The sequence below is a fragment of the Lynx rufus genome, unplaced genomic scaffold, assembly GCF_022079265.1.
Source record: "Lynx rufus isolate CCGP_SWC_20201006 ecotype Redwood Valley unplaced genomic scaffold, mLynRuf1.p SCAF_55, whole genome shotgun sequence".
Classification (NCBI taxonomy): Eukaryota; Metazoa; Chordata; class Mammalia; order Carnivora; family Felidae; genus Lynx; species Lynx rufus.
This window is the reverse complement of record NW_025814873.1, coordinates 336,259-450,438: the sequence shown is the minus strand read 5'-3', so window position 1 is coordinate 450,438 and position 114,180 is coordinate 336,259. Positions and strand designations below refer to the sequence as shown.

Sequence of the window (114,180 nt, the reverse complement as noted above, 5' to 3'; positions counted from 1 at the left end):
ACAAGGAAAGTGCAGGCCCGGTGAGCACACCCAGCTGAGGACGAAAGGGCAGTGAGTGAGCGATGGCCTCTGAAGCCACACCCCGTCACAGCAGTAATCCCACAACCCACCATTTCCTCTCGAAGCTGTGAATGTTTCTGGGAGTATCTCCAATTATTCACGAGGATCCGTCTGTGGTCCTTGTTGGGGAAGGTCTTCAAAAAGACGTGACTGCCAGTCGACCTGTGAGCTGGCCCCACACACCTGGAAGCTCCTCACCCTCTTCCCTCCTTGGATATGGACTCCGCTCACCTTTCCTGCCCACGGAGCCTTGAGATGGTGACGTGGGACCGAAAACGTGTGTACAGCATGCGTGAGTGAACCGCTGAGGCTTCCACAGAAACTTCTGGAGGGTGGGTGCAGGGATCTGTTTCATCCTCCCACCCGAGACAGGCCTCCTACAGAAGTTCTTTGGCTTGTTACACCTGGAGCGGCCGGCCTCTTTCTTGGTTTCTCTCTGCCCCCGTATGGGGACCAGTTACACATTTCTCCCGGAAACTCCCAAGAGGGTTGCAAACCAACACCTGCCACGTGTGGCAGGCACTCATTCTAGAACAGCCTGGCTCTGGTTTTCCCCCAGGCGACGATGGCGGGGGCTTTCCTGTGTCCCTCGTGTGTCAGCCGGTGCCACAGCACCACTGAGTGGTCCCCAACACCTCTTCTGAAAAACTTACACTCCATTTGTTAACATCACGAGACCGGTTTCATTTCCAAGGGCGATTATGAAATCTGTGCTAGCTTAACTCAAAGTTTTTCACAACCATGTTAGGAACAAAAAGGGCCAAAAAACAGCAAATTCACCACCATCAGATTAATGTACTGTTTCATCACAACACTGCTTAAGATTTTACTAAAAACGGTACTTGCCCAGACACCAGTGAGAGCAGTCTTTCTGAAAGCTTAGAATTATTACCACATGGTTTTAATAATGATTTCATTAAGTAGCTTAAAAAACAATGCAAAATCACCTTAAGACACACGATAATGCATTCATTGAGGCCAGGGCCACCTTCTATAAACAAATGAGGAAATAGTCAAAGACGACCTAAAACCCCAGAAAACAAGAACCACAGTCTGCAAAATTAGGACAGAAACACTTTTAATTTCCATCTGGATATTTACAACAACATACAGGACAGTACGGTAAGGTTTTATAGAAAACAGATTGCCACTGTGAATATGCTATCTGTATTCTAATTTCTTTTGAGGACAAAGATGCCTTTTATAAACGCCATTGGCTTTTATAATAGAATGTATTTTTCTGTGTTTTATCTAGATTGTCACATCAGTGTTACACACTCTATGTAACAACCTTTAAAATTTTTAAATCTAAATCTAGATTCCAATATTCCTGACCTGTCTCTTATTAACACATGAAAGAAATAAACTTTTTTTAAACACAAGTTCCCAATCAGAGTTTTCATAGGAAAAAAAAAAAACAAAAAAACCTCATGCCTACTTAGTATCTCTGTATATTCTCAAAAAAGCAAGTTTCAGGAAAATAAAAAATAATTTACAAAAGGCACTGAATTTAGCAAAAATTGGTAGAGCTTTGCATTTTGGATAACACTGGACATGCTCACAGAGCACCAGCAGCGTGTGAGCAGTCACGTACACCCGAGAAAGGTCGGCCCTCAACGTGGGGCCGTGGGTTGGGTGTCAGTCATGGCAGTGGTTCTAAGGTGGCCCCCACGCTCCAGGCAGACCCCCCAAGAGGTCACGGCCAAGGGGAAGCTGAAATAAATGCACTACAGTAACTGACCAGGACTCAGAGATAAACCTCTAGTTTCTGTACTAAAACACAACACTTTTACACAGGAAATTGGAAGGAAATGAATTCGAAAATATGCAATACATTTGAAAACCAGAGAACAACTTAAAGATCATTTTATTGGTATCACTCTGGCAACTAAACAAAGTAACTGCAACTGCAGGTTTCTTAGGTCTGCTGCTGGCCTGTCCAGTGCTACGGACGGTTCCCAGGACTCCTACAGACTAGAGGATTTATTCCCAGAGAAAACCTAGTTCAATGTTTGTAATGACCCAAATTAGAAACATTGCTGCAAGTCTAAGACCTATTTAAGGTTCGTTTACTGCCGGACAGCCACCTTTATCAACTGGCCTAATCCACTGGGATCCACTGGCAAAACAAAGATTTTTCTATCATGAACTAGAAAGTCCAAGACTCCTTCCCAGAAAAGGAAGACGACACAAAATTCATCTAAGAACGGAACTGAAGAGAATGAAGCTATTCGAGGGGCGCCACCGCCGATCTGGCCGCCCCAACTCTGGCACCCACAACCTGCCGTCCGCCTGGGACGGTGAGCTTGAGTCTGCGTCGGTACAAGTGACAATTCTCAGAAAATCTGTATCCGAGTTTGCTTTCATCAAGTTCTCCCAAAACACCAGAGAACGAAATTTTATACAAAAAAAATGTGCATTTTCTAAAATTCTTTTAACTCTCAAAATGAGAATAAATTGATCAGAATATATTCTTTTTGGTAGAATTTTAGCAATAAACACGTTACCCTTCCTTCTTTACAAACACAGAATAAAAGACGCCCAGCAGCTGGCACCAGCCCTACAAGGCCGTGAGCTGGGCCAGGCGCGCCATCCTGCGGAGGCGGCCCCCGCCTGCGGGGCTATAGCGCCCAGGGCTGCCCAGGCCTGGGGAGTGGGGTGTGGGGCCGGGCTTCCCGGGGCTTCTCCCTGGGCTGCAGCTGTGGGGGCCACCAAGATCCGGCTGCCGACACTCCAGCCTCCCTTTCAGCGCGGGGCTCGGCCAACTGAGGAAACCAAGAAAGGTCTGTCAGCATGGATGGTGACGTGGGCCCCGCGCCCCAGCCCTGCGAGGCCTGTGGATTCACAGCACACAAGCTCTTCCACACGAGTCCCATGTGGCCCTGAACAAGACCCCCGGCTGCTTCCATCCTCTGCCCCAACCTTGTTGGCAGCACCCGGTCCCCTTTCTCCCTAACTGCAGACCCCTTGTCTGTGCAGGCAGCCACATGTCAGCGTGGCCGACCCATCTGCCAGTGTCCCAGATAAGCCACTGCGTGCACACACCGACTCAGAACCAGACCGTTCTGGAAGGCGGCCACCAACAGCCCCCATATAAGAGACCGGTGACCCTGCAGGCCCACTGACCTCTGTCTGTCTGAGGGGGAGAAGCATAGGACGGCGCTCTTCCACCTGTGGACAGCCGGGTACCGCTGCGGGTCCACATCCGTACCCTCCAGAGCGGCCAACACGTCCCGATCCAGTTTGGACGGCTCCTCTCTGCCAGGCAGAAAAAAAGGAAAGAAAAAACAAAAATACCCATAGTTAGAAACACAGACTTCCAACACCATGATGTTCTGAACTCGAGGGCTGGGCACAGGAACAGAGCAGCAGGACGGAAGCACGGGCAGCTGGTCCGTTGCTGCCACTGCAGGGCTTGGCTGTCAGAGCTGCGGTGAGGGCTGTGGAGGACAAAAGCCACAGTGGCAGAGAGGACACACCATCCCACTGAAAATGCAATTCTGAGCATTGCCACCTCCGAAGGTCACCAACCAGAAGGCTGAGACTCCCCGGGATGTTCTTCCTAAAACGCACCGAGCTCTCAGTGCAGCTTCCCCAGAAGTACAGCAAGACGGGAGGCTGAGCTGGAAAGCAAAACGCGTCTCCCGCCAACTTGGAGGGTCACAAAAAGCACCAAGAGCTACAAACTCATCAAAGACATAGGAGCCAGGAGTGCATGTCCAACCAGGTTGCGGGCAGAAAAAAGCTTCAGGAGAATTAGGATGGCGCCACGTGCTCCCACATCCACCCCACAGCCTCCCACGTCCACCCCCACCCCCACCCCCACGACCTCCCACGTGCTCCCACGTCCACCCCTACCCCCACGTGCTCCCACGTCCACCCCCGCAGCCTCCCACATGTTCCCACGTCTACCCCTCATGGCCTCCCACCACGTTCCCACGTCCACCCCATGGTCTCCCACGTCCACCCCCACCCCCATGACCTCCCACGTGCTCCCATGTCCACCCCCACAGCCTCCCACGTGCTCCCACGTCTACCCTCACGGCCTCCCACCACGTTCCCACGTCCACCCCATGGTCTCCCACGTCCACCCCCACCCCCATGACCTCCCACGTGCTCCCACGTCCGCCCCCCAGCTTCCCACGGCCTCCCACCATGTTCCCACATCCACCCCCACCCCCATGACCTCCCACATGCTCCCACGTCCACCCCTGCAGCTTCCCACGTGCTCCCACGTCTACCGTCACGGCCTCCCACCACGTTCCCACATCCACCCCACAGCCTCCCACGTCCACCCCCACGGCCTCCCGCCACGTTCCCATGTCTACTCCCACAGCCTCCCATGTCCACCCCCACACCCATGACTTGCCACATGCTCCCAGGTCCACCCCTACCCCCATGTGCTCCCATGTCCACCCCCGCAGCCTCCCACATGCTCCCACGTCTACCCTCACCACCTCCCGCCATGTTCCCACATCCACCCCCACCCCCATGATCTCCCATGTGCTCCCACGTCTACCCCCATGGCCTCCTGCCATGTTCCGTTCCCATGTCTACTCCCACAGCCTCCCACACGCACACAACCCACTCATACCCAAAAAGGAAGAGCCTCTGGATGGGTTCCTTCCTAGCTGGGACCCCTGAGGGCTCTGGGGATGGGGAACTGTAGCTCTGCTGTGCCTCGTGCCCAGGAGCGTCAAGACCCAGGCGTATCTTAGCAATTCTGGCTGACATTTCATTTTCTGTCCTCATTTGCTCATTTGTAAGAGCATCAGCAGCAGACGGCTCTAACAAGTCCCTCTCCACCGCATCCGTTCTTGATGTCGGGCTCCGTCTGTCTGCAGTTTTCATATTTTTATTTGGGGTCTTAGAAAAGTTACTTCCTAGATCTTGCAAATTTAGTTTATCAAACTCAACAGTCAGGCCCGGTACCGGTGAGAGAAGGGCTTCCTCCCCACGCGGGGCTTCTGGCCGCCTCCTCCCCAGAGTCTGGCCTCCGCTTAGGGGGCTACAAAATCCATTCTTGCTTCTGTGGGCACTGGTCAGGGTGGAGGCTTCTATGAGTTCGGTCTCCTGCTCCAAGGGAAGGATGTCACACTCCAAGTCCCCAAAAGTGCCAAGTGTGGGCCGGGTGTTGTTCCGAGCTGTGTTCTGCCGATTTTTAATCTCCTCCAAGCTCAATTCGTCATCTTCGTCCAGAAAAGCCCTCACGGAGATGGAATTGCTGCACTTCCGACGGCCTGCAAGGGAGAGGAGCAGTTGTGCAGAGGCGCGGGCGACGCAGTCTGCGACACGTCAGGCAGCACGGCTGCAAATCCCCGGGACCAGCCACAGACCAGCCTCTTGCCGAGGCCGCCTCCTCAGCCCCTGACAGAGGTGAGCTCCCTGGGAAAAGCCAAACAGAAAGCACAGCCTCCAGGCCCAGCACCCTGCCCTCAAAAGCAGGAAAAGGAGAAGGAAGTCAAGGGCAGGCACATGCGGTCATGACGGTGGCTGGCACCTCCCATGACTCGCCAGGACATAAGGGGCAGGCGGAGCAGCAGGCATCTGCTCGTTCACGTGGACATGCTTCCTGGTCCGCGGCCACTGGACAGGGTCCGCGTCCTGAGAACCTACATGTGCCTGCGCGTCCTTACCAGAGACAGAGGCGTCCTGATGGCTGGCTTCGTTTTCTCCCGACTCTTGGGCATCGTTGCGCACTTCCTGGGGAGCGAGATATTCTTCTAGTTTTTGCAGACCCTCCTGGGAAGACAAGTCAACAAAGCAGCCCAGAAAGTCCCAGTACTCGACCCAGGGATACCCCAGCTCATGAGCCAGCTCCCTGCAGGAAGAGATACCATCCATCAGTTAGAAAACCAGTCGGAAAAAACGCTCACAGAACCAACTATACAGAAAAGAGCCACTTTGTGCTAAAGTGCCCAAGTAATGCCTGTACTTCTGGTTATGATTTTTACTTTATCCTAAATTTGGGGCTAAGATAGCAGTTTTTATTTTCTAAAGCAGGCCAGGACTGAGAGCGGTTTCACTCATGAACTGTTACACTGAATGTATTAAAGTCACGGCAAGGAGGCCTTGACCACCCCACTCGCACCACAAACGACTCTGGTTTTGGCTGAGCACATAAATAAACGTTTGGAAGTTCTTTTGAGGTTCAAGTTGTCAACCTGAAACTAGGCACGTTATATATGTGTGTGTACATACACACACAGACACACATATACATACATATACATAGGGAGGCGGGGGGGGCACATATTTTGAGAAAAGGCTCTGAAACAACTCAGTGTAGCCTTATTTGATGACGCTGTATTCAGCATCTTGATGGTGGGAAAAATGCTTTTCTGGGACTTTTTACTAGTAGTTTCAAGCCACACCTTCTTCTTGTGTTTTATTTCCTCCTTTACTGCCAAGAGGGCACCCTCTGTATGACATGTCACACAAAACACCGTGAACCCAGGCACGCTACCCATCAATCTTGCCGGGAGAGTGGCCGCCACGGCGGGATCACACCTCAGTAAAGAGGCTTTATGTCCCCCCAGTGAACGCTTCCCAGGAATGACATTTTGAAGGCTGTTAACTGGTTTCAACACAGACACACGCAGCGGATGAAAGGACACTGCTACTCAGCTCCGTGTCGCTTCATACTGCGCTGGCAAGTACCTTCCCACTCTCTCTACGCCTCTTTCTGGATCCGTCTTCCTGACACTGTGAAAGAAGCCCGCTTTCTCTCGAGGTGGGGTCTTCCAGAGCCTGCGGAAGTCTTCTGCCTGAGGAGAAACCGGATGGCGTGGTGCTCACCCAAGTCACAGGTGAACGAACAGAACCAGCGAGCACCTCCCAGCGCCCCTCCTCCCTCCCCCTCTGGTCTGGCAGCCTGACGGCCTCAGGGCGGCGCTCACACAGAGGCAAGGCTCCGAGGGGGCGTGGTCCTGCTCCCTTCCAGGGGCCCAGGCTGGGCTGGGAGGGTCGGAGCTTCCCGCGGGGACCCCGAGGCCAACACTGGAGAGCTGCCACCCTCAAGCCACTTTCCCATCACATAAGAGTAAATGCATGTTTATGTTTTCAGGTCACTCTTAACTAGAGTCTTCTTTTACACAAATGAATCTAATCTTAACTAATAACACCTGTTTTTGGAGACACTTCTGTAACCGCACATAACTATTTAAAATTATTATTATTTTTGGAGCGCCTGGGTGGCTCTCAGTTAAGCATCCAACTCTTGGTTTTGGCTCAGCTCATGATCTCATGGCTCCTGGGTTTGAGCCCCATGTCGGGCTCTGCACTGACAGTGTGGAGCCTGCTTGGGATTGTCTCTCCCTCTCTCTCTATTCCTCCCCTGCTCACGTGCACTTTCTCCCTCAAAAGAAATAGACTTTAAAAAATAAATGAAATGATTTATCTTTACATTTCGTTAAGATGGTAGGTCTCATGTCAAGCGATTTTTGTTTTTTTTTCAGATTTGATTTTTAAGTAGGGGCATGTGGGTGGTTCAGTCTGTTAACCCGACTTCAGCTCGGGTCACAATCTCGCATTTCATGGGTTCAAGCCCTGCACTGAGCTTTGTGCTGACAGCTTAGAGTCTGGAGCCTGCTTCGGATTCTGTGTCTCCCTCTCTCTCAAAAATAAACATTAAAAAAAAAAAAAGATTTTATTTTTAAGTAATCTCCACACTCAACGTTGCCAATGTTGGGCTTGAACTCATAACCCTGAGATCAAGAGTCTCACGCTCCACCCATCAAGCCAGCCAGGTGCCCCTTTATTAAAAAAAAAAAAAAAAAAAAAAAAAAAAAAAATTAAGTTTATTTATTTATTTTGAGAGAGAACAAGCAAGGGAGGAACAGAGAGAGAGGAAGAGAGACAGAATCCCAAGCAGGCTCTGCACTGTCGGCAAGGAGCCCAATGTGGGGCTTGAATTCACAACCCTGAGATCAAGACCTAAGCTGAGATCAAGAAGAGGTGGACGTTTAACCGACCAAGCCAGCCAAGCACCCCTTTAAAATTATTTTTAACGAGAGGAAAATGACACACAGTGTATGATATACCTCCGCCCAGAAGGTGAACTGCACAGTTTGCAAATGCAAGTTTCCTAGTGACAATACAAATCCAGGAATATGGGAATAGACAGCCAGGCTAGACCAGCATGTACTGTGAGAAGGGCCACTGACACGGACCGGAGCACCAGGTGATGACAGCATGGAGGGTCAGCCCAAGTAAACTTCGCTTCTCTCACGTATGGGCTCACCACCGCATCCGCTCTGGCTAGCGAGTGAGGAACAGGGTTAAGACACGTTCTGGTTTCTCCAGCAGATGTTCTCAAGCCTTGTCACCAACTGACTACGATTCCATAAGTCTTGGTCTCAACACCAAACACAAAGCAAGAGCTGGAACACCCGGCACTTCCAGTGGGGATGGCCAGGAGCTGGTTCCAGAAGCTTCCACAGCAGCTCACCTTGGATGGGCTGAGGGGCCCTGCAAAGGCTCGCAGGGTCAGAACAGGGTCTCTGGGGCCGCCTCCACCATGGCTGACGTGAGAGGTCTCGGTCATCTGGTCTGAAGACCACAACTCCCCGATCACCGGAGACGACGTGTCCTCAGCTCTCAGGAGTGGCACGTAGTAGTGGCCTGGGAGGAGGAGACACCGGCTAAAGGCATCTGCTTGGGCAGGTCCTCACCTCAATGCCGTGTCAGGCAGTCTGAGAAACACCAGGGTTTTGCAAGCTGTTCAGTGATAAAAAGGCTGCAAAAGCTCTAAAAGGTGCAAAAGCTCTGGAGCCAAAAGACCTGGGGAAGCGGCCAGTTTTTGCCAGACTCACTCAGCCACACATTGTTCCTCTGCCAGGAAAATAAGGGGAAGGAAGGAAGGGCAGCAGCAGACTTCCTCACCCCCAGGTACTAAAAGGACTGGGCCTGTGTGAACAACATTAGCATAATGGGAGTCTGAGAACTGTTAAAAAGAGAAAGTTCGATTTTAACTCTCTTTTTTAATACATTTTTTTTAAGTTTGTTTATTTTTGAGAGAGAAACATGCAAGTGGGGGAGGGGCAGAGAGAGAGAGAAAACACAGAATCCGAAGCAGGCTCCAGGCTCTGAGCTGTCAGCACAGAGTCCCATGCGGGGCTCGAACCCACGAACCACAAGATCATGACCTGAGCTGAAGCTGAACACTCAACTGACTAGCCACCCAGGCGCCCCTACGATACAATCTTCTATCATCGAACACACAACTCCGAACAGACCCGGCATCATGCGACACTCTCGTGAAATGCGGAAAGAACGATGGTGGACTGTGATGATGTCACCTGGGACGGTGTAGCAGGAAGGGGCCCAGACGCCACGTACAGAAGGATAGCTGTGGCTGTGGTGTGCCAATAAAGCTTTATCTGCAAAGGAGGTGGCAGGCCAGGCAGGCATCTGCTGACCTTTGCTTTAAACGGATCTAACAGAAACTAAGAGAGAAGGAAAGACGGGAAATGGGGCCACCAGACTTCCAGCTGAAAACTAAAGGAAAGGCACCTGTGCCTCCACCTTCAGAACACACTGGAAACAGCCCAGAGGAAGCCACCGGCAACAACCCCTTTCTGAAACCGGCCATCTTCACGCTTCTAAAGCTCTTCACCATCAAAGGCAGGCCCAGAAGGCGGGGAAGAGCCCCCACAGCCCTGATCGGGAAGGGCTGCCCCCATGGCTCACGCAAATTCAAGCATCAGCCTAGAACGCCGAGGGCTGGGCCAGGGCGGGAGCGGGGCTGCCTCTGGGAGCCAGGTGAGGACAGTCCTAGCTGTAGCTACAGGAGCGGCAGGGCCGGGTGCAGCAGGCGGCACAGGAAAGGGCTGATGGGGAGCCACTGACACCCCAGACCCAAGTGCTCCAGGAGGGGCCCCTCCCACTCTCTGCTCTGCCAACTTGCAGGCCGTGCCCAGGTAGCAGGGACCAGAGAGGGTCCTGCTGCACGAGACACGGGCAGGGATGACGGGGTGAAGCCACGAGCAATAGTCAAAGGACAGACAACCCGCGTCTCTCGGAAAAGCTCAGGCTTCAAAGGAGGGATGACAGGACAACAAGATGGCATTGAGCTGGGGGTTCAGGAAGCAGAAGACGACCCTCAGGCTGTCACCCTGAGAGAGGATCCACTCCCCACGACGCCAGGCCAGGGTCCCCCTTACCCTTTAAGTACTCTCTGATCCGCTCCTTCAGCTCCACAGACTTATTTTTGCTTCTTTCACAAATGACCTATTTTAAAAAGACACAGTATGTGAACACTTTAAATCTTAATTTGTCACATTTTATCATTAAAATAATTTTATAAAAGCAAGTTTTAAGGTTAACAAAAAAAGGATAGTGTCCTAATGGTAAATATTTCATCAAACTCACAACCAAAAAACCCATGTTGAACAGTACAATTTTCTCCCAAAACGTTCTATAAAAGCTAAAGGGATCAGGACAAGAAAAACAAACCCTGGGAGTGAACGGATTTTCTTTCTTCGTGTTACCCTACACTTTCTAGTTTTCCTCAAGGAAAGGCATGTTCAGTTAGGCAAACACAGGCAGAGACACTTGTAATTTTTAGTTCTATGAGCTCCAATGCCTGGGGGCCTGTTTGTTGCTCTTGTTTAGATGGGTTAAAACAGTTCCTATTTAACGAGAATACGGTGTTTTATTCTTGCTATTCTAGGAATCAACTTTCTTCCTTAAGGAATTGCAGGATGTTCCAAGAACATTCTTACTAGAAATAATAAAAAACCACAATAACCTTAAAATAAGGAAGGAACTACAAAATTAACATCTCCTGCCAGCCTGTGAAAAAAACAAACTAAACTCTACTCTGTAAGTAGTGCAACTATTTTTTAAAATGTGTAACTGATTGTGAGGAAAGGCAAATGCCTTTTTTTTTTTTTTTTTTTTTTTTACTGTTTATTTTTTATTCTTGAGACAGAGCATGAACAGGGGAGGGGCAGAGAGAGAGGGAGACACAGAATCCAAAGCAGGCTCTAGGCTCCGAGCTGTCAGCACAGAGCCCGACGCGGGACTCGAACCCATGAACTGTGAGATCATGACCTGAGCCGAGGTCGGATGCTCAACCAACTGAGCCACCCAGGCGCCCCGAAAAGCAAATGCTTTAAAGAATACCAGTTACTGGGGCGCCTGAGTGGCTCAGTCCATGAAGTGTCCAACTTCGGGTCAGGTCACGATCTCACGGTTCGTGGGTTCAAGTCCCGTGTTGGGCTCTGTGCTGACAGCTCAGAGCCTGGAGCCTGCTTGATATTCTGTGTCTCCCTCTCTCTCTGCCCCTCCCACACTCATGTTCTGCCTCTGTCTCTCTCAAAAATAAACAAGCATCAAGAAATTTTTTTTTAATTTAAAAAGAATAGCAGTTACCAAAGACCATCTTATATTGAATAAATATACATACCTATGCACACAAACAGTTGAGTCATACATGTGAAAAATAATAGTAATTTTCTGAGTTATAGAATGAAAAATTTTCTGTTACATGTATTCTAGTTTCTATAGAAAATGGGCACTATCTTCGTAACCACAGCAACTACACAGGTGGCATTTGCTACCAGATGAAGATCCTTACAGATTCCATCTCAAGGGCTGGCTGACCCAGGTCAGCTTGCCAACAGCTCCGATGCACAGTACAAATCACGCTTCTTTCAGTTTCCGTCAGGTCCACCTCCCTCCCCACCTCACTTCTGCCCTCTCTAAGGCACATTTTGCTCAACGGCCAATATCAATCCTAACAAGGCTTGTATAGGTCAGGTGAGAATATCTGGGAGGGGCTTAGGACGGCGGCTGGTACATCATGAGCTAAACACGTCAGCTTTCAGTACCATCATCCTCATCACTGCCATCACCAACCTCACCACCATCATCACTGTCATCACCATTACCAGCACCACTAGCACCATCCTCCCCGGCCTTATCATCATCACCGCCACCATCACCACCATCATCATCATCACTGTCATCCTCATCTCCATTATCACCATCACCACCAGCACCAACATCACCATCATCCCCACCATCACCACCATTTCCCTCGTTATCACCACCTCTCCTCTGTCATCCTCACCACCTTCTCATTACCATCAGCAACATCATCATCACCCAAACGACCAACACCATCACCTCCTCTGTTCTCCAGTTCCCTGGTCAACTGAGGTACGCACAGAGGAAACTTGATGAAAGCCAGGAGCTATGCCTGTTACTCAGTAATCATGGTTCTAAGATGTGCCTGTGACGCAAACATGTTCAGTTACTGTGACTTCACAGTGACTCTAACTTTGTGTATTTTCATATCTAGTACTATATAGTAACAGCAATTTAGTAGATACTTACAGACGCATCTGGATGGTTCAGTTGGTTAAGTGTCCAACTCTTGGTTTCGGCTCAGATCATGATCTCACGGTTTGTGAGATGGAACCCCACATCGGGCTCTGGGCAGACAGTGAGGAACCTGCTTGGGATTCCCTCACTCTCTGACCCTCCCCCACTCATGTGCATGTGCACACACATGCAGATGCTCTCTCAAAAACGTAAATAAATAAACTTAAAACCAAAAATAAATACTTACATCTTCAGGAGTTTTATCATATTTATTCCTTGGGTTTTTTACAATCAAAGGGTGTGAAGAAAGCACATTGACCACGTCTGCATTCCCAAACTTACAAGCAAAATGCAATGGTGTGTCATAGCCCTGTGAGAGGTGCAGAGGAAGAATATTTATTTATGTTTGTCTCATAAAGTTGCTTTAAGATAAAAATAGGTATTTAGCAGAACAAAAAACGCTCAAAAACAAAAGACCATAGAAAGGCATTGTTTTTATAACTGAGAAATAATTGGCGTGTTAGCACTTACCCTCACTTGAAGCCAGAGCTTGAGGCTAGCCCAGCACCCCACTTAACAGGTGCCCAGGCCCAGACGGAGCTGACAAGTGAGCTGGGGCATAACTACCGCTCAGTAAACTGCATCTTTAACAATTCAGGGCCCAGTACAAAGTCCTATGATCAATGCTCAAAAGGTGAGGTACACAGATGGATGCAATACCCAGAATAAAACAAAGTCTGTGAACCTGGTCTGCCCTCAACCCTCTCTCGCGGCCAACACCACAGTAAATGAGACTCTCTGCTCCTGACCTCAGGACGCTTCCCAACGCTCCCCGGATACTTTCCACTGAGGCCTACAGATCAGCGGGCCTTCGACTAACAGCGTCCCTGAGCCCAAGAGCTGTGGAGCCCGCCTCAACCGGGCACCCTCACTTGCAACGGCCACAGGCTCAAATGCAGCACATCCGAAACAGAACCCACTCCCATCGACCAGGGCCAGGAACTCAATGCCACGGTCCACCTGTGACTACCAAGGATGGCATGTCCCAGCTCGCAAGTCCCCCACGTGCCGGCCTCCCCTTAGCCTCTTGCACGGGCTTCCGAGACTCCTCGTGGGCCTTGCCACTTGCACTCACACTCACACCGCCACCTTGTGCATCCCCCAGAGGTGATCCAAGTGATCCCGTGGGAACAAATATCCTCCAGGAAGCACCCACTCCCTGTTCCACACCCTCCAGGACCACCTCACCATCCCACACGACTGCCCACACGAACCCGGAGAGGTCTGGGTGTCTGCCCGTAGCAGTGCTGACCGCACCCTGCCCGCTCGTCCAGGTTGGCAAGCTGCCTCAGCCAAGGGCAGCCACCCTGCTCTATGCGTGTCTGAGGCCACGATGACACAGAAAGAACGAGCAGACTCGTGTTCCAGTATAGCTTCATTTATCAAAACAGGCTGGCCTTTCCTAGATCTGCTCTAGTGCATTCTCTGCATTAGCACTTTCTCAATTCATGCTGTCCTGGGGACACTCCTGCTCTGGGCCCGAGATCCATTCATAGCCTGACCTCCTGTGCCAGGCCTGCAGAGGCGGGGGGACACCGATCGCGGCACAGCAGGGGTGAGTGTTTCCACTCAGCACCTAACAGCCCACGTCCTTCTGGCCACCCCTCTCCCTGGCACCACAGAACATCCGTCTCTAACCTGTTCCGAGCTCTGCAAATGTGACTCCTGCCTCTGCCCGCATTCCTGCCAGGAACCGCTTCTCCTGCCCAGACAGCAGGCTCTGGGTGTTTCTCACCGACACTGGGCTCTGCCAAGCCAGGTACTTGTGTCTAATACTTTGATTCCTACTCTTAGTGAGTTCTGCTCAAAGATAGCCTATCACATCTAATTTCAAGAATTTATTAACGTTCCTTGTGGATGTACATATGCATATTTTCTGTAAATACTGTATTTTCTGTAGGACACACGCTTCTCTGTTTTACCTTTCAAGTCACACTTCCTGATTGTAATAACCAAGTCAGGAATCCTTCCTTATTGAGTCTAAAGCACAGAACTCTGTGCTCCTTCTGTCTTCTTTTACAATTAGTAATGCTTCCATATGTATAATCATCGCTTTCTCCCATACCTCCTTCTAGAATTGTGCCAGATTGGCCAAATGTGTCTTCACTCCCTTTTCTCTCTTGTTAATTTAAAGGTTACCCTTGCTCTGCGACCGTGGAGTTTGATGTGTCCCATTCAGTATGTGTCATGAAACAGTGAGTCATGACACCTTCAGCACGCTTCTGTCATTCCCTCTCCTTCCAACCACAACTTTCCCAACTCCCGGGCTTGCTCAGGGCTCACAAGTCTTGGCTCTAAGCTATCACTGGGTTCTGCCTTACAAAACTATGTAAAATTCTTCTGTTTTAACAATTCTTACATAAGCCTTATGCACCATTAAAAACCAAACCTTTGAGATTTTTACCTCCACAGGAAAGATTCCTCATATTAAGTGGGGGAAAAAAAAAAAACCACACAGAACCCTCGAATAAAAGGCACCACAACCTCTTACTTTCTTTTCTCTCTAGGTTTTGGCGTTGGCTCAGCCTCTCATCAAAGCCCAGCTCAGGTCTCCCCGGACAAAGGCCAGGAGGGACGTGTTCCTGCAGCAATTCTGGCCACAGGTGAGACCCACGTACACCCCGCCTGGGACGGCAGATCTCCTATGTGTGAACAGATCCCGTCCCCACCCCTAATTTGAAGGCAGCTGAGCATGATGAACGCGCGTCTCCTGTCCCACCCTCCACGTGCATGGCGATGTGGGGAAATGCACACGGGGACACCAAGCTTGCTGCCAGGCTGACATGACCTCTCCTAGGAGCACTCACCACTTTGTCAGGCGTGTTTAGGTACAGGTCGACGATGTAATAGATGCGCTGCTGCAGCATGTTCTGGTCATCATCCGGGTACATGAGTCGCATAAACTCGGGGTTTTCCAGAGTCTCTAGGGTCAGCTGGCAGATAGAAGCCTGATTCTCTTTGGCAGCAACATGCATAACATTGTACCGACATCCTTCCTGAAAGAAGACTGTAGATGTGAGCTTCATTTCTGCCAAGCACAGTCTTCCGAGGCTAACGGTGCCAGAAGCAGGCTTACCTGCACAATGGTGGGATTGTCCCCCGAACCAATCAGATACCGGGGGTTACTCCAGGTGAGATCAGAAAAGGTGTCGTCTTCTCCCTTCTCCACAGCCTTTCGAAGTTTGGCAGTGAGATCTTGAGTACGGGGGGTTTTGTAACTGTTGGCTCGCTCTTTGTTTACAGTTTCAGACTCAGGTGGGTACAAACCATCTGTCATCAAGAGAAAGGATTTAAGAATGTTTAACTTCACCAACATTTTCTCATCACCCACTGTGTGCTACGCTGAGGCCGCAGAAATCGCCCCCACACAAGCTCATCACCACCTAGTTGGGAGTGCGCTAGCCAACAGCGGGGCACAAATGTGCCACCACAGCAGGAGTCCAAGTGCAAAAGGGCCTGAGTGGCCTGCAGCTAGAAAAGGCTGCGAGGAGGGTGAGGGCACACCACCGCACGCACACAGGAACCTCCACGTGCATGGAGCACGCCCACGAAGGCACAGTGAGCCAAGACTATTTGTCATTTTAATTACAACACCCGAGAATGTCTGAAAACAATCTGAGTATTTTCACCGACTGCAAAGAGGGAAACCTCTAAGTATTAGAAATCACTGTGGCTTCGTCTACGAAGCACCTGTGTGAGCAGAAGAAGGAAGCAGAGGAAAACAGGCTGGCGGAGCTTTCGACTGAAGGCTGTATGTCCATAAGGAGAGGGTGCCTTCCCCAGGAGCCCCAGCCAGCCTAGGAAGCAGGACAGCTGCGGGCTCCAGGAGGGGGCAAGGCGGAGCGTGGGCCACGGTCAGAGGCTGCTGGGGTTCTGCACAAGGCCTACCGAAAAGGCCTCTCACGAGACCCCTGTTCAGAGCTGGAGCAGGTGTGGTGGGATTCCGGGCTACAGGGCTCCCCCCGCAGGCCAGCTCCGTCTGCAGGACTATGTGTGCCAAAGCAGGCACCACCGTCCTAGAAGTAGGTGTGGCTGCAGGCGGGAAGGAGACAGGTCTCAGCATCTAAAAAAGCCCCAGGATCCCATGGCAGCAGGCAGAGAGGGAGACAGAGGCAGCAGAAGGGAAGGGCCAACAGTGGCCTTGTCAGGTTCAGGGCCCACTCAGTGCCCCCGCTGCCTCTACCCTCAGGGTCCCTAGTCCTTCCCAGACCAGGCGACCGACCCACTCTCCTTCGGCGACTCCGTGGCCTAGGCCTCAGCTCTCTACTTCCTGGCAAACTGGACTTCTCTCAAAGGAGGAGAAAACCAGTCACAACACATCAGGAAAGAGGGCCCAGAAACCACCAGGTGTAACCCTGACAGCAGTACCAGAAGCGGACTGCTATATAACTCACCTTTCAGCCCACCACCGCTCATGAGTGGTGCTGTTTTCACAGGAGAAAGTGCTGAAGAGGCTTTGCTGGGAGAAGGGAAATAATCACAAAGTCCTCTAGCAAATTTCTCAGCATCTTCTCTACTTGAAAAAGCTTTAAATCGAGATCCTTTGATCATTCTGACAGCTTGCAGTGCTTCCTTTTTATCTTCATAAACATGAATCCTTTCTGTGTAGGAAAAGTAACAGGAAAATCACAGAGAAGTAACTGGCTCACACCCGAAGGCCCCGAGTTTCATAATAACCATTACCAGCTGTCTGATTTCTTTCACATTAGTATTTCAGATTTGTTTCTTAAAGGTTTTATTTTTAAGTAATCTCTACACCGAATGTGGGGCCTGAACTCACGACCCCAAGATCAAGAGTCGCACGCTCCTCCAACTGAGCCAGCCAGGTGCCCCAGTATTTCAGGTTTTTAATCTTAAAGCCATTTTTAAAAAATGTTGACTTCTTTTTGAGAGACACAGAGACGCATACATGCACAGCTGAGGGGCAGAGAGAGAGACAGAGGATCTGAAGGGGGCCCCTGTGCTGACAGCTGTCAGCACAGAGCCCGATGTGGGGCTTGAGCTCACAAACCATGAAATCATGACCTGAGCCAAGTCATTCTTGAGAAAAAGGGCCTTAGCTAGTCAAAACAACACAGTTAATAAGACTGATCATATGCATGGACGTGAATGTAAATAATGTGTATGCTATACACATGTGTAACTTTACTGTATCTAAGGATACGATTTCATACTGAAAAATAAAACTCCTGGATTAATGTTATAAATAAAAATAACAAAAAAAGCAAGTTAAAAATTATGACTATTGCAAGAGAATTTTAAACATAATTTTGGGTGGGGAATGCCTTTCTAAGTGTACCAAGAAACCCAGAATACATAAAGGAAAAGTTCCTATTACATAAGAATATTAAAGTTCTGTAGGTGAACTATCACAATCAAGCTTGCTTGAAACTCTCAAAAATACATAAAATACAAATGGGAAGAAAAAAAAATTTTTTAATGGGGAGAAAAAAATTTTAACCAATATAAGAGAAGAATCGTAATGTCTATTGCCCAGTAAAAACGGTCAGTAGATATGACCAACAGATTCATACAATTAATAATAAATTAAAACCATATAAAAAGTAACTGACCTACAAGACGAGGTTTCCCTTATTCAAAACATAAAAAGGAAAGTTCAATAACCTGGAGTTTGGCTGACAGAACGGAAACAAGACTTCCCTTTTTACAGATATAAAAACCTTGCGTTCAATACTGTAGACAGACTGGGAAAGTTACTCTCGCAAACACAGTGAGTACTAACAGCTTCTGGAGGGCAGTGGCTTTCAAAGGAAAATGCACACCTTTTGGGGTGTCTGGGTGGCTCAGTTAGTTGGTCGAGCATCCGACTCTTGACTCTGGCTCAGGTCATGATCTCATGGTTCCTAGGTGGCTGAGTCAGTCAAGCGTCTGACTTTGGCTCAGGTCATGAACTCAAGGTTCGTGAGTTGGCCCACAGTGGCCTGTCGGCCGTCAGCAGAGCCCACTTCAGATCCTCTGTCCCCCGCCTCTCTCTGCCCCTCCCCTGCTCGCGCGTACTCTCTCAAAATAAACATTCAGTTCTACTCATGGTACATAATGTGTCTAATCTCCTATTTTGGGGTGCCACCCCAAATGATATCACAATAGTGATAGTCTGGATTTCTGACATTCTAATCAATATCAGGCTTTCATTAATTCTTTCCAATGCTACCTACTCTAGTCTTGTTTAAAATTGCAATTCTTGGGCGCCTGGGTGGCTCAGTCGGTTCAGTGTCCGACTTCGGCTCAGGTCATGATCTCGCGGTCCGTGAGTTCGAGCCCCGTGTCAGGCTCTGTGCTGACAGCTCAGAGCCTGGAGCCTGTTTCAGATTCTGTGTCTCCCTCTCTCTCTGACCCTCCCCTGTTCATGCTCTGTCTCTGTCAAAAATAAATAAACGTTAAAAAAAAAAAATTAAAAAAAATAAAATAAAATTGCAATTCTTTGATGTTGAAAATTACTTATAGCTGCATTAGCCATTTACATTAACATAAAAGGGGTTCAGCTTATATTGAATAAAAAAAAAAGGAGGAAGAAGATTAATCAAGAAATGGTAGCCAGCCAAAAACTACTTGCAAGTGAAGCATGTCTCACAGAATCCAATTTTCTTTATAAAAATTCACATGTAGATTTACAAATAATTCAGCAGAATTCTATATAAAAATGCTGACGAGGGGCGCCTGGGTGGCGCAGTCGGTTAAGCGTCCGACTTCAGCCAGGTCACGATCTCGCGGTCCGTGAGTTCGAGCCCCGCGTCAGGCTCTGGGCTGATGGCTCAGAGCCTGGAGCCTGCTTCCGATTCTGTGTCTCCCTCTCTCTCTGCCCCTCCCCCATTCATGCTGTGTCTCTCTCTGTCCCCAAAATAAATAAACATTAAAAAAAAAAAAAAAAATTAAAAAAAAAAAATGCTGACGATGGTTCATTTGGGGCAATGCAATTATGGGGCCTAATTCTTCTCTGTAGTTTGTGATTTTCAAAATCACCTTCCCCTGCTGTCCATCCACCCCATGTGAGAAACACCAGGTGCCTGTCACATTACCGTTTCTTGCAGGGATGTCCTCGTACGCCGAGCATACCCCATAGTACAGAGGCGGCCCTGCAGAGGCCATCACCATGGCTTTGTGACCGTTGACCCCAGTGGCAGCACCGAAGGACAGAGAGCAGGTCTTAGACATCACGACATCTTCCTCTGGAGGATTCAGGCCCACGCTGTAACCAAAATCTCTGTCCTCAGACAAGCCAACCTGCTCAGGTTGGCTCCCTACAGCCGACTTCCAATTTCTCTGTGCGTCCTGGCTTATGGTTGTGGCTCCTGACATGTCGTGGCCAGGAGGCTGTGAAGGCAGTGTTCTTCCATGCTCCAGTAGAGCCTGAGCCAATTTTTTCTCAAAAATGAACCTTGTGGTTGATGTAATGGGTCCACATTTCAATCCAGCTTTCACAATTTCTTCTCTAAGGTCATCTGGATTCAGGAGTTTCAAACGAGCCAAGATAGCATCCATTGTCATCTCACCTAGGCCAAGACAAGAATTAATCTGATGGTGAGAAGTACATTGTTTTCTTACGAGCAACAAAACAAAAAACACAAGTGGCAAAAATGCTGGCTTCAGTTTCATTTCAAGCCAGTGTTTGTCCATATTTTTGGTAGTCTATGAGCCTCCTATGAGAGCTTTCTGAAACTGTTTCCCAATCGATCATAATCTAACCAAATTTAGATAAGCAATTTCTGGTTTATTTGGATAAGAATCTTAGAACCTGATACTATAACGTGACACAATCACACTAACTTTCTAAGTAGGTACTCACACTGGGGGAACAGGCACATCATTTGGTGCTACTTAGAGTGTAATCTAGAACAAACCCAAGGAGGGCATGTGAACAATATCCGTCAAAAATACAACTCTAGGGGCGCCTGGGTGGCGCAGTCGGTTAAGCGTCCGACTTCAGCCAGGTCACGATCTCGCGGTCCGTGAGTTCGAGCCCTGCGTCAGGCTCTGGGCTGATGGCTCGGAGCCTGGAGCCTGTTTCCGATTCTGTGTCTCCCTCTCTCTCTGCCCCTCCCCCGTTCATGCTCTGTCTCTCTCTGTCCCAAAAATAAATAAAAAAAGTTGGGAAAAAAAAAATACAACTCTAGAGATGCATCCTATAGATACACGTGCACTTCATTCCATAAGTAAAGGAAATTATACAAAGATTTAACCAGAGGAGCCTCAGAGATGGCTCTGGCAGTCACTTTGCTAATATTAAGTAGTTAATGTTTGAGGTTTGGGGGGGGGCTTTCCATGTGCCTGGCTCCGGTGTAAGCGCACTACACAAAGTATTTAACCAGCATGATTTCTCTGTGTGGCAGGTCTCACCACTGTTCACCCCACTTTACAGATGAAGAACCTGGATCACAGAGACACTCAGTCACTTGTTCGAGTGACACAGCCACTCAGCAAGTGCATGTGAATTGGAGCAGGAGCTCTAATCCACACCTTCAGAGAAAGAGCAGGTCGCAGGTTTAAGTGTGGTCAGCAAGAATCGGGGAGAAGGAAGAAATATTGGGGTACAGACTAGCGTTGTAATGGGGCTGGAAACAAGCACTTAGGTGAGAAAAACTGGAGGTGTGAAGGACGGATGGATCAGAGGCCATGAGGAGGGGTGTGTGGGCCTGCAGGCAGCCTAGGATGACACTCAGATTTCTGGTCCAGGTGCCTATGAGTGACCTGACCCAAGGCAGAGAATACTAGAACTAGAAGAGGTGGAGACTTACGCACTGAGCATCAAAAACATCTTAATGCCTACCGATCAGGTGTTTCGATTTAGAAGAAGTTCAGAGTGGGAAAAATTGGTTGTGGGAGTCACAAGCACATACATGCTGGCTCTAATGCCAATAATAAACCAGGAATAACAAGGAACAAACACAAAGACAGTGAGCCTAAAGTGGAACCTGACAGTAAAAAGAGAGAAACCCCTAGAGGAGATGAAGAGAAATGCACACACTGATACAAAATGAAACCAAGGAGTAGAGGGTTTTAGGAGGTGTTTACAAATGAAGTGATGGGACACCCAGGATTGACTTGAAAACACTTTAGCAGGGGGACCCGTGGGGGGGCACAGTCGGCTAAGCATCCAATCTTGACCTTGGCTCAGGTCATGATCTCACAGTTTGTAAGTTCAGGCCCTGCATCAAGCTCTGATGGTGTGGAGCCTGCTTGGGATTCTGTCTCACCCTCTCTCTGCCCCTTCCCTGCTTGTGCACCTGCTCTCTCTCTCTCTCTCAGAATAAATCAATAAAAAATACATAAAAATTAAAAAATAAATTATTCTAGCAGGAGAGCAAAGGAGGGAGGCAGTGAGAGATAGAAAAAGATTCACAAAATATTAATACCCATTGTAGCTGGATGATAGCTATAAGCAAAGAGTTCTTATATTACCCCATCTTTTCTGTGAATTTCTTTTTTAAAAAACTTTTAATGCCAGGGCACCTGGGTGGCTCAGCTGGTTGAGCATCTGACTTCAGCTCAGGTCATGACCTCACAACTCGTGGGTTCAAGCCCTGTGTCGGGCTCTGTGCTGACAGCTTGGAGCATGCTTTGGATGCTCTCTCTCTCAAAAAAAAAAAACATTAAATTGTTTTGTTTTGTTTTTTTTAACTTTTAATACCATCTCTCCCCACCCAACTCCAAGATTTCAAAACTGGCTATTACTTATTGGCAAAGGGGATACTGGCCTTTTAAACAATGAGTGTACCGCACAGACCCCAAATCTGCCACAGAACTTCAAGGGGAGGGCCTACTGACCACTCCACCTAGGGGGGGTACCCAGGTGATTCCCTACAAACCTCGATATAAGAGCAACAGAGGTGGCTCAGTGATGGGAAACTGATGTGAACGTCACAAAGTAGGTCAAAGTCACATGCAAGGGGTTGGGATAACTGGGGCAGACGCTCCAAATAAACAGAGAGGCCACACCCATTCCTAGAAAAGTCCAGTCTTCATGCCATTCCTGTGTCTTTGCTCTAAAGCCACCCTTCTGATCTGGGCTAATTTGTCCTTGCAACCAAGCAAGCCCTAAACAGAACAATTCCATCACATCACGGCACTAACTGTGTGACCTTGGACAAGTTATGTAAACTCTAAGCCTCAGTTTCCTCATCTATAAAATGGATATAATGACAGTTCTACCCCTCAGGCTACAGTAAGAGTGAGGTAAAAAATACATGTAAAGTCCGTGCTGCTAGGTTTGACACTGACAAATTATTCACAACTATCAGTTTTAGTTATTAGGTTACACAGGCTTATTATTTTGTAGCACATGTAATATGTTAGAAAGTCAATCTGAATAAAAACCACTGCTTTAATACACTGTTTAATACACACTGTAATACAGTATACGAATACCTGCTCACCTGTACCAAATAAAGAATAAAGCAGAAACTCCCAGTAGGAGTGGAGTATGGAAACTGGACAGGAAGAATGGACAGAGGGCCAGCACAGGGGAGAAAAACATCTCTGAACATCGCTCTTATGTTCTGACTTTTGGAAACATGTTTTTGGGGGGTGCCTGGGGAGGCTCAGTAGGTTGAGTGTACGACTTGGGCTCAGGTCATGATCTCACAGTTCATGAGTTTGAGCCCCGTGTCGGGCTCTGTGCTGATGCTCAGAGCCTGGAGCCTGCTTTGGATTCTGTGTCTCCCTCTGTCTCTGCCCCTCCCCTGCTTGTGCTCTCTCTCTGTCTTTCAAAAATGAATAAATGTTAAAAAAAAAAAAAAAGAAAAAGAATAAAAGAAACACATTTGTGAGTCACATACTAAAAAATAAGTAAATAAACAAAAAGATGGAGAAAGACCTTCCAAGTGGACAACAGAAGCACAAGGAGTGGTGGTGAACGAACCCAGTGACTGTACATTCTACAGGTCCACGATCCTGAAGCTACTTTACACCAGCCTGAGGGGTCGGCAAGCACCTGGATACACCATGGCTAAGGAGAGTCCAGTTCCTCACTGACAGAAGGGAGTTACAAGCAAGGAGGCTAGAAATGGGGTCAGCAAACATCCATAAAGGGCCACAGACTAAGGGTGAGACTTGTGAGCGAGAAGGTCTCTCGAACACTCAAGAACAGCTACAGATCCAGCAAGACTGAAAAAGCAGGTGGGGGCTGGATTTGGCTGGCAAGATGCGGTTTGCCGACCCTCGACCCTCGGGCTGGAATCCAAAGTATCGGCCAAACCCTGACTGACAGACAAAGATGACGGTACAGGAAACCCAGTCAGGTCTGCGAGCTGAATGAACACTCCCAGGCTGTCCTACTCCTAGTGATTATGTAAGCTACTAACATCAGGGAATCTAAACGAATGGCATAGATTTAACTTTTTATTTTGAAAAAAACTATAAACACAAACAATAGTATGGGAAGTTCCTGGGGACCCATCGCTGGTGACAGTGCCGCACCCAAATCAGGGAAGTGACACCGGCTAAGCCTCACCAGCGTCGGCACGACTCTGCTCTTCTTTGTACGTGCTTCCACCACCACCCATCACGTGGATAAAGTCATGATCACAGAACTGCCCCCCTCCCCACCTCCTCCACTGTCCCCAGACCCTGGCAACCACTAATTTGTTCTCTTCCACCGTAATCTTTCAAGAACATTCTGATAAATGGAATCACACCCTCTAAACCTCCTTGGCTTTTTTCAATTAGCACGATACTCCTGAGACACACCACCACCTCCTTCCTTCTCACTGCTGAGCAGCATTCCGTGGTGTGAACATGCCAGTCTTATTACCCTTTTGTCCCTCGAGAAACATTTGGCCTTTTTCCAGGTCTTGGAAACTACAAGTAGTTATAAGCATTCACATACGGGTTTTTGTGTAAAAATGTTTTCATGTCTCTAGGATAAATGCCCAAAAATACAGCGCACAGTTACGTTTTTGAGAAACTGCCAAATTGATTTCAGAGTGGCTGCCCCTGTAACATTTCCACCAGCAGTAAATGAGAGACCCAGTTTCTCAGCATTTCCACCAGCAGCTTGCGGTACTGGCTCCTTTCATTTTAGTCATTTTAACAGGTGCAGTATCTCGTTGGAGGTTTAATCTGTATTTCACCACTGGCTGGCGACGTTGAGCACCTTTTCGCACATACATTTGCTTCATACTAGTTTTGTAATTTTTTATAAGCCTAAAAAATGACTTCAGTGACACCTGGGTGGCTCAGTCGGTTGAGCGTCCAACTGTTGATTTTGGCTCAGGTCATGATCCAACGGGTTGCTGGGATCCAACCCCGTGTCGGGCTCTGCATGGACAGTATGGAGCCTGCTTGGGATTCTCTCTCCCCCTCTCTCTGCCCTTCCCCTGCTCGTGAGAGAATACAAGTACCTCTCTCTCTCAAAAACAAATAAATAATCTTAAAAAAAAAGGGGGGGGGCGCTCCCAACCCTGACCTCGTGGCCCCACACATCATCTAGCTTCAGCACGCAGGCGGTGTGCAGTCTCGGCGTCGTGTGGCTACTTGGCAGAGGGCTGGCGGTGTGACCGGACAAATCAGCGTGCTATTTTCTCAACATACCGGCTAAAACTCTCTCCAGGAGGCGAGGAAAGGGAAGCAACCCAAGGACGGAGGGGAAGCGGACCGGGTGTCAGCAGGCCTACAGTCCCAGCCGGCCCCAGCCTCCCAGCCGCGTGCTCTCAACCACCGGCGGGCCTTCCTGGGGCCTGTGTGCTCAGCTGCAGGGCCAGGACACCAGAAGGAAGCCATCCGTACGGACCCTGACGGTTAGCCCCGAGATCCCGAGACGCGGTCATTAACTTTACTTTCTGCTAATTAAACGCCATCCTCCTATCAGAGTACTTAAGGAACGACCGCTGACTCTCCAAAAAGAAACCCGACTTTCTGGCGAGAGAGTGAACTCAGTATGAAGAAGCAGGGTCCCTAACGCCTGCAGGCGCACACGGTCTGGGAAGCCCACCACTGTGGCACGGCAGAGCGAGGCCGCGAGGGAGAGGACCACAGACCGCAGGGCCTGGAGAAGAACTCGGCCAAACGAAGGAGCCAAGCGGATGAAGACTGCCCGGAGACAGGGGCGCCACTCCCGCGGCTCCCCGCTTCCCTATCGTGTGCGCATGAAGCCTCCGGGACTTACTCCAGGCCTTCGCCCAAAACACCAGACTCGGGCCCGCCAGGGGAGGGGGCAGAGCCCTGCCCCAGGACAGAGTTGAGGCCCTGGGAGGGGTGGGGACCCAGGCTTGGGGAATGAAAAGGACCCGGGCCGGGCGGAGGGAGAGGACCCAGGCCTGGGAGTGGAGGGGACCCAGGCCGGGCGAGGGGAGGGGACACAGGCCACCAAGCTGAGGGGACACAGGCCATCAAGCTGAGGGGACCCAGGCCGGGGGGGGGGGGACCCAGGCCTGAAGAGAGAAGGGGACTCAGGCTGGGCGAGAGGAGGGGACACAGGCCTGAAGAGTGAAAGGGACCCAGGCCGGGCGAGGGGAGGGGACACAGGCCACCAAGCTGAGGGGACCCGGGCCAGGCGAGGGGAGGGGACACAGGCCACCAAGGTGAGGGGACCCGGGCTGGGCAAGGGGAGGGGACTCAGGCCTGAGGAGTAAAGGGGACCCAAGCTGGGCAAGGGGAGGGGACACACGCCACCAAGCTAAGGGGACACAGGGCAGGCGAGGGAACACAGGCCACCAAGCTGAGGGGACCCGGGCCGGGCAAGGGGAGGGGACTCAGGCCTGAGGAGTAAAGGGGACCCAAGCTGGGCAAGGGGAGGGGACACACGCCACCAAGCTAAGGAGACACAGGGCAGGCGAGGGAACACAGGCCACCAAGCTGAGGGGACCCGGGCCGGGCAAGGGGAGGGGACCCAGGCCTGAGGAGTGAAGGGGACCCAAGCCTGGCAAGGGGAGGGGACAAAGGCCACCAAGCTAAGAGGACACAGGGCAGGCGAGGGGCCACCAAGCTGAGGGCACCCAGGCCACCAAGCTGAGGGGACCCAGGCCGGGCGAGGGGAGGGGACACAGACCACCAATCTGAGGGGACCTGGGTCGGGAGAAGAGAGGGGACCCAGGCCTGGGGAATGAAAGGGACCCAGGCCAGGCAAGAGGAGGGGACCCAGGCCAGGGGAGGGGGGGGGGGGACCCAGGCCTGAGGAGAGAAGGGGACTCAGGCTGGGCGAGAGGAGGGGACACAGGCCTGAGGAGTGAAAGGGACCCAGGCCGGGCGAGGGGAGGAGGCCCAGGCCACCAAGCTGAGGGGACACAGGCCGGGCAAGGGGAGGGGACACAGGCCTGAGGAGTGAAAGGGACCCAGGCCGGGCGAGGGGAGGAGGCCCAGGCCACCAAGCTGAGGGGACACAGGCCGGGCAAGGGGAGGGGACACAGGCCTGAGGAGTGAAAGGGACCCAGGCCGGGCGAGGGGAGGAGGCCCAGGCCACCAAGCTGAGGGGACCCAGGCCACCAGGCTGAGGGGACCCGGGCCGGGCGAGGGGAGGAGACCCAGGCCTGAGGAGTGAAAGGGACCCAGGCCGGGCGAGGGGAGGGGACCCAGGCCAGCGAGCGGGGCGCGGGGAGGGGGGAGGGGGGAGGGGGGGTGGCGCTCAGGCCCAGGCCTCACCTGGGTCTAGGGCCGAGTTCGCGGCCGCGCCGGGCGGCGGGGCTGGAGGCCCGCTCCGGCCCAGGCCCTGCGGCCGCTTATCCAGCCGCCGCACCAGCCAGCGCACCGCGATGAGCAGCACGGACGCCCCCAGCAGCTCCCAGACCAGCGCCGCCCACTCGGCCGCCGCCAGCCGCGTCCACAGCATCGCCGCCGCTCGGCCGCCGCCGCCCGGTCGCCGCCGCCGCCGCCGCCGAGGAGGCCGCCCGCCTCAGGACCCCGCGACCCGAGCTGCCCGCGCTACTGCCTGACGGCGCCGCACCCAGGGGTGGTCGGTGCGGAGCCGGGACTGCACGCGGCGGCCGGGGCGCTCGCCCGCCGCGCCCCGTAGCCCGGCAAGGGAGCGAGGCCGCGGCCCCCGCGTGAAATCCCGGCTCCGCACCGACCACCCCTGGGTGCGGCGCCGTCAGGCAGTAGCGTAGGCAGCTCGGGTCGCGAGGTCCTGAGGCGAACGGCGTCCTCGGCGGCGGCGCTCAGCGAAAGGGGGAATCCCGGGCCCGGCTGGGGAGAGGGGAGGGCGGGGGCTCGCGGGACGGGCCGGGGGGGGGGGGCAGGGGGCCGAGGGGGGCCCGGAAGGCGGGCGGAGGTCCGGGGGCGGAGGGGGCGGTGGGATCTGAACGCCGGGGGCCGGGGGCGGCCGGGCGGGTCCTGGAGACCCCGGGGGCGGCCTGAGGTCCTGCGCGCGAGCCAGGGCGGGGGCGAGCCGGGGCCTGGGCGTTGGCCGGCGGTGCCCCCGCGAGCGCGCTAGCTCCGCGCGGCCCCAGTGGGAACGGGGCCGCTCGCGGGATCGGAGCGACCCAGCTTCTCCAGGCCGGAGTCGGCATTTTGTTCTCCCGGACCCGCTTTGAAACGGCATTTGTGACCGCCTGGGCTTTTAGAGAACCACGTTCTCCGCGCCAGACAAAGCAGGCGACCGGGCAGCTGCCGCGTGTGCGCGGGAGAACTGCTTCCTGCCGCCCGTGAAGCTGGCCTTACCTGGCCGGCCGGCGTTGTATTCCCGTGGCCTGAGTGAATCTGTTTCCTCCCGGCCCTAGTCCTGGGGCGCGGAGGGCTTCCCCGAGGAGCAGGTGCCCGCCGCTGTAGTCTAGTCAGGCTCCAGGCTGCGTGCCCCCATTCCTTCCACGTTGGCGCAGAGGGGCTTGGAGCCGAGCAGGGGTGGCTGCGGGGGGAGGGGTTGACTGTAAAGTGGCGGGGGTGGGGGAAGGGCTGTAGGGGCTGATGGAAGCGTTATGCCTGTCAAGCTTGTCAGAACTCTCCGACGTGTACGACGAAACGGGTGACTCTTCTGTAACATTTAGAAGTTTATTTTTTGAGAGGGAGAGTGCACGCAAGCAGGGGAGGGGCAGAGAGACAGCGAGAGAGAATCTCAAGCCGGCTCCGAGCTACCAGCAAAGGCCAACGTGGGGCTCCCGCCGAAATCGAGAGTTGGATGCTTAAGGACTGAACCACCCATTCGCCCTTGTAACTCAGACTTTTTTTTTTTTTTAATGGAAAAACCCTGAAGAAATACAATTGACATCTTTGGTAAAAGCAAATTTAAGTGGATTGGGCACCAAAGAGTCAGTGAATTTGAGGGTGAGTGAACTGCAGATGAAACCACAGTGAGATAGATACTGCTTTACACCCACCAGAACGGTTGATTTTGGTGAGAATGGCATAATTCTGGCATTCTCCTACACTGCTGGCACGAGTAAAATGAGTTAACCACTGGGGAAAACAGGCAGTTTCTCATAAGCAGACAAACTCTGCTCTATGGCCCAGTAGTGCAGCCTTAGGTATGAAGAGGGACGGGCACACAATGTTTGTGGCAGTCCCAAACAGGAAACGCCCAGGTGTCTGGATAAACTCTGGAAGAATGCACAAATTGTGGAACCGTCATTTGAAAGTCCTATGGTGCTGTACCATTCAGCAATAACACGGATGATTCTGAAAACCATGCTAAGCACAAAGACCCCACACAAAAGCGCACACAGTACAATTCCATTTGTAGGGGTCTCAAGAACAAGCAAAGCTTGTGGTCACTCAGGGCAGTGGTTGCCTCTGGGTGGGGTGGTTAACCAGGAAGGGACATGAAAGAACCTTTACTGTGAAGGAAATGTTCCACATCTTGCTTGGGGAGATAATGACAGGTGCACACAGGCGGATGGATGGTTGCCCAAATCTGTCCGTGTTTTAGTGTAAATTTTGCATACGTTTAAAAAGGTAGAGGGCGCTTGGGTGGCTCAGACGGTTGAGCCTCCGACTTCAGCTCAGGTCATGATCTCACAGTTCGTGAGTTCGAGCCCCGTGTCGGGCTCTGTGCTGAAAGCTCAGAGCCTGGAGCCTGCTTCGGATTCTGTGTCTCCCTCTCTGCCCCTCCCATGCTCATGCTCTGTCTCTCAATAATATATAAACATTAAAAAAGTTATGTATATTATATATATTATATACATATATAACATGCACGTTTAAAGCTCACAGTCAAAATGAAGCATCCTGTGAGGTACTTAATAAGCTAGCCTCTATCTCCCACCCTGTGGAGTTCGGGCCCAGACTACGTGCAAAGCCGGCAGACCATTTCCTCCAGCAGTTCCCAGGCCACATGGAGGGCTGAGTGGGTGAGAACCTCCTGGTACTTCCCCAGAGCTGCTGCCCTCCCGCCCCGGTGCTGCGGTTGGTCCACACACATTCAACTCGGGGGAGGTACACTGTCCCCAGGGGATGTCGTCGTGCTGCTCCTGAGCCCTTCGGGAGGGGGGCCGGGATGTGAGAAGGCCTGCCCCACACCAAACAGCAAGAAAAAGGGGAGAGCAACACAGTTTTAGTATCTCCCATTGTTTCTAGGAAAAGGCACTGCTGAAGTATACTTTTTACCAGAATCTGCGATGTCTGTTGTCAACTGAGCACATGCATAAAGGCAAGAGGGATTCCGGTAAATGCTTCTGGTTTCACAAGTTGCTGATTGCTGAGTTCTTTCTCTAGGAAAGGCTTGGAGATTCTTCCAAGAGCTCTTGCATTTGTCCATCAAACTGGACGGTAGCGGCATAAATAATCCTATTTCCCACATAATGTGCATGAGAGATTTCTGAATAATCCGGTGATTCCTGAACACCAGGCTTCCCATCGGCAGGAAGTCCTGGGTCCCACACTCAGCACCCGGCCCTGCTCACCTGCCACCGCTGCCGAGCCAGGCCCCTCCTCGACACTGCTGTACGACCACAGAGGACGCGGCGTGCTTAAAAAGTCAGTCCATCGATGTGTCAGTTCGGTGCCTGCAAATGTTTAGCAACTTTATAGGTAAAAGAAAAAAAGTTCAGGGACACAGAACCAGCCCTTTCCTGATTGCCGTAGAGAAAAAGACATGACATCCTCACTACTTCAGGAAGTTAGGGCCACAGAAGCAGGTGGGCAGGAGGCTTCCCCTAAGCTCTGTGTAGCACACATATTACCTGACTCTTGGTTACGGAAGCTGGTAAAGTGGGGTCTGCGAAATGCGTAACTCCCACAGCAAAACCACATTCTGTGAGCACCAGTTCACTTCCATTCTGTACACTTTCTCCTGCTGGTCAGTAAAGACTTCCGCGTCTGGCTTACTCTCATTGATCACAATTAGACGGCGAACGGAAGAGGGGAGCCTGGAGCCACGACACTGAGATTTAGAGAATTATTTGTGGTCCAGCTGCGGACAGTCATGACAGCAGTGCCCAGTCAGTGCAGGGACAAGCTCGGGGATGTGCCCGCGGCCCCGAGGGCAGCCGCCTCCCTCCCTGTACTCATGAGGCAGCAGGTGCGTGCGGCGTGGGCTGCCGGGGGCAGGGCGCAGGGAGCATGCTGCTCTGGAGTCAGAAGTGGCACCAGTGAGATCTCACACCACGTGAGTCTTTGGCAGGACAGCCAGGACGGCGAGGTGCTCTTCGAAGACGAGTATTTCAACACAGGTTATAAAACACAGGATAAAACTTCCTCCCAAATATGGCTAAATGTGTAGATTAAATAAGGCTCCCAATGAAATGTGAAAATCTTTAACAAAAAATAGTTTATTGCACAAAATTTAAGGAATTCCCCAGCACACTTACATTTATAAAAAATCAACATGCTTTTTAAAGTTACAATTCGTTGTGCACGGTGACACCTTTCCCCTGAACAGCCCCAACCTGAGGACATCCTTTCATGAGGAAATTTTTAACAGAAATGAGTAACTTAAAGCCACCAAGTTTTCTAGATCCTCTAAAACGCTACCCTCCAGGATCCTATTATAACCTGAGACCATCACACAACCAGATTTGCCTGGAACGTGTGTCAGTGAACTTGTTCGAATAAGGCTCAGAATGTCTCACATGTCACAGGGGTCCTTGCGGAAGGCTCCAGGACATGTGTCTTTCAGATACACTGGTCCCTTTCGCTACTAGAAATCTTTACACAGGACACGTCATTTCTATGTGACAAGTTACTCATGGGAGTAGGAACACATGTCATGGCTTCGGCAGCATCTACACCAAAAAAAGTCTGTAAACTGAGAAAGAGTTTAGTGAGAATCTTCTTAGCAGGCCTGTCCCATTACTCGGACCCCAGGCCACAGTAAAAGCCAGTTTCACATCCTGTCAGAACTTTGCTTGTTAGACCTTCCAAAAAGTAGAACAAAAGCATATAAATCCATAAGACCCAATGGCATCCATCCCGTGTTCCACAGAAAGATCAGTGATAACCACGCCGCAGTAACATTTTTTTTGGAACGTAAGAAAAAAATAAATGACACGATGAAGTGTCCAAACCAGTGTCCTCTGCAGTGAGGACATGACATACAGTATTCGTGACCCAGGATGAATAATATCCACAAACGTAATGTAACAGCAAACCTAGGTTTCTAAGCACTCCGGACTGGACTGTAGTCGAGGCCCTCGGAGGCTAAAAACAACAAACCCTCAACAGATCAGGAGCAGGTGGCCTCCAAGTCCCCAGTTTTCTCTCTCAGGTGGCTGGTTAAGGAAGCCTAACAAAAGGCTGGGCTGAAAGGCCCCAGATCCGGGGCTGTGGCCACACGGGAAACAGCACGGCGGGTGGGACAGCCAGGGCGTTCGGGAACCGAAGAGGGTGACAACAAAGGCACAGGGTGACGTCAGGAAACCAGGAGGCGCTGCTGCCATCGCCACAGGAGCACACGTACACACGTACACACACGCAGGCACGAGCACATGCATGCATACACACGCACACACGTATACACACAGGCGCATACTCACACACATAGGCACACTCACACGCACACACACAGGCACATACAGGCATGAGCACAGGCATACACATACACAGGCGCACACTCACGCACAGGCACTCACACACACGCACAAGCACACACACGCAGGCACGAGCACGTGCACACATGCACACACACAGGCAGGCACGCACACACAATGACAGGTAGGCACACGCACATACACAGGAACACACTGGCACATGCGCACACTCGGACACACACACACAGATACACATGCACATACACACATAGGCACGCGCACGTGCACATGTGCATACCCACACAGGTCTACTCACACGTGCACATGCGCACACAGTGGCACACACACACCCCCACATGCACATACACACGTAGGCACAGCCACACACACGTGCAAGTGCAGGCGCACACGCAGGCACACGGCACACAGAGGGTAAGACATGAAGGAAAGGAGGTGAGGAACAGAGACTTGCTCACAACCAGCTGACCCTTTCCTAAGAGAAGACACGCAGTGACTGTCCCCGGGGGGCCGCCGGCATGCAGCAGTGAGGAAGCAGCCACGGCGGGAGGCTGAGTGTCACGTGCTGGTTTTAAAATTAAAACTGAGGATAATACACCCCAAATAAATAAGAATGTAAATTATGATTTTTTTCTTCTCTAATGGTACAAAAACAATTTTGTCAAAAACGGTTTCCAACTTAAGATGAAAAATAGGATATATTTATAATGAAGTCTTCAAGTATTACTTTAAGATTAACCCTGTACAAGTGATATACACGTTTCAGAAGTCCCAAGAGTCGCTAGGGAATTTTTTTAAACACTAAACATCTTTGTGGTTAACGCTACTTTATCGGTGAACCTTCTAACAGCATCTTGTGAGAGAACACAAACAGCTTTCAAATACCAAACTGTTTTCTCAAGAGAGACAAAAGTAGTGAGTCGACACAGGCGGATGTGGCCCCATCAGTAACCCCTCCAAGTTCATCTCCAGACCAGCAGATCCGCACCAGAGGCCTCTCTGCTCTAACTCACAACAGTGAGGGTTAGTTTAGATTTCTCAGCCAAGTAGGGGACAAAGTTACAGACGTCAGGGGTCACGGCCAGTCAGTTTCTGCAGCGCTTCTGTGTTTCAGGTGGAGAAATGTCCACGAGAAACCTCCCACACTCAGGGAGCTCCAAATCCAGCTCCTCCCCTACAGGACAGCTGGGGAGGCCAACCGCCACCGCCTCCCCACGGAGCTGACCTGCCCCTTCTAGAAACCTCAGTGTCTCCAGCGGAGAGGCTGCAGGACCTTCCAAACCTTCTGAAGAGTCCAGCGTGTCCTCTGATGACCACACAGGCTCTGCTGGACATTTTCGCGGAGGCGTGGGGTTGGGGGGGTGGTGGCCTGGGGAAGCCTGGGTTTGGAGCCCTGGCCCCCTCCCCTCCTCTCCTGGAACCTCTCCCCAAGCATCTCACACGTCAGGCCAGCGCATAGTGACTGGGGTCAGCTAAGGTGAGTGAGGTCGTGCCGGGCCAAGGGTTGGATGGCAGGGGGTGTTGTGCACTTACGACAAGGCCCTCAAAAATAAAGTGAAACTAAAATAAAGACCCTTTTCTGTCTAAGAATATTTGGTTTTAGAACAGTAAATAAAATAATGATTTCTTAAAATATAATCTTCTGACTGACATCCCTAAACCCTACGTGTGCATTAATTCCTGACAGCACATTTTCAAAAGGCAATCAACAAAAAGACAATTCAGGTCATTCTTAAATAATACAGACATACTTTTTAAAGATTAGATTGATTTTCAGTATTTATATACACATCCTATGGTGAGATAGCCATTAAAAATAAAATAAAAACCAAAGGTGCAAATAAACTTCCGTTTCTGTAGAGAGGTAAAGCTCTTACTGAATTGGGCAGGAAAGAGAGAAATGGGACCCGGTCACGCAGCACTGCCACTGGGGGCCGCCGGCTGGCGTCTACTCAGACAGCAGCATCTACGGTCACTCGTGAGAGATTCCCTTCGGACACATCCAAAACCTTCTTGCTGAGGTCTAGGTTATGTTGTTAAGATTTGGTCATTTCGTGGGAAAAGCTAGTTGTGATTTGCAAATGACTATTTCTCTAATCCTCAGCTCTCGTTCTGTCCTTTTACTCCTTGTAAAGGCAAATGCAAAATTTAAACCTCATCTCTTAGAAAAACAGAGCAAACAGTCAAATAAATAACCTTGACAAAAGAATATTCCTTTGGGTAGTTACAAGCACTCGGACTGTGGACGCTCGGCAGCCGCCGTTCCCAGCTCCTCTCTGGAGACCTTGCACTGCCCGAGTTGCTCCGTGTCTCCCCGGGGGTTGGCGTGATCTCCCGGGGGAGCTGGGCTGGCAGAGGGGTCCCCCTGAGTCCACGAGGACAGCGACTCGTGCACGGTAACGGTGTGCGCTTCCATCTGGCGCTGAAGGCTGTCCATCTCCTGCCTGGAGAGAGGGGGAGACAGGGGAAGGGAGGCCAGTCAAAGGAGAGCCAGACGAGATGCAGTGACTTTCCCTGGAGACAACCAGCTCTCTCAAACGTGGGTCCTAAGAAGCCTCACCTGGACAGCAGTCCCCTCAGGTACCGCAGCACCTTCAGGGGGCTGACAGAACCTGTCTGTTTGGGACCAGCGACACTGACAGGGCCACAGGATTTATGGGACTCAGCATTTTTCTCTGCACATGCAGAGGAGGCCAACAGGCCGTGCAACTCTGCACACGGGGCCTTCTACTCAGGGAGGTGCATCAGTAGCACTGAGGGCCTGCCACATGGCTTCCACCCATAGGGTCAAAAAAGACATCCCCCGGGGCGCCTGGGTGGCTCAGTCAGTTAAGGGTCTGACTTGGGTTCAGGTCACGATCTCACGGTTCGTGGGTTCGAGCCCCGCGTCAGGCCCTGTGCTGACAGCTCAGAGCCTGGAGTCTGCTTCGGGTTCTGTGTCTCCCCCTTTCTCTGCCCCTTTCCCACTTGCACACTCCCTTCCAAAAATAAACAAACATCAAAAAAAAAAAGGAGTAAACAAAAATTTTTTTTAATTAAAACAAAAGATGTCCCCACATGGCCACAGCCTGCAAACACTGGCCTCGGGCTGGCGGGAGTAGAACATCCAACTGTGGGGTTTCCAAGGGCTCAGGTCCTGGCTCCTCAAGGGCTTCTCAGGGCCACTTAGTTCTAGGCCATCCTCCCCGGATGACAGGGACCGACAGCCCAAGTGACCCCACGTGGCACAGGCCTGCTCAGCCTCTGCTGGGCATGAGGTCCTGCCAACAGAAAAGATTCTTCCAAATTAAACCTGCAGTCTATCTCTCGAGACCGAGTGACACAGAACACAGAACGCAGCTCGTACTTCAGCTGCTGGAGACAGCTGTTGAGGTTCTTGAGGGGCTCCTTGCTCACGGCAGGCGGGGGCCTCAGCAGCTCCTCCAGCAGGGAGGCCGGGACGGGACAGTCGGGGATCTTCACCGGCGTCACGGGGCCCGAAGAGCCGGCCTCGCCTTTCAGTTCCTTTCTCTGTTTTTGAAAGCACACGGTTAGCGGTGTCGCTAAGAGGGGGACCCCACCACACGTTCCTCTCATCAGTGCCCGGGGTCACGACAGGTCATCCCAGAGGAGCCTCCCGGGAAGGCATGGCCCCTGCTTCCCGGGCAGCGTAGCAGGCAGCCACGGGGTTCAATGAACCTTCTGCCTCACACACGCGACTAAGCACGTGCTGGCTCCCCAGGAGGATGAGAACACCCCTCCTCGCGGGGGGCTTTCCATGAAAGACCACGGCTTTGACTCTGCACATCCCTAAGAAATTAAGTCAATTTTCAACTCATACAATTCCCCTAAGACTTCAAACTTTTTCACAGACAGGCAAACAATGGTAAATAAACCTGAGTCTGAGTGATTTCTTTGCCCCTGGACAATATTTACATAGACTGGGCAGAGAAACAAAAGCCAGGCATGTGGAGAATCTGAGCAGGCTTGCGACGGCAGCTTCAGAGTCCCTGAGTCCCCAAGACCATCCTGGCAGCTGCTGTGTCCCAGCTAGCTGGCCTACCAGGCCCGGGGCTCTGGTTAACAACAGCAAATGATGCCCTTGTATGGTTTATAAAGTATATTACAACAAAACGGTACCTGAACTCACGCTCTTGGAAAAGGCACCAAAATAAAAGGGTTTGGCCTATTTCTAAGCACAATACTCCGGCACCATTTATCTTCACACGGTACCTGCTCCTGGTTGATTACATGTAACTTCACGTCTGAGTAACTACGGTGCGCCCGCCACCGCCCAGCAGACCTGCAGTGGGCCCAGCGAACCGAGGGGCGCAGAGCCCGAGTACCGTCTTGGCCGCGCCACGCCGCAGGTCCAGCCTGAGCTGCTGGTTTTGCTGGAGCAGAGTCTTCATGTTGTTCTTCAGCTCTGACACCTTAGCTTGCAGCATAAATTTATCTTTCTGGGTCAGGGACAGATCTTCTCGCACCGCCTCCAACTCAGCTTTGATATTCTAAGGAAAGGGAAGTCGTAGGTTTTTAAAAGCTAAAAAAGCTTAAACACGCTGCTACGATCTTAAGTTTGTACGTCACAATTCTAAGGGACTAGAAACGTAACACTGATTTTTATGTGACGAGGTACGTGGTGTGGCGAGCACGCTTCCTCCTCAGGGTCTAGGTCGAGCAGTGTCCTGTCACATTCACGTTCTCAACGTTTTTATCCAAATTTCAGAGCCTCTGCCGAGGAGCCAGCAACACTCCCGTGCCTGCTATCTACACTGGACCCCGAGTCACCTGTTTAAACTCCGAGGTCAGCTACTAGAATAAGCCTCACCATTACTAAAGAAGAGTATAAATCAGGCCTAATGTTACTCAAGCCCTCCGCTCACAAGCAGGAATCCCGGCAAGAGCTACGTTCCTGATCCTTTGCTGTGTCAAGACTACGCAGATTTCTTTGTGGAGAAGTTTGTCAGAGTGAACGTTTCACATGCTTCGTCTCATTGACTGTGCTTTGCCAGATCCCATTCCGGGAACATGCCACACAGCTCACCCAGGCCGTACGTAGCGCTGGGGTCTGGCCTCCTTGGGCTGTGTGGACTTCTCTCCAAAATAAGTGATGTCTGCAAAACGGCTTGGTGGGAGCGCTGAGTTCGTCAATAACTCGTGCACTTAGCGCGCTGCCTGCCACGGTACCTGGGACTAGTACTATGATCATCAACTGCCTCGTGAAGTGATTGCTGGCTCTGACCTTCTGCCCCGGGACCTTGACACAGCAGATACCTGCAGTAAGTGCTGTATTCCATCCAGTTCCTTTTTACTCTGCTGTTCAGTCAAGTCCAGCTGCTGCTTCAAGGACTGGATTTCTCTTTCTTTCTGATCCACTTCCCATTTGAGATTTTCCATCTAGAGGAGGGAAAAAGTCACATGACCAAGAAAATTTTACAGTGGCTTTCTTGCACTATAAAACCGCTCTAACTACATCTGTGTGTTAATATCATATTTATAAACAACAAATATCCTTTCCAAGCACACAGGGAACCAAGGAATGAGCGTGTGAACCGTCGTCAGCAGAGTCTAGCTTCGTCGGCCCCGCCCCCTGGCTCCATCGGCCCCGCCCCCTGGCTCCATCAGCCCTGCCCCCTGGAGAAGCAAAGCCTCCCGGAAGGTCACCTCTTGGTTTCCCGCAGGCTGTCTGTTCAGCTGCTCGTCCAGCTGCTTCTGCAGGAGCTGGAGCTGGGTCCGGGCCTCCGCCAGCTCCGCCTGGAACAGTCCTATTTCCTGGGAGTGTTTCCCCTCTTGGATCCTGGCAGAAAAAAAAAACAAGGAAGAACGAAATTACAGCATGCTTACTTACCCCGCCACAAAATGTTGTCAGTCGAACGTTTTCCATCATGACAACAGAAACTCGCACGCTGCTCGCCCCACCGGGGGCTGCTCTGGGAGCTCGGCAGCGCTCTGCCCTGACTAATCCTCACAAAGCCCCTGGGGAGGACACTCTGTGCGCCCACGTGACAGATTATGGTGGCAGAAAAGGGCTCGACACGGATCCCCGCGTGTGCCCTTCTGGAGGCTGCATCGGGCCCGGGTGGTGGGACAGCCCTCGGATGTGTGCCCCACACACAGGGAGCGCTCTCTGTCCTCGGTGGAGGACCAGCAGGCACACGGTGGGCACAGCCACGTCAGCACTGACATCTCAAAGTGGCGCTGCAGGCTTCAGACAGGAATCTGGTATGTTCTTCTTAGATGGGCCTCCCGTGCCTGAGACGTGCCGGAACACGGGTGACCTTCACGTGCTGAGCGCACGAATGGGGTGTGTGTGGCGGTGGCCCAGCCCGCTGCCGCGCGGCACTCACTGAAGACCTTCGGCCTCGGCCTGCAGCTTCTGCACCAGGTGCTCCTTGGCCTGAAGCTCCTTCTTCACCTCACTCAGCTCCAAGGTGGCGGCCTTGAAGTGGCGGCGGTTATGTCCTGCCTCCGCCTTGGCTGCAGCAACCTAACAGAACAACACCAGCATTACCAAGGGCAAGAACCACACAGAATGTGGCCATGTGGCATCCGCGAGGACTACCGCCAGCCCCACCCGCTCCCGCTTCTTCCAAAGCTTCTCAAGGTCCCAAAGGACTGAAGCACCACACACGCGCCTGGTGTGCAGCGTGAGGCCGCCAGTTTCTGCCGGGTGACAAACACGTTCCAGGATGTCTTCATCTAAACAGTTTCTGCGGTTTTGTTTTGTTTTAAGTTTATTTATTTATTTTGAGAGAGAGAGTACGAGTGAGGGAGGGGCAGAGGCAGAGAGAGAGAGAGAGAGAGAGAGAGAGAGAGAGAAAGAGAATCCCAAGCAGGCTCCATGCTGTCAGCATGGGACCCAACGTGGGGCTTGAACCCATGAACCGTGAGATCATGACCTGAGCTGAAATCAAGAGTTGGACGCTCAACCGACTGAGCACCCAGGCACCCTTTGATCTAAATGGTTTTGACAGTCCTCTTCAAGCATATCTCCAGATTTCTTGTTAAATTCAGTCATAGTTCATGTTTTCTGGGAGGAATACATTTTTCCACCATACCAAGTAACTGCAGTAGAGCCACTAATTACTACGCATTCATGACACAGTAGCCTTTTCTCGGTAAACAATGAGCCTCCCAAGGTTTCTGAGACCAGCAAATTTTAAGAATGTAAGAAAATCTCCCATTTTCCTTCTAATGACTTAGTTTTCTTGTCTAATTGTACTAGCAGCACTTCATTTTTTAAAAGTTTAATAAAAATACTTACACTATATGACAGTTGAACATACAAAATCTAACTCACATAAATAAGTAAAAAAAAACTCCAGTAGAAAATGTTAACAGTGGCTTATCACTAGGAGCAAATTCAAGATGATCTCTGCTTCAATCTTTAAGACCTATTTTTTTTTTTTAACTTTTTTACTAGCATGTACTGTTCATACAATCAGGACAATTAGACTAAACGCATTTAGAGAAATAATTGACAATCATTCACAGTTAAGCCAATGTCGCATATCCATCACTTTCCCTAGCACTTTTATTCACAAGTTTCTTAGTTTCAACTTCATTAAAAGGAGAATAAAATTAGTAAGTGAGCAAAATATGGAAACTGGGGGCAGGAAAGTAGGCAGGACGGCTGACTCCATTCACCTTCATGCAAGGGACAAAGACCGACTGCAGGGAGGCTAATGGGGTCATGGTAATACAGTCCTAACAGACCTTAAAGCTGTCCTATTTACAAGAATATTTTACTGTCTCACCCGAAAAAATGAAGAACTACTTATTTCTATCTCTATTATATCACCATGGAGAGATTTTTAAAGGACGCGGCAAAACCCAGGTCACATGCACCCAGGTCACACGCACACACACCCATGTGCACACGGCAAACACATTCTGTGCCAGGCACAGGGGCCGTGAAGGTAAATGAGTCACGGCCCTGAAGCCATCAAGCTTACGTTTTTTTTTTTCTTTTTTCAAGAATTTGTAATTTTTTTTGAGAGAGAGAGCGTGTGTGTGCATGTGAGCAAAGGAGGGGCAGAGACAGAGGGAGAGAGAGAACCCCAAGCAGGCTCCGCGCTGACAGTGTAGAGCCCGCCTGCAGCTCAGTCTCGTGAACCGTGAGATCATGACCTGAGCTGAAATCAAGAGTCAGTCGCTTAACCAACCGGGCCCCGCCAGGCATCCCTGACGCTTACGTTCTCATGAGGAATAACAGACCGGCACCTGGTGGGGAGCACGGGGGACTGAGGTTGACTCTAGCTCACAGGGGTGGGAGGGGCAGGCCCTCTGCAGGAAGACTGACCTGACGCACTGGCGGGCACCTCAGCATGGAGACGAGCAGCCAGGAAATGGCAAAGGGTCTACGCAACCACCTTCCTCAATTGCACTCTGAACACTAACGGAGTCATATACTGTTCTGCAGTTTGCTTTTTTTAACTCAACAGTACACGTGGGACATTTTCCCCCAGCAAATACCCTCTGTGGGGCTCTGTGTGCGCATCTCAGGCCCATACGGCTGCCTCTGGGTTAATCCAAGGCTACTCTTCCATGGATGGCCATCAGGGCTCCCCCCGGCCGCTCACTGTCACCAATGCTCTGATGATGCTTTGCTCTCAGAACACATCAAAGACACTTGTAAAAATCAAAGACACTTGTACAAAGACACTTGTAAATTCCTGAAAGGGAACTGAGGTGTCAAGGGTTCACATGCTCAGTTTTTAGACACTGAAAAACCATATTCCAATTGGCTCTGAGGTGACAATTTGGAACCAGTGGGAAGCTTCACACACCTGTTCCTTGAGGCTGTGCACTTTGGCCTTCTCCTGCTCCAGCGCGGCTTCTAAGGCGTGGATGAGCTGCTTCGTCTGGCGGTCCTCCTCCTCCTTCCGCTGCAAGACCGCCTGTACCTACAGCACATTGCCGATGCGGCACGTGAGAAGGGACTCAAACTTCAGAGGCCAGCAGAGCCCCAGGAGGAAGCAGGGCCACTGTGTCAGGGCCACGCGGGGAACCTGGCAGCGTGGTGACACGCAGTGTCACGATGCGCTGCCAGCAAGTGCACAAGGCGGCAGAGTCGGGAGAATTCCGTCTCTGGAGAACGTGAAACCTGAGACCGCAGCAAAACCGTAGAGCCGCACTCAAGCACGCAGCGAGGAACCCAAAGCGTGCCTGTGAGTCAGGGGCTATAAACGCAAATACCGTCACCGTGAGGCAACCGGGTATGGCAGGGGTGGGAACCGGTGCCGAATAAAAGTCGACAAGCTCTCTGATAGCTGGGTACTTTGAGGCGGGAGCTGGACCGGGCTGCTGACGGCCCCGTGAGGATGGCACCGGAGCGCCAGGCCTTCTCGCCAGTCTCAGAGAGGCTGCAGAGCCAGAGGGGCTGAGAACAGAGTCTGGAGAGGGAGCCCCCCCCCCCAGGGTTCAAGTCCCATCTGTGACTCACAGAGGGAAGGACCCCTCATGACCAGCGGGACCCCCTCGAGCAGGGAAGCTAACGGACTGGTCACAGCATTCACACCTCAGTCGGGGGCGGGGGGGGGGTGGCGTCAGGAGCCCCCAGCTCTGCCCCACACCCCAGAGCCGCGAGGCGGGTTTCTGACTCCACCAGACCCCCTCGCCCGTTTCCGCATCTCTGCGGTGGGGCAGCGTTCTGCTTCAGGGGCTGGGACGCATGCGTGAGGCCACGCCGGACACAGAGCTCCCTGCCCTGTGGCAAGGCCCTGCCTCCGACAGAGGAGTCTGAGTACCTGGAGGTTCAGCTGGACCAGGTCGGCCTCCCTCTTGGCTAACGCGGTTTCTAAGATGCTGTTGTGTTCCCGCAGGGCCGCGTTGGACTGCCCCAGGCCCGTAAGCTTCCCTCTTTCGTGCTCCAACTCAAGGGCCAACTTCTTATTCAACTCCTCCAGGCGCTTTATCTTCCTCCTGAAGCCTCTGGACTCTTGCAGCTGAAACAGACGGAAGGCGCTGGGAAGTCACCTAATCACACGTTCTGGCTGATGAGCTAGGTTCCTGTACACCAGAAACCGAGTGCCCGGCGCTAGACAGGCACCCCCGGCCACAAAGAACCGCGGCCAGCCCAGCTTTCTCCTGGGAGCCCGGGACACTGTGGAGAGCCCTTGGTGACATCACCAGCTGCCAAGTGCAGCATCAGCCAAAGCCACGCCGTCTCTGGGCCAGAGAGTCACGGGAAGTTCTTTACGAGAATAGATCTTCTCGTTACCTGCAACCTGAGCATTCGAACTGGGGACATTTTAGCCCTCGTGGTCTGACAATCCCTATGCTGGAGGGGTGCCTGAGAGAATGCTGGGCGACCATGCCCGTGGGGAGTCCAAGCAGTAAGGTGTGTGTGTGGGTAGGTGTGTGTGTGTGTGTGTGTGTGTCCGTCCGGGACCCAGACAAACGGGCCGATGGCACACAGAAGCACGGTGTGGATGTGAGCCGCGGGCCGGCTCCCGCCTCTGTAGGCACCTCTCTGCCTGCAGCAGAGCTGCATGGGGGCAGCAGGGCCTGCCCGGCTGTGTGAGGATGAAACCTGGCCTACCTCATCCTCCAGCTCCAGCACCTTCTCCCGGTACTCCTCCAACTCCTGGCTGGTCAGTGAGATGATCTCCTGGAGCTCCTTCTCCAGCATCGTCTTGCTGTGGCCGACGGCCTGCAGCTCTGCCTCCAGAGCCTGGATTCTCTCCTAACAGCCAGGACAGGAAGGTGGATTTGCTCACGGGTTCCAACGTGGCGTGTGACAGGCGCCCCCCCTTGCTCCCCGCAGGAGAGGGACCTACGACCTGTGGCAGGGAAGCTGCACCAGGCAGAACGGAACTACGACCCGGTGCACTGCACACACTCGCCCTCGTCTCCACACATGATGTGTGTTTCTTAGCCGTTATACTGAAGGACGGTCTACTGTCCATCTCGCTCCGGCCTCACTATACCGATAATCCACGGTGAGTAACCTGCCGAAGGTCCTGTCTGACAAGTATAAACACAGACGCTGTGCGTGGGGGACGGCAGGCTCCATGTGGCACTTTACGGCCTGCCCCCGACACGTGTAAGTCCCAAAATTAAAAATCAGGCAGCAAAAGGTTTTCAACTTAAAGGAAAGTTCCAACTTAATACATTTCCCCCTCCCATTTTAGAAAGTAAACAGGTAAAAGCAGCATGTGATATTCTTGGTTTGGTAAGAAAACAGCGTGCTGTGACACAGTGTCTTCCCGCTCAAATTCTTCCGTGGGGAGGAGACCATAACAAACTTCATTTAAGAAGAAACAACCCCTAAACAGATGTTGGATAGGAACAAACAGAGGCGCGTCAACTAGTCAGGTAAAACTTCACACTGGCCGAAGCTGGCAGGGTGTGCGACACCCAAGACCGCGTCGGACTCACAGACACGGGGGACGCTCGGGGAACTCTGACAGCCTGCATCACAGGAATAAAAATGCCCCCCAAGGGGCGCCTACGTGGCTCAGTCGGTTAGGCGTCCGACTTCAGCTCAGGTCGTGATCTCACACTCTGTGAGTTTGAGCCCCGCGTCGGGCTCTGTGCTGACAGCTCGGAGCCTGGAGCCTGGAGCCTGTTTCGGATTCTGCGTCTCCCTCTCTCTCTGCCCCTCCCCCACTTGTGCTCTGTCTCTCTCTCTTAAAAATAAAATGTAAAAAAAAACCAACAAATTGGGGCCCCTGGGTGGCTCAGTCGGTTGGGCAGCCGACTTCAGCTCAGGTCATGATCTCGCGGTCCATGAGTTCGAGCCCTGCATCGGGCTCTGTGCTGACAGCTCAGAGCCTGGAGCCTGTTTCAGATTCTGTGTCTCCCTCTCTCTGACCCTCCCCCGTTCATGCTCTGTCTCTCTCTGTCCCAAAAATAAATAAACGTTGGAAAAAAAAATTAAAAAAAAAAAAAAAAAAAACACAAACGAGGGGGCGCCTGGGTGGCTCAGTCGGTTGAGCGGCCAACTTCGGCTCAGGTCATGATCTCGCGGTCCGTGAGTTCGAGCCCCGCGTCGGGCTCTGTGCTGACAGCTCAGAGCCTGGAGCCTGTTTCAGATTCTGTGTCTCCCTCTCTCTGACCCTCCCCTGTTCATGCTCTGTCTCTCCCTGTCTCAAAAATAAATACAACGTTAAAAAAAAAAAAAATTAGAAAAAAAATTAGAAAAAAATGCCCCACAAGCCCAGAGCCCCTGCCCTGCTGGCCCCATCGTCTGTCCTCCTCCAGGACAACCTCCATCCATTTACCCTAAAAAACCATCCGGAGCAAAAGGCTTTTGCCTTCCTTCCAGCAGGAAGAGCAGGCAGGTGCCCCTCCCCAGGGTCCCTCTTGTCCTGTCAGCAGAGCCACTCACAGCCGCCCGCAACCCGGACACCGGGGGCCGCCCCCTCGCTAGCCCCTGGCCTGCGCCGTCGACACACGGGCTCTCCCTCCCAAGGGAGCAACGTGCTTCAGTGGCCCCTCCTTCTGGCTGTTCCGTAACCTTCGTCTGGACCTGTCATCTCTCAGCTACTGCAGGACTCCACGCAGCCTCCCTGTTACAGCCTCGCCTGACCCCAGCTGTCCTCGACCACCGCCCGTCAATGCCCACCACAGAAGAGTGAGATCTCACCCTGCCCGAGTCGCCGGTCAGCCCTCCATCCCATGCCAGTCCCAGATCAGAGCCAACGCCTGCCCACCTGCACACACCCACACCCCGGCAGCAGGACCCCTGCCCGACCCACTGCACGCCTTAGATGCACAGCACAGATCTTCCTGCACACCCTGCACAGGAACATTCCCCTGCAGAGATGCACCCCCATCTACTCTAATGCCTCCTGTTTATTCAAGACCAGTTCAAATATTACATCCTTCAAGAAGCTTCTCTGGACTCTCCAAATACTCCCCGACCCCCCTACACTGGCACTCAGGCTGCTCACAGCACTTTACCCGCCCAGGAAATCCCTCCACAGACGCTGAAGGGGTGCGGGAAAGGACAGGGGTGGAGAGACCGAGGGCCCGCACGGAGGGAGCAGGCAACGGCGTGCTCCTCGAAGGTCCGCCGGGGGCTGATCTGTGCAGTCACGCTGCTGGCATGCGACACTTCACAGAAATGCCGCCTACACGCTAGCTCCGCCCCGTCTCTCCAGACTCTTTCTCAAGGTGTTCCAAGCAAACGTTTGTTATGACATCAAGTCCCCAGAACCGAGTGCACGACCGGCTGACCGGCGGGAGCGGACGGGTTACCCACGTGCAGAGTGAGGTCGCTGCCGCCGCCAGCGCCCTGGGCTCTCAGCTGGCTCAGCTCCGCCTCTGCCGACTCCTTGGCCGCGAGGGCCTCCTGCAGGCGGCGGCTCAGGATGCCCACAGCGCTCTCATAAGCCTTGTGCTTGGTCTTCATCTCCTTCTGGGCGCTGCTCAGGTCTGAGCCCAGCCGCTTCATCCTCTGCTTCTGTTCCGTGATGGCCCTAGGGCGTGACGGGCGCACAGAGAAGGCAATCTGAACTCACTTCCCATGAGTCCTCCTCCGAAGGACAGGCTCTCGCATCTACCCCCCCCCCAGCCCCGCCCCAGCCCCACCGCAGCTGGGCGCTGCACCTGCCAGGCCCGATCCTGTAGCGGGGGGCCTGTGTTGGCCGCCCCCACAGAGACCAGCACAGCGCTCACGTCTGCCCTGCTCCCCTCCTGGAGGGGGTGCTCTTGTGAGGGCAGAGAACGCTTCTGTCCTCCCAAACAAACTCTTCTCAAATAGCAGTAAACACCTTAACCTGCTTACAAGCAACCTCCAAGGGACGAAGGCAGAGCAGGGCAGGACACGGGATATGCCGCAGGGTTACAGGCCCCTGAAGGCTACCCGGCATGCGTATACACGGCAAGAGGGATACACGCAAACACTGGCCCTGCCTGGGGACCCGGCAGGGGGAAAGGCGTTGCCACACGCCACTGGCATGTAATAGACACACAAGGGGAGTGCATGCTAACCGCGAAACCATGCAGCCACGGAACTGTGGTGCGATCTGCTCTCCAGCGGTAACTTTGGAGTCTGACTTCCTTGGCTGCCTGTGAGTAGGCCCCAGCAGCGCTCAAAGCCGCTCACGCCCACCCCTCCCGCCCGCACATGCCTCAAAGTCCACTCACTTGGTGGCTTCTTGCTGGAGCTCCTCAATTTGCTTCTTGAGCACCTCGTTGGCCTCCGTGAGAGCTACCATCTGCTCTTTATCAAACTGCAAAGACTTCAGAAGAAGAGAGGAAAAGACGAAGTGAGGAGACCAAACCTTCCCTGGGCGGCCTGACTCCCGGGACCAGCCTCCTTGAGGGCAAATGGTGCCGTTTCAGGGCCACCCTCAAGGACAAGGGCCCTGAAGAGGACCCTGACAGACAGGTTTGCCCTTCGTATAAACGACTGCTTTAGAAAGGTCCAGGGTGCTGAAGGGAGTGCCTGGGAAGGACCGAAGGCTGGGGTGGAACCCTCTGGGATGCAGCCCTCACCCACAGTCCCCAAGGACCACTGCTGCCTGAGCCCCCCAGGCTCCTCTAGGCCCCCCCAGCACCCGCAGGACTGAACTACAGACGGATGATGGCCTCCAGCCTCACGGTGCCTCCCACCTCACTGGCTGCCCTTTCTCATTTCTTTCTGTGCGGTGAGAACCGCCTCCCAGGACAGGCTGGGTCCCCCACAGCCCCGAGCACCTCAAGGAACACATGACCTGGTGCTGCAGGTGTTACCCCCCCAGGTCCCCGGCTCCTGGTGGCTCCTCTCGTGCCCCCTTCTCCCATCTGCACCTCCCAGGCCCAGCCTGCAGCCTCATCCAGTCTGCCCACCTGGGTCCCACCTGGCCGTCCAGTGGGACCTGGGAGACATCCCACGGGACGGAGCCCTTGGTCTCCCCCAGCTGTTCTGTCACCCTCTCATCTCAGGAAACACTCATCTGCAGGACAGGAGTCTGGACCGGGGTCCCTTTGCCTCCACACTCACCTCCCGCGGACCACAGGGCCCCTCACATGTCACCAGCCCCCTCCCCCGAAAGCCTAGAGCTCACAGAGCTGCTGTGGCGTCACCAGCCAGCCCAGCGCCTCCTCCCACGTCGTGTCCCCCACACAGGGCTCCCGGCTTCCTGCCCGCCTCAGACTCTCCCTCGGCTCTCCCAATGCCAGTTCCAGAGGCCAGGCCTCGCCCATCCCTTCTTCTGTCCATCTATCCCTCCAGGACAGGGGCTCCAGGCGGGACTGGTTCCAGGCTGTCCTGCCCTCTACCCGGACACGACACACCCCTGGGCACATCTGGCTGAATTTCCGGACCTGCAAGTGCGTCTCCATCTCGTCGCGCTCCCTCTGCACCGCCTGCAGATGCCCCTCGAGGTCGGCCATCTGCTGACGGACGTGGGACACTTCCTTCTGCAGGCGCACATGCTCCACATCCACGGACTTCTTCTCCCCTTGAACTTTAATTAACTCTTGCCTCAGCTCCTTCAGCTCTGAGTCCAGCCTCTTCTTCGTGGCCTTGAGCTCACCAATGAGCTGGTCCTTGGAGGTGGCATCCCGCCGGTAGGCCTCCACCATCACCTGCCCGAGGAGACAGAAGCTGCAGCCGGGACAAGGCAGGGTCTTGGGGCTCACGCGGCTTCAACCAAAGTGCTCACCACTCGTCCACAGCATAACGCCTCTTGGACCACAGAGAACACATCCCACCAAGTCCAGGACACCATCAACTGAGGCACAGCATCGTGTCACGCGCCTAAACACATCTGGGTGATGTGCACAGCAGGTGTCGCCTGGCGGCTTCACCTTCCTCGGGCCCCAGGCTCCTGACGGGCCCTCCCCCCACCTGCATCTCGGCACAACATCCAGCACCACTTTTAACTGTCCCTGAGGTCGCCCTTCCCCAAACCCTTGGTGTCGGCCACACTTCACACTCATCCTCCGACAGCCTCCATCAGCTTTGTGGACACAGAACGTGTGTCCCCACCCTCTGCGCCAACCAGGGCTCCCTTCGGCGCCACATCAGGGCGGAACTTTCTCACAGACACGTTAACAGAAGAGTCTGTGCTGCAGCAAAGCACACGCCCTCTGACGTGACGGCAGAGTGGGATCATGTCACAGATGCCGACCCCACTCTGAAGCCACATCCCGACCTGAGACATTAAAATACAAGAGGTGAGGCTGTCACTTGGAATCAGCGTCTTTAAACAGCATGGCAGGGGCCTAGGTGTCGCCTTCTTCTTGACCGGTCTTGTTCTACACAAGTGATTGAACCACCCGGGACCTTTCTCCACACTTACTGCACACGAAGAAAACCGACAACACGTTTTTACCTTTTGTTGAAGAAACTGCTCCTTGACTTTCTGCGTCTGCTTTCTCAGAGTGGCAGCTTCCTGCTGCAGGTGCCCCACCTACAAAGGACACGCGTGCCCGCACGTTACACTGTGGGAGCTCCGTCCCCCGCGCTGGCTCCGTCCCCCACGCTGGCTTGACTCTGGGTCCGTGTGTCAGGAGACCCACCTCCAAGGCTGGAGAGACAGCCTCCCGGGGGACGGGGAGGCGAGCCACCAACCCACCTCCCTGTTTTCAGGACAGTGTCTCTGTCCACAGGGTTGCCACCAGAGACCCCACAACAATACAGGCAAAGCTCAAATGGGACGCGGAGTGCCTCCGGGGTCCGCTGGCATCCCTCTTACCGAGCCAACAGTAAAACCACATTCAGACCCACCCAGAAGGTCCCTGACAAGTGAGCGGCCCAGGGTAGTGTTCGCAGGGGAAACACGGGCTCCTTTCACTCTACTTCCCAGAGGAAAACCTCCACTAGTTTCCTCGCGCCGGATGCTCGGGGGTGGTGGTCTGAAGGCAAACCGTTCCCGGACACTAACTATTGCTTTACACCCCACAGTCCTCGTGTTCCGCGTGCGAACGTCTGCCTGGGTCGGGTCACGTCACAACGTCACGCTGTCAGCACAATGGCCCCCAAAGCGGCGAGCCGGCTCGTGTCCACACACGCCCCTCTGTCTCCCGCCCTCACCCACTGACACACGACCGTCCCACCACGTGTCCAGCAGGCCCCACCGCAGGCATACAGCAGGGAAGATCCAAACGTTCTACATAACTTTTCCCGCGTCTGAGCTCGACGTCACCTGCAAACAGACGCTGGGGTTTCTTGGGAGCTTACTGTCCACACCCCACACGTGACTCGCTTTCCCAGCCCCGGGCATCTACGTTGCCCGTAGTCAACGGGATGGGAAGCACGTGACCTGCAGGCGTGGGTCCCTCCCCGGCAAGCGCTCTTCCGCGTTTCCACAACCAGGCGATCAAAGACGGGACGGGACAACTGCCCTGGTTCTCACACGTGTGGCCTCCGCTCCTAACGAAACGACAGCGAGCGCAGTACCTGGCTGGACTTGACGGCCAACTCCTGTCTCAGCTGCTCCAGAACCTGCGACGTCTCCTCGGCGCCCTCTGCCAGCCGCTGCGCTCCCCTGTCCAGCCCCTCCCCGCCGCTCCGGGCCGCCTGCAGGGCCACCTCCAAGACAATCTTCTCGTTCTGCAGGGAGCGGATCGCGTCGTCCCTGGAGGCGGACTCCTCCTGCAGCTCCTCCAGCCGGGCCTGCAGCTCGTCGTAGCGCACCTGCACGTCACCCAGGGCGCGCTCCCGGGCCTGCAGCGCCTCCTGCGCACAGGTGAGCTGCTTCAGCAGGTCGAGGTGCTCCTGCTGCAGGGCCTCAAGCTGCTGGTCTCGCTGCTGCAGCGCCAGCTTCGCCTGGAAGACAGGAACCAGGGTCAGCGTCCCGCCCCGGAATGAGAACGCCACCCGGCCCCCTCCCCCCGCCGCCCAGCGCACGGACACAAAGTGCTGGTACGTGCGGGGGACACCCGGCCGGCACGGCGACGGCGGCCGCTCTGATGTGACATCGCAACGAGTCCAAAGGACACACCGCACAGACAGGCACCCCGAGGACAGCCGCATGAGGACGGCCATGTGTGGCACCGGGGCGTCCCCACGAGGCCACGGAGGGCTTGCCTGCTCCAGCTGCTGCTCGAGGGATGCGGCCGCGGCCGCCACCTTCTGCAGCTGCTCCTTCTCGCCCTCGAACTCCTCCAGCCTCCGCTGCAGATCCTCCTCCACCATCGTCTTGGCCTCTTGAATCTGCGCAAAGGCAGCCTCCTGGTCCAACATGTCGGCCTGAGCACAGGAAACCGTGCTGTTTAAAGAGCAGGAAGACCCCCACCCTGGGGAGAGGCCCTTCTCTGTCACCATCACGTCCCCAACCCGCAGGCAGAGGAGCCCGGGGCCAGAGGGGCCAAAGGCTGGTGACCTCCGGCCGTCCAGTCCACTCTGCTGACCCTTGGGACCGGCTGAGGGAGAAGCCAGCAGGCAACCCAGGTTTAAGAAATGGGACGAACCGGGGTGCCTGGCTGACTCTTGACCCCAGGGCTGTGTGTTTGAGCCCTGGGTTGGGTGTTGAGATGACTTAGAGCTTTAAAAAAAAAAAAGAGAGAAAAAGAAATGGGATAAAGTGCTGAACGACACCCCCATGGCTGCCTCTGCCGTGAAGACAGGCTGCAAGGTGTCCCTGCTTTGGGGATGTGCCACTGGGAACACTGTCACTGAGCTGGTAAAACCAGACCGAGGCTGGGGGACAAGTACGGATGGAGTTCTTTACAATTTGCTTACGCAGATAAGATCCAACACCTACGTGTGTTTCCCGAGGAAAAATGTCAGCTTCTAACTTAAATGTTTCCAGGTCTTTGGCACCAGGCCCCTGCCATGACGCGATTCTCTTCTGTCACCCGCCTCACCCATGAGGACACGGGGGCACGCGCGGAGAAGCAGGAGAGGGGCGAGCACCAGTCACGGGACGCTGACTTTCCATATCCTCAGCACAGAAGCGCCAGGCCACACGCTGCCCAGACCTTGTGCACCTTCCTTCCTTCTTCCCAACAAGCCTACTGAGCAGGTGTCACCGTCCCCATCTCATAAATCAAGGGAACAAGGCTCAGAGAGGGTAAGAAATGGTACAGGGTCTCACAGCTAAGGAGAACAGGTCAGAGCTACTGCCCCCACTGCCCTGGAAACAATCTGCAGGTGCAACTGGCCACATCCTAAGTCGCTCGTGTGCTTGCTGGGGGGCCAACAGAAACACAAGCTGAGTGCTCAGAGACAGGAAATGCTTACCACTGCGAGGCTGTCAGAGACACGGCATCTCAGAGACACACACACTACCCTCCTCCTGCCCACCTGCTAGCCAGCACCTTTCCAACCGCGGGGCCGAGTGCAGGGCTCCAGGCCCACACAGTCAGTGGAAGATAAGTCACCGCCGGCAACTCAGATCAGACAGACGGATGAGTTTCCAGTGACGTGAGGAACAGAACTGCCAAACCCTGAACCACTGTCACTTGTCCAAAAGGTTAGTTTAATAGACATCTGAATGGATAGAGTATTAGTGTTTACGCACACACACATCTGTAAGTTTTCTCAACCTTGACGAGTGCCGCAGCGTGAAAAGAGCAAGCCCCAGAGCTGCCTGGCCCTCACCTCGATGCCCTGGAGCTGGATGGCAATGCGCTCCTTCTCCTTGATGGATCTGTGCTGGGTTTCCGTCAGCTGGTGGGACAGGGACACGTTCTCAAGTTTCAGGTGCTCCAGGAGGCCTGCCTGGGTCATCTGTCCAACCTTCAGAGAAAAATTCCACAAGGTAGAAAGTGGCTAGATTCCAGACACAAGCACAGCCCGGCCCACCCCAGAGGCCATGAAAGTGAGGGTCCTATCCAGTGACAACCACAGGGGAAACTGTTCCCCAGGACCCTGCTACACAGGGCTCACTGCCCACCCTCCTGTCACCCATCCTGACACCGGGGCTGTCTGTGTGTGCTGAAGAGGGGCAGGCTGGCAGCCCGGAGGCCAGTGGTCAATACCCCCAAGGCTACATACGCACTTTGTAGCAAAACCTACACAGAAGTTCCTGCTGAAGGTATTATCTGAGGACCCTCAAGGTGAGGGCTCTCACCTGGATGGCAGGGACAGCAGCGGCTGGAATTTGCCCCAAAAATGACCTGTCCAACTATGACCGGCCACATCTCACGCCTTGACCTCTCAGTGCCTAACTGTCCGAGATACTCGCCAGGCTGACCCTGGCCATTCCCAGGAAGCAATCCAGCCTGGGGTCAGACCCTGGCTGTCACAGACTATTAGACCTCCTTTGACCCACCACCTCTTACAGAGAAGGTGCCCAGCTTTACAGCACAGCGTGCCAGCCCCAAGAGGGGGCTCGGTAAAGAGAAGCCAGGGGACACGGCTCTGTGACTGGACCTTCGAGCACGTTACTTCCAGATACAAGGCGAACACTCGTTGACACTGTGAGATGCCACATGTGACAAGTTGTGAATTCTGGGGTCTCAATGAAAGCTACTCAGAACAGGAGAAGGTACCATTTGCTGGGACTGTGTTTTGTTTTGTTTTGTAAGTTTCCTTATTTCAAGGCATCCCTACACCACACGTGGGGCTCAACACATAACTCCAAAATCAACAGTCGCGTGCTCTTCCAGCCGAGCTGGTCGGGTGCCCCTGCTGGGACTTGTGTTTTAAGGCAATGAAAGAATAAAAGCCACTCTGCTCTGTGCTGCCTCCTGAATGTGCCTGGCAATACTTCTGTGTTACCAGGGAAAGAGGGAGAAAATGTCCTCACCTAATCAGGAAAGCGGATCCCGGAATCTGGAGGTGCCTGAGAAAGTCAGGTACAGCTGACTCTCCTCCCCAGAGCCCCTCCTCCACTCTGCCCTCCAACTTCATTTCTGACTCGGGGCAAGACACACAAATGTAGCTTCCTTAACTGTTTCATGTCTCATGTAAAGGCACCATCACTGCAAGCTTGCGTTAACGTGCATGGTGATTTATTTCCAAGTATGTTGGAAGTAGAACAAATATGTACCTGCGGGGTCCTTTAGCTTGAAACATACGTAACAAATTTAAGAACATTTCTATTTCATATATTTGCAGACTGTAGATTTTTTTTAATGTTTATTCATTTTTGAAGGAGAGAGACAGAGTGTGGGGGGGGGGGCGGGCAGAGAGGGAGACACAGAATCCAAAGCAGGCTCCAGACTCCAAGCTGTCAGCACAAAGCCCAACGTGGGGCTCGAACCCACAAACCACGAGATCATGACCTAAGCCGCAGTCGGACGTTCAAATGACTGAGCCACCCAGGTGGCCCCCCGTAGATTTTTTTAAGTTTATTTACTCATTTTGAGAAGGAGAGAGAGTGTGCAAGTTGGGGAGGGGCAGACAGAAAGAGAGAAAGAGAGAGAGAGAGAGAGAGAGAGAGAGAGAGAGAGAGAGAATCCGAAGCAGGCTCTGCATGGTCAGGTCAGCGTGGAGCCTGATGCAGGGCTCAAACTCAAAGACCATGACATCATGACCAGAGCTGAAGTTGTACGCTCAACCACTGAGCCACCCAGGTGCCCCTAGATTTTGTTTTTTATGTTTATTTATTTGTTTTGAGATAGCGAAGCAGGGGAGGGACAGAGAGAGAGGAAGACACAGAATCCAAAGCAGGCTCCAGGCTCCGAGCTGTCAGCACAGAGCCTGACACGGGGCTCGAACTCACAAACCATGAGATCATGACCTGAGCCGAAGTCGGATGCTCAACCGACTGAACCACCCCAGCGCCCCTAGATTTTATTTTTTAAAAGAGCATTTAGTGGAGTTAGTATTTTATATCTTCTACCTGAGAATTAAAGTTTTAGTTAGTCTATAATATTTCATCCGAACAAAGAAAACCAAAGGGAGAGAGAGCAAAACCCATGTCTGCATTCAAGAAGAAGACAGAGGCTGACCAAAGCACCACTCAGCACCCTCCTAATCAACCTAATTAGTCCAACGCCCCAAGACTTGGAGCAAAGTGCCTTTCAGCCACTTTCCTGTCATCCTGACCGCCTCTGGAGCACGATGAGCCCAGAGAAAGGGGCCTTGAGGGAAAGTGCAGAGACCAGCATCCCTCTGCAGCCTGGACAGACACCTGCCCTCCCCACCCCCCAGAATCCGAGGCTGACACGCCTGCACCCCAACAAAATGGAGGGCAGTGGGAGAGCTCACACTGCGAAGACCTGGTGGTCAAGGAGCTGGAGCAGAGACCAGCTCCAACCAGGAAGGGGATGCACACAGTGCCCCTTGTGTGTCAGAAACCACGTCCCAGGAGGGCAGCGACCAGGGCCCAGAGCTGGTGCCAGAGTCCCCAGACCCGGGCAGACATGGGTCTGAGAGCTGGGTTCAAACCACGACAGGCGCCCCCCAGGGGGGGCTCATCACAGAACGAAAAATGATGCAGCAGAAGCTGTAAGACCCCTCGTGTCAGAAGGTCACGGACAGCGGCCGCTCCGCAGGCTGGAGAAGAAGCTAAATGAGCGGCGAGCAGACTTTCCCTAAAGGCAACCGTGAGACCTGAAAACAGAAGGACTTAATTTAGGGAAAAGGCCAGGGTCCCACACGAGACACGTCCGGGGCCGTACCTGGATGTGGGCCATCTCGCCCTGCAGTCGGACCCGGGCCTCCTGCGCCAGGGCGAGCTGCTGCTGGTACCACTGCCGCACGTGCTGCAGAGACGCGATCTCGGCCTGGGACGCCTTCAACTTGCTGCTCAGCGTGGTCCGCTCCAGCTGCACCTGCTGTAGCTGGCTCTGCAGGCCCGTCATCTGCCGTCGCAGGTCGTGCACTGAAGGCAAGCACGGCAGCTCAGGGCACCCACTCCTCAGGAGCCCGCAGCTCCGCACCGACGCCCCACGCAGACGCGGTGTCTCCACGCGGACGCCCCACACAGACTCAGTGTCTCTGCAGAGGTCACACTGCAGTTGTGGATGCTGAACCGTGGCTCCCAGGGAAATACAGGAGTGAACGGATCAATAGACAACCTTGTCTCGTGAGCTTGTGTACAAAGGCATTTTACTTAACCTGTACTTTTGGCCCATCAATACTGAACTCACAGCCAACAGCACCGTAATTCATGCCCGAAGGAAGCTCACCGAACACACGGAACTTCCTCCGTGAGACACGTCACAGACGTCGCACACTTAAGAGCACAAGATAGTGCTTGGACTTCACTTTAAATACAAAACCTCCCTACAAAGCACAAAGACGCAGAGGCTCTGACACTAGACCGGACAAGGGCACCTGCTCACACAGGAGAGCGGAGCACCGCCTCATCCCCTCAGCGGGAAGCGTGAATGTCAAGCGGCACCAGCCGTGCTCAGCGCTGCACCTGCCTGCGAGGGACTGTCCTGCTTCAGGGTTACCGACAAATCTGAGTGCGCCCGTGAACGCATAACTACAGACCTGTGGGTACCGAGGGCCAACTGTGTGCCCGCAAAGCCACTGTGGGCACCCAGGCGGCACCTGGTATCGTGCTAATTGCACCAAAACCTGGTTCACTGACGTGGTCAACTCTTGCCACTGATGAGGGCAGAGTGGGAGGAAAGGGGGCAGGAAGTCACGGATGACCTAAATCACAGTGCAAACCAAAGCGGCCAAATATTAAGAAAAACACCTACCATTCTAAAGACAGTTCCCAAAAATTAAAAAACAAACAAAAAACCATCTCAGTTTAAGAGGATCCACGACCTCTTGTCTGAAATTCTTGGGGCCTGATGTGTTTCAGAGTTCAGACTGCCAGCACCTCAGAAAGGCGACCCCAGCGAGAACCACAGGAGACACGCCGTCAGCTCCACGAGGGCGTCCACACCGCACTGCGGCCCTGTGTGAGTGCGGTCAGTGCTGCTGCCCGACGGGCTTTGGTCATCAGGCCTCGCAACCCAGACTTAACAATTACCTTGGTGCTCAGAACTTCCCGGATTTTATAATTTTCTTAAGGGACTGCGTATCGGGAAAAGCCCGAAGACCGAAAACAGTCTACGGCGTGTTTCTCAGCCGAGCAGTTTCTTCTTTCTGGTGCCAGAAAAGTCTCTGTCACAGCAGTCTGTCACTCTTTGTTTTCTGTCATCACATCTGAAGCCCCGTCTCACGGCCTTGTGGCCCTCCAGAGCAGCCCCTCAAGCCACCCCTCTGTTCTGCGAGAGGAACCCCGTCTGCCGGGCCCGCACCAGAGGCTGTGAGGTCTGGGCCAACCGTGGCTCTCCGCTGCCCCCTGCCCTGCCCCTCCTCCTCCCGTCAGCCAGCACGGAGGTGCTGCGAGCACGCGGGCGGTGCTGGGCGCCCAGCGGCGCGTGCAGCACACGCCCCAGGATGAGAAGACAGCGCGAGGACAGGGCTACGACAGGTTCTCTGTGCACAGCCTGCCGCCACGTCCCTCCGACACCAGCGTCCCACTTGTCTCTCCCTCCAGAGGGGACTCCCACAGGGATCCACCACCGCCAAAAGCTGCACTTAAAGTAGGAAATACAAAGGTTTACTCATCAACAGTGTCGTTTTCAATCTTTTAAGCACAACCTGCCATTCTGAGGCAAAAGCGAGCAGCGCCAGCCCCCGCACGACAGGCCTCGAAGGCAGAGCAAGGTGGTAACGTTACTACCAACTAGCGAGGGTCTGGAGTTCGTTTCCAAGACCTGAGTCCACTCCGCCCCCCACCTGCCGCGCTCACCTGTGTTGTCCTTGCTGAGGATGCTCCTCTGCATCTCTTCCACCTTGGCCACGAGTCGCTGGTACTGCTCCTCGGCCAGCTGCAGGTCGCTGTTGGACGATGCCAGGCTGGCGTTCTTGGCTTCCAGCATGTTCTGCAGGTCAGTCATTGCTCGCTCCAGGTCCCAGCAAGACTGCTTCAAGGTGTCCACCTCCGAGCTGAGCGAGTCCTGCTTCTGCTGGCTGCTGTGGCTCTGCTCCACCTGCGCCTGCAGCCTCGTGCTCAGGGCGGCCAGCTGCGCCTGGAGCTCCGCCTTCTCTTTAAGTGCCTGGACAGACCCCCAACCGGAAAGCGACTCTCAGACGAGCCACTGCCGCCCGTGCGTTAAGAGCGCCACCGAGAGGAGCCGGGGAGACTCAGAGGGAAGCACTGTGTCTCCTGGGCTCGCAGCTGCTCTCGCACCAACCGCTCTCCCGGGAGGAGGCAGGTCCTCCACGCAGGCCCGAGGGGCAGAAGGGGTGACCAGAGCCGCTCACGCTCTGCGCAGCAGCGCCCGGGCTGTGCGAGCACCCGCTCACCCATGAGGACGTTGGAAAACACATTTGTTCAAAAAAGAAACGAGTGCAGCACTGCGCACGCGCACACCCCCCAAGAAAGAACACCAGGCGTGCTGAGGGAGCCCCACAACAAGTGCCGTCAGATTCAGATCTGGGACCGTGCCTCCCGGGAAAGGCCCCCTGCTACTGTGCACGAGGGGCTCTGAGGGGCTCCAGCCGGAGCCGCTGGGCATGGGGCAGCCCGAGGCCCGGCCCGGCGCTGGGTGGTGGCACCGCAGGGACACGGTCGGTCGGTAGGACCAAGGGGGAGTGAGTGGGAGGTGGGGCCTCCACGAGCAGAGGCCTTCGGGCAGCAGAGAACGTCTGAGTGACGGCGGGAAGGCACGTGCCCTGTCTGCCATCAGCATCTCCCGCCCACCCAAAAATCCATCTGTGAGGCGTGTGGACGGGAATCCCAAAGCGCAAAGACGGGCAGACAGATGCACATCAACACGCGTGAGGGGAAAACCAACATGAGGAAGACGAACATCAAATTCAGCAAACCGGACGACAAATACCCCAAAAATCCAGTTAGGTGAGCAAACACAATGAGATTTTGCAATAACAACAACTTGGATTTTAACAGGGAGGCCAGAAAGGATCACACCCGCCACAATCCACACAACTCAAGAGCCAGTCAGTATCCTAGGAGGAAAAGAAGGTAAAGTAAAATAAACACAAGCAAAGGTTCCTACATCACTCGTGGGCCGGAGGTGCAAATGAAGCAGAAATGCGCTGGATGAGGTTCTACAGGGACAGTGACAACCATGAGCCACCACAATTCACCTTGAAATCGCAGCAACCACCGCCAGGTTTACGTGCACAGAGGGGTCGGTCTGCGTCCCTGGACCACGCATTCAACAAACCACACCAGGCTCGAGAGGAAGCTATTCCCGCCACGAGCCGCTGCCCCACACCCTGTGCTGGGACGCGCTCCTGAAGGACACCCATGCTGCCGCGACACTGCCTCTGTGCCTGTGTGTCCCCTGCTCCCCACACCAAATGGACACAGCTGAATTCAACTCAACAGATTTACCCCACTTGCCAAGGAAAACTGAAAATTAAGGGGCAGAAATGGTTTTCAGGAGTAGACTGAACAGATACAGCAAAGCTCACATCAGAAAAGGCAGAACCCGCAGCAGAAAGTGTTAAAGGGGCAAAGATGACACTTTTACCAGTGTCTTTTACGGTGAGACCCGCCGACGGGACCGTCGGGCCCGCATCCCAGAGTCAGGACCGACATACAGGGAGACACCGAGCCACGCAGGCGGACAAAGGGTGAGGACACAGAGGACTGAGCACCCAGCCCGCAGGCCGCGCACACGCGCCCCGAAGCCGTGGCGCCTTCCCGGCCTCCAGCGTCCGTTACCTGACTGGCCTCTAAAGACAACGCCTCCAGCTGACCCTCGAGTCTCATCTTGTCTTTCAGGGCCTGCAGCACTGCATCGTGGGTCTCCGCAGCGGAGCTTTCCAGGGACACGCTGGGGGACAAAGGCACAGAGCATCAGGCGCCAGCTCTCCTCACGCATCCAGAGTCTCTGGGCTCCCCACACCGCCGCTCCAGTCCCCGCCACATTACAAATAGAGTTAGAAGGTTTCAGTGGACCACTAACGCTCTTACAAACGCTCCCAAGAAACCCTCCGGGGGGCTGGTCAGCCCAGGGGAGTATCCATGCAGCTTTAGACATGAGTCTACGTAAATACTGGAAACAGCATCCCTTAACACTGGACGCGGTTCCTGACCTGCTCCCATGTCTTACAGAACGACAGAGTTGTGTAGACAGAAACGTTACACACTCAGGACGTGACGAGGAGAAACCCAGCACCGCCGGTCGGCTCTGGCGGTGGAGGGAGCACCCACCTGCTGCAGATGCTGTCTGTCCGGCTCCGCGTCTCCCCGTTGACCTCCCGTCCCTGGTCCTGGTGCTCGGCCGCCGCAGCCTGGAGGACATCCGTGATGGAGGGGAACTGGCCCAGGGCAGCGGCGGCGATCTCCTGGCCGTTGACCACATAGGAAGCGTCGCGAGTGCCCACGGGGTCCACCAGAAGCCCGCGCGTCCCACGGGTAGACACGCTGCTGAGGGAGGAACTATCGCTCTCGTTCCCGTCAGCCTCGGACGTGTTGTCGCCCGTCAGGGACGCGTTCTCCAGGTGGTCCTCGGCCTCAGGACACGGGCTGACCTCGGACACTACTGATGTCACGCTGCTCCGGCTCTGCTTCAGGGCGCCCCCGGCAGCGTCTGCGGCCGGAGCGTTCCCACCACAGCTCCCGGCACTGGAGTCTTCAGTTTTGTAATCAGCCAGAGACCGGATTTTGCTTGGTTTGGAACTTCTTTTCCCCTTGGGATGCGCCAGGAGCCCCAGGCTGCCCACCTTCGGCCCTCGGGGGACACTGGTGCGCAGGAAGGAGTACTCCTTTGTCAGAGCCACCGGGCTGGCACGGGGCAGGGCCTCCGGGTTCAGCATGAGCTCCGGGTCGAGCGTGCTGGACAGTCGTGCTCTGGCCGCAGGCTGACTGCACTGGGGAGGAAACCAAAGTACAGAAATCACGTCTACGAGTGACAGCAGCGTTCAAACCTCGCGGCCCAAAAGGCTGCACCGGCCACCCTCCCTGTGCCAGCCCCGGGCACACGCCCCGCATGACCAGGAGCGCGCAGCATCCCCACGTGTCCGGCAGTCAGGGCCTCACAAAGCTGTCCCGTCAGCCCTGCGCATGCACTCTTCTCGACAGGCTCAACCACGTCCAGATCCAGAGCGGCCCTGCTGGGTCACAGCCACCTGAGATGTACGATCACTCAGGGGCACACCTGCTCGCGCCGGACTGCCTGAGATTCCAAACCATTGCCATTTTAATGTAATTCTTAGATAGTTTATCATGCTGTTGCCGTAAATATTCTCTTTTCCCACTAATTTTATAACTAGCCATATTAGGCTAACTATTGATTTTTTATACTTGTATTTTAAACTGACGATTTTCTGAACCCTCATTATTTTAATAATTTAAAATGCATTTTAAGGTTTATTTTATTTTTGAGAGAGAGAGAGAGAAGGAGAGAGAGAGAGAGAGAGAGAAAGCACGCACACACAAGCAGGGGAGAGGCAGAGAGAGAGATGGGGGGGACAGAGGATCCGAAGGGGGCTTCACGCTGTCAGCACAGATCCCGACACGGGGCTCGAACTCACCAACTGTGAGATCATGACCTGAGCCGAAGTCAGATGCTCAACCTACTGAGCCACCCAGGTGCCCTTATTTTATAATATTTTAATATATTATAATTTTTTTCACTTGATTCTCTAGAGTTTTCCAAGGCATTATCAATACCTGCAAATAACATTTCTCCTCTTTTTCAATATTTATATCTCTTATTTCTTTTTCTTACATTATTACATCAGCTAGAACTTCCCTAACGGCTTTAAATGAGACAATGGATGACAGAAGATAGTGTTCCTTGATGCTATTTCAAAATGACTTTCTCTTAGAGACATAGCCAATCCTAGGTTTACTCCACAAAGTCAGTGCTATTCCAACAGGGCAGGGGGTCAAGGAGGAGAAAGGGAACCATCTCAAAATGATCCTGGGATGTGACGAGAAGAATACCAACTAGTGAGCAAAAATAGCTAAAAAAAGACGGGGTGCCTGGTGGCTCAGTCGGTGAAGCATACAACCTCAGCTCAGGTCTTAATCTCACAGCTCATGGGCTCGAGCCCGTGTCGGGCTCTGTGCTGGCAATGTGGAGCCTGCTTGGGACTCTCTCTCACTCCTCTCTCTCTCTACCCCTCCCCCACCCATGCTTTCTCACTCTCTCAAAAATAAATAAACTTTAAAAAAAAAAAAAAGAAAAATGAACAAAGACTGACACAGACACGCAAACAACTAACACGTAAAAGGTGCTCCCTGACAGGAGGTACTGTTGTTTTCACCTGTCAGAGGACAAAAGCTCAGTGTTTGTTGTTTTAACGTTGCCAAGGATGGCCAACACTCGCAGTCTCATCCCTGCTAACGGGGGTATAAACCAGTCCAGCCTATCCAGAGCACACTGAATATCCAACTAACAAATACATAAAGCCTCTTCCCAATAATGTGAAAGTCAACGATTTGCCCACAAGAATATACCAAGATGCAAAATGTTCACTGCGGCATTGTTTGCAATTTCAAAAATGTAGCAACAACCGGAATGCTGACCACGAGCTTGGTTAAGGAAATGCGGGTAGACTACAGCATAGGGTGAGGCGGTCCCCCCTCTGCACTCAGGACACAGGGAGGAAGGCAGCATGGAGAACTTCTCATCATCTACGCCATGTGAGGATGACGTCTCAACTACATTCCTCACATAAACGAAATATTCCTAAAGAAATACCCTTCTGTTTCTCCTTCAGGAGTTTTTGTTCACTTGTTTTGCGTATTTTGACTTTTCACAAACACCTCTTCAGCAGCTACTGAGGTGATCCTAGGCCCCTTCACGTGGACCTACCCCCATAACCCATGATGAGGTCTGGCAGATTCTCCCAGTCTGAACCAACCTCAAAACACCTCTCCTGCAGTCATGGATACGCAGACAGGTGGTGCTGACTGGTCGTGAGCACGTCACACGCCGCACACACGGGCCTCTGCACTCACACGGGCAGCCGCGGACCCCAGTGCGGCCAGACCTTCAGCTCCAAGCTTCGGTGACAGCCGTGTGGCGCCAGGCCGTGGGGACTGACTGAGACTCCGGTCCTCACACCGGACCGTGCCTCCCCAGGCTGCATTCTGCCCCAGCTGGCCCTGCCCCAGCATCTTGCAGACACCCTGCCTTCCTCGCTTCTGAGCAAGCAGGGATCATAACTTGGTCAGACCAACACGTGACAGACACAATGCCTGTTTCCATCACCTTGAGAGCGGGTATGTTACTGAGGGCTAAGAAAGTATCCTTCCGTGTAAAGTTATTACTTATTTAAGTAATCTCTACACCCAACATGGGACTCAAACTCATGACCCTGAGATCAAGAATCACGTGCTCTTCTGACTGAGCCAGCCAGAAGCCCCCAAAAGTATCCTTCCATTTAAACCACCAGTTATGAGGCACCTGGGTGGCTCAGCCGGTTCACCCATCTGATCCTTGGTTTCGGCTCAGGTCATGATCTCACAGTTTGTGGCTCAAACCGCATGTTGGGCTCTGTGCTGACAGCTCAGAGCCTGGAGCCTGCTTGGGAGTCTCTCTCTCCCTCTCTGCCCCTCCCCCTTCACTCGTGTGTGTGTGTGTGTGTGTGTGTGTGTGTGTGTCTCTCAAAAAAAAAAAAAAAACTTTTAAACCACCCGTGTTATGTGTATATTATGTAATTTTTTAAGTAATTTTAGTGATGCTAAATTTCACATTTAGAATCCTACACTGAACTCCTGACATATTAATCACCTAATGTTGCATGAAACCACACAGGCCTCTAGAAGATAGAGTGTGGACAGGACCTTGAGAAGGGGAGTGTGGATGGGCTCTGGGAGACAGTGTGGATGGGTCCTAGGAGGGAGAGTGTGGATGGTCCCAGGAGGAAGAGTGTGGCTGGGTCCCAGGAGAGAGAGTGCAGACAAGCCCGGGGAGACAGTGTGGAGGGGTCCTGGGAGGGAGAGTGTAGACGGGCCCTGGCCCACAGATGTTGTCTGGTCTACACCCGGACTCTCCTCTTCACCACTGAGTGACCCCTGACCGGCTCCTTACTATCCAAGCCTCAGGCTCCTCTTCTGTAGGGAACAGTACACACTGCCGGGCATGTAGTGATAGTGATTATTAACCACTCTTACCGCTAACTTGTGGTGGGCCGTGTGGACGGACCTCTGGAAGCCCCTGACCAGGCAAAAGAGTCTGGTGCCGGCTCCTCTAACCCATTCACATTGGCTCTGGAGCAGTGACACCCACAAGGTCACAGTTCCCTCATGGGAAAACAGCCTGAGGGGGATGTGTCACCACTAAACCATCCACCTAAAGCATTTACAAAAGTTAGTTTCATTTTAATTTTGAATTCCTTTCATTTGAAACTCTCAAGTCCACAGAAAAGTTGGACAAAGTATGAAATGAACATTCAAACCCACCTGCCTGGAGTCACTTGATAGGACTAAAAAGACTGTTTTCATTACCACACCAACAAGTCTTACGTGTGAATAAACCGACCTTAGTGTACCATACGATGTACTTATCGAATACGCATGACACAGCACGTCTTCTAACACCAAAGGTCAGCAGAAACTACGTCACTCATCAAATACACAGCTGAAACCTAGGACTGGCTGCTCAAGTAGAAAGAATAATTATACTTGAGTACTTGCGGTCTCTGCTTTTCAAATGGCAGATATAGGAAAAAAATATGCTTGTTCCAAGGGAGGAAGGGCCATATGTGGCAGGAGCCACAGTCTCCCCTAAGGGTGGGAACTGCAGACAGAAATGATCTTTCCAGAGAAGCACAGAAGGCCATCCCAGCACAGAGAAATAAATGACAGATCCTAGAAACTACATCTAATTACTGTTTTTCACACATGAAGTTTTCCATGAGCTTGTTCAAGACGGGAAGACTTGGGGCGCCTGGGTGGCTCAGTCAGTTGGGCATCCGACTCTGGATTTAAGCTCAGGTCATGATCCCAGGGTCGTGGGATAGAGCCCCGCGTCGGGCTCTGTGCTGGGCACAGAGCCTGCTTAGGATTCTCTGTCTCCCTCTGCTCCTCCCCCGCTCATGCTCTCTCTCTCTCTCTCTCTCTCTCTCTCTCACACACACACACACACACACACACACACACACACACAAGGAGACTCACTCTTTCCTGCTGGCGCTTCACCCTGTACTGTTTGAGCTGTTCTTCGAGCCGTCTCCGAGCCTGAAGTCGGACCTGCTCCTCCTTCTCCAGGGGCAGGGAAGCCTCTGTTGAACCTGCCGTGGAGGAATGACCACTTAGTGACTCGTGACGCATGAGGGCACAGAGGACAAACCAGAACAGTGGCTTGGCTGTTCCCATTCAACTACCAATTAAATATGATTTAGCTCCAAACAACACACAGCCGTCCAGTTTGAAAGAGCTATTTCCAGATGGAGACAATTGTGAGCTTCAGACACCGACCACAGACCAGACGTGCCCGGTCAAAGACTCACCGGTCGAGCACAGGGTCTGTGCTCACAGTTCCCTAGAGGCGTCGAGTTTGGGAAAATAGACACAGGTCACCCGTGGACTTGTAGTAACAAGATAAGTAAATCTGAAGTCGGTGCCAGAGCCTATGTTCTGAGGTTCAGGGACCCTCAGCTCCCACTTGGCTCCAACCACGCTTGTGACTTCACATAGGCGCACACGGAGAGCAGTGCCGATGGAGCGGGGCCCAGGGACAGGGGACATGAGCCACCCTGGCATGTGGCCACGGTCACCAGACATGCCTTCTTCACATGGTTACATCTAGGGACACAATCTGACCCACAGCTTGTCTAAACCCCTACAGCGAGTCATGTTACCGTACAGTTTTGCAAAATCAGAAGGCTCTCACACAAGCAGTACTCCGAGGTTACTCACTAGGGAAAAGCACGGTCACAGGGACGCATTCGGGACTCACCTGAAAGTGAAGGCCACGCAGGTGTCCCCGTGAGGCCTGGGGCTGGTTACCTCAGTTTCCCGACAGAGGCGGCTCCAGGGCAGGGGCCATGCTCGAGGACAGAAGGGGAAATGACAACTTTTGGGGCCAACAACAGATTTTAAGATATCTCAAAACCCCAATCTTTTATTTTGGGTAATAAAAGGGCTGACTAGCAAGCAAAAGGCACAACGGCCCCAGGGTTCTTTCACACACAGCAGACGTGTAGACGTGTACACAGCACGCTGCCACGCGCACAGGCAGGGTCGGCTGCCGTGCTGATGAGAGCAGGAAAATGTCACGATTTAACCACTTTTATAGACCGCATCATCTTCAGATGCGGACCCTGAGGAGATCAGCAGCCGTTGTCTTACATAATCCCTCAGACCTGAGCACAGGCCAAGAACATCGCTAGGAACTCATCGAGTTACCACTAATGTGTGTGCTTATCACCGAAAAGATCTGGTAGTTTTCACAAGGCTCAGGGGTCCATGTGGGAAAACCCTAGGTGTCTATGGCCTCAAGCAGGGAGCCCCCAAGTCAGCAGACTGAGGGTCGGGTACACACTCACCAAGTGAGCACCTGGCATTAGGGCTCACAAATCCCTACGGTCAAGAATCCACACTTGTATATGGCATCTCTGGACTTTAGTGCTGACAGTTAAAATTTATTTTAAGTAAGCTCTATGCCCAACGTGGGGCTGGAACTCACAACCCCAAGATCAAGAGCTGCACACTTTGCAGACCGAGTCAGCCAGGCGCCTGCCCTAAATGTACAGAATTTTTATAAAGACGCCACAGCCCTAGCAGAATAACGCCTGTGGAGAAAAGGGCAAACAATCCAAAAGAAAAATGGGCCAAACAAATCAGCAGACAATTCAGAGAAACGACCGAATGGCCAGCAGGTGAAGAGTGCCCGAGTGACCAGGGAAGCGTAAGGAGCACAGCGCCTCCGGGCACAGCCGCCCAGCCGGTGGCGAGAGTGACAGTAGGGCCTGTGCGTGCAGGGGGGGCCACGTCATCTCACGGTCGTCAGCGGCCACGGGCCTCCGCACGACGGAGGTAAAGATGCCCCCACCTCTGACCGGGAATTGCACTCCTGGGACAGAGCCTACAGAAACTAAAGCGGCGACACCGTGCCCACGGGCGCCAGGGCGCTCTCGCCAGTGCCAGGGGTTCCGGCCGACGAACAGAAGTGGACACCCACCCGGCCACGCACGGGGCCCCGACCAGCCTCAAAAGCAAGAACGTGGAGTTGCATCAGACAACCTGGGGCGACCTCCACATAGCACTACGGAAAACACAGGATGCTTGCTACAATTGACTCCCTTTGTAAAAAACGATGACCAAAAACACCCGAAACCTGGCTGTTTAGAGGCCCGTGAAGGGTCATGTGAGAATGTGGCTTACTTGGAGGGGAGGGAACGAGGTACTGAAGGGCAAGGAGAGGAAAAACAGCGTGTGTGGTACGATCCCTTTATGTAAAATTATGTATGTCCGTGGAGGAAAAACGCGTTGGAAAGAGGCCTGGACGTTTCTAGGGTTCACAGTCTGCCAGTTTGTGACCCGTTTGCCCCTGGGTCCCCAGGGGTAAGCGCTCATTAAAATGATTCCTAGAAGAAAGATTTTGAAGTTTAATTCCCCACTGACTGCCTGCTCACCGTCCAGCGCAAGACACGCCGCGCACAGTCCCTCGAGCCCAGACCCCGAGCCGCACCCTCAGCGTGACCACGGGGGAACGCCGCTTCTCTCCAAAGTGGAGCTGCACGCAACACGCACAACCCACCACAGCGACAGACCGGTGAAGACAGGGGGACGAGCAGCGAGCGTGTCTGGAGGGTGGGGAGCGACGGGGGCGCCGCAGGAGGAAGGGGAGGGCAGGGAGGAGCCGGCGGGAACGGATGCTTACACAGTTGTGTTTCTTGCATAGGAAGACTGAGTCTGAGGGACTGCAAAGCTTCTTTTCTAACACTGCCCTCAGCACCAGTCCCCTGAGACTTCCTTAGGTTGTGATGGAAATCAGCCACACCTGCAGAGGCCTCGGGACCCAGTGGGCTCGTGGCGGGACCAAGAGGCGATGCAGGGTCTGGGAAGAGTGGCGTCGGCCCGTTCTGACAGGTGTCCCCCTTGCCAGGTCCATCCAGGCCTCGCCCTCCGTCTGCAGCTCTATGGGCCTCGACACTGGCACCTGCAAGAGAGAGCGTGCTAAGCCATCACAGTGTCAACCACGAGAGGCGGCTGCATTTCAGACGTGCGGAGAAGACAGGACAGGAGAGACTCTAGACGTGCGAGCACGAGCCATCTCCAATGTCCTCGGAGACTGTTCGCTCTGGCGGCAGAGCAGGCCGGGCTCTCCTCACGTGGGTGTGGGGATCGGACAGCTGCTCGCCTGCCAGGGCCAGACACCCTCATCCGGGGACCACCCTCACCCTCCGCCCAGTGCTTGTGGAATTGAAGTAGTAATCTTCCTTCTCATTTAAACAATGAGGGATGCCTGGGGGGCTCAGTCGGTTAACCATCCGACTTTGGCTCAGGTTACGATCCCACGGTTTGTGGGTTTGAGCCCCATGTCGGGCTCTGTGCTGACAGCTCGGAGCCTGGAGCCTGCTTCGGATTCTGTGTCTCCCCCTCTTTCTCTGCCCCTCCCCTACCCACTCGTTCTCTCTCTCTCTCTCTCCAAATAAATAAATAAACTTGAAAAAAATTTTTTTAAACAAGACCAATGAGAAATCTTATGGAAGTCTGCTTTTAAAAAACAGCAAAGGAAAATAAATGCTGAAAACACAGCTGATAATGTTTCTAACAGATGCTGGTGACACAGGGCTGATCAGTCACGCCTCACATTTACAAAGGAATAATTCCAAAGTCATTTCAAAGCATAAGTGTATCCTCCAAAACGAGAAATCTAAGGTAAAGACGTAGATTAACTGATCAGAACACTTATGGCAAAGCTGAGCACAGAGTCAGAATCTGAGGACAAAGAGACTGTGCTGTTTGATCAACAGTTGTTAGATAAACACCCAAGTTTAACCAGTGATGACCATACACACACATAGCAAGCTCAGTTTCACCGCTAACATTATTACATGTGGATTTGTCATACACTAACTAAAATCTATTTCCTTGTCAAAAGAAAAGAAAAAAAAAAAGGCTTCTTACAATTAAATGATTTTTACCTTCCTTGCCCCCTCACCCTGGTGGGGGAGCCGGTCGGCAGTCAAGAACCAAGATGGCGCCTGGAGGGAGGGAAGGAGGACCCAGGGGTCCCTGGGTGTGGTTCCAAAGGTACCTAAGTGCAGCAAGGCCTCAGCCCCCTATGGGGATCCACATCACTTGGATCCCACGATGTACCCAGTATGAATCCAGGGAACTCCCCTTTACCCAAGCAAATTCAAAATGGGTTTCTGATACCTGAAATGTGAGGCCCAACCAATACAGCTACTCACTGTCATGCCTCCCCAAGAGGAAAAACGGAATACAAATGGGGCACCACAGGCTCAAAGCAACAGTAAGGAGACCAGACCACAATCCTGACCTGACCTCAATTCTTACTCAAACAACCCTTTGGCTCCATGCTGGGTGAGGGGGAAGGAGAGCCTGCATTTCAGATACTAGATTATCATTCTGAGGGGCTTACAGACCTGGAAGAGTCTCTACATCTTCCTGTTTATATGACAAAATAGTTTTTTAAGCATTATATTGCACTTTTATTTATTTTTTAATTTTTTTTAATGTTTATTTTTGAGAGAGAGAGACAGAGTGTGAGCAGGGGAGGGGCAGAGAGCAAGGGAGAGACAGAATCTGAAGCAGGCTCCAGGCTCTGAGCTGTCAGCACAGAGCCCGACGCGGGGCTCGAACTCACGAACTGCGAGATCATGACCGGAGATGCGGTTGGACACCTACCGACCGAGCCACCCAGGCGCCCCTATATTGCACTTTTAAGAAAATCTAACAGACGGGCACCTGGAGGGTTCAGTCGGTTAAGCATCCGACTTCAGCTCAGGTCACGATCTTTTGGTTTGTGAGTTCAAGCCCCTTGTTGGGCTCTCTGCTGTCAGTGCAGAGCCCACTTTGGATCCTCCGTGCCCCCTCTCTGCCCCTCTCCCATGTTCTCTTTCTCTCTCTCAAAAATAAACAAACATTAGGGGCGCCTGGGTGGCACAGTCGGTTAAGCGTCCGACTTCAGCTCAGGTCACGATCTCGCAGTCCGTGAGTTCGAGCCCCGCGTCGGGCTCTGGGCTGATGGCTCAGAGCCTGGAGCCTGTTTCCGATTCTGTGTCTCCCTCTCTCTCTGCCCCTCGCCCGTTCATGCTCTGTCTCTCTCTGTCCCAAAAATAAATAAACGTTGAAAAAAAAATTAAAAAAAAAAATAATAAAATAAATAAACAAACATTAAAAAAGAAAAACCTAAAAGGCCAAAAAAAGACCATTGTTCCCAAACACAAGCCAAACTGCAGATAGATAACAAAGATGATGAAACAATAACAAACAAGGGTCACTAGCACTTCCTACTGTGTCTGAGGACCTGTGTACCATTTCTTTCAGCCCTCGTGACCACCCAAGGGTGCAGGCACCAGTAATCTTCCACTTACACAAGAAGAAAGTGAAACGAGATCGAATAAGGCCCTGCTCGAGGGTTCACTGTCTCAGTGACGGATCTAAGAGCCAGCTTCCTGTCTGTCCCACCGTTGGATCCTTGGTCTTGGGCCCCTGCTGTTAGCAGCCTTGCCTGCTATTGAAGGAGCGGGTGCCCGAACATCATTTTGCAAGAGGAAAATGCAATTTCTCCTAGCGAATGAGTACATCAATACCTACAACTTTGCACTGACACATTGCACTGACCCCCCTAAACAGGAAGGGGCCTCACAACCAAGTAAATTATTCACCCTGTACTTCTGATGAATGAAGAACCCATGAGCTAACCTGTCAATGTGATCCAATAACCTTGGATCACTCCCGGACCATTTGTGTATCCGAAAGGTAGATGCCAGGCAGGTAACACCACAGAACCCTTACGGAGACCGGTGCTGCCGTGTCTGCCGGAGCAGAGAGCGGGGCAGCTATAGGTCTGACAAGCCCGGCACGTGATTTAAAGTTGGCATCAACTAAGAAAAAGCGCTCACAGGATTAGTAAAAACAAACTCTGAACGAAAAGTTCATTACGGTCTGAAGCACCACAGCCTTGTTCCAAAATGCAAGGTGATCCGCCGCCTCCCGTCTAAAGGCAAAGTGTCAGCAGCACAGAGTAACCAGCGACTTACACGGGGCGTCAGCCCACTGGTCAGGTGGCACCAGTGACCCTGGGGGCTCTGGGAGGGCCTCGGGGCGAGCTGGGGTGCCACTGCTGGATCCGGCCGGCACTCTGTCCATGGTCAGGACGGCACAGGCTGGACCGATACTCGGGGGCTGCAAGCGGGCTGCGGGCGGGTTCGGTCTCGGCCATTAGCAGCAGCCCGGAGCTCCTGGGAAGACCCGCACTAGGCCATCCATTTTGGGAAGACGTCCAGTCTCATAAGTGGCTTGAAATCAAACCCAATAACATCATGATACCTGACAGGAGGGAAAAGAGAAAGAAGGTATCATGAAACCTCATTTGTCAGATTTGAAGTAACAATTGCAAGACTAACATTTGGCTCCCGATTCACATCCATGTAATAAACAGGTTTATTCATTCAACAGATAACTCCTGAGTACCTACAATATGCTAGGTTTGAGGGTAAAGTGCTGACCCACCACACCGGGGCCCGTTCCTGAAGGGAACCAGCTGGCTAATGCCGGCCCGCCAGGGCAGAGCCACTCTGTAACCGGACCTGAGCCCCACGTGTAGCCCCTCGCAGGGACAGGCCTTGGGAGGCTGAGGAATTAAGCTACTTGTTTAAATTTAAGAAATCTGAGTTAAATAGCCACGTGTGGCCAGTGACTTCTGCCCTGGACCCGTGGGCCCGAGCACTCACAGGGCAAGCTCCCCTCCCAGGCCTGGCATGGTGGCGAAGTTCACGGAACATGGCAACCCTACGCTGTGTCAGGGGAAGCACAGAGAGATGAGGACGTGGAATCGGGGTCCAGAGAAGGCATCTCGGGGCAGGTGATCAGTTTCGTCCTTCGTTTCTGTCAGGATTAGCTTTTAGCCCAACCTGCTAGGCTAAGTTCAAGGGAGTAAAACTTTGCCCCAGGTTTGGCAACTGGTTACCATTTTTGAAGTGTACTGAGGATATTCATAACCTGTTCCTCGTCAGCAGGGAAGGTGTGAGCCACTATCCATTCTGCAGAGATGCTGGCATTTACTCCCTATATGGTAAGTTTCACGTCATCCTACATACTGTTCTGTGTCTCACAAGCTTCAGGACAAAAAGTTACATGACTTTCCTCTGCGGCTTACAAATCCCACACAGACATCTCAGACAAGAGCCTGAGCAGTGGCCCACACACGGAGGGGCTGGTGCTGACTCAACAGCAGAAGGCAGGTGTGCCTCTCCTGCCACAGTCCTCTCCTGCCGTCCCCCAGGAAGAAGCACCCACTGGTGGTCTACATAGGCTGGCACACCCAGGCATCGAGTGACTAGTGGCGGCAGCATCCCCCGTGTAAACCCACGAGTGTCTGGCTAGCAGCTCTAAGAATGCACACGTTCCGCTCTGCTGTCTGGCACCCATAGGCCAAAGATGCTATGGCTGAGTAATCGTGCGGTAGAAGATGAAAAGGTCAGTCTAGCGCCACGCGTAGAACCAGCACGAGGGTTGTACTAGAAAGGACCACTGATAGAATGCATACCAACCAGCTAACTGAAAAGCGCTGGCTGCCAGTGTGGCTCCGGGGCTCGTTTGTGCACATATTTGAAGACTGAACCAAATTCCGGATCGCAGAAATGAAGGGAGCTACTGAGGCTGGCCGATGATCCTGTCTGCAATGAGTTCTCTACGCTGTTTTTGTCTCTACAGTAATCAGTACCCTCTTTCATCCTCAAAGACTTCCCAGGGCAGGGGGATAGACACACGAGCTCTTGGAGGCTCCACACCTGTCCCTGCACATCCTACAGGCCCCTCCAAAAATCACTGTTCCACAGGGTCCTGGCTCCATGGCAAATACTGTGGCCTTCCCCTGGCTACTGCAGACAGCTGATCCTTAGGTAAGACGCCCACAAAGCAAGGCGAGGCACGTCGGCAAAAGGCCAGCCAGACCGTGCCCTTCATCACAGGCTTGCCGCTTCAAGAATGGGTACCAACACATACAGTGGAACGTGGGATCAGAGGTCACTGCGCAGGGCACGCTGTATGTGCTGGCCCTCCTCGCAAGTCCCTTAGCAGAAGAAAATGTTTGCATTTTGCTTTGCGATGTCTTTGCCCCCGCCCCGTGGGGGCAGGGGCGATGGTGCCTGCAAGGGCAACAATGACAGGTGGGTGCTGCTCAGGCAGAAGCTGGTCCCTCTGCCGTGGGGGCCCCTTCCCCTTGACCACCAGGCAAATCCCCAAGGGCCCTTCCACATCCACCATTAGACATTGCTCCGAAGTCCTGCGGGGCCTCAGGTAAAGTGCCTGGCCCACTCCCTTCTGCCACCAAGACACCCCGTGTGCAAGCTCACTGCAGAAGGGTGTGTGTGCCTCTCCTCCACGCAGCAAGAGGCCCGGAAGCAGAAACGACCGCTCCCAGTCGGCCCTTCCCCCTCGAACATCCCCCACTCCGAGTGACGCTCTCGACACAGGCTAGTAACTTCAATCTTTGGCCCTACCAAGTTCCACCCCTTAGCAACCAAGCTAGTGGTTCCAGAACAATACAGTGTTTGCATCCTGAGCATCAACACTGCCTTTTCAGATACAGAACAACTCTGACTATTCCAACTAAAACCCCTCGGAAGCTACCGTTCCAATGAGACAAAGAATGCCCCTGGGAGAGCAGCAGGTAGTGGCCACACCCCAGATAAGCAATGTCCCCTGGGTAAGAACCCGAGCAGGCAGCTAGCCGGACTTCCCTCATCTGCTGGACACATAGCACGGCCCAGCAGAGCAGGGAAGGCACAGGGGCAGCCAAGCAGCTGCTGAGGAGAATGGCCTGAGGCCGTGACGATGCCGGACCCAGGCAAGAGGAGGTCTGCTGAGATGCTCGTTCCACTGATGAAGCAAACACGGAGACGAACGCGCCAGGCTGTCTGAGCCCAGTGCCATCACGTACTCCACTCACTTAATGCCCTTTATGTGAACTTCTTGCTAAACAAAAAACCCTGCTGAGTCCCAAGAGGTCCTACGCCGCTCCAGAGGTGGACGATGCAGCCCTCCACAGCATGAGACCCTGGGACTGTGACACGTTCTGGCAACTCATAAACATGGCTCCCATGCACACGCAGCTCCTCCTGGAGCCGGACAACACAACTCACTGAAGGCCCAGAGCAGCCTCCGCTGAAGTGACATCTCCCTGTAGGTAGTAAGCTGGCATTCTGTGTCTGTCCTCAGGCTCCAGTATACTTTACTTAGCAGCACTCGGTCGGTCAGGGTCTCACTACCTCAGTGCTCACAAAAACAGGGCAGAGAGAAGGGTCAGACTTCTAGGGGCACATCCCAAGGAAGCGGTTATTAGGAACATGAATTCCAATTCGTGATTTTTTTTCTTTAAGTAGGCTTCAAGCCCAGTGTGGAGCCCAACATGGGGATCAAACGCATGACCTCAGGGTCAAGACCTAAGCTGAGATCAGCAGTCGGATGCTACTTCAGCTCAGGTCATTATCTCAAGGGTGGTGACCTCGAGCTCCACGTCAGGCTCTGTGCCGACAGCTCGGAGCCTGGAGTCTGCTTTGGATTCTGTGTCTCCCTCTCTCTCTGCCCCTTCCCTGCTTGCTCTCTGTCTCCCTCTCAAAAATAAACAAACATTAAAATATGTATATAGGGGGGGTGCCTGGGTGGCTCAGTTGGTTAAGCGTCTGACTTAGGCTCAGGTCTAATCTCACAGTTTGTTGAGTTTGAGCCCCGCATCGGGCTCTGTGCTGACAGCTCAGAGCCTGGAGTCTGCTTCGGATTCTGTCTCCTTCTCTCTCTGCTCCTCCCCCGCTCAAGCTCTGTCTCTCTCTCTCTCTCTCTCTCCTTCAAAAAATAAATAAAAAAGCATTAAAAAATAAACATTAAAACTTTTTTTCACATATACATACATACATACACATACATTTTAAGAGCTGGATGCTTAACCGACTGAGCCACCCAGGTGCCCCCTAATTCGTGACTAAAAAAAAATTTTTTTAATATCAGTTTTATCACATTACCATTTTTGACTACCTGCATTCTGCCGTGTTTCCTGGAGGGAAGAGACAGTTATCACAACTTCACAAAATGCTCATAACTCTAAATTCACGCCATCTGCATCAAAGGACTTCATGCCAAGAAAATCGTCTCAGGCACATATAGGACTTCAACTTCCCATGATTTCGATACACACGCGAACAGCTCCATCTACCCCCCCCCTTATTTTTTCTACTGGCAATTGGAAACAAACAGCAAGGCCAAAGATAAAACAGGATTTCCGTAAGAAGACAGCACCTAGTTGAGGCCACGCTAGTAACCACAAGTACACAAGTAAACAGGGACTGACACACAAAGTGAAAAGCCGGCAGGCCTCTGTCCCTGTACAGCAATGCCACGTAAAGCGCAGGCTCCAGCATCGGTCCTGACTCCTCCACCCCCGGCTGTAAGGTCATGGGCATGTTTCATAACCACTCTTAGCCAGTTTCCTCATCAGGAACATGATGAGAAACAGAATACAGGGGCGCCTGGGTGGCGCAGTCGGTTAAGCGTCTGACTTCAGCCAGGTCACGATCTCGCGGTCCGCGAGTTCGAGCCCCGCGTCGGGCTCTGGGCTGATGGCTCAGAGCCTGGAGCCTGTTTCCGATTCTGTGTCTCCCTCTCTCTCTGCCCCTTCCCCGTTCATGCTCTGTCTCTCTCTGTCCCAAAAATAAATAAACGTTGAAAAAAAAAATTTAAAAGAAACAGAATACAAAGTTTTGCCAGGATTAAATGCAACAAGGCACAGGGTCTGTCCCATGCCCTCAATAAATGGTAGCTGTAATTATGTGTTATTTTCCCTTCAGTTGTTGCTCGTCAAAATTGATAGTAAAGTCAATTAGAAGATATCCTCACTTAGGAATGCACACTGCTAAAGGCAACTGGCCAAAAAAAAAAAAAAGAAAGAAAGAAAAGAAAAAAAAAAAGCTACTTTTGAATCTGAGTAATGTCAGATGAGTTTTCTTTTCTTTTCTTGCCATTCGAGGTATGTTAACTGAAAGCTACTTCTCCAGGAAAGGGTTATGCTGGCAATAAAGGAACAATTAAAAAAAAATTAAACGCATGAGTCACCTGTACATGGTTTACTAGGTCTCAGTAGTTTTCAATCACACTGTCAAGAACCCAAACCTCTTACCCTGAACCAGGAAGCCGCACACCATCTGGCTCCTCCCTACACTGCATCCTCCACCCCGCCACTTTCCTCCTTTTTCGTTACGCCCTTGACACACTACTTCTTTACCAAAGTCACTCGTCGTCCCTCAGGGTCATCACACTGCTGCTCACTCTGCCTGAAACCTCTCATCCCACAGTTTTCCATGACTGGCTGCTGGTCATAGAGGCCTTGGCCTCCCCACGGGCCTTCCCACAGACCCACGCCAAGCAACACCCCATACTACTTCTTCATTCACTGTCCCCATCGCTCCACTAGAATGTGAGTTCAGGGAGGGCAGGGATCCCGCACAACTCCACCCACGTGTCCCAGGACCTACAATCAACAGTGCCTGTCACACGACTCACACTCAGCAACTATCTGTTGGATGAGGCCGAGCTGTTCACCTGCTCCACACTAGTGACCGTGCCTGGCCCGGCTCCTCTAGGAAATATCACTGCAAGGGTGAAGCCCCTCTAGGCACCCAGAAGCTAAATGGAATCGAGGCCGAAGGAGAGGCAAGCAGCTACGCGGACTCTAAACCCAACTCCGCACGAATGTCCCGACCCCGTGTCACGTCTGTCATCCTGGCAGAACTTCTGCAAAAGGCCAGAGGCCGTCACTCTGGTGCAGCTGCTGGGCAGCTGTGGGTAGCTCCACTAGATCACGCCCCGTTACGCGCAGACAGCGCTTCCGAACGGCTTGCTGTGCGCCCATCTCCGAAGCCAGTACCGCTAACAGCTGCACAGGCCGGCTTCCAGGCCCCGAGGCTACCAACGGTGAGTTGCAGGACCAACGCGGGGCGGAGCCGCTCCAGGTGGAGCCACGGTCACCCTACGCGGCCGCCCAGGCCCCGTCACCCCTCGCCCGCCGCCTGGCCTCTGCCCGACCGTGCCGCGGCCCCCCGGCGCTCCTGCGCCCTTCCCGGGCCGGGCTCCCGGGCCGGGCGCCTCCCCGCGACCCTCACCCGGCGCTGCGGAAGCCTAGGCGGCCGCCGGCCGGACTGCTCCGACGGAGACGTGGCCGCGCGAGGGGCGGGGCGCGGCGCAGCGACGGGCTAGGACCCTCCGGAAACAGCCTGTGCGCACCGCCTCCGTTCCGGAAGACAGACCGTCCCGTACTTGCCAACAGCTGCCCTCGGGCCGGGCTGCCCCGACCGCAGTGTCGGAGTCGAGCCCACTCACATCCGACGCGAGGCAGGTTTCAGAAAGTGAGTTTGGGGCTGTCTCCCTTGTGGAAACACACGTTCGGGGTTTGCAAGACAACCTCCGACCGGAAGCTAGACAAACGAACTTCCGACGGAAGTGGCGTGGCCAAGACTCCGGTCCCCGCCCTGTCCCGCCCAATCTGTCAGGCTGAGGGCGTGGTCACCCTCACCCCGCCCCGGCCCCGCTGGGGGCGTGGCTAGGAGGCCCAAGGGAGCAAAGGGCCCAGCCGCCAGGAGGGGTGGGCGCTGAGGCTGCTCTCCGCAGAGCCCACGAAGGGCGAACCCCCACCTCCCACGCGCAAGTACTCATTTGTCTTTCAGGTGCCAATGCAAGTGACTCCTGCTTTGGAGCCATAGCAACGTCTTACCCGTTCAAAAAAAACATCGTTGGTGTATAAATGAAGGTTTTCTCCTATTCATTCATTCATTCATTCATTCATTCATTCATTCATTTTGCCTCTGGGAAAATTGTTTCAGCACCGTTTATTGAAAAAAAAAAAACCCAAAACTTTGTTTCAGCATCGTTTGTTGAAGAAAAAAAAATCTCTCTCTTCCATTAACTTGCTTTTGCAGGGATGCCTGGGTGGCTCAGTCCGTTAAGTGTCAGGCTTCCGCTCAGGTCATGATCTCATGGTTCATGGGTTTGAGCCCTGCATCCAGTTCTGTGGGACAGCTTAGAGCCTGGAGCCTGTTTCAGATTCTGTGTCTCCCTCTCTCTCTGCCCCTCCACTGCTTGCACTCTGTCTCTCTCTCAAAAATATTTTTTTTAAAAACTTGCTTTTGCACACTTGTCAAAAATCAATTAGCTGCTTTTGTGGGTGTTTCTGGGTTCTCTGCTCTTTTCCGTTGATCTCTGTTGATCCCTCTGCCTACATGACGGTCTCCACCATTAGTCTTACAGCAAGCCCTGATACTGGATAGGGGAATCCTTCTGATTTGCTCTTTTTCATGGTTTGTTCTAGGTATTTGGGAAATCATACCCTTCCACATAAATTTTAGTATAAACTTGTCTATGTCTATAAAAATCCATCTTGGGATTTTGATAGGAAATGCATTGAAATTACAGATCAATTTGGGGAGAATTGACATCTTTGCTATGTTTCTTCTTTAAGTAGGCTTCACACCCAATGTGGGGCTTGAAATCACAACCCTGAGATTAAGAGTCACACACTCTACCCACTGAGCCAGCCAGGTTCCCCAGCTGTGGAACTATGTTGAGGCTTTCAATCCATGAACATGGTATATCTCTCTGTCTTTTTAGGTCTTTTCTGATATCTTCCATCAACATTTTGTAATTTTCAGCATACAGCTCCTGTATGTGTTTTGTTAAATTTATGCCGAAGTGCTTAATTTTCTTTGTAGTAATTGTAAATGGTATTGCTTTAAAGTTTAGTTTCCACATGCACATTGTTAGTGTATAGAATGTGATTAAATTCTGTGTGTGTTGATCTTGTATCCTGAGAACTTGCTGAACTCACTTTTTAGTTCTAGGAGGTTTTTTTTTTTTTTTTCTATAAATTCCTTGGAATCTTCTACATAGACCATCATGTCATCTGCAAATGCAAAATTTAACTCAAAATGATCATGGACTTACGTGCAGAAATGTGTGAAACTATAAAACTTTTATAAGAAAACAAGAAAAACTTCAGGACTAAGGGCTTGGTGAAGAGTTCTTAGACATGATACCATGAAAGCACAATCCACAAAAGAACAAAAAGAATAAATTGAATTTCACCCAAATTAAAAACATTTGTGTTGAGAAAAATTCCACTAAAAGGATGAAAAAACAAACTACAGATAATTAAAAATATTTGCAAACCATGTATTTGATAAAGGACTGATACCTAGAATATATTAGAATTCCCAAAACTTAAAAAAAAATGCAGTTAGAAGGTAGGCCAATATATGAAGCGGCATTTCACCAACAAGGATATATAGATGGTAAATAAACTTGTGAAAGATGTTCAACATCACTAGCCATTATAAAATGCAAATTAAGACCGCCTCAAGACTACACACATCTATCAAAGTGGCTAAAACAAATAGTAGCAGTACCAAATGCTGGCAATGATGTGGAGAAACTACACGCTATACACTATACACTATACATTGCTGGTGGGACTATAAAATGGTACAGACACTCTGTAATACAGCTTGGCAATTTTCCTTATAACTTAATTGTGTGACCCAGCAACTGCACCCCTGGATATTTAGCTCAGACAAAGCTATTTTCACTATTGTTCACCACAGTTTTATTTGTAATCAAAGCTCAAACTGGAAACAACCAAAATTCAACCAATCCTACAATGGATAAATGGTTAAACTGTGGTGCATCCAATCATGGGGCCTCTTCCTCAATAAAAAAGGACTACTGACTGATACATTGCAACCACTTAGATGAATCACCAAGGCATCATGCTGAGTGGGAAAAATCTCAAAATAAGTATACTTTATTACATGCTTTCGCATCCATAACATTTGTGAAATGATAATGATTATAGAGATGGAAAGCAGATTAGTGGTTGCCAAGGAATGGTGGGGGTGGGGGTAGCTAAAGCGAGGCAGGGGAGAGGTCTTTGTGGTGAGAGCAGTTCTGCATCCTGAGGCGTACAAACTTTGGGCTAACATGTTTCCTGGTTTTGAGATTATACTACAGCTATGCAAGGTGCAGCCAATGGGGGAAACTGGAGAAACAAATCAGCAAGTAACATGTAACGACACGAAATGTAAATACAAATGAGCCTATATATAGCTGGCATATCTGCACAGGGGAAAAAAATGCTAATCTAAGTAAAAAATTTTAAGTTTTATTAAGGTACTATTTACTTACAATGTAATTTACCCATTTTATGTATACAATTCAATTTTTAAGTTTACAGTTACATTTACTAAATTTTATTTTATTTTAATGTTTATTTATTTTTGAGAGAGAGAGAGAGAGAGCGCACAAGCAGGGGAGGAGCAGAGAGAGAGGGAGACACAGAATCTGAAACAGGCTCCAGGCTCTGAGCTGTCAGCACAGAGCCCGATGCAGGGCTCGAACTCACAAACCATGAGATCATGACCTGAGCCAAAGCTGCACGCTCAACCGACTGAGCCACCCCGGTGCCCCTATTAAATTTTAAATAAAACTGAATTTACTGCAATGCAGTTATAAAACATTTCCATGACCCCCAAAGATCCCGCTAGTCATATACATGCAGTCCCCTCCCCCCCAATCCTCCTTTCCCTGACAACCACTAACTACTTTCTGTCTCTATGGATTGGCCTATTCTGAGCATTTGAGATAAAAAGAATCGCACGATATGTGACTTTTGTGACTGCCTTCTCTTTTACTTAGCATAAGGTTTTGAGGTTCATTCATGTTTCAGCATGTATCAGAGCTTTGCTCCTTTTTACGGATGAATACTATTGGACTGTCTGGGTATACCATATTTTGTTATCCAGCCGCCGATGGATACAGTCTAGTGCCTTGAGTGTGCTGGTCAATGTTCTAAGTGTGGGGGTTAGCTGGGGAGGAGAGACAGGATCCCTGCTCCAGCCCAGCTTTATTTGTGTGGGGAGGACCAGCCCTTCAGAGCATAATTCCTGTAAAGGAAACGGTGTGTGTCAGTGGGAGGGGCTGCCATTTAATCACGTCATTCATTCATTCATTCACTTAATAAGTGGCCTACTGTATTCCAAGCGCTATTCTAGACACTGTACACAATCCCCGCTCTCACAGGCACTTACGTCCTATCAGAGAACCGGACAACAGAAATACAAGACAGGAAGTGAGGAGTTCAGAAAAGGGCGAGGTGAAGGAACAGTGTGGAGGCATGCTATTTCTAGACGGATGGTTTAGGAAGGCCCCCAGATGAGTTTGAGCAAACACATGAATGAAGTAAGGAGACACGCAGGTCACCGTGGGAAGTATTTCAGGCGAGGGAACAGCAAGGAGAGCCGCATGTTCCAAGGTTTCTTTGAGGAAGTCATAGTTGAGCTGAACTTGCATGACAAGGAGGCAGGCATGGAAGGGTCTGGAGAAGAGCTTTCCCCGGAGAAGAATCAGCGCATCCAGAGTGGGAGGGGGTCTGTGATGGGGCTGAGGGAGCAAGCTGCATAGGGTCTGCCAGAGAAGTGGGAAGACACTGGTGGGTTTCAAGCTCACCGTCTTCAGAAGAAGACAAACACATGAGAAAAAATGAGAAGTGCACACACAAGGCTTAACAGAGAGACAGTAAGGAGCGTCCCCCGTGCCTCAGGGAAGATGCCCAGTAAAGTGACGTCTTTGTCTCTGTCCGTGCACTCAACCACCGGTCTACCAGGCAGCCGGCAGCCATGAGATGCTTGCCCACGTCACATGTTTTGGCCAAGCATACAACAGTGAAAAAGACGGGAAGATCCCTGCCCTGGACTCTCGGAGGGGGAGACAGACAGTAAGCAAACGTTTACTTTTCGGTAATGCAGGCACCAGGAAGGACACCCAGCAGGCTAACACCAGAACGGCCGGCCAGAGGGCTGCGTGCGGTGGGGTGTCCAGGGAGCACCCTCTGAGAAGTGCGTCTGAACTGAGGGATGGGAAGAGGTCACCGTCTGTGCTCTGCAGCCAGGGTCCCTCTTAGAGGGTCCGGGTATAGGAAGGCCCTGTAGGTGGGGTGGACAGAAGGGGAGATTTTCTGGGGGTGGGGCGGGGCCACCCAGTGCCAGGCCTTCCTGGGCCACGAGATTGTTATTCTTTGCTGTGTAACAAGCCACCCCAAAACATAGTGGCTTTAAACAACTATATTAGTTCTCACAGTTATACTGGTTGGGTGCAGCGGTGTGCTGGTGTTCTAACAAAAATGACATGACCTTGATTTGTAGCATTTACCAGTTTCCACGGTGTGAATCCTCTCCCAACAGGGCAAATTTCCAGCTACCAACATGAGGTCCACAAATGGGCAGGCGGGCAGGGATGTGCACCATTGCAGAGAACCTACGCCATGCAGATACACCGATGCAAACACCCACAAGAGACACGATGGTCAGGCAGAGGAAATCCACTGGGAAGGGGGGAGTCCTGAGTGCTCATTACCTTTGTTTCTAACATATCTTATGAATTCCAAACTTGTATGATTTTTTAAATCGCTGTGTTTAGGTTACTAGCTCACGACATTGCTGAGGCCAGAACAATTATCTCCCGGGAGCTGGCGAGGCAGCTCTTCTGTAGGTCACTGTGGCTCGTGGTGTGGCTGGCCGCCCTTCAGAATGGAGTCCCCCTCATGCTCCTCTCAATAGCTGGGACAGTGGCTGACAGCAGGAAGGGAATGCACATGGCTTAGCTGTGCTGTGCTTTTGCTAACGCCCTGAGAGGACAGAGCGACACAGGCCCGACTGGGCTGGACTCCAGTGCATCAGGGACCTTGGAATTAATTCTTTAGGGAGCCGTGAATATCAGCACGAGTGTGCCTGGGCTCCTCCATGTGCCCCCCCCCCCCCCCCCCCGCCAACAAGCTGGCATCTCCAGGGGGAGTAACTGAGACCCACCCAGCCCGATTCCCATTAGGGACAGGCCTGGGCAGGCTGAGGTCTGGCCTGCTGGGTCTAAGCCCCAGAGCTGCTGTCCAGCATCCAGTCCTTCCTGGTGACAAGCCTCGATGCTCCCCTTCCTCTTGCCTGAGGCCACCCCACCTGCCTATGGAGTGCTGACTGCCAGGTGGGCGAGAGGCTCTGGTCTGGCCCACAGTGATTAGGTCAGGGGTGGGTTTCCATTTGAACCAGTGGGGAAGTTCACCCGCTTCTGCTTGCTGGAGGCTGAGGTCTGAGCCGCTGCCATAAACAGAGGGAGACGAGGGTTCCCGCGTGGCGTTCTGTTTCCTGCATCCAGCCACACTGAAGCCAGATCTATGCTGAGCTTTCTAAATCCGGTCAGCCCCCAATTCATTTTCTCCCTCCAGCCTGGAGGCTGGCTTCCTGCTGCTGGTGTCCCTCACGGCCGTCTGGGTTCAGAGCTGGGCTTCTCGGGGCCTCCTCTCTGCGGGCTGCATGCCAACCCTGTCCACCTCCTCTTTGGTTTGGTCGCTTCCCGGGGTGCAATCTGCCAACATCCCTCTGCTGCTGTCACATCTGGGCCCGTGACTCTGACCCCGTCAGCTCTGCTGGACTCTTGGCTGCACCCAGTAAGGCTTCCACAGGACCAACTCCTCCCCTCACAACTCGCACCCGCAGGCCAGGACAGGCTGCCCCTTGGAGGGTGCACCCCAGACGGGGATACGGGCAGAGCTGGCCCCTCTTCTGACGGGGGCACCAGGGCACCAGAGGGACGCAAGTCTGGGGATGGGCTGAGTGAGGCTGTGGGAGGAGGAGGGGGCAGGCAGCAGAGACCCAGCTGGGCCTGCTCCAGGCCGGGGCCAGAGTACCTGGAGACAAGCACATGGGAGCCCCCAGCTGGCCACTCACCCCAAGCAGACTGTGCCAGGACACCCGCAGCCGGGCTCCGGCCCAACTGTGAGCCTGCTGTTGGGCGGGTGGGAAGGTGTGGACGAACAAGAGTCATAAAGACATCATAAATACACAGCCACCCAGGTCTGTAAAACATCCCATAGAGTAGCTGCCCTGGTCCCAACCCGCCCCTCCCCCGACGAGTCAGAGCAGGCCAGCTCTGTGCCGACCTCCTGTACTCGCTAGGAAGGAGGAGCCCAAGCTCCGGCAGAGCCAGCCCTGCACTGTGGACCCAGCAGCCCAATGTGACAGGTCCCCTCCCCTTCACAAGGAGCCACTATAGACCAAGTGAAGTCACAGCCTCTGCTTAAACCTAGGCTTACAGAGCTGGAATATCCCTAAGGAGCCACATCTTTGTTCTAACTTTGCAGGAGAGAAGGGAGTGGTGAGACGTCGCCCTCTGATGTGGAGGGCAGGCCGCGGTCCCGTGCAGGCTGGGCCCAGGACTTAGACACGAAGCCACAGCTTCAACGTGTGACCAGAAGGGTGTCACTTGGGGCTGGTGGATCCAAGAGATCCTATGCCTCTCCCCTTTTCCCAAGTACTCAGACCTGGGCCCCGACCCCGGGTCCCCCACGCCTGCAGGCCTCGTTCCAGCCACCTGGCTCATGTGAGTGAGGCCGCAGGTGCAACTCTCATGAGCGGGGAGTCAGTAACCAGCGGCGCCGGCAGGCTGTCCCCCATGATGGGAAGGAGCGCATCACAGCCAACACACGGACGAGCGCGTAGGGAGAGAAACAGACACGGCTTGTTTATTAGAATGCGGGAAGGAGGCCTTTTCCACAAACAGCGCTGCTTCTCAGAGTCTGTATCAAGAGCAAGACAACGGTTGAAAATCCTATTCCTGAGAAGAAGCGAAAAGTTACAATTTTGCAAACAAAAATAACAGATGATTTCAACAAACGATAAAAAACTTTTTTTTTCTTTAACAAAGAACAAAATTTCAAGTATTATTCCAGATGACATGGCAAACCCAATGACGGAGACAAGGTCTCACTGGCAAAGGTCCCTGGCGCTCTCGGGGCAGGGGCCGCTCCAGATGGGCTGGGGCACCTCAGGGCTGAACTGGCCCGGCAGGGAACGGAGAAAGACCACGGGGCAGCTCAGCAGGGCCTGTGGCTGTGCCCACAGAGTGGGAAGCGGGCACCAGGGCTCTGCTCCACGGCAGGCTGAGGGTGGAAACAACCCACCTTATGCCCTCCTGGGACAGGGCCATGCACCTAACACTGGGGATCTAGGGTTAGCAGTTCCGGACATCTGATTTTTTCCTCTTCGTAATAAACAGAAACACATGTTTACTCCTTCAAACACCCTACTATCCCAATTTTAGTCAATTTGTAAATTATATATTACTTGTGCTACAGTTTGTGATAAATCTTACTAAAAGATCAGCACCAAACCTCTTACAAATAGAAACGCCCACGAGTCGTGGCTGTCCCCGAAGCAGGGCTGCAGGCTGTAAGCCTTTGCCCCCTTTCCCTTCAACAACAGGACGTTTCTGACAGACTTTCCTTTTCCTCCCATGAGAGCTTTCTTGAAGAGAGACGTCTGTCTTAGCCACAGTTTTGGGAAAGGTCCAAAGAGCAAACCTGAACGTCATTGTCTGAGCGCGAGGGGGCGGCTGACAGTGGTTCTTCTGGCTGACGTGCTCTGGTGGCCCCAAGGCCAGAGGAGGGGCTGTTCATGCCACCCCTAGCCTCCCAGGCCACTGGGGTAGGGGGCTCTCGGCAAGAGGGTCTCACGCCACAGAAGAAAAAGCCACGCTACAGTGCCGGACGTAGAGACCCCCAGCTCCCCCAAACCCCCGCCGGGGGGCTGTAAAATGCCCTGAAAATGTTTGTATCCGGTATTTTCTGAAACACGCTGTCGCTGACTTCCACTACCCCCACGCCACCTTGGTGCCTCCTAGATACTCAGTTCTTGAACCTTGTCTGTTCACAGATATGATTGAATTTCCTGCAGGGACAAAAAGTCGAATTACACAAGCCAGCATCAAGAAGCATTCCGATAAGGGACTCTGGAGATCACACGCTGGAGAAGCCTGATGAGAAACTGATCGCACATGCGGGGTGGCTCACAGCAGCAGGGTCTGATCCATCAAAGATATTAACCCCGAGACAGCCTTCTTGTCCTTCTTAAGTTTTAGAAGTCAGACATTTGATTTTTACTTTTTAAAATTCAAGCACCTTAGGTAACTTTCTTAGGGAAGAGACTCAGAGTTGTGCCTCCTCAGAATCGCCCAGTCACCGAGGGCCACCCCGCAGGGCAGAACCAACAGACTCGCCCAGTGGGTGCCAGAGCCACCACCTCCCTCTTTGTGACGAGCAGGTCACCCGCAGAGTAGGACGCACGTGCCCTAGCTATCCTTATCCCTGTCTTTATTAAGAAAGACTGGCTAGTTACTAGCCAAATCTCTTTCTCTAAAAGGAAACGGTCTCCTGGACTCTGTCTATGCTCAAATACAAAGCCAGGTTTTTATTCCACGGGATCAGTCCTCCAGGGAGCCTTCACTTGGGGCCTTGTCCCCTGCAAGAAGGGCATCCTCTCAGTAACTGTGATTTGAACCACAAGTGACTGGGGATCACAGTAGCCTCAAGAAGCATCAATCCATGAGGTTGATTTATAGGACACTTCACTTATGGTTTGAAAATGCAGACAAACTTACGTCTGCAGACGAACCCATGTGGCAAAGCGGACGTCACTGGGAGCGGGAAATGCCCAGTGAGAGCCGCCAAGTTAGAGCTATCACAGACATGTGCTCGAGGCACCAAACACAGACTCGGGGCAGCGGCACACGCCCAGGCCGGTGGTTCAGGAAGTTCTCAGTGACCATGGCCACGGATTCACAAAGTACTAACCCTCCAGTGTGTCAGCGGGAACGACAGCTGTGTTCCACAGACACAGAGGTAAACGTCTGCATGCAAACGCTTCACGAAATGAGAACAGAAGAGCAGGGTTTTGAAACAACACTAGGGCTGTATACAAACAGAACTAAATGACTGTATTTACGAGTAAGCAGTTAACTGGTTCGTACAGATCTCTAAAAGCCGTGGCATCAACTTGGCCAAAACACTTCAAAGAAAAAACTCGCCTTCCTGTTAGGAAAAAGAGGGTCTGCTTTCTGCAGGAGGCCCATTCTGGTGCCCTCCCCAGCCCTGGGTGCCTGTGCCCCACCCACAGTGTCTCACTCACATTGCGTGGTGGGCCTTCACCTGAGTGCGGCAGTTGCGGCCCCAATAGCAGTCAGGACGGGATGTTACAGCCACTGGGGAGAGAAAAAGTCACATGTACGTAGTAACACCCGACACTCACAAACTCAGCTAAGCCAACTTAAGTAAAGACCCAAAGAAAGAAACTACAGCTGTAGCATTTTGTCACGCTTTATAACTAGTTTCCTTGCCTGTTCCAAGCTTCCAAGGGGGAAAAAAGTTTACCTAAAAACCCACCTTAGGAAATAAAGACTACTACACTTGCCTATAGGTTGTTTTTGTGAATCCTGTTTTAGAAACCTGTGTCGCGGCCCACGGGCCCAGAGCCTGAGCCAACTTGGGGTCGAGGACGGCCTGGGAATAAGCATGGCCACCAGGCAGCCCATCTGCCCAGTCTTCTCCCTGCTGGTGCAGACACCCACTGAGAGCGCAGACGCCCATCTAGACTAGACAGAACTGAGGCAGGGGGTGAGGGGCTTCCTTACCTGGCAACTCGGAAGCAGGAATGTTCTGCCGATACTGGTAGGTCAGCTCTCGGAAGCTTCTCAGGCCACAGCAGTAACAGAGCACAGTGTTCCCTGTGATTCTGTAATCTGGAAGGACACAGCCTCATGTGGGCATGCCAGTCATCAGGCAGCATCATGTTTCCAGAACAGCAGAATAGCTGTGGCCTTGTAAACTAGTGGGAAACCGGTGCACTGATCCGTAAATGGGGTAGAGACAATGGGCCAGACTTTCAGAAAACAAGAACAAAACCAATCTCGATACCAACTTATTTCCTCACAGCAAAATAATTCCACTTGGATAAAAAGCTCAAACACTTTAAAAATCCAAAAAAGTAGGGGTGCCTGGGTGGCTCGGTCAGTTAAGTGTCCAACTCTGGATTTTGGCTCAGGTCATGTCATGAATTCAAGCCCCACATGGGGCTCTGTGATGGCAGTGTGGAGCCTGCGTGGGATTCTCTCCACCCCTTCCCCCGCTCAAGCATGCGTTCCCGTTCTCTAAGTAAATATATAAGCTTAAAAAAATAGAGCATTTAAAAAAAATTTTTTTTTATGTTTATTTTTGAGAGAAAGAGAGAGGCAGAATGAAAGCAGGGGAGGTGCAGAGAGAGACGGAGACAGAATCTGAAGCAGGCTTCGGGCTCTGAGCTGTCAGCACAGAGCCGGACATGGGGCGCAAACTCACAGACTGCGAGATCATGACCTGAGCCAAAGTCGGACGCTTAACCAACTGAGCCACCCACGAGCCCCCAAAATAGAGCATTTCTAAAAAAATAGTAACACTAAAAATAAAAATCCAAAAAAGTACTGAGAGGAATGAGTATTATTTTTCTCTTGAGCTATTTATGTCATAAAAACCAAATAGCACACAGGAAAGGATCTGTAAATCTGACTACCTACAATGTAAACACCACAATGGAAACACATACAACAAAAGCGAGATACTAATAAAATAGTGGAAAACACATTTGCCACACAAGCAACCATATGTTGCACCTTTAAATGACAAAGATATCCTACCAACCCATGCCCCCAAATCCAAATAGACTAACGTAAGTATGGGCCAAGGTCACGGACAAGCCAATGAACCATAAAGCAAAAAGATCTTCAATTCTGCTAATACCCCAACACAGGCAGATAAACCAATGATACATCCCAGTTGCCTTGTCTGTATTTACAGGCAAAGGCAGGGCAGATGGGCTCAGGAAGATGCTGAGGCACGTTCTTCTGGGAGGGACAGCGAATATGGCAAAGTCTCAACTGGTTTGTTCATACCACTGTCCAACAATTTACTTACTTACTGTTTACTTATTTACTCATGTATTTATTTACTTAATTTATCTTGATGGAACAACTTTTCTAGCCTACGATCCTGCAGGCTCAGAGGCTGCAGTGCTTATTCAGACAGTGAAACGTGGAGAATAACCTAAATATCCTATATTAATGATTTGGTTAAATAAACCATGATACAAAATACTATAGAACAAAAATCAAGGTAGGGGCGCCTGGGTGGCTCAGTCGATTGAGAGTCTGACTCTCAATTGCAGCTCAGGTCATGATCCCGTGGTTTCATGAGCCCAAGCCCCGAGCTGGGATTCTTGGGATTCTCATTCTCCCTCTCTCTCTCTCTGCCCCTCCCCAACCTGCGCTGTCTCTGTCTCTCTCAAAATAAAGAAACTTGAAAAACAATCCAGGTAAAGAACTTCACTGACATAGAAAGGGTCTGGGGAATACCACCGAGTGGAGAGCACATGTGGTAGGGTTTCATCTATGAGGACTCTGACCATGCCCACGTGTGGCGGGTGCACAGGCCATATGGCATCATCACTGGGTCCTCGGGGGGTGGGATTCCCTGTGATTTTCGCTTTACCCACCATGCTTCACTCACACGTCTTTCTGGGCCATGCCACCATGGCAGTCCCACCAAGAAGCTAAAGAGAGCTCAGGCCCGCATGTCAGACCGGGCGCCCCCAGGGCCGAGGCTGCACAGAACCCGAGACACTCGTGAGCACGTATCTGCTCAGAAGGATTCCCAGAAGCCTCTGAAGACTTTCACGATAATTTATGTCTTAGGAAAAAAAGTCATTTGTTGATTTTTCTGCACCCTCCCCGAGTGACTAAAACCACATTTCACAATGTCCCGGGTGCCCCTGGGAGACAGGCCAAGCCTGCACCAACACATCAGTGAAAGGCCTACGAGGACCCTGAGGGCTTGAGAAGCACCGGACCCAGGACCCGAAAGATGCCAAGAGGTGGGGTCACAGTCTCTTCAGCTGTGTCCCTTCCTCCCCCACGGCAGAAAAGAGCCTAGAATGTGTCACGTGGGCTCAAATCCTGAAGTACTGGCGCCTGTCTGCCACCCACCGCCAGGGTGGGTGGAGGGTGAGGGCGTACACGCGGGAAGGCAGCCCGGAGGCTCTCCTCCGTAGTGGAGGCAGAGGGGCCACCGCAAACACACCGCCGCACCAGACAGAGGAAGGCAGGTGCGATGGCGCTTACCAGACAGCAGGAACACTCCCCTCTGCAGAGCCACGAGACTTTCAGTCAACATGTTTTTCCACGTCAAACCCCTGGTTGCCAGGTAATTCTGGGATGGGGAAAGAAGGGAAATCTTAGAAATACTAGCTTGGAGAACAGAAGACTAAAATGACAAGAAAGCAAACATTTCATGAAAGGCCCTCGAACGCAGGCAAGGCCACGGCACAGGCAGGCTAACCACGGCAGGAATTTGCATCAGGCAGTTGTGAGGCCTTCCAGGACCGCAACACACGAGGACCAGGATGCCCGGGACCCGGCAACACGCTCACAAGCTAGTCTGCAAGGGCTCTCTTCCCACATGGCTTTGTCAGAGCCTCAGAAGGAAAGCTGGCTTCCGAAAGCTGAACACACGAGCTACCACATTCTCTCCAAAATCCCGCAGACGCTCCGAGCACAGGAGCGGGGCGACACCCGACCTCGGCCGGGGAGGCTCTAGTGTGGCAACAGCCGCACGACCACACGGTAAGGAAGCTGAGGCTTTGCATCTACACCCTGGCCTCAGCTCTCGTGTGGCCCGGCAAGAGAGCAGCACGCGGACATCTAACCAGAGCACGCGGTGCCAAGGGGCCTGCCATACAGGTCTGGCGTGTGCAACGCTGCATACATGGGAGAGAGGCACAACTCTCGCCAAGAGAATGATGTGCACATTAAACACTGAAATTCTAACAGCCACGTCAGCTTCAGCTTCCTAAGACGCGAGAAGGACAAAGCCAGAAAAGAGGAAGCCAGAGAGAGGCCCGGGTTCCAGCAAAGGGCCGCCCCGGCCCCCACCCAGACCCCAAAACTCTGCGTGGGGCACACAGGCACCGGAGCCGACACCTGTGGACTCGTGGCGTGATGGGCATGAAGGAAATAACCTCTTGGAAGACAGGAACACATGGGAAAACACCAATGTGGTGAGCTCGGCGGCAGAACTAGTCAGAGCCACTGGGAGAGCTGAAAGCCTCCTGGGGGCCTCTTCTAGGCCTGAGCCCCCACCCGCGCCTGTACGTGAAGTCCCCTACCTTCAGGATGTCCGACTCATAGTGATTATTGCTGAGAACCCCGTCCAGACACCTGTCACCCAGGTCCAGCTCTGCCAAATGGAAGGAAGCAAAGTCACCGTCTTACAATCTATGAAAGTATCGTTCACCGACAGCTAAGATAACCAAATTTCCTTTCTTACAGTCCAGAAAGAATAAAAGCTTCCATTGTAAAATATGGTTTTAAAGAGAGAACAAGTAAAATGACTTCTGACAGCTTTCTCCGTCCCCTGGGCACCTGGTCTGGCACCGTGAGGTCTGAATGCCGCAGCCAGGCGGCGTTTTTGTTGGTGGTGTTCCTCGCACATAAGTAAACCCTCCTGACTGAGCTCAGTATCCCCGTAGTTGTTACTGCCTGGTTTTGAGCTAGCAGAGGGACATTTCTAAATGTCAAACACAGGGGGCGCCTGGGTGGCTCAGTCTTGGCTCAGGCCAAGATCTCAAGGTTCATGGGATCAAGCCCCATGCTGGGCTCCGCCCTGCAGGGCAGAGTCTAGCTGGGATTCTCTCTCTCCCTTCCTCTCTCTGCCCTTTCCCTGCTCTTGTATGCGCGCTAAGTAAATAAATAAACATTTAAAAAAATGTCAAACGTGTGTGAGAAGCAGGTCATCGACGGTGGCCCCTCTCAAGTCGGGCCACGCTAGCCCACCAGCACCCTCAAATGCAGCAAGAGGATAGGCAGAGAGCTGAAGTGCCGGCATTACCACAGAACGGGGCTAGGCAGCCGAGACAGCCGGCCCGGGCGCAGCCCCAGTACAGGTGGCAGAAAGGCTGCAGGCAAACGGCACCTGTGGACACAGCACAAGCACCAGTCAGGCCATTTCGGCGAGGGGTAAATTCACATAACCATTAAATAAACGGCAAAGTCCATGTTAACAGCAATCCCAGAGTTGCAAATCACAGCACTGTATTTCGTCTATTACATTCAAGAGTGACACATTATGAAAATATGATGCTCCTGATGCGGCAACAAAGGTCAGAGGCAGCCTCCAGAAGGAGAACCACCCATACATGGAAACTCGGTGAACGAAGGGGTGGGTCATCAACTGACAGGAAAAGATGGTCATTTGATGTGGCTGCACACACAACTGAGTACGCAGATGAGGAAACAGACCCACATCTTCACAGCACACCACACACACAGTCAGCAACGCTCTGAAACCTGACCCTAGAAGGACGCAGGAGAGGCTCTGCGGTGGGGAGGCCGCTCAGGCAGGCAGCATCCGTGCACACCCTTACTCACACTGCTGGGGGGCGATGCGAGGGTCCTGCTCACGTTCTGCCCTCCGGTCGGGCATGGGCTGGAAGCAGCAAGTGCAGATGGCATGGCTTCCTTGCAGGGCACACACGTAATCCTGGGCTGCGGAACAGACAGGATATTCAGGCCGCGCACATTAGGACACAGGCAGAAATAGGAGATTCGATACACGCCTAGGGACGTGGCTGGAAGGTCCACAAGGAGACAGATCCACAGGAAAACCCAGGGAGAACACACACCCGTTTTCTGAAACTACGAAACGGTAGTCTGCCATTTTTTTTTTTTAACGTTTATTTTTGAGACAGAGAGAGACAAAGCATGAACGGGGGAGGGTCAGAGAGAGGGAGACACAGAATCCGAAACAGGCTCCAGGGTCTGAGCTGTCGGCACAGAGCCCGACGCGGGGCTCGAACTCATGGACGGCGAGATCATGACCTGAGCCGAAGTTGGACGCTCAACCGACTGAGCCACCCAGGCGCCCCGGCAGTCTGCCATTTAAACGACACATTTTAAATAGAATGAAAAATAAACAAACGTGATACTTCAGTTCAGCAGTTATAGCAAGATTTCAAAGATCACTTGAAGGTTTTCTACCATTTCCTTGGGCCATAAAGCACACGCCATAAAACAATAGAGCAAGTTCTATATTTAATCTCTGTCTCTTCCAAATAAACAGGTGGCAGGCCTGGGGGCCATGACTGGCTGACCTCCACCCCCCCAACAGCTGTGTCCACACAGCTCAGCCGAGGCCACTCAATGACCACACGGGAAGCTCTGTCTATGCATGCACACCTGCTATAGGCCCATCCCACTGGGGACTTCCAGTCTGAAAATGACACCGCACCTGCGGAATGGCAGAGTCGGGAGGCAACCAGGCCCCGCCCTGCCCATCTGTCCACGGGCCACCCATGGAGAGAGCTGCAGCACCGCGTCAGGGTGGATGGCTCTGAACACGGCTTTGGGTCATGATCCTGAGTCAGTGGCCTCATGACAGGCTCAGGCCCACATCAGCTAAGAAACTGGGCCCTACTGAAGAATGGCCAGGGCCAAAAACATGGATTCCACATGTTCTCTCTCCCTTTCTCGATGGCACCTGAGGACCCGCCAGCGGGCAGTGCTCAGGGTGGCTGTGATGACACAACAGCCTGCTGTCGAAAAGAAGCCAGGCTCTCATTGAGGGGCGCACGTAGGGGTCATTTCAGCTTTAGCAAGCAGCTCTGGGGATGCCAAAGCCCAAAGCAGTGGGCTGGGGGTCCCACATGTCAGAATGAGGAATGAACCCCCCGGGAGGGCCCAGGAGCAGAGATCCACGAGAGATCAACTTAACTCTCTCTGGTTTCTGAACCCACAACAGAGTACAAGCAGCAACAAGGTAGGAGAGGGTAGGACAAGGGAGGCAGTGACTGGAGAGGGGCGGGAGCGGGGGAGGAGCCAGAAGGAAAAAAAAAATACGGCAGCGCCCTGGGTGATCACAGCAGGACAACAGCCCGGAAGGCGCGGCGTCTCACCTGTCGTGACGCTGGTGGACGTGGACGGTGCATCTCCAGGAGCCTGTGCTGCCCCTGGCTCAGTGCCAGGCCCCGGGCAGGGGAGGGGCTGGCCCGCCTGCCTCCGGTACTCAGGGCACTGTCTGCACACGATGTACGGCTGGCTGCAAGGAAGCACACGGGCACACGGGGTGCGGAGAAGCAGTGAGCTCTGCCCTGGCACACGTGGGGGGCGGCAACAACGCCCCCAGCCCCGATGACCAGAGGAGACCCAGATCCCCAGCCTGGAGGCATCTGTCCGCCCGCAGACCTCATCCCTCCTTCATGCCTCAGCTCTGCGTCTGCTGCCGCCCAGTGTGCATGAAAGGGACAGATGGCACGTCCCCACTGGACACCCGGTCAGTGCTCATGCCGGAGCAGCAGCAGGGAGGGCCCTGTTCCCTGCTACCTGCTGGCTCCCCTTTGCTGTAAGGTTTCCAGAGACCCCCCGCCCCCCGCCCTCCCTCCGCGGCTCCTACGGTTCGGAGACACATTGTGCCCACCCCGGTTTCCAGCACAGTGTCCCCCGGAGTGTGGCCACTCAGTCCCCACGTTGGGCACGACCCACTCTCACAGGTTTGATGCTGGGCGAGCTGTGAACTACGTCCAGGGGCACACTCAGGCCCATCACCCTAGGCACCTATGAAACGGTGTTAAAGTCTGAACAAAATGTGCCACAGCTGAGTGCTACTGTCGTCCGGGGACTTCCCAGCAGGCCACCCAGCTGTGTGCACTTCAGCTGTGCTTTCCAAACAATGCAGATAGTTAACAAAAAACGAACCCACAGGAAACACACCCACAGACCCTCCCCTCCTCTCAGAGAACGCTGCCCTGAGCCTGTCTCCAACGGCAGGAGCCAACAAGGGAAGAATGGGGAAGACGTGACCAGAAAACAACTAGTGAGAAGCCGCTTGACCTCATTTCGGAACCAGATGACCTTCGTCTCAGGTCACACCAACTGTCAACGGGGTTTCCCGACATCCCTCCACAAACCTCAGGGGCCACCACCAGGACCCCTCTGACAGGCATACGATGACACAGGTGCCAGGCCCAGCAAGGCGCCTTCCCGGTGAGGCTCTCTGAGCTGAAGCACCCTTGAGAGCTAACTGGATGTGCGCTCAGAGCTGTGACTGTAGGGTCTGTCCCGCAGCACTGCCTCTCCAGTCAGAATTCGGGAAACAGCACAGAACCGTATGTACAGCAGGATCCCGTCTTTATGAGGATATTTAAAGTATATCGCCTTTTACTTTGTTAACAAAGGAAATACGAGTGACTGTGTGTAGGAGTTGCCAGAAGGATACACAATAAAATGTTCATACTACAGCGATTTTATTACTTTCTGCTTCACCACTATTTCTAAATTTTACAAAAAGAAACAAAAAGTAATTAATTAGGGGATTTGATTTTTGTCTCTTCAAATGTCATGACCCACCCAAAACACGCACTGTGGACTTCTGAGTCCGCAGACAGCAGCATTCTACAGCAAATAAAACAAGGTCTGCTAGAATCGCATCCTCTTGGCCAGGTGACCGTGGCTTTCCTGCAATAATATCCTCACAAATGACGATACTGCAACTCACACCGTGGGACTCCGGTCACCAGCTGAGCTAGAGAAAGCGTGCCCACAGTAGACAAAGAACACATTAAATCCTGCACCCCGTCATAGCCAATGCATCGAGGCACCTGAGGAGGTGTCGGCAGATAACAAGGGATGGGTTATGGCAGTCATTTGCTGACAGACGTCAGTCTAACCACTACCCCGCACACCCTGAACTCACACAGGGCTGTACACCCGTTACATCTCACTAACGTGGGGAGGAAGAAGATAAGCAACAAAAGAGAATAAATATCGCGTGTATGCCTGAGAAGGGAAGGGGTACTGGAGAAGGCTGGTGGCAAATCCCCCCACCATCAGCAAACTGAGCGGCCGTCCTCAGCTGGCGCCCGCCCCATCCTCACCATGCCCGAGGCGGGCGCCGTCACTGGCTGACGTCACACATCAGAACGCAGACCACTCACGAGCTGGGCCGCTCAGGACAGAGCCGGGACTCGGGCCCCGTGCTGCCTCCAGCTCCCCGCTCCGCTCAGAGCCAGGCACAAGCTCACCTGATGTCCGAGGACTCGCTGTCCGCATCTGACAGCTCCAGCAGGTCCTCCGAACTGCCCTCCTCATCAGAGAAAGACCTTCTGACTTTGGGCTGCAGCATGTCTTGAGTGATCTTGTTCCTGGCAGCCATGCTCCGCATGTCTTCCTCACTGCGACTCTTGTCTGGAATTCAAAGGACATGGCTCTGCTGGCCGAGGGGCCCCTGGAGAGACACCCCGCCGTCTCCTGGAGCTGGGCGGGCTCCCCACTTGCCTGGGTGCTGGAGAAGGTACGCCTCCACCAGGTTGTTCAGGATGTGGTTTTTACAGATCCTCTCCACCGGACAGCGGCAGGTGGGGCAGAAGGCGGAGCGCTCCATCCAGCCTGAGTAGCAGGCGGCACAGAAGGTGTGCATGCAGGGCTGCAGGCTGAGGGCACAAGGACAGGTCTTCAGACGCCCCCCACGGAGCACTTGCAGGTGGAGCCTCTGTCTGCCAAGCCGCGGCAGCCCCCCGGATGCCAGGGCACACGGGGCACGGCCTGCCTGGAGCCTGAGAGGCAGGGGCCCTAGTTCATGCTGCGTCTTTCCCAGAGGAGGACGTGGCCTCACTCGGGCTGAGGGTCGGTTACAAATTAGCCACCCACCAAGCTCACTTGATCCAGCAGAGACTAGAACCCATGCTTCTCGGTGTGGATGGTGGGGGGGGGGGGGGGGACACACCCACCCTGCGTACAGTGCCCACTGGTGGCAGCATCTGCACGCTCCGCTGACTGGGAGTGTCGCCTGCCTTCCAGAAGCCAGGTGAGAAACAGTTCCCGTGCAAGAACAGCTTTCACCCTAAACTACTTTAATTTGGTCCTTGTTAATTAAAAGGAACCAGAAGTGACCATCCATATTCCGAGAGGGACGGTCAAGCAGGCTGTGACTCCAGGAATATGAGGAACCGGGACACCGAACGCCAAAAAGGCCTGCATTTAAGTGGAGACTCGGACAGGCTCTCATTCTTAAGTCCCCACAGAAAAGCTGGGAGAGGGCTGTCCCCAAGCCGCTCCTGGGGGCCTCATCTGGAGGCACTCCCTCTGTGCCGATGACGCCCCCTCAAAGCTCAGCACGGTTCTCCCGTTCTGCATCCGAGGCGCCCCAGGCCTCTTGGGTCGGTCGTGACGGGTGCGGACCGAGGCCGCTGTCACCTCGCCTCGCAGGCTCTTCTACAGCCGTAGTTACCACGGCCAGGTTCTCGGCATGGTGGCCACATGAGCGGCACGACGGCAGCACCCCCAGCCAAGCCGCACCGGATGCGGCCCGGAGGCCTGCTTGGCGGGGGCCGCTCCCCACCCCCGTCGCCACCCCACGACACCCCCGTGGGCCCCCCGCGGCGAGCGCACCTCACGCAGTCATGCAGCAAATCCTGGCAGATGATGCACGTGAGTGTCTCCTCCATCTTGTCCGGCTTCACGGCCTCGGGTCTGACGCCCCCGAGGGCAGTGTGGGCGTCGCTACACTGGTCCGCAACCAGCAACTGCAGGCTCAGCTCGGCCTCCCCCTCTGCGAGAAAGGGGCACATGCCCACCATCAACCAAGGAAGAAACAGAGACCGGGTCTTTTTTGTTTTAGGAACATCTTAACCTGTGGACAGAAGACACAGCCCTCACTGCTGTGTGTAGTTTATTTATTTTTTTAAGTTTATTTATTTTGAGAGAGAGCATGTGGCTGGGGGAGGGGCAGAAAGACAGGGAGAATCCCAAGGGGGGGGGGAGAGAGAGAGAGAGAGAGAGAGAGAGAGAAGGGAGGAGAGCGAGAGAGGGGAGAGAGAGAGAGCCCCCCACCGCTCTCGTTCTCCCTGCCCCCCAAGCAAGCTCTGTGCTCAGAGTGTGGAGCCCGACATAGGACTCAAGCCGAAGAGTGGTGAGATCATGACCTGAGCCGAAGTTGGACGCAGAACGGACTGAACCACCCAGGCACCCCTGTTTGTATTTTATTTTATTTTATTTTATTTTATTTTATTTATTTTAACATTTATTTATTTTTGAGACAGAGAGAGACAGAGCATGAACGGGGGAGGGGCAGAGAGAGAGGGAGACACAGAATCAGAAACAGGCTCCAGGCTCTGAGCCATCAGCCCAGAGCCCGACGCGGGGCTCGAACTCACGAACCGCGAGATCGTGACCTGGCTGAAGTCGGACGCTTAACCGACTGCGCCACCCAGGTGCCCCCCGTTTGTATTTTAAAGAAGGCCTAAAGTAAGTCCCAAGTTCCAGTACCCTTAAGTTTTGGTTTAGAAGAACAATGGCATAAAAAGAAGCATTCGGGATACATGGTTAAAAGATTAAGGTGTCTTGTCACACGATATTTGTGTATAATCATCGTTTTTGTTTAAACAAAAAACATGACTTGTGTATGTCCTGGAAAATATAGACTCTCTGACGTTACCAAGAGCTTTTAACTTTTTTTTTTTTTCCTTTTCTTCTGCTGGTGTTCTATAGTGCTCATAGATTAATTTTTATTTTTAACGAAAGAAATACTTGCACACAATTTACAAAATTAAATATTAAGAGGGCACCAGCCCTCTGCCCTGGCCTGTCCTCACCTCCAACCTCCCTCCTCTGAGGAAACTACTTTCATGTTTTTGGGTGTTTCTCCTGGCGTGGACCTCCAGGTTTCTGAACTGTAATGCTCTGTTGAGGCTGACTGACTTTAGACACCGTCCATCTCCTGACATCTATTAAGATAGAGAAGGATTCTGCCCCCTGGCCCCATTCACTATATTATCGTAACACAATTGTTAGTTTGGTATATCGTATTTGTTAGTTCTGTGGATCGTATTTACGTTACTATGCTTGGGTAAATATTCACTGCTGAGCCAAACAGTACACCAAAATTAAGTTTTCTTCCTTCTACAATTTTTCATTTTTGCTAGAGTAAAAAAAAGGCCTCATTTGTATACTTACTTTTTTACGTACTGTTGCTGATTTTTTTCGACACCCTCCTCAAGCCAGTCGCTTCAATTTTCCACTCAACACATCCAATATCCTCGTCTCCTTCCCCGAGGCCTGCCCTCCCTCCCAGAGCCCCCTGCTGCCCCAACTGCAGGCTGCTCTCAGGCCTACAGCACAGCCACTGTCCCATTACATGTTCCCAAGTATCTTTTACAATCCTTTTAACTTTGGCTTTTTAAGGGCAGATTTTTCTCTAAGTCACCTTTCTTTTTTCAAATCATTATTACTTTGAGAGAGAGCACACATGCACAAGCAGGGGCGGGGCGGGGGGACGGAGGACCCAAAGTGGGCTCTGTGCTACCAGCAGGGAGCCCCATGCAGGGGTCGAACCCACCAACCGTGAGGTCATGACCTGAGCCACAGTTGGACACCTAACCGACTAGGCCACCCAGGTGCATATTCTTAAAAACCGATAGTCATATCAAGACAGAACTGCAACTCAGAATGCACTGCGTCCAGACCATCAGCATAACCAGATAGTAAATAGGGTTCAACCCCGATGTTGTCAAAAGGAAAAAAAGGCTCACATTGCCATTTTGAAAATGCTGAGGCATCCGCTTCCACAGAAGGGGAGGCCCCGTCAGGAGCAGCTCAACAGCTCTCAAGGGCCAGAGATACACAAAACGGTGAGACTCTGACCTGCTTTCATTCTCTTCGTGACAGGCTCCAAATCCTCTTGGTCCCGGGACCCTGGCAGAGAGAAGGGTGCTCCTTCTCTGTCTGGGAGAGCCGAAGGGAAGGTGGGGATTTCATCATTTGCCACAGACGGACCACATTCTTTTGGGGAGACGCCTGCATCTCTGAAGTCTGCGAGAGGGACAAACAAGACAGGTTTATTTTCTAATTTGAGAGAGAGAGAGAGAGAGAGAGAGAGAGAGAAAACGTCAGCGGGGGAGAGCGGCAGAGGGAGAGACAAAGAATCTCAGGCAGGCTCCATGCTCAGCCCAACACAGGGCTTGATCCCACAACCCTGGGATCTTGACCTGAGTCGAAATCAAGAGTTGGATGCCTAACAGCTGAGCCACGCAGGCGCCCCAACAAGAAAAGTTCTGATTCGTGCAGCCTGGAAGCAGAGGGTACGGCAGGTAAACCACCACAGATTCAAACCAGGCCTAGGTGTTCCAAGATGCCGTATTCTCAGTAATACACGCTTACAGAAACACTCGGCTCACACTTCTGAAGTGCACACGCGCCCACTACTGGGCTCGGGGGAGCTGGGCCAGCAGCACACCCACTGGGAAAGAAACGCAGAGGTGTCTGTGACCGGGGTGGCAGTGCCGGGGTCAGCTGTGGGACATTTGGTCTAAGACAGGGCCAATCCATGTGCTAGCAGCCCCATAACATTCCCTGTGCTCTGAGCAGCACTGGCACAGAGGGACACACAGGCCTCTCAGGAGAGGGACGCAGCAGGCTTCAGATTACAAGGAGATGGAAGCCAGACAGGGATGCTGCGTGTGAACTATTTCCCAAGGAGTCACGAATTTAAACGAGCCTGGCAGAAAGGTTAAGGAGACTTTCTAATAACCTTTATCTTAATCAAGACCTAGTGTGTAACACCATACTACAGTACATATCCGGTCTATAATACTCAAGTGTTGTTACTTTGAAAAAGAAACTGCCCTACAGCAGCCAAACAAAAGTTAGTAAAATTGTTTGGGGAGCAAATCAGCTCGTACAGCAAAGGGAGAAAAGAGGGAGCTTCCTGGGCTGGCTGCTGGCTCTGGTTCTCACTCCCACCATGGTCTCAAGGACTTTCTATGCTCAGTCGAGCTTCTCACTCCAGAATGAAGATGATGATGATGGTACTCTCCGACAAAGGGTGAGGATTCATCTGAAACTTATGAAATAAGTTGGCACCAAACCTCACATTTAGGAGGCTGGTTATTGTGTTAGTATGTATACACTGAGGCATGCAGATAGAAAAATTTCCCCAACATTACACAATGGGAGGGAAGCTTTCCATCAGATTTGCTCACAGCAAGACTTTGTTTAAGCTTTTGTTAATTGCACAATATATAAACACACTGCCCTTTCACGGTGGAATCAACAATTGTATGCATACACAGACACAAGTCACATTTTCTTTATCCATCCATCCATCGAGGGACATTTAGGTTGTTTCCAAGTCTTTGGCCTTTGTGAATAGTCTGCAATGAACATGGGGTGCAGACATCTCTTGGAGACAGTGATTTCAATGCCTCTGGATATATATCCAGGAGTAAGGTTACTGGACCAAATGGTCGTTCTATTTTTAAAATCTTTTTTTGTTTTGTTTTGAGAGAGAGCATGCACGAGTAGGGGAGGGGCAAAGAGGGGGTGAGAGAATTTTTGTTTTAATTTTTTTTAATGTTTATTTATTTTTGAGAAAAAGAAAATCAGAGTGCAAGCAGGGGAGAGGAAAAGAGAGAGGGAGACACAGAATCTGAAGCAGATTCTAGGCTCTGAGCTGTCAGCACAGAGCCTGATGTGGGGTTTGAACCACGAACTGTGAGATCACGACCTGAGCCAAAGTCAGACACTTAACTGACTAAGCCACACAGGCACTCCTAAATTTTTTTAATGGTTGGATTTATTGACTTATTTTTTTTAATTTTTCTTTTACATTTATTTATTTTTGAGAGACAGAGAGAGACAGAGAATGAGCAGGGGAGGGGCAGAGAGAAAGGGAGACACAGAATCAGGAGCAGGCTCCAGGCTCTGAGCTGTCAGCACAGAGCCCGACATGGGGCTCCAACTCACAAACCGTGAGATCATGGCCTGAGCTAAGTCGGATGCTTAACCGACTTGAGCCACCGAGGCGCCCCATGATTCCGATTCTATGAAATGTCCAGAACAGGCAAAACCACAGAGACAGAATGCAGACCAGTGGTTGCCGAGGGAGAGCAGTGACTGTTTATGATATGATATGTTCTGGAATCACACAGCAGTATGAATATAGTAAAAACCCCTGAAGTGTACACTTCGCCCGGATGATTTTTATGGCAGGTGAGTTATATCCCAATAAAACTATAAAAATCCCAGGAAATCTCTGACCTTCAGCATTTCTATCGGGGGTGGAAGAAAACAATATTTACTAGTACAGAAATCCTGCTGAGAGCCCGATGCCTGATGTCACCTCTGACTTCCTTAGTGGCTTATGTGACAACACAAGTCAGAGTCAGTGACTGAAGAGCAACACAGCTACCACTCTGAGACCCCCATCTCACCAGGGCTGAAGGGAGGCGCCTGCCCCGCAGAGGTGGGCTCCGTGGAAGAGGTAGAGGCCGTGGGGAAGAGGTCCGAGGTCGACGTCGATGGCTGTGGTTCCTCAAAGCACGCCTGAGTGGTGGGCGATGACGGCAGGACCTGGGGATCGTCACCTTGCCCTGCACCTGAGGTATCTTTGGTCACGTGGAACACATTCTCTTTATTAGCTTCTGTGAGCACAACAGGAGCAGAAGGAGTGTAGAGTCAGGGCTCAGGAGGAGCACCACTACTACCTCAGGCAGGACTTTCCAGCAGATGAAAAGGCTTTGCCAGTAAGAATCAGCAGCCCTTACCACGCACCCACTCCTCTGTCACAGTCTCACTTACCAAAGGGGTCTTGTGTGATGCCTTGCTTTTCATGCAGAGACTCATAGAGGTATGCCACGTCTGAAATGAAACCAAGCAGATCAGAACAGTGTCCTCACGTACCAGCAGGGCTCCTTCCCTCTTCTCCTTTCTGTCACTTCAGTCCCTTTGTCGTTGTTGACTATGTTGACTTACCAGCTACTGACAACACTACCCAGTTTAAGGAATTTCAAAATAAGCGAACCAAAGCATCTTCACCAACTTTAAAATAAATAAGCCTCCGGGAAAAAACGTCCTGAGCCAGAAGGCAGACGCAGGGAAGAGAAAACGATGAGTAGATAATGAATCTGTGCTTTGCCGGTCATTTCAAACCACCGGAAGGAGAAGACACAAGGCCCTGCCACGGGGCCAGGGGCTGGCCTTGACAATGCTACAGACAGCCTGAGCGTATCTGTCTCCTCCTGCCAGTTTGGGGGTAACCTTCCAAAAACTCTCCCAACTCTCCTTGTCCTGTTTCGTTCTTCTTCCCCAAACATAGACACTCAGATCTGGAAAAGCCTGAAGGGGATCGTCAGGCCTCTGTTGTCTCCTGTAAGGTCTCCAAAAGCAGTCATGAGCGGCCTTCAGCCCCTTATTCTAGGTCTTCCTCCCCACAACTCAGATTATCTTCTGCTATGTAACCCAGCCCATCCCTGTTCACTTCTCCTTGCCATTTTGAAATGCAAGACTCATGAGCATTGTGGTATTTGTGAAGAATGGCCGGGGCTCACAGTGCAAGGTCAACACTCCCACTCTTCAACAGGACTCACACCAAGAATCTACATAAAGGGGAGCCCGGGTGGCTCAGGCAGCTGAGCGTCCGACTTCAGCTCAGGTCATGATCTCACGGTTCATGGGTTCGAGCCCCACGTCGGGTTCTGTGCTGACAGCTCAGAGCCTGGAGCCTGCTTCACATCCTGTGCCTCCCTTTCTCTCTGCCCCTTCCCTGCTTGTGCTCTCTCTCAAAAATAAATAAACCTTAAAAAAAAAAAAAAAAGAGTCTCCATAAAGAACAAAGAAAATGTAGCTAACACTGACAGTCTGAAGGGAAATACCTGCTTCAGCAGACTCACTTTCACGAAGATTTCCAGCTGTGACCAGACTTCCCCACCATACACCACCCGAGGCCCACCCTGTACATTCCCTCTCTTACTGTATTCTGGCTCATTCTTCCTATACACCAAGTAGATGACATCCCCAGTCTGCAAAGGACAAGTCTGCTTCTTAACAACCTTCAGCTTGTTAATTACTGTTCCATTGGTGCTGCAGAGACAACAAAAATGCAATGTATCCTACTTACAATAACTTGGGAGTTAAAATTTTCTTTTTCTATCACCACTTAGAAAGAAGTTCAATATTACGCCTTCGAAAATGTAAAATACTCCCAAGAATGACGTAAACATGTAACGAGGCACATGTGCAAGTGCCACCCTACAGTTCTCCTGAGAGAAAGCTTGCCTGCTGCCCCCTTACTGACAGCCTGACCGTGCTTCAACATTTCTGCTTGTCCAACAGCACATCATCTGTCCTCCGCCGGCCTCTGGAGGACCCTGGACTTCTACCAGCAGCTCCGATTTCCAGCTTCCCCCCGCTTCTGCACTTAACTCTGTCCACTCATCTACCCTTCCCTCCCAGCAGGCCAGCTCATCCCTCAGATGGGCACTGACACCCTTAAAAGATGGGTTCTGAGCAGAAGCAAATGAATTCGAGGCTCTGGGCTGGAAGATGGTGTGGTCCCTCGGTCGGGAGGTCACTCCAGTCCGTCAGGGACCACACCACCAGGTGGAAGAGGCGGGGGCTGCAGAGGGCACAGGCGGGAGCCTAAGTCAGACGGGACTGGAAGGGCTTCCCTGAGGAGAAACCCGAGTAGAGACCCAACAGAAAATCACAAGTGGACGAACAGTGTACGAGACAAGAACAAAAGTCAGCAATTAAACAAACTGACCCAGCTTCAGGCGTTCGAACCACCCATGTCTTAACTCTATGGTTTCACACCTAAGGCCTCCGGTGGTGAAGAGGCTTTATTTTTACATCTGAGCAGACTTCTACTCCTTCAGTGTTCTGGAAAGGGCCAGAAAGTAAGCAGTTCAGGCTGTACGGTCACACGGTCTCTGTCCCAACTCCTGGGCTCTGCCGCTGACACACGAGAGCAGCCGCACACAGGATGTAGTCGAGAGAGTGGCCGTGTCCCAGCGAAACCTCACGTACAAACACTGGTGGTGCCGCCACAGCCAGCCAGAGCCTGTGCTGCCAGGGCCCTCCGCACTCCACTCTCGTGCTCTTTCTAACCACAGGAGCCCGACTTTGCTCTTCTGCTCAAACCCCCGATGACCTGTCACTGCTCTCGGGCTAAAGTCCAGGCTCCCTAGTGCGAACACCAGGGCCTTCCCGCTCCGGTCTAACTTCCCTGCCTTCCCACTCACTGCTCCTCGGCACACAGGGCCTGCTCGCGCCTTGGGGCCTCTGCACCTGCAGTTTCTGCTGCCCGTGTGAAGAATGGACACCCTCTCCCCTCCAGGCACCTCAGCCAAGGAACGCAGGAGCCTCTAGAAGCTGGAAAAGCTAGGGAACGGATTCTCCCCTAGAGCCTCCAGAAGGAGCCGGCCCTGCTGACACCTTGATTTGGTTAATCCAATGAGACCTGAGTGAGACTTTGTACATTCAGCACTAGAAGGTCGTAGCTCTGCGTGCTTTGAAGCCACTGAGTTTGTGGTAATTTGTTACAAGAGCCCCAAGAAGCCAATATAGTCATACAGCCAGCATTGGAAAGCCAGGATCTGCTGCCTGAGGACAACTCTAGAACCAGTGCTACGTTATCCTACATTGGGCTGGGAAATAAGGAACTTGATCTGCTACGTACCAGAATAGGAAAGGAGCATCAGTTCATCCTCATAAACCTAATTTCTAGTCTTTCATCCCTAACATTGTAGTTACCAAACAATCTCGTAGCACTTGACCTTCACAAAAACAAAAATTCATCTGGTTGGGAAAGGCATATTCTCAACGTACTGCTGGAAGGCCATCTGCTACTTGTCCTGGGTTTAAAATAGGCACATTCTGACACAGCGTTCCTTCCTATGAATTTATCCCAAGAAAATAATCAGACATGAATGCAAAGCGTTTTGGAAGAGAAGAGTCGCAGCGTTGTTTATAATAAGAAAAAGTCAAAATAATAAATCTCCACCAATAAAGGAACTGACAGGTAAGTTATTATAAAATAATAATGAAATAGACAAGATAAATCTAGATGTACCAAATGTAAGCTCGCCATACGTTGGTACATAGTAAAACCTCCTTAATACAAAATAAACACATACGAATTTCTAGTGGGCTAGTAGGATTTGGCAAAGCTTTTCACTTTTACCTACTCCTTATGTTGTGTAACAATTTTTTAAAAAGAAAAGGTTTTTTTGGTTTGGAGGAAAAAAGTCTAATTCGAATAGGTTTGCAACTAGAAGGTTATCACTGCCTTTTAAGTCCTTTTTCAGAGATATTTTTGCTTTAATTTGAATATATTCAAGAAGCATCATAGGCATGAAAGAGTTACTGGAAACCAGAAAATATATTTCCTAATAACCTGGAAACTAGCGAACTACTGTGTTAACAGAAAATAATCCCTTGTTTCTTCTCTGTAGGCACCGGCTTCAAAACAAGAAAGAGATTACCTGGTATCTTCCAGCGACACCTGACCAGATTTTTCATCCACAATAATTTTACAGTGATCTCCAGAGACCAGTTTATTGCCAGGGAATGAAAGATCACAACCTAAAACAGAGAGGGATACATTGGATGTGACCGTGGGGACTGTGCACAAAAGTGCCCTTTGCTTAATCAAAGCACGTGGTTGAAAATCAGGACCCATGGTATATGCACGGTGGGAGACAACCTAATCAAGTAAGATAGGAAGCAATTTTTTAAAAAGCATTTATGTATTAATCCAAAGTAAAGAGACAGGGACTGTCTTGAACCTTTCTGACTCCCCATTACGTAGAGGATACCCCCATCAACACCTCTGGCTTCTTGGTGACAATTTTACAACATGCACATATGTGCAGCTACCCTGAAAAAAGCAGAAGTTTAAAAAAAACTAAGGGGCTTAGTTAAGTAATTCTTCATCTTAAGTCAGTCCTTAATTTCTTTTCGGTGTAATCTAAGGTTTCATAAATCATCACAAAATTGAAGCGAGGACCAAGACTCACAGAAAACATGACTGAGCAAATTACAGACACATGAACACGCTTGAGAAAATTTAAAACAGAAGGTGGATGCATCTACACGCAATGATCTGAATACAGTCATTATATCCTCATTAAATGCAAGGGGGAAATCCTTAAATACTGTGTTCTCTCCTTAAACCAGAGGAATAAAAGTTTTCAGGAGTTTTTACTATCTAATCGTGAATTTGCTTATAAGACATTTATACTATAGCTACTAAGGTTTATAGCTTTATTTTTAATAAGTAAAAACGGGAAGCAATATAAGTAAGTGTCCATCAACTGGTGGTGAATTAAAAAACAAACTGTGGGGAAAAAAACAAACTGTGGTACATCCAAACAGTGGACTACTACACAGCATCAAACAGAAATACATTACTGAAACACAAAACAGCCTAAAATGAATCTCAAAAGGATTATGTCAGAGAAAAGAAGCCATACACAGACTATGGTGGAATATTGTGTGATTCCACTTAGATGACATTCTGGAAAGGCAGAATGACAGGGATAGAAATTAGACAGATGGCTGCCAGAGCTAGGGGTGAGAGGAGGGGGCTGATCCAAAGGACCACCAGGGAACTTTCTGGGGTGATGGAAATGTTCTGCACCGGACTGCAGTAGTGATTCCATTTCTCAACACTCACTCAACACCTATAACGGGATGAATTTTACCATATGTGAACTACACCTCCCTAAACCTCAAGTAGTAGAAATCTTATTTGCACGTTTTATATTATGGGAAGTGCTTTGCTACATTTACCCAGGGTCAATTTCCCCTATGCTCAGGATCTTCCCAGCATACTGGGCACAAGAAGCAGGACAGTTTCTTTGCAGCCCCAGACCTAGCCCTAGTGACCGTGCCACTGGGATGGGATTCTAACAAGCTTCTCCACACCAAGAACATGAGCTTTCTAATTTGGATCCAAGATACTCGTGCTAAGTTCTATTCTTGGCATCTGCCCTGTATGTCATTCACTTGGTTAAATCTGTCACATGGCTGGTGCACACTGCTCCCACTCCCCGAGGATGGGAAGCTCCCTGGGAAACACAGGTCAACTCAGCTCTGCCTTTACCCTCGGAATAATGCCTTATATATAGCAGGCACACTACTGTTTTAAAATAAGTATAACCACGTTCTACAACTCTTAAGGAATGTTTATGTCTCCCCCAAATTCCCATGTTAAAGGCCTGAACCCCAATATGACTGTAAGGACAGGGCCTGTAAGGAGGAATAAAGGTTAAATGAAATCACTAGGACTGATGCCCTTATAAGAGAAGGAAGTGGAAGAGACACCAACGTTGTGTGTGGCCTGTGAGGATGAGGAAGTCTACAATCCAGGACAAAGACTCAGCAAGAAACAAATTGACTAGCACCTTAATCTTGGACTTCTTGCACTTAACGACCGTGAAAAATAAATTTCTGTTCCTTAAGCTTCCTGGTCTGTAGTGTTTTGTTATAGCAGCCTGAGCAGACCAACAGGGCAACTTCTATTTCCCCGGAGAGCTCAATACATTCACCAAAAGGTCTTCTTTTTAAGATTAATTCAACAACCCCTTTTTGCTCCTCGTATTAACATGTAAAATGATATATAATACTGTGTTGTAATAACAATGGTTAATGTTATTTGCTAACTCTAAGCCAGGCTCCTTTAAGCATTTCCCACATTTGATCTCAATTATCCTTCAGGAACTCTAGGAAGGACGTACAAAGGAGGTACAAAGTCCTTAGTCCAGACCAAAGAAGCTCTTCACCAAATTTCCTATTACCTCAATTAAAAGCAATTAGGGGCGCCTGGGTGGCTCAGGTCATGATCTCACAGTTCGTGAGTTCGAGCCCCACATCGGGCTCTGTGCTGACAGCTGGGAGCCTGGAGCCTACTTCAGATTCTGTGTCTCCCTCTCTCTCTAGCTCTTCCTCTCTCTCTCTCGCAAAAATAAATAAACATTTAAAAAAAATTTTTTTTAAAAAGCAATTAATGCATTTCCCAAAACTTTCCAAGGACATGTAAATACATTCAAAATTGTAAACAAAACAAAAAAAAAACCCTCTAACTTGATATTGGGATTTAAGACTACCAAAACAACAACAACAAAACCAGATGCAGGTACATCATTAGGGGTAAAATAAAACCAAAACATAATTGCTTTTATTTTATTCTATTATCCTCATCTTATTTTTTTATCATAGTATTTAGCCTTTTTTTAGTATACGTGCTGCCGAAGCGAGCACTACTTAGCCTTTTTTTAATTCCAGTATAGTTAACCTAGAAAAAAATACTTGGTTTTCAACAAACTTTCACATTCTCCCTTTTTTACAATATAAAGTCAGAAACAAAAAAATAGACTCTTAACCACTGCTGGTCACCAGAGGGGCAGTGGGTGGGGGCTGGGGGAACTAGGTGATGGGGATCGAGGAACCCACTTCCGGTGATGAGCACTGAGTAACGTACAAAATCGTTGGATCACTGTATTTTACACCTGAAACTAAACATCCTATGCCAACTGCACTGGAATTAAAAAAAAAATTAAAAATATACAAAATCATAGAGATGATTTCTTAACTTTCAGACAAAATACATTTTGTTGACTGGACCAGTGCACTTCTGTCCCTGTAGGAAAGCTACAAGGGATGGCCACTTAGGAGTTTAGAGGCAGTTAAGAGTGGAGGGTGACCACCCTTTCCCACCTAGCTGCCAGACTTTGTCCGTCCCAGCGTCCCAGGCTCATTCAATCAACAGATATTTGAGCAGCTCTGTTCTATAAACTGGGACTTGAGATGTTTTTCAATGTAGCCACCTACAGGCTATAAATTTCCCCCTGAGCACTGCTTCGGCTGCATCCTGTAAATTTTGGCAGATTACACTTTCATTTTCATTCATTTCAAGGTATTTTCTAATTTCCCTTGTGATTTCTTTTTGGGCCCATTGGTTGTTTACGTGTGTTGTTTAATTTCCACGCTGAATTTTGCAATGTTCTGTTACTGACTTCAATCTCATCCCATGGAGGTCGGAGAAGATGCTTCCTGCAGTCATGAACTTGAGAAGACTGCATTCTAATACCCGGGGCAGCTTAAGTCAATGCACCTACTTCATAAAGTTGTAATGAGAATTAAATAATCTGCAGGAAGCACTGAGAAGTGACCTGGCGGAACGTAAGTGAATAAACTGCAGCTCTCACAGGAAAAACTAGAAAGCACAGTGGGCCCCGCCCAGGGGCCTCCCACCGCCTGGGGAACAGTCTCGCCCGGCTCCCGGCCCCCGGCCCTGGTTCTCCCCCCCACCCCCGGTCCGCACCTCTTCTCCGCCCGATGGTCCACTCGGGTTTCCTCAGGAGCACGTGCGGCTCGCCCTCGCCGGCGCCCAAGCGGAGGAGTCTCCCCCACGGCTGCTGCTGCGGCGGCTGCGGGCCTTCCCCGGGCTGCTCCATCGGATTCACATCTGACGAGACCCGGAAGCGCGGGTGAGGCTCTCGGACCGCGAAAGCAGGGGCTGCGGCCCCGCCGCTCCGCCCCGCGGCCCTCCCGGCCTCGGCGCCCACGCCACGCCGCCGCCGCGGGCCGGACCCCCGCCTCCTCCGGCCGCGGCCGCGTTCCGCCCGCCGACCCGCCACAGCCCCGCGCGGTCCGCTTACCCCCCAACGCGCGCCGAACCCGGAACCGGCCGCGCCGCCGCCGCCGCTGTCAACAGACATCGCGGATCCCTCAGCTGATCCGCCGGGCGGGGCCGGCGGCGTCCGTGCCCTGCGATTGGCTGGCGGTGGCGCCCACCGAGCGCGGCGGCTAGAGCGGAAGCGGGAGCGGCCACCGAGAGTGGGAGTGTGGGGGCCAGCGGAGCGTGCGCAGACGGGAGACTGCGGGCCCGAGCGCCTTGTTTGGTGATGGCCGGGACGTCTTCGTCTGCGGAGATCTGGGAAGTAACTGCGGTCGGCGCCATGTTAAGTCGGGGCAAAAGGGACGGCGTCACTTGGGGGTTGGGCGCCCGAAGCGAATTCTCGAAGCCGCGTGGGACGTGCGGGCGGCGTTTAAGTGCTCGCAGCGACACTCCGCCTGGCTGAGGGGAGATGAGTGACGAGATAAATGGGAACTTTCGGATGCCGGTTTCCGCCCGTTGGGGAGCGAAGACCGGGAAGTCGGGCAGTGCGCCGGGAGAGCGCGGCCGAGTGACAGCGCCTCCGTGGTTGGGCGGCCGGGGTGCGAGGGGCGGTGCCACCTTCCCGGAGGTGGCGCCCGGCGGCATTCCCGGGCCCCGAGGTCGGCTCCCGCCTCGGGAAGAGAACACACGTCAGTACTACCGTCAACAGAAATCCGAAAGGCCGGGCAACGGCGGCGGGCGCCCCGGGAAGGGAGCCTGTAAGTTAAGGGAGTGGCGGAGAAATAGTTCACGGTATTCCCCTCTCTGTCATTTAAATCTTACATAATTTGTAATGCTTCCTTTTTTTTTTTTTTTTAATCTACTACCGTTTCTCTTAAGTAAAAAAGGTCAATATTCTCTCTGAGGTATTTTGTGGGCGCTGAGGTCTCTGCTTGCTCTCTGCCGAGCCCCTGGCACTGGGACCGCTTTCGGGGTCCCCAGCCGCGTGCCCCAGGCAGACCCTTAGCGGAACTGGGTGGACGCTGAGCCAAGTGAATAGTTCCCAAGCTTCTGGGGTGACGGGTTCCAGGACTATGGAGACAGAAGAGGTCGGGACGAAGGTACCTGTCCCCTTAGGCTTAGTAAAGTGCGTCTGCCCTGCTGGTCTCAGATTCCGGACAAAGGAAAGGCCAGAATTTAAAATTCTTAAGAAATCTGGTTTGGGGGCGCCTGGGTGGCTCCGTCGCTGGAGTGTGGGACTCTTGATTTCAGTTCAGGTCATGACCCGCCCCCGGCCCCCACTCACCCTCTCTCCTTCTCTCTTAAAAAGAAAAAAAAAAAAAAATTGGTTTGGATGTAAAAACAGCAAAACACAGCACCCTATTGGACTCTTTGTTGGAGACGGCATAGACCTGGCTAACCAGGCCTTGTTGTGCAAGATCCTAAGTTTTCTAGCCCCGGCAGCATCTCAGCTTTGCATGGCTGTCAACTCAGCAGTGAAACTCTTACCCAGATGCTTGACATTCTGATCTTTCTCTAATTCCAACAGAACACGTTTCGAGTTATTTATTAATTCCTTCCAATGATTTAATGTTATCCTGCACAAAACAGATTGAGGCCAACCAATAGCAATTACTCACTTGTTTCTGTTTTGAGGATGTAACCCAGGGAAATGAAGGGTGTTTTTCATCTTAAATGGACGTACTTCACCAGAGAACGTCTTACGGACTTATTTAACATATGTGCTACGTTGAGTATATACAAGCATGTATAAAAAAAAAAGGATTCAGAGTTCAAAAATAAAAATTCTAGTGATATCAAAACGTATGCACAAGCAGGTGTGCCCTTTCCTAACTGGAGGGGACAGTGAGCAGCGACACAAAAGCAGGAACAACAGCAGATACGTCAGCTGTCATCTGCAGTAGACGGCAAAATACTCTAAAACGCCACCCATCCCCGGAAGCCTAATATCAGCCAGGCAGGAGCTTATCTAAACGCCACGTAAAGTATAAGTTTCTGGTCACCTACAACATGTTTCACCTTTCAACTGCTATAATATTGAGGACGACCTGAAAAACTTGTTGTAACAGTGGAATATAACTGCAATATAGAAACACCTTTTTTTTTTTTTTAATGTTCATATTTGGGGAGAGAGAGAGACAGAGCACAAGGAGGTGGAGACAGAGAATCTGAAGCAGGCTCCAGGCTCTGAGCTGTCAGCACAGAGCCCGAGGCGGGCCTCGAACTCACAGACCACAAGATCATGACCTGAGCTGAAGTCGGTCACTTAACCTACTGAGCCACCCAGGCGCCCCTGGAAACACCTCTTTTAACGTTACAGGAAAATGCATCCAGAGAGGTCCAACCTGGAAAATCGTGGATATTCCTCAAATCTGGCAGACTTGGTCCTGAATGACAGCACACTTCCTCTACCCCATGGCATCCAACCCAAAAAGCAGGCAGGGGCAACTGGGGTGGAGTGATGGGCCAGAGAATGAAAGGAAGCACAGTTTCCAAAAGCAAAGTGCGGGGCGCCTGGGTGGCGCAGTCGGTTAAGCGTCCGACTTCAGCCAGGTCACGATCTCGCGGTCCGTGAGTTCGAGCCCCGTGTCGGGCTCTGGGCTGATGGCTCAGAGCCTGGAGCCTGTTTCCGATTCTGTGTCTCCCTCTCTCTCTGCCCCTCCCCCGTTCATGCTCTGTCTCTCTCTGTCCCAAGAAAAATAAATAAACGTTGAAAAAAAAAATTAAAAAAAAAAAAAAAAAAAAGCAAAGTGCTACAGGTGGAAAGCATGCCTGGAAGATAAAGCCACAGAACCCATGAAAATCTGAGCCAGGGCACCTCATATGGATAAGAATTTTCCTGCAGCAATCTTACCCCTAATGTCAAGGACACTTGAGACAGTCCAATTCTTTGCTTTGTTCCCCTTAACATTAAATCATGAGCTTTTTCCATGTTTTGAAATGTCCACAAAACATACATTTTAAGAGCTGCCTAATATTCCACTGGAAGGGTATACAATACTTTAACAGTTTCCTTACTGTGTGGCATTTAGGATGTTGCCAAATTGTCAGTGTAATAAACCCTATTCCATCAAAGTTCCCATACAAGGTCTTTGTATGCTGGGTTAAATCTTTAGGACAGATTACTAGAAATGGAATTACACTTCATAAAAAACTGGATATTTTCAAGACTGTGAATACACATTATGAAACTGCTTTTCAGGATGGTTGTGAGAATTCGCAATTTCACTAACAGTGTAGAAAAGCACCCACCAAGTATTTAATATTTGGCTTTTGTTAGAAAAAAATTTTTTTAAGTTTATTTTTGAGAGAGAAAGAGCACAAGGAGGGGAGGGGCAGAGAGAGCGAGAATCCCAAGCAGGCTCTGTGCTGTCACCGCAGAGCCTGACATGAGGCTCAATCTCATGAACTGCAAGGTCATGACCTGAACCAAAATCAAGAGTCAGACGCGTAAGTGACTGAGCCACCCAGACACCCCAGAAAATATTTTTAAATTAATGTTTCACATTAAGATTATATGGTCATTTCATACAGAGTTCTTTGCCTAAAAAGATGAAACTAGATTATTTTACATGGTTGGTTTCAGTTTCAAACATTAATTTGTATTCATGTTAGTAATCTAGCAGGAAACATGACTTTAAAAATTTATAGGGGCACCTGGGTGGTTTAGTCGGTTAAACATCTGACTCTTGCATTTGGCTCAGGTCATAATCTCATGGTTGTGAGATCAAGCCCTGTGTCAGGCTCTGTGCTGAGTGTGGAGCCTGCTTGGGATTCTCTCTCTGCCCCTCCCCCTTCCTCTCTCTCAAAATAAATAAATAAACATTAAAAAAAGACTGTAGGGGCGCCTGGGTGACTCAGTCAGTTAAGCGACCGACTTCGGCTCCGGTCATGATCTCGAAGTCCGTGAGTTCGAGCCCCGCATCGGGCTCTGTGCTGACCGCTAGGAGCCTGGAGCCTGTTTCAGATTCTGTGTCTCCCTCTCTCTGACCCTCCCCTGTTCATGCTCTGTCTCTCTCTGCCTCAAAAATAAATAAACGTTAAAAAAATTTTTTTAATAAAAAAAAAAAAGACTGTAAAAAATTGTGATTTGGGACACCTTCAGTTAGAAGGTCTGATTTTCTGGGGTGCCTGGGTGGCTCAGTCAGTTAAGTGTCCAACTTCAGCTCAAGTCATGATCTCATGGTCTGTGGGTTAGAGCCCCATATTGAGCTCTGTGTTGACAGCTCAGAGCCTGGAGCCTGCTTCAGATTCTGTGTCTCCCTCTCTCTCTACCCCTCCCCGCTCATGCTCTGTCTCTGTCTCTCTCTCAAAAAAAGGTCTGATTTTCCATGTCTGATAATGGATTAACAAATGACACATATCCAAGGCAAAGGGTTAACAAACAATACAACTCTGTAATAGAAAGGAACTATTAATACAACATCGTGGATAAATTCCAAAATGGTTATGATGAGAGACCCCAGAGAAAGAAAGAGACATCTAGTGTATGATTTCACATATATATAAATCTATAAGATTAACAGTAAATTTTATGTATAGAAAGCAGCTCAAGTTGCCTAGGGATATGGTAGGGATGCATAGTGGG

General features: G+C 52.0%; 3 protein-coding genes across 8 annotated transcripts; all 3 read right to left on the bottom strand.

Moving 5' to 3' along the window:
• Positions 1-1,121: 1,121 nt before the first annotated feature.
• ANKLE2 (ankyrin repeat and LEM domain containing 2) lies at positions 1,122-28,184 on the bottom strand. Of its 2 annotated transcripts, none has more exons than XM_047101055.1 (13): positions 28,057-28,184; positions 19,488-19,961; positions 16,845-17,051; positions 15,527-15,720; positions 15,258-15,446; positions 12,638-12,760; positions 10,224-10,290; positions 8,510-8,682; positions 6,721-6,827; positions 5,697-5,881; positions 4,655-5,300; positions 3,187-3,318; positions 1,122-2,825 (listed from the first exon to the last, which is right to left on the bottom strand). In XM_047101055.1, the coding sequence occupies exons 2-13, from the start codon at positions 19,954-19,956 to the stop codon at positions 2,621-2,623; spliced, it is 2,697 nt and encodes an 898-aa protein (XP_046957011.1). In that variant the 5' UTR covers positions 19,957-19,961; positions 28,057-28,184; the 3' UTR covers positions 1,122-2,620. The 2 variants fall into 2 exon arrangements, with proteins under 2 accessions (XP_046957011.1, XP_046957010.1); XM_047101054.1 differs by lacking the exon at positions 28,057-28,184 and adding an exon at positions 27,043-27,253.
• A 5,892-nt stretch (positions 28,185-34,076) lies between these two features.
• Positions 34,077-76,663, bottom strand: GOLGA3 (golgin A3). Of its 3 annotated transcripts, none has more exons than XM_047101058.1 (24): positions 76,357-76,663; positions 70,243-70,531; positions 66,891-67,169; positions 64,184-64,296; positions 59,264-59,922; positions 58,772-58,883; positions 56,828-57,134; positions 54,747-54,949; positions 51,778-51,915; positions 50,263-50,424; positions 49,633-50,001; positions 48,566-48,643; positions 47,553-47,816; positions 46,392-46,486; positions 45,505-45,721; positions 42,838-42,981; positions 42,044-42,241; positions 41,084-41,200; positions 38,642-38,781; positions 37,959-38,091; positions 37,569-37,691; positions 36,638-36,802; positions 35,659-35,822; positions 34,077-34,756 (listed from the first exon to the last, which is right to left on the bottom strand). In XM_047101058.1, exons 2-24 carry the CDS (start codon positions 70,349-70,351, stop codon positions 34,537-34,539), a joined length of 4,509 nt encoding a protein of 1,502 aa, XP_046957014.1. In that variant the 5' UTR covers positions 70,352-70,531; positions 76,357-76,663; the 3' UTR covers positions 34,077-34,536. The 3 variants fall into 3 exon arrangements, with proteins under 3 accessions (XP_046957014.1, XP_046957015.1, XP_046957016.1); XM_047101059.1 differs by having other exon boundaries at positions 67,011-67,169; XM_047101060.1 differs by lacking the exon at positions 34,077-34,756 and having other exon boundaries at positions 35,719-35,822; positions 36,615-36,802.
• Positions 76,664-83,784: 7,121 nt separating this feature from the next.
• Positions 83,785-109,725, bottom strand: CHFR (checkpoint with forkhead and ring finger domains). Of its 3 annotated transcripts, XM_047101020.1 has the most exons (18): positions 109,633-109,725; positions 109,296-109,439; positions 105,454-105,553; positions 102,942-103,051; positions 101,771-101,830; positions 101,404-101,613; positions 98,837-99,004; positions 96,587-96,746; positions 95,474-95,628; positions 95,221-95,383; positions 93,097-93,239; positions 91,574-91,690; positions 91,035-91,118; positions 90,313-90,383; positions 89,270-89,357; positions 86,753-86,860; positions 86,251-86,323; positions 83,785-85,014 (listed from the first exon to the last, which is right to left on the bottom strand). In XM_047101020.1, the coding sequence occupies exons 2-18, from the start codon at positions 109,426-109,428 to the stop codon at positions 84,972-84,974; spliced, it is 1,986 nt and encodes a 661-aa protein (XP_046956976.1). In that variant the 5' UTR covers positions 109,429-109,439; positions 109,633-109,725; the 3' UTR covers positions 83,785-84,971. The 3 variants fall into 3 exon arrangements, with proteins under 3 accessions (XP_046956976.1, XP_046956978.1, XP_046956977.1); XM_047101022.1 differs by lacking the exons at positions 102,942-103,051; positions 109,633-109,725 and having other exon boundaries at positions 109,296-109,383; XM_047101021.1 differs by lacking the exons at positions 83,785-85,014; positions 86,251-86,323; positions 86,753-86,860 and adding an exon at positions 86,874-86,946.
• Between the last annotated feature and the right edge of the window lie 4,455 nt (positions 109,726-114,180).

Coding starts and splice junctions, on each gene's coding strand:
- ANKLE2 (XM_047101054.1), bottom strand. CDS start 27,229: ATGCTGTGGACGCGGCTGGCGGCGGCCGAGTGGGCGGCGCTGGTCTGG. Junction 19,962..27,042: donor GAACTCGGCCCTAGACCCAG/GTGAGGCCTGGG, acceptor GTCTTGGCCTAG/GTGAGATGACAATGGATGCT. Junction 10,291..12,637: donor ATGATAAAACTCCTGAAGAT/GTAAGTATTTAT, acceptor TTTTTAAAATAG/GTCATTTGTGAAAGAAGCAA.
- GOLGA3 (XM_047101058.1), bottom strand. CDS start 70,351: ATGGACAGAGTGCCGGCCGGATCCAGCAGTGGCACCCCAGCTCGCCCC. Junction 35,823..36,637: donor GGCGTGGCGCGGCCAAGACG/GTACTCGGGCTC, acceptor TTTCAAAAACAG/AGAAAGGAACTGAAAGGCGA. Junction 34,757..35,658: donor AGCTGTCTCCAGCAGCTGAA/GTACGAGCTGCG, acceptor CCCTCTCTCCAG/GCAGGAGATGGACAGCCTTC.
- CHFR (XM_047101020.1), bottom strand. CDS start 109,428: ATGGAGCAGCCCGGGGAAGGCCCGCAGCCGCCGCAGCAGCAGCCGTGG. Junction 103,052..105,453: donor GTGTCGCTGGAAGATACCAG/GTAATCTCTTTC, acceptor TTGTCTCTGCAG/CACCAATGGAACAGTAATTA. Junction 86,861..89,269: donor GGGAGTGTTCCTGCTGTCTG/GTAAGCGCCATC, acceptor GTGTCCTTCCAG/ATTACAGAATCACAGGGAAC.